The 144,179-nt window shown below is 41.8% G+C and overlaps 4 protein-coding genes and 2 long non-coding RNA genes across 12 annotated transcripts in view; 3 read left to right on the top strand and 3 right to left on the bottom strand.

Annotated features, from left to right (window-relative positions):
• The window catches only part of fto (FTO alpha-ketoglutarate dependent dioxygenase), a 114,338-nt gene extending 113,138 nt beyond the window's left edge, over nt 1-1,200 (bottom strand). The window contains exon 1 of the mRNA XM_044030823.1: nt 967-1,200. Within this exon, the coding sequence (XP_043886758.1) occupies nt 967-1,200 (234 nt within the window). The remainder of the gene's footprint in view (nt 1-966) is intronic.
• Nucleotides 1,201-57,374: 56,174 nt separating this feature from the next.
• LOC122772795 lies at nt 57,375-58,189 on the bottom strand. Its single transcript, XR_006360819.1, has 3 exons — nt 58,176-58,189; nt 57,568-57,617; nt 57,375-57,384 (listed from the first exon to the last, which is right to left on the bottom strand). It is a non-coding gene; the product is annotated as an uncharacterized LOC122772795 (long non-coding RNA).
• Nucleotides 57,848-65,248, top strand: LOC122772794 (akt interacting protein). Its single transcript, XM_044031080.1, has 10 exons — nt 57,848-58,010; nt 59,971-60,095; nt 61,137-61,348; nt 61,611-61,675; nt 61,826-61,926; nt 62,153-62,241; nt 62,532-62,630; nt 63,335-63,442; nt 63,584-63,644; nt 63,856-65,248. Exons 2-10 carry the CDS (start codon nt 60,048-60,050, stop codon nt 63,961-63,963), a joined length of 891 nt encoding a protein of 296 aa, XP_043887015.1. The 5' UTR covers nt 57,848-58,010; nt 59,971-60,047; the 3' UTR covers nt 63,964-65,248.
• An 844-nt stretch (nt 65,249-66,092) lies between these two features.
• Nucleotides 66,093-132,285, top strand: chd9 (chromodomain helicase DNA binding protein 9). 5 transcript variants are annotated; one of them, XM_044030573.1, is made up of 39 exons: nt 66,093-66,382; nt 72,489-74,166; nt 92,148-92,554; nt 102,791-102,896; nt 104,706-104,852; nt 105,102-105,170; nt 105,339-105,394; nt 106,644-106,761; nt 107,036-107,122; nt 107,392-107,529; nt 108,224-108,345; nt 110,488-110,731; nt 113,727-113,903; nt 114,129-114,272; nt 115,247-115,502; nt 116,049-116,259; nt 117,811-118,006; nt 118,156-118,338; nt 119,129-119,314; nt 119,471-119,581; nt 119,758-119,957; nt 120,072-120,271; nt 120,384-120,543; nt 123,276-123,365; nt 123,976-124,079; nt 124,354-124,471; nt 124,660-124,717; nt 124,828-124,876; nt 125,004-125,250; nt 125,349-125,554; nt 126,045-126,917; nt 127,165-127,334; nt 127,524-127,703; nt 128,622-128,796; nt 129,124-129,272; nt 129,391-129,645; nt 129,915-130,064; nt 130,375-130,479; nt 130,615-132,285. In XM_044030573.1, exons 2-39 carry the CDS (start codon nt 72,592-72,594, stop codon nt 131,587-131,589), a joined length of 8,997 nt encoding a protein of 2,998 aa, XP_043886508.1. In that variant the 5' UTR covers nt 66,093-66,382; nt 72,489-72,591; the 3' UTR covers nt 131,590-132,285. The 5 variants fall into 5 exon arrangements, with proteins under 5 accessions (XP_043886508.1, XP_043886506.1, XP_043886505.1 ...); XM_044030571.1 differs by having other exon boundaries at nt 66,094-66,382; nt 128,619-128,796; XM_044030570.1 differs by having other exon boundaries at nt 66,094-66,382; nt 127,524-127,754; nt 128,619-128,796.
• On the bottom strand, nt 88,055-90,059 carry LOC122772479. Its single transcript, XR_006360781.1, has 2 exons — nt 89,547-90,059; nt 88,055-89,413 (listed from the first exon to the last, which is right to left on the bottom strand). It is a non-coding gene; the product is annotated as an uncharacterized LOC122772479 (long non-coding RNA).
• Nucleotides 132,286-134,942: 2,657 nt separating the features above from the next.
• On the top strand, nt 134,943-142,450 carry LOC122772814 (retinoblastoma-like protein 2). Of its 3 annotated transcripts, none has more exons than XM_044031118.1 (14): nt 134,943-135,155; nt 136,654-136,765; nt 137,018-137,124; nt 137,590-137,693; nt 137,895-138,032; nt 138,921-139,085; nt 139,221-139,290; nt 139,689-139,738; nt 139,833-140,009; nt 140,266-140,337; nt 140,753-140,804; nt 141,088-141,248; nt 141,502-141,666; nt 141,746-142,450. In XM_044031118.1, the coding sequence occupies exons 2-14, from the start codon at nt 136,704-136,706 to the stop codon at nt 141,953-141,955; spliced, it is 1,533 nt and encodes a 510-aa protein (XP_043887053.1). In that variant the 5' UTR covers nt 134,943-135,155; nt 136,654-136,703; the 3' UTR covers nt 141,956-142,450. The 3 variants fall into 3 exon arrangements, with proteins under 3 accessions (XP_043887053.1, XP_043887051.1, XP_043887052.1); XM_044031116.1 differs by having other exon boundaries at nt 140,266-140,364; XM_044031117.1 differs by lacking the exon at nt 134,943-135,155 and adding an exon at nt 136,073-136,108 and having other exon boundaries at nt 140,266-140,364.
• The last annotated feature ends 1,729 nt before the right edge of the window (nt 142,451-144,179 follow it).

Below are 144,179 nucleotides of genomic sequence, written 5' to 3'. Positions count from 1 at the left end.
AAGGTAATGCAAACGTTTTGCAAGGGAACACAAAACTATTGCTACTGTATATAAGTTTGCTCTATTCTCCCACTGTGACCCTAAAGGGGCTGCGCAGAAAAGAGATTTAAGTGACTATGAACGTGGCAATGTTGTGAGTATTTCACTAACTGCTAAACTACTAGCATTTTCATGCACAGCAATCTGTAGAGTTTACAGAGAATGCTCTCAACTATCCATTGTGCAACAGTTCTCTGAGCTAAAATGCCTTGTTGATGTCAGAGGTCGGATGAGAATGGCCTGACTGGTTAAAAAAAAGAAGAAAGGCAACATTAACTCAAAAAAAAAACTTGTTACAACCAACACTCAACATGGTGAAGCAGCACACAAAATGCTACTCCTCACACTTTAGCGGATGTCCTGTGTACCTAATAAAGTGGCAGGTAAGCTTACACCGTACACTAACTTTCTCTGGGTTAAGGTTTGGGGTTTTTTTTACAGTTGTAACTCAACCTTTCTGATGCTACTACACAATTGAAGTCACTGTTTATTCTTTACTGTAGGGTGACACTAGCCAAACAAGTTAGCATTGACCGCGCCGCTTTCTAAATTGACCACAAACCAATCAATAGAGCAGTTTGTGCCATTTTCTCACAAATATCATTCAGTCTTGACTCCATATCGTCATTCCACATAACGTAGGACGCTGCCTACATGCTCTATAGCGAGCGACAGCTTATCAGCAGTGTATTTACGTGCTGCAGCGCCGTTTTAATAATGTAAATGTAATTCTTCATTGTCAGACTGGGGAGAAAAAAAATGGAAAACACAATAAAGGAAGCAGACAAGGTGAGGTATTCGCTGACATTAGCGGCTTTCTAGCCCTCGAAATGCAGCCAGCGGCATTACATCAGGAGCGTTAGACATTAAGCCAGCCACCAGGCGTAGATATATGCCAGACCGAACGGAGAAAAACGCTATCAATACCTTTCTTCTCTTCTCCCCCTCACTGTCACCCGATCTTTTCATGTTCCTGGAGTTGTGTTTACACTGCCTCGCTGTCACTGGCGGCGACGCTGGGCGTTGTAGTGCTGCAGTGAGCGGCTCCGCTCTCCGTTTGCATGTTGGCAGAGGGCGCAGGCGAAGGCAGCCTCTCGTTTTATCATGTTTCGGGAGACAGTGTCCGACTTGGCCGGTTTTGTTCGCTGTTGGTGGATACATTCTTTAAGGAGATGTTAGAAACGAGGAGATAAAAACTACAAATCCCAACGTGGCGTGTGCAAGAGGCGGAAGCAACTGAGGCACGCGCAGAATAATGCACTGCGCAGCATCAGCCCACTTAAAGATCTATGTACACACACTCCAGATGAGTGTGTGTGTGTGTGTGTGTGCTGGAAGGTGGATAGATAGATAGATAGATAGATAGATAGATAGATAGATAGATAGATAGATAGATAGAAAAATAAGCAATTTTACACCACAGCCCACAAAATGTACCATTATTATTTATTATTATGATTGTAAATAAGTGGCATTTTACACAGCAGTGATTTTGACAGCTCAGATGTATACATAATCAAATGAAGGAAGGCTGCATTCCATTTTGCTTGCTTTATTTCTACAAGCTCACTTTTTATTAGGAGGTAGGTATTTAGGTGAATCGATAGATAGATAGATAGATAGATAGATAGATAGATAGATAGATAGACAGACGGAAAAATATAATCAGTTTTACATCACAGCCCACAAAACGTACCATTATTATTACCCTATACGCTTGTTTAAATAATGGGCCTTTTGCACAGCAGTGACTTGTCACATGTATAAATAATCAAATGAAGGATGGCTGCATTCCATTTTGCTTGCTTTGTTTCAGGGTGCATGCTGGCTCACTTTTTATTAGGCAAAAGCTTTAACAAGCTGTGTAATTTCTTTTGACAATATCCTGGTCTTCAACATAGGTATTCCATATGCTTTCCCCCTCTCCTTGCAAATCAAAAGCAGTGCCACTTTCATCTCAGACGATGTGTAAAAATAGCAATCATGCTTTGAACGCGCTCCAGCTCACGTCCCGTCGACCGTCTTTCAACTTTGCATGCGTCTCAAATCCAGGTGCGTCTCTGATGGAGTGGGCTTCCACCACGTCAGCCCTTTTCAGCTCACTGCTTATCATGAAAGAGCGCCCGTAAACGCACAGCACGTACAGTATGTGGCTGCCTTTGTGTAACACCCACAGTTTAAGCCCCCCCCCCCTCTAAGGGTTCATCCAGATTGCTCATAACATATTTTGAATAGTGCTGAAATGTGTTCTGTCCATTGTTCCTATGAGCGCACATGTGAACAAAAAAAAACATGAGAGGGCTTCGCGGATAGGGTAAGCACTGGTGGGAGGGTGGTGGTGCTGGGGCGGATTGCAGGGGTCTGAAACACCTGCTACATATTACCATTACAGACTTTGATCAGTGTCTTCATTAGTTTCCTTTGTAATCTCTTTTCTTTTATGGTAGAGCTGACCCAAGTGAGCCCGTTACAGTGATTTAACACACATGTTTCTTTCACCTGTCTTGTAAAATGCTCAAAAGCTCCACTGCTTTCAAAGATGTCGACGTCGCCGGCATCCCTTACTAATAAACGGAGTGGGTTCTTTTGATTCTTGTTAATAACTTACATTTCCTCTTCTCTGTCCCCGTCTTCCAAAGGGAGAATACATTTGAAAAATATCCCCAGAATCGGTTTTGTGAAAACCAGATCCATGTGCATGCATGTAAGTTTTTGCACATGAACACATGTCAGCCTATAGTGCCTCTTTAAAGCTTGTTGTAAATAATTTCTCCTTTTTATCTTTTTATGTCAAAATCTGCCTTCATCCGACCTCCATCACCCCAATCCATCATTACACTATGCTCCTTGTATGCGTCAAACCATCATTCACATATTGCCACTGTCAATCATCTTTATGGTTAACATATCAGGGAACAGAGCGTTCGCTGCTTGACTTTCCTCTGCTGGGTTTTTTAGATGTGGGACTCTTTGAGCAGTCATAATGTACAGCCTCTTGTTTAACAAATCCAGCAGAGGCTTGGTTTTTAATTCCACCGCTGGTGGCCCATTGGTGAAATAACTGAGTCCTCACAGCCCCCGTGGCTCCAGAAATGCACTGTATTGTTCACATTGGGCTCTATTGTTAAAGTATCCGCAAAGTGTATAAACCATTCAAACTGTGTATCATCTAGTTCTTGATAACAGAGTTGTTTCAGAGCCAAGGTACATGGAATTGCTTTGGTCTTAGGTTGCTTTAAGCGTATATTTTAATCGCACTTTGTTGAACCTTAAATGCAAATTGCAAAACAGACGGTCCCATTAATGAATTCATTAATTGCGGATAATAATTGGATTAAAAAGATTCATTCCATTTCTCATACATTTACAGTAATGCTACACACACAGTCCAGTGGTGCAAATCGTAACATTTAATAGTGAGACTGCAGACTGTAACCGCTGCGTTTCCCATGCACGTCAGCGAACTATGTTGGGAGGATGTTGTTTTTTATTCTGTAGTAAGCTTCTGCCTCAAAAAAAACAAAAGAACATATATAATAGCACCACAAGTTGGCAGCCTCCATAAAGCAAGACCTTAAGTACACATGGTTTTAGTGTAAAACTATAAAACCCAAATTTTTAATTTAAATGTGATTATACGCAACATAATTAAGCGCAGTGTGTTCAATTCCTATTAGCTGACTAATAGGATAATAGATTAGTCAGAAAGCCGAACGCTGACTTTCATATACCCGTACTGGTGTCGTCCCATTCATTATAAAGGCTTTCCTTTTGTTCCGGTGATGTTATTATTTTTACAAATCCGCACTCACACATTCACTCCATTTTCCCAGTCCATCACTGCAGTATTTTACTTAAGGCAAAGTGTCAAACTGTCATTCACATGTTTTCCCTGTCAGTCACTGTGATGGGAGACATGTCAGCGAGGAGAAACTTCTCTGGATGATTTCCGTTTGATGGTCAGATTGGAGGCTCTGCGAACAATCACAAAGTACAGACTCTTTACATGGAGACAAGCCAATTACTTTCCTCAACAATGCCTGTCATTTGTCCGACAGTGAACTAAGCTTTAAAGCAGGCGCCCTTCCTCTCATGTCCGACCTGTGGGGTTGAACATAAGGCAAGGTCACTAGTGTACACGCTCTGATGTGGTATCATATGGGAGAGAGAGAGAGAGAGAGAGAAAAAAAACCCATCACTTTGAACTTCTTCTATCATCATGTAGCCATGTCTACTGATCTGGCCAATGTGTTTGTTCTCATGATGGGGGTATGTTTTCTGTTATTGTGAATTGCATCAGCTCTGGATGACCCTTCTTTTTGTGATATAATGGGCGTCTAAAGAAAAAGAGAGAAAAAAAAAACGGGGAGAGTAAAAAAACGAGGAGAACATGGTGCCAGAATGTACTAAAGCAAAAGTAAAGGAAGACAGAGACCATTGTGTTGTGTCTGTATTAAAACCAGAGCCCACAGGCCGACAATCATCTCTCCCCCCCATTCTTCAAACTATTGTATGGCCTGAAAAAAAAAAATCAGAAATACAAGAGACAAACCTCATTGTGAATAATTATATCTTTCCGGAGCAGGAGTTTCTTTCTTCTGGCCCACCTAGATTTTATTTCTGCATTATCAAGTTAAGCTGTGGTGTCTGTATGAAAGAGAGGCAGCAAACTACTGGGACAGCATGAGACAATACAGTCAAGCTTTTGTCCTGCACCACACGGGGACCTCTGGTGATGTTAATGTTAAGAATTGTAAACAGCATTTTTTTTTTGGTAATATGCCACAACTTTGGCCAGGGACTATCCTCAGTGAAGACAAGGTTTTTTTTGTTGAGTTTTTATTAATATGGAATGAGCATATAGGGCAAGAATGTTTGCTAACCTTCCATGCTTAGCCTAAGGTAACTGTGATTTGTCAGTGCTGTAAAAGCAGATTGCTGCCCAGTGGTTTCAATTAACATCAAAGAGCTCTTCACAGGCAGTAATAGTTACATTAAAACCTGAAATGTATTATTTAGGTTATGTGCTGGAGTCCTCCGAAGAGAGTTTTTTTTCTTCTTTTCTTTTCGGTTTTTAAATACTGCGCCGCCTTTGTCTCGTTTCTTTGAAGCACCCACACATCACTCCCGGTACGGTCTCTTTGTAGCACCAAGGTACCTGTGTGGTGCACACCCGGTGGCCCATTAATGACAGGGCATAAAACGTGCCACTACAATAGGCCTGTGTGTGACCTCAGACATGTTTTCTGCATCATCTCTTCAACCGTGCACGACATGTTCAAAGGTTGTACCAAATGATGTGTGAGGATTCCATTAAATAATACAGCATAGTAAATCATTCAAATATTTGAACTTTGTTGGCAGCTAATGTGGATTAGGACTGGTCAGATAAGAGCTATTTAATAGATATGTATAAATCATATAGTTGAATGGTCCAGTTATTTGACTGTGTAGGTTAGGAACGGTACATTATGCATATTTCATGTTAAGATACTTTTTACGGGTTTTTTTTTTTTCCTTTAATGTTATTTGCATAAGAGAAGCAAGATGTAACTCAAGTCTACAGGTACAGAAATGTCAGGAATATAGTGGCTTCAGCACTCTAGATCAATTCCCAGAGATGTTGTGGGGGGGGTTTGAGTCACTAAATAAAATTGTAGACTTTTTTCAGGCTTTAATGTATTGGTTCTTTAAATAACATAAGCATACATTTGTGAAAATTCTGGTCTACCTATTATTCAAAATAATTAATAATAATTTGGTAAAAAATGGTCAGAATTATTATGTACAAATTTGGTCATGTCATACTTTATATTAATACTAGATCGCCACAGTTTGTCATCTTTAAAAAGTGTTCTTCCCCCCCACACAAAAAAGTTTGCAAAAGAATCTAGATCATAAAAAAGTGCGTATTTTTACATTATAGAAGGAAGAATTCATATCAGCGTTATGAAAGCTGTGCCGTGACAGACACATTTTGATTTATTTTTATTTTCCTACCACTAGTCCTTAGTTGAAATAGCTTTAATATCCTCACAATCCTGTGGCCACAGCTCCTCGTGCACAGAGAGGCCCTTCAGATGATTCAAAAAGTACACTATCCAACACACGTTGATTAAGCCTCAACAAATGATCATGCGATAGCACCACAGCAAAAGGCCCTTTGGTCAGTGGACAGAAGGAGCACGCAGCCTTCGCCTGCGATGTGGTACACCTCCTTGCCTGGGATCACTTCCAGACACCGAAATGAGGAAGCGCTTTGCCATAGCTGTGATTTGAAGACCATGATCACTGAGCAATTTTATAAGAGACCCATTAAAAAGTGAGGTTTTGACATACAAAAGAACCCCTGTTTAAATCTCACTCACAATGTCAGGCTGAAAGACGCAATAAAACTCCATACGGAGGCCTGCATCGTCTGTGTGTGTGTGTCCTTGCGTCGCGCACCATCAGGAGGGAATCACTTTTGTAGAGGCAGACACGACCTGTTTTTTATGGAGAGGCCTGCATGTGCCTATCGCTCAGCGCCGCGCTCCAGATTAATCGCACATTTGTTCAGCCTGATCAAATCACCCGCTCCAGACTTAACTTTTAACAAAGACGTCTTCATGAAATATGCTGATTTGTCAAAATACCCTCTAAGAAAATAAGTCGCTCTGAATAGGACCAGCTGAGGTGGACACAATGGCTCAGTGTGACCTCTTGCACCACCTGCTCTTGACAGTGTTTATAAAGTGCCAACTCCTCTCATTAGCGCTCCCATTTCCCCAGAGTTATTACAGCCCTGCAGATCAAACACAGCCTGAGTGAACAATGGCTGAAATGGCATTAATATGATATGTAAGACTTCAACAAATATTGGGAGGGACCTCTTTGATGGGGACTGGTTTATATTAGAGGCTTTTTATTAGAGCTTTTCTGGTCTTGAATGTGCAAGTCTTCCTCTTGAGTCAGTGATACCAGGTTTAGGTTGTGATGTTTGACCGGTCACTGAAGTCAGCACAGGATGCACATGCGTTACACATGCGAATGTAATTGTTGGTGCAAAACAATCATGGTTGTGAATTAGTAAAAGAGCAGTTCGGGGTGTTTTTCGTGTGCGACTCGAAATCCCCCTGCAGTCATACAGATTTAGTCTGTGTTCTGTTTCCACTGGTGCGCTGATGCCGCACACATGTCCTTTCAAAAGACTCTGCCCGTTTGTGACTAATACATGCGATATTTGTGGAAATGAATCTGATTCAAGCTTGGCAAGTGATCAAGAATCTACAGTCGGACGTGTACCCAAACCTAGCAGTCTGACCACTGACATGAGTGCTGAGACATGTTTATTTATCCACACACACTCTCCCTCATATCCAAATTGGTTAACATTGTGGAGCGTGCTTATGGTGACAGGTACATTTAACACTGGCTGAAGAGTTTGAACCGTTTACATGGCTTCTTACATTCCCTTTGAGGCTGCCTTCATGTCTAATTCCTGTACGTCTAACTGAATAGAGCTCACCCTCGAAAGCTGTATCGAGAATCTGGTAAGAATGTGTGTAATGTCCTTTTTGGATGACCTCGCTTTGGTTTCCTCTCCTTTTCTTTCCTGCATCCTGAAGGGCTGGAGGTGCAGATCACTAAAAAAAAAAAGAACGTGAGTGCAAAAAGAAAAAGGTATATTATCGTGAAATACCTGTCATCCTTACTTAGTCTTGTTTTCATTCACAAACGCTGAACAAGTCAAGGTTGGTCATATTTTTGTAACTACGTGGACTGAGATGTTCCTTGTCACGACTATAGGTTTGTGAAGGGGAGGGGACTCGGATTAGATGTATTGTTGCTGTAATTGTCTGAGCAGTATTGGAAATCTTTTTGGACTCAGTGCCACATGTGTTTGCATGTCTGTTTGATTTGGCCAGAAACTGACATCAGCTTCTGGTTATCCAGAGCCCATTAGATGCTTTGATCCCAAATAGGCCTTGTTTCCATTTGCTGAAAATAATGTTCTTTATTTGTGTTGTGGTCCATGGAATGGACCGCTGTGATTTGTTTCTATGTGCTAAATATGATGTCTCACAAGATCATTTTAAGATGCACCGGACCTTCCATCATCTTCATCATCCAGCTTCGTGGAGGTTTTCTTTTTTCCTTATTAGCATCATCAGTAACTGATTACACTGCTGACATTCAACAAATAACAATTTACTGTATGGGGTGTTAGTCTCTTTGGGGCTTTCAGATAATTGCGGGACAATTTATATCTCCTGTCAATTCAGAATCTTACAGAGAGTCACTGTGGTGTGTTTGTCGAATCACTAATGTGTTGGTGACGTCAGAGTGTCGGGGCTAGCGCACTGACCCCCTGAAAATCTGTGGAACGTTCATCACACAGGCGCCGCACACCGCGAGGTACTTTCCGTGCGTGTCTGACACAAACGCAGCCTCCGCTCGCATTTCGAAGCCTCCGAAACAGTGCTGCGAATTATGTTGTTTTGTGGTGTACGGTTGAAGCAGATTAATAAAGAATGTGGTCCGTCTCGCTGTACAGGCCGAGGATAAGCGACTGACAATGTCAAGAAAAGAGAGAAGTCCACAGCTTTTTTACACATGTAGATCATATATGAGCCAAGTCCCCATTTCAACACTGTGTCAAAGGCGGTTCTGGACCGCATCCCGGGCTCTTTGCTTGTTTGTCTTTTGTAAAAAAAAAGGACAACTACTCCAGTGGTGCCAAAGCGCCCTGGGCTCTTTGATATGTGAAAGCCTAACAGTGGGACTGCTCCCTGCTCAGCTGGTGCACAGATGTGTGTGTGTGTGTGTAGAGGGAGCCCGCTGTCTGAACCGAACAGAGATTGGTGACTCTTTTTTTTTTTTTTTTTCGATTCCTAATAAATAAACCCCAGTGCATGCTGGGGTATGTGTGAGAGGAAAATAACATGCTGCCAGCCAATCAGAAGCAGGTGGTAGGGCTTGGTGGCTCTAGACCCTGCAGCTCTTATCATAAAACAACTGCACTTTTAACTTTAATTATAGTTGTGGATAGATTTTGGGGTTTGGGTTAGAAGTGTTTTATTACTTCGGACTGAAATCAAAGCGACAGAAATATAATTATGTTAAAAGCAGGCAACAATTTTGTTGTAATGGATGGAGGCCAAGTTTGGGGGTGAACTCACTGAAAAAGTCAGCGTAGTGCCACACAGTAAAGAACAATTACTCTGTAGGCCTGCTCAAGTGAGGATTTAAGCACAATCTAAAGTCCTGGTGCAGTAGTTCCATTATGCATCCTCTAAATCTGCTACAGTTCATGGGAAAATATTGCAAATATTACTCCATACACTGGTGGATGTTGTTAAATTTCAAACATTGTATGTTTTTACATACAAAAACTGGTAATATAACATTTTTTTGAATGCAGTTCATTTAATTCACATCTATAGTAGAATGTGCTGCTCAGATTTAAAACGTTAAACACCATTAGCAATCGATTAATACTTTCTTTAAAGGTACAGGGTGTAAACATTTATTGGTGAAGTTGCCTGGTGAATATTTCCCTTCCTGTCCTAGTGTGTTAAATAACCTGTGTAGCTTTGAGTTAGCTACAAAGCTCAAAAGATGTTTAGTTTGTCCATTGTGGGCTACTGTAGTCTTATAGAGCTCACTCAAGCAAAGAATTCTTAGTTAAATGAGTGTTTAAAAACTATTTATGTTGTTATGATGAAACAGATGGACCATAACAGTGTTGAAATTCCCAGTGGCATCACTTTAAATAACTTTCAGGATGTTTTGGTAATTGTAGAAACCAGTCTAAATTCAGCTGGACAAGTGGGTGTACTGTTGTTGTCGTCTCTGGTTGCAGGTTTGTTTTGTGTGTGTGTTCTTGTATGTAGCCCGTCAGTCGTCAGTGAGTGCAGAAACTAACAGCTGCATGGCAGAGGTGACCATGAGCCACACAGAGCTTGGGCATGTTTACTGAAGCACAGTGACATCCACCACGATACAGTTTTTTACCTCACTTCTTACGTTTTACAGTGGTGGCCATTAATCCGTAAGCTGACTGTGAAGTTAACTGTTCAAATGGGCCATAGGTAGATCTCAGTGTGATGTTCAAGGCTACAGTTTGGAGCTGATGGTCTCTGGTGAGCTTTTCTCTGAACGCAGTGGGGGAGATTATGATGAAAGGAGCAGAGAATGAGATGACACACCCTGTCTCCATAATTCGCTGCTTCATCATGAACAGAGGCATTAAGCGTCCTCCTTTTTTTCTCTACGGAGAATCATACATGTCACACTGCACTGTGCCTCTATATGAGTCAGTCACCTCCGGTGTTTCGCACAAACATCAACTGCGGCATGGCATGTCATCACATTACTTCATCCACAGCATCTGAGGTCACAGAGGTGTGTGTGTGTGTTTGAGTGGGGATGGGGGGAGAAAAATGATTGAGAATGCCACTCAATGACGCTTCATTTTGTCACAAAGTTTCCTCCCACCACTAAAAAGCACCTTTGAACCTGTGCTGGAGACAGTTACGTACATGTTGAGATTTCTGTGGAGAGTTTTAGTGTTCCTTTGTTTTCAGCGCTCACAGAACAGAAGCTTTCCCACAGTGCCAAGAATAAAACCGTTGGAAAAAAAAGAAAAGAAAAAGCAGCTCCGAAGTTGTTTGCTGCATATTTTTCCTGCATCTTCACTTTTCCACATTAGTATAGTATCTACTAATACCATGCTAAAGGTGCAGTCTGGCCTCTTCTGGGCTTAAACACCCAAACTGCATGTTGTCCTATCACCATTTCATTCACACACACACAAAGTTATGGCCTCATCTACCGATAACATACTCCTAACATACCATGAAAATATTGTTTTCTATAAAGCATATATTTCCTCAAATTGATGCATTTGTGTACATGTTCATCCCCGTGATGTAAAAACATTAACACTCTGACCCTACTGTGACCTAGCTCACATCTGACATCGATGTCACACACTGTAATTCAACAGACAATTAAATTAAAAAAGCAGCAATCCAAATGCTGAACCACAAAAACATCAGACTGCCATTTTTGGGGCCTTTCCCATAACCCTTTGCTCTTGGTAATTAGTCAGCAATTGGAGATAAAGCGTGTGATTGGGAGTGAAAACAACGTGGGGATCGCAGACTGTGGTTTGGAATGGCAAAATCCTCCGGGAGACACAAGTCTGTCACAGAAGGAAACGCTTGATTTAAAGGCGTTGATTCAGTAAATTTCGTGCTCTGAGAGACAGCACAGGAGTTTTTAATTGCGAACATTAAATTACAGACTGAGAAACTGTGGCGCTCACACTGCAGTATGTATTTAGACAGACTTGCAGTTGTAGCTTTGGTTCTGATGTGTGTCAGCATCATCAAAACTTGTGTGTGTGTGTGTGTGTTGCATCTTAATGTGCAATATGGAAAAAATTGCGAAAATGCTATTGCAATGACTATGTGCTTATTTAACAGCTTTGGTATGTGCAGATTTTATCAAGGAGAATAAAGTGAACAAATGTGTACTTCTGCAACATTTATCACGTCAAAACATAGCGTTAACTCCGTTATCTGGCATCGATTAGTCAGTGGTAGTTCACATGTTTTGTACAGTTGGTATTTGGCGTAGAAGTGACTCACTTGTCCTTTCACCACACACAATTTCTCTCACATATGTACAAGTTGTGATATCTGGTCCACCAAAATGTCTACAGAGTGTTTTCTGGTTTCCAGTCTGGTTGTACTAATTTCCCAGTGGCACCAAACAGATTTGTGTCCCTATATTGGGCTCGGCTCTGGTTACCGCTCAACTATGTTGATCGCTTTGTGGACGGATGTGTGTTTTCTCTGCGCATAAAACTCCCCTCTAGCATGCGTGCGTGAGTCGTTAGAGTCTTTAAATACAGCATGTGTGTTCCAGCGCGCGCGTGTGCGTGCGTGCGTGCACGTGCGGCGGTGTCACACGTGGGTGTAAAAGGACTTGGGTCTCTGATTGTAGGTGTCTGAAAACGTGTGCGTGTGACAAGTGTGTTGTGGGGGAGGACTACGTAATGACAACAAACAGCAACAACAACAACAACAGTTACGCTGGCTGCCACTGAGCCTCAGCTATGTTGTAATTAGAAGTGGATGAAAATGTGGGGCAACGTTGCTTTTAACCCTAAACCAAACGTTTCTCTCAGACACAGGATTACAGGCAGAAATTGAGTGCAGTCTACACTCCCCTCTGCATGCCACATGCCACTGCTCCTCTGGTCCTCTTCCCTGCCACTGGCCATTTGGATCTGCACCCCAGATGTGTGATATGGTCACTTTCAACCACTGCAAGTGTGTACATGCAAGTGTGTAAGTGTGTGCTCGATGATGCTGTTATCCTCCAGTCTGTGCTGCCTCCCACTGGCTGGGCATGATAGTGACACCATTTATTTAGTACCTTCTTTCCTGAGAGACAAATCTACTTAAGCAATAATGCAAATAATATACTTAGCGTTTTTTTAGCCTGCATGGAATTAGCCGCATCAACACAAATCAGATGTCAGTGGAGCATAATAAATCACTTTTACTTACTTCACACTCATAGCCTCAACAGGCTGCAAGTCCAAAAAGTTGAATAAATGCTAACAAGGAGGTGTAAATCCAATGTTGCCTCACATCTGTACTTTCCAATGCAAAAAAAAAAAAAAGAAAAGAAATTTCACTGCAACTTAGTCTAAAACAAGACCACCACATGCGTGAATGAGTTTCAGGCTCGGAGCTCTACCACCATGTCCTGGCATGGGGAGACACATCTGAGAAAACTTGTAAACAGTCAACCATAATCATATGTACCCTGAGCAGAGACATGATTAATCTAATCCCTGCCTGTCTGAAAATGCCAGGAAGTGTCTCTCTATTGGACACTTGCCCCGTGGATATACATCCCAGTGGCTGTGAAAAGGTATGTTGCAGCAAAAGAGTTGTATTCAATTAGCTGAGTTGATCAGGTTACAGTATGTTTAACCCAGTTAAATCAGCAGCCCCGGGGGAAATATTTTCCCTTGCACATCTCCGACTGACCTCCGTGCATCCTCTGAAAGATAGATATCGAGTTTAAGGCTTTAATTGTCTGCAATAAAACAACACAAAGCATGCTTTGTTTTCCAAACACTCTTCCAAATAAGTGAGTCTGCTGCCAGCATCCATGGGAGCAGATCTCTGCAAGTTCAACATGCGGGCCCGACCTTCTACATTCTCTGTCCCCATGTTCATCATCCTCGGGGGGTTCAGTCAGGTGGGAGTGAATCTGTCACCCCTACAGCAACAGCAGACGAGGGGGTTTGAATGTGGACAGAATGGTTTATTCAGCAGCCTGTTGCTTCGGTTTGTTTGGAGCTGCGGTCCTCGCTGGAATATGTAACCAAATTCCTTTCCCTGTCCCACAATCGTAGTTTGCTGCCAGCTTCCCTGGCAATGAGGCCCTGAATTAGGGCCAGTCCTCCTGCTCATCCCACAAAGCCTTTCATGTTCCCAAACCGCAGCCTAAGCGAGGCGCCTCGGTTTCAACAGCAGCAGACCAGCATATGTTTGCCTAATTCCTGAGACATGATGACAGTGGTCTTACAGCCACGAAAAGGCAGCTTCAGTTTTTCTGTGCTCCATCCTGCACTTTAATTATTATTTTCTGTTGCTGATGACTTCCAATAGTTACACACCACATGTTTTCTCATTACACATGTTTTTATTCTGTCTTTTTTTATGAGCAACCCCCCTCCCCCCGTCACCCACCCCAACCCACACCCCAAAACTTTTCCTCCTCTCTTCCCACAATGCTTTGCTAGCACATGACCCTGCAATTGGAAAAAAAAAAAAAAAAACATAGAGCGGTGGGAGAGATTTCTCATCGCCCAGCAGGAGATGGAATTATGGTTGATTATTACCCACAACTGCTAGGTGTGAGAAAGGATCAGAGAGATAGCGGTGGACATAGCCTGTTGGCCACAGGTCATAGCGGAATATCCAGAACCAGGCCTAATCTCGTAAAAGACAGGGCGTTGGAGAGCAACACCCAGTACTGCACCCAGTGATGCCCTCTTGAACTTCTCTTCACACTTACTGGCAGTACACACACTATTACACCATTACTTTCTGTCTGGAGAGATTCACAATTTCATTTATTATTTATTCATGAATTAAAGAGTTTCTTTTTAATCACAGACTACAATTAAGAAAATGAATTTGATTTGTGTCACCGCTGGCTCACCGCACTTGCCAGCTGGAGAAGAGTAGGTGTTCACTGCACAGTGATGAATGAACTGGCTGTTGCTCGATTCAAACTTGCAACCTTACAGTATTTGTGCCAGAGACAAGGCGTGATGATCATAAAAAAAAAAAAACAAGAACAACACCCAGCAACATACCATGATCCCTCCTTGACCTTCTTCTCTCCACAGTTACTGGCGCCTGCAAAAGCGCACACAGTGATGAAGATTTTGTCTTTGGCGTCAGGAGAGGCTTTATTGATGATCATAAAACCCAGGGGAAGCGCTGGTTTTAATGCTCACACAATCTACGGTGTAATCTCCAACCTCTGTCTTATTAAGCACAGTGTCTCTTTGCTGGTGAGGTGAAAAGGAGAGCCACAAATCTGTAACGGGGCCAGAGAGGAGCATTGTGCGGCCAAGAGAAACAAGCGCCAGAATGGCACTGAAAATAATCAGAATTTGGTGGCGCATAATGGTTTGCTTTGAAGGAGAAGGCATTCATATTTTCAGCTCTTTATTCCACTTATCAGTAGCCCCGCTCTCGCTCCCCTCGGGTCAGTCTTTTGGGAGCTAAGTCTCCTTGGCTCACATGAACCGCCTGTGGCTGTCATTGCATGTGTTTAGTTTCACCGCGAGTTTCCTATGGCTTACTGCGGCCCTGCTATCCTCTCAGATGGCGTGTGACACACACTTATCCCCGGCAAATCTGCGCACACCCTCGTGCCAAGTCAAACAACTCTCTGTGTATATTGCTGACGTCCAACCCAATATCTTTGGACTTTTCGAGACGTGCACTCTTTCGGCTTTTTCGTGTACAAATCTGACCATAGTTTCAAATACGCCGTCATTAAATTCTCAGCACTTCTTGCTGAAACATTCAGAGTTTATTTTATTCCTGCATGTACAGACAGCCGCAATACATTTTTAGCAGCCACGGCAGGAGCTGTGTGTATTTTAACGCGCTGGCCATATGTGGCACCCTGACCTCTTTCATAAACGGAACAGTCTGCAGTGCAACATGGGTCTGTTTCTCCCGTTTGGGAAAGGAAGACAAGGGGGTGGTAAAGGGGCTCTTTGGGAGGGGTTCCGTCGGGCCCGTTTTGACTGGATGACATGTTGGAGCCGTTTCCCTTTGAGGAAAGATGGGCAGCGCTTGAAGCTCTGCCTTTAACTGAGGTCCAGCTCATTCTTGTGTTAGTTAAGCCAGAGACTTCATCCGTCTGTTCACCAGAAGGTTGACAGAATTCACTTGAAAAGGATTCCCTGTCCTTAAACTGTCAGGCAACATTCAGTCCTTCAGGCGAGTCCAAATATAATGGACTAAATCCAACCCTGCATCCTTTGTGCTTTGTAGTTTTGGACGCAGAACAGTGGCTAGGTATAGGCAATTAGCTTCCCATGAATAAACAGCCCTCTTTCTCTCTCTCTCTCTCCAAAACAGATGATCATCTTTGTGTTATGGGCTCATGATTGATGTGGGTGGTCAAAGTTGAATGCAAGCTACTCCAAGAGGGCCCTTGGGCCTCGGAGCCCTATCACTGCAAAAAGCCCCCCTGTGGTTCCCTACCTGCAGGTATCAGGTGAGTAAGGCCTCTGAGGGTAATGAGGTTCGGAGGATGCAGCCATCAAAGCGGGTGGTCCCCCCCTTCTACTCCGACACTGATCCCACTACCTCTCTGTCTGTGGCTGCTCACGCGAGACCCCACCAGTCCCCTCCTTTCCTTACGCACGCTTGGACAATCCGATGGACTTCAGCGGGGGCCTGGATGTGGCGCCCACCCGAGTCGCTCCAGCCAAGTGGGCTCCCAGAGCCGCTTCCAGGCATTTCATCACATTACGTTGGATCAAAAGCAATAAGCTAATTACAAATGACTGTCGGCACGCGGAGCAGTAAATACAGAATCACATAATTGATTTAATCCTCTCAATGCTAAGTGAAAAACTTGTCAGCGCTGGGGCCAAAATCACGGTAACAATTGGATGAATTAAAAGATGCCGTGATGTTTGTTGCTAGCATGCAGACGCGATCCGCTTGATGGAAAAGCAGAGACGTGTTACTTTCGGTCTCAGCGTTGCACCTGGGATACATTTAGACTTTTGTTGTTTGTTCATCTGTTTTCCTTTTGCCGTGAAAAGGTTTGTGTGTGTGTGTGCTTAAGTTTCTCCCATCATTCACTGCAGTAGCAGAGAAAAGGTTGGAGGAGAATGTTTTATGCATGCCTCAATATGCGTCTTAAAAGTAAAAGCATTAGGAATGATAGTGAAAATGCGAACGGTTGCCGCCGCTGTTTACTTATTCATGACGCGCCGAGAAGGGCTACGTATTTTAGAGCAAATCCATGTTATCATTGGAGGAGCACCCCCACAGAAGTCATTTTCCACCTGAGGACATGCACTTTAATGACAGTTTGAGGTGGTGCCACTGGAACCGGAGATACAGACTCCATGTTCACAGCGCATGCAATATCAAAGCGGTGGGGAGGAGGGGAGTTTTATATACGGTATAGAAAACTTGTGCCGTGTGATGCGCTTTTGAAATCCCTGTGTCTTATTCTCTTTTTAATGATTACACCGGAAAATGAACATGAAAAATTGATTCTTATTTTACACCTCATCACCCGAGCCTTCCTTTCAATACTGGTGTCGTCTGGGCTGTATGTCACATGCCATTTGCTATATTGAATTTGTTTAAATGGCAATTAATAGTAACTTTTTATGTCTTATTTTGTATGCGTGTGTGAGAGAGATAGCAAGAGAGAGGGGGAGAGAGAGACAGCGGTAATGAGTGTCAAATTGGCCTGCTCTCTCTCCTTGTCTTTTGGCTCCGGCTCTGCGGTGGCAGCCCTCTCTCTGACCTCTCATATGTCACACAGCACTCTTATCCAGCATTGTTTTCCTGGAAGATGTCAACTGTGGCCTGATCATGAACTATGGGCCCCATCCTCACCAATATGTTTGAAATTAATAGCACAAGTAAGCCATCTAATGGACAAGAATGGAAACGATTTCAACTTTTACTTTTTCTGATCCATCTATCTATCTATCTATCTATCTATCATAGTGATCATTGCTTATGTTGCCGTTTATTATTCGTTAATATGTCCAAATAACAACCAGTGTCCTGTGCAGTTCTGTCTGGGGCTCATTATTTTCTTATTTATCCTGCATAAATCGCCTCAAATTATCCATAAAAACATAATGTCTTAGAATTCTTCCCCACTTCATCTGGCTCTGATTAATGTTTTTACAGCATGGAATTAAATGTGCTGGAGACATGACCCGTGCATGTATGGGCCCCAGAGGAGGAGTGCTGTGAGTCCTTAAGAGGGAGGAGAGAAAAAAAAAAAGGTCTTTTTGTTTTCTTTTAAGTGACACACACTTCTTAACTGCTTCCATGTGGCCCCAGTCTGTGTAGATCTAAGGAGTGAGGTGGCAACAGATAATAATGCAAATAAAACGCACGGCAGTTAAAGCAAATATACCAGCTGTGCTGTTTGAAACCTCTCCTCGTCACTCAGCCCGAACGCCCGCGTAGGCGTGCGAGCGCTGGAATGGGACGGAGCGGCGCGTGATAAACTTACAGTCTCACTCATGGACAAATGTTTGCATGACCTCTTGACGGATGAACAGCACTTGTGTTTGAGTTTCCCCTATCTGTGTCTCTACCAAGACCACAGTAGCAGGTGTCTAATGTGACCATTCTGGTTATTCAACACATGAGTCCATTATGGCCACTGAGCCGTGAGAAGAGGGGGGGAGGGGGGGGTACTGCTCCTTTAAATGGAATCTTTAATTTCACAGGCCTCTTGATATCCGCGCCGCCGTCGCGATTGTGTAACAGAAAAGAGGAATCAAGGCTTTTGAAAGCACATTAAGCAGAAAGCAATTAACCAACACACAGTAGTTAATTTTTGTATTAATACTTCAACAGCTGGTGGAGATTGCTTCCTCGTTTTTATCTCCACTCCAGCTGTTCCTCCGCCGACAAGAACATTAAAGAGGATTTGTCCGTAATAAAGTGGCTCCATATATAGATACCTCGCCGGGAAAACGGCGCCCGTAGGGAATGTGGATTTACATATAGAAAAAAGTTGGGGAAACGGACATCTTTTCAATGCCCCGCTGGTCTTCCTTTCAGCGAGCACCTCCAGTGGAAGCTGTTTCAAAGCCGCTCTTTGAAAACGCTGGTGTTGGTGTACATTTCAAAGTCCTTTATTGACATCCTCTACAGATGTGGTGCTCGGAGGAACATTTGTTATATTGTGAATTGGGCACTAAAGGCAAGGCCCAGGAACATTTGATTAATGCTCATACATATGGTGTGCTAGCTCGAACTGAACTGCCTGCGTGTGAATATATCTGCTCTGTTCTTTAAAAAAAAGAAAAAGAAAAAGAAAAGCCAGAAGGCAGGAGGAAAAAATTAAATTACTTTTCTTTTTTTTTTGTTTGTTTCTCTGGGCAACAGCTTTCCATATTTGAAGGATAATGTGGCTTCTATTTCTGTCTCCAAAAACCAAATGTATTATGTTTTTGGATCAGCTGGGGTGAGGAGGGCCTGCCCATGGGGTCTAAGCTGACTGTCACAACGAACATACCGGGAACAAGTTGAGACAGGCTGCCACTAGTGCCACATCCGTCCTGTCTTAAACCAGCACAAACCACAAGACATGTACTTATGCACCCAGGCAGCTGCCACACCATGCCACATGTCTGCTTGATTAAGTGAGCACTCGCTATAGCTGGATGAAAAACTCTCTCCTCTCCTCTCTACTTTCCTCTCAACTGGCCTGATCTTTAAAGGAATAGATAGGTAGATAGATAGACAGATAGATAGATAGATAGATAGTTGGATAGACAGACAGATAGATAGATAGATAGATAGATAGATAGATAGATAGATAGATAGACAGATAGACAGATAGATAGATAGATGGACAGACATGAACACTGCTGGTGTACTAAAGAGATTTAAAGTAGAGCTGTTAATCAATAAAACTGACAAAGAGATTTACACTTAATGTGGATTTATAGCTCAACCTATGAAGTGTTTTTCTTGTGGCTAGTTTTCTAAATGCTAGTCTTAAGTGAGACTTAGTTATTTGTGTCTGAGGATTTGCAACAGTAATCATAGCGATATCTGCAGGGTAACCGTGTCTTTAAAGGCCTCGGATCATTTATTTGCCCCAGCGATATCCTTTACAATGGGTCGGTCAATGCATTTTGTTTATATTTTACATTTTCCAGCGCGGGCCGTGTTTGTTTTGTTGCTCGGATACATGGCGCTCATAGGAGCGACGCACGGGTAGGAAAAAGTGCACTGTTGCAACTTCTTGTTGCCGCACAGAATTAGTGGCAAACGTTATGAGAGTGCAAGCCACTGAAGAAAGAAATGAGTCTTAATTTATGGCTCTGGTCTGTTTGTCATTTGGCTTGGCTACTGCTTTGTTGCACAAGCATGTGTGGAATAATTACGGACACAGTTGAGATTGGTTTTATAATCGGGGGATGAGGATGAGGAGGAGCGGGAGGAAGAGGAGGGGACTGCACCTCCAGATGTGCGGACAGGGGGCCACAGACACTGTGTGGTTCCACTTTAAACGCGGTGGGAGAGGAACATGGAATAAAGTCCCGGGAAGCTGATGCGGCAAAGTCCAGTGCGCGCGTGCGTGCGTGCGATGGTACCAACTTCGTGACCTGACATTTTAACTCTCATGTCCGTACGTGCGTGTTTTCCGAGAACGTGTTGGCCGGACTTTGTTCTTGTGGCTGAAAGTTTTACGGCAACAGCCACAGACAGATGGGCTGTCTGTAAAACATATGCAAGGGACACAAAGATTTATTAGTGACAGGTAACCTGATTTCACCCTGCGGGTCGCAACACGCTATCAAGACACATTCTTTCAGTCACTAACCCTCGCCACACACACACACACACACACACATGCTCACATGATATTACCCCGTTGACCCACCTCTCACCCAGATTTTTAAATGTCATTGCTAAGTGCCCCCTTGCCTCAGATCATCCACTCAGCTAGTTGTTCTGGTAACACTCTTCGGCATCCGTCACACAACAGCTGAGTGCGGCGTGGCCCTCTGAGTGGCACTGAACACCCTGTCTCCATCCAGGGGCCTCAACAGGACTCTGGGGAACCAGGTGTTACCTCCTTCAGCTCTCTCTCTTCTTCTCCCCCCATTATGTCATTATGGTCCAGCTGAAGAATCAGCTGCTCGACATTGGAACTCAGCAAGACCCAGGGAACAACAGCACATGTGTGACACCATTACCTTTGATCGTTTAATAAAAAAACGCTGTTGTGCATTTGGCAAATAAATGATCATTCGGATGAAGACGGTGCTCTTGGATTTGTGTCGTCTCTTTTATTCATTTTCTAGTATGGTTTTCTTTGAGATAAATCACGTTATTGGATGCCATGTCCATGTTAGCTCTGCCGTTTGTTAGAGGAGAAATTCACAGTGCGTGTCGCCTGCCTCTGGGAAATATCTGTGACACCGCTTACAAGGCCCGCCGCTAGACCCCGAGCACGGTGGCTACTGACAGCACCATAGCTTTATTTTGGTGTGGCTCTGACAAGCATGTCGGATAAACCCAGCGTCAGTGTGGGGCGATGCTGCCACTGTTGTAGCCGCGGACAGTTGTGAGGACATGGCGGCCCTCATGCCTCTAACTATAGGCAAGTGTTGTATTAAGGCTTTATGGGCCTATATTTTCACATATACAGTACGCGAGCGTAAGCTGTGCCAAACACAGTCTGCACTCTTTGCACCCTTGTCAGCAGCCCAGACTGTACTTTCCCCCCCCCCCACATGTCTCCTGATTTCCCTGTGATCACCTGTGATATAGTAATGGAGTACAGATCCTTTGATGGCCCTAACCAACAGCTGAATGATGATTATATACAATGGCTGCTCACAAAGAGACAGCAAGAAAGTTCACATTTTGTTCGGAAAAGCTTTCCTTTGATTTTTCCATTTCAAAGTCTGGTATCATACAAATATGCCGGGCAGAGATTATGCCCTCCTCCTCCGCCTCCTCCTGCCCACCCCACCCTGGCCCCCACCCCGCATGCTGCTCTCATCTCTGAGAATAGAGTGTATCCATAATAACTTGCACATGTCCCACTTTTGTGTTTGCGGTTTTCATTTGGCTATAAATTGAAGGTAGACACTTTTTTTTTTTTTCCCCCGCCGTGTCTTTTTAGTTGATGTGTAAGACAGGTTTAAATGGATGTAATTTCACTTTGAAGCAATCGTGTGACTCATTAAATGGTGCCACTTTGCGTGTACGTTGTTGGTGGTTTTAGGAGCCGGGTTCGCCGAGTCACCGCGCTTCAGGTCCTCGCCTACGAAAAAGAGAAAAAGAAAAAGACATCTGGCAGCCATTCTGGTGAGAGGGGGGCGAGTGCCAACATGAACACATTAGGCTACGGACCAAATGCTCTCAGCCCCGGTACGACACGGAGGCCATGACAACCAAAATCGAAACCTTTCGGTGAGCTTCGCCATTTACACTTCATCCTGCGTTGTGTTGCTCTAAAGATTTCCCTTCCCTGACGCCAGCGCTCTCGATAGTGAAACTGATCCTTATTGAGTTATGAACGATGCACTGCAAGACCGCGTACCTCAGCCACTCTCAAATCCACTGTGGTCAGCGAGAAAGAGTATGGTTAATTTTTACATTAGAGAAACTAGAGATTTGGTGAGCGGCATGTTCTCACTACTCCCCGGATGACCCCTAAACCTTCTGGTTCCTATTGGTTCATCTCATCCTGCCAATTCCTTAGCTAAGCTGACAAGCCACATCTTCTAGGAACAAAGGCAGTATGTTTTTTTTTGTTTTGTTTTTTAATTTAATTTGTTTGTATTGTCTCCACTCAAATTATGTCTAAATATTTGTACATTTAAACTATTACAAATTGTGATAAAAATAATATACTGGCTTGTGGGACTTTTTTCCTTCATGTTTGAATCAATTGTGTTTAATTAAGTGACTCAAACTATTTTCCCTTCACTCCATTTTTTTTTGAAGAAGCACTATTTAAGGTTTTATGAACACTGTCAGACAGCCGGGTTTGTGGTGTTTGATCTGAACTGATGATTTCCAACACCCAGCAGATTTAAAGCCTATCATTTGAGTCAGCAGGACAGGTGGCTTTGCCAACAATGGCCTGGAAAATTGACCGCAGCGCTTTTCAGTTATTTTGAGAACTGCTGGGAAAAAAAACAAAAAACAAAAAAAACACCCTTTGAAGCCTTGAAGTGATAAGTTGTAAATCAGTGAGCGATACACAGCCATAACCTGGGCTCTATTACATTTAAAAGCAAGTGGAATATTACAATATGTTTTGTTAACACGATGAATATCCGTCCATCCATTCTCTCAGATCTCTGGGCAGGAAGATTAAGTCTGGGCATCACTTCATTCGAGTGCTCTGTATCTAATTTCAGGATGAAACTGCCACATCTTGAATGTGACTCTGCGCATGGAAAACTCTGGAGCCGGGGTCCACATCTGACCTTGGGGATGTGCTAACTCTGTGGCTTTGCTGAGATTTAACAGTTGTCATGAAAACATTAAATTGAGACCGCCGCATCTGGCAGTGACACAATAATGCCGGTCCATCACAATGCTGCGTTTTAGTGCCAAGGAGCGGTGTCTCGTTTCTGATAAACATCTGCATCATAAAATAAAAAAAGTGTGGCCTTGCTTGCAAGTCAGTAATGGTACAGTGAGCATCAGTTATGCGAGCAAGCACTTTTTTCCTCCTCGGAAATTAAAGTTCGCTCAAAGCGTCCAGCTGCGTCTGATACAACAATATTGGGTACAGATTGAGTGAGCTCTGTCGTGGTTTCCACGTTTTTACGAGGGATGATTAGTAAATGATCAGTGCCATTATAGTATCTGTTTCACAGAACCATAAACACTTTTGCCATTGTCTAGATTAGCAATGAATATATTTGGATTTCACGAAAAATACTGGATTCTCTTCCAAACATCTGAGCGCCGTCGCTCTCTACAAACCAACAAATTGTTGTTTATAAAGCCGATGAGCATCTGCCCTTTATTAGCGCACTTGTACCTGTGCTTAGTATTTATTTATGTTTTTGAAAGAGAAAATTTAATTACAGCTCATTCACCGAATGACCTCTACAAAGTGCAGGTGTGTGCTACATTTAGGAAGCTAGGATAATAACAGAATTACATCGGAATATTCATTTGCCATATTCACATTACGCCATGGTACAATATTCTTGATTTAGCATTAATACAAACATCAGACACTCTTGTTAATATGCCTTGGGTATGGTTTCATTAAGGGGATCGAAAAGTACAAAATAAATCCCAGTTTCTCTTGATGTAGAAGGACAAAGATGGATTTCCCAGTGGAAATTAATGGGACTGAGATCATTAAAGAGACCTCGGGTAATATTTTCCAAATCAATTCCGGCTACAAAAGAAAAATAAGTTAACTTGAGTGCATCTGCTGAAGTCAATAGGATCGCTCAAACGCCGCGTGCTAGATGAGGACTGAGCTGCAGGAGACACAAACTTAATCTTAACTTGTCCCTGCTTGCGCCAATGTCCATCCAGTTAAGTGGTAAACACAATTCTAAAAATCTCTCCAAGCCAAATGACAATCAATACCTTTCTCCCGTTTAATCAGATAGTGATATTTTTAATTTGTTTGTTTGTGCGTTGCTCGGATACGAAGCCCTATCTGGAATATTTATTTGCTCCAGAGGTTTCTCCTGCTTTGGTCTGAGTCAGAGTTGTGCAGCGTTCGCAGTCCTGGTGGAATTCTGTAATGACAGTCCCAATTCAGATCTTTAATTCTGCACTAAACAGAAAACACTCCTCGTTTTAGCTGGCTGATTTAAAAAGTGCTGGCCAAAGCCATTGTTTTACAAGTGGAAACCCCAGTTACCAATTATGCCTTTCTGGTTATGGTTTGGCCGGGTGATTTTGCAGAAGCCTTGTCCCCATGCTACTGCTCCCTGAATGTGGCTTTCGACAGTCAAGGCGAAACAAACAAGCGAAAATACACAAAGAGAACGAACGCTGAACAAACCAGAGGGGACAGCGTCACCCAAGACACGACGACGTGGCTGAGCGTTTCCAGAGCTGTCACTCCGGCGCGTTCTCGAGACCTAGTATTGCACATAAATGGAGGATTAGTGGTCAACCTTGGAAACACATGTGCTGAAAGGAGAGGAAGTGGAACGGAGGAGGATGTTTGGCACGTGCAGCAGCTGTGTGGCTGTAGGCACTGCGCGATACTTTGATCTCCCGTTCTCAGGTGTGACAAGGCTTTGGCAAGCCAGCGAGCCCGGTGCAGACTGAGGCTCAGGCTGGACGAGCCCATATGGTCTCAGTGAGAGCGTGAGAAAGGGCACCTGCCGTATAGCGGAGCGAAGAGCAACTCAACTCGAGCGCTGAAACGTTTCCACAGAAATTTCAGCAAGGTTTCTGACAACAAATGGTTTATTTGAAGTTCTCCAGGTGGGGTGAATGAATAAAACTGGACAGCGCGGTGAATACTTTCATAGGATATTGCATGAGACTGATGACACTATCGCGTTGTGGCGAGCTCCACCTACAGTCTTCATTGACTGCATTCACGCTAATCCTTTTGCACAGTCTGCTAGTATTGCTGTGTACATCGTCTATAAACCGATACCACTATAAAGGATGATTACCCCAACATTAATGGTCCCAGGGCTGATTGCATCTCATATAGCAACTGTCATTGTGTTGACCCTTTCATCAGCAGTGATCAGCTAAGCTCTAAAGCAGAGCTTAATAGGCTGTGGTATAAAAAAAAAAAACACGGTGCCATCATCAACTCAGCAAATTCACAGTTCGTCTGGTAACCCGTCTTAAAGGCCTTTCAATAAATCAGTCCAAGCAAGGATTTATGAAAATGACTGGGTGAACCCGGAGGTCACAGGCGGTTTAATTTGATGCCTGGCCGTAAATCCTCTAATTGTTTTTCAATGTGCCTTTACAGTTGTACAATAATACCACAAAAATACTAGCTTGCATATCTGAATACATAAAAGGAAACAAAATATCATTTTTTTACGAGCTGTCTGCTGGACACACCTACATTTAATAACCTTTCTGTATTTGATTTTGCTCCATAAACCTTGTCTGCAAAATAGGAAATTGTTATTGTGATGCTTAATGCGAGGCATGTATTTAGGAGTCCAAGAGAACCGCTGCTGCCATTTTGTCATGATTTGGCGGGCTGCGTTTCTGTCCTGGGCGCTATTATTTCTTATAGGCTAATTAAGACATTAGCCATTATAGAAATTCCTCCACACTCTTTGTGGAATTAAAGCGTGGTCTTTCTACTTGATCCAACTCCCTAAGTGTCTGGGCAGAGCTTGTTGAGTCTGAGGTTATTTTCCACTCCGAGACCTTGAGTCAGGAGTAAGCGGCCACTGTGACCCTCCTGACCCTGTCAGTGTCCGCCCGACAGGACAGGCTGAGGATTAAGGAAAAATAAAGCAACGCTTTTCTTCTGAGCAGTAAGACCCTCTCCCTCTATTCCAGTTTTCACTGCACTGTAAGTGGAGTTTGTTAACTGTCATTTGCAGGGAGACTTTACAAAGGTCACTGTCTGTGTACTTTTCATTAACAACCCAGCACTGCTCACTCCTCAGCTGGATAATGAGAACCATCGCTTCGGCAAATCGTGAGAAACATTTTTTTGGTGTCAGCAAATGTCAGAGCTTGATGGCATCTAAATGTAATTTATCAGCGTGTTTATGTTGCCGGTTTAGTAGGACATTTTTATGCCCCGCTAGAGCAGGGATGCTGTGTCAGTGCATAATGACAATGTCACTTGCAATAACAGACATATTTGGTATTTGTGGCGTCATCTTATAAAGCAGCTCGGCAGAGTTTGTGAACTGTGACAACTTTATGATTGTGGTTTATTTTCTCGTCGGGATTACTTTTCCATTTGTGCAAAACACGCTTTAAAGAAACACTGGACTTTGGACAACACTAGAATAACTTTTTATTTTTTTTGTACTGTATGAATTAGCAAGTGACTTCATCGGACGCAGGTTCAAATTGCAGCCCGGCCGTTTCAGCGCGATGGCTGTGCACACGTTTACGAAAGATGCCGTAATCTTCAACTTCTCCCGCTCTCACATCATATCTGTGATGGAGGGGACACTTTTATGGCAGCACTAAAAACAGCTGGCGTCTATGTTTGATCCTCCTTGGGAGTAGGGGAGGAAAAAAAAGTGACATGTTAATCAGTTCAATGCCCTTTTTTTTTTGTATATGGACTTAAGAGCATCATCACAAAGTAATTGTCAGACTAATTTTGCCTTTTAACCCCATTCTCTAGCATTCCTTAGGCATGTCCCAGGTGTCGTGGGCCAAACTGTGTTGTCAGTGACAATCACGCTGACTAATGACAACAAAGGAGAAGGAGGCCCCTTAATAACTTGTAAACAAGTTGCAAAATGGAAAAGAAAAGCGCGAGCTTCAGCAAGACCCGTCATGCTGTTACAGCATCGATTACTGCTGATCAAAGGGTTTGGGATATTTGACAATGGGTATGTTTCTAGTTCACCCATCAACACGGCAGCAAGGAGGAGCCTGTGTGGATTAAAAGCAGAGGTTTTTGCATGCAAGAGTGTATTTTCCATTTCTGCTCTCATCGCTGACTGTCATACGGACAAGTACCAGAACCACACTTGCTAATGAGTTATCACTTTTTCCACACTTGGCTTGAGGTCTTTCAATTATAGAGCCACCACAAAGTGAGAAAAATCAGAAGAAAAAGAGTCCAATTGCAGACGACTCGTAAGAAACTGTCACCCCTGAAACGAATCGTCATGCCGTTGCCATGTTCAACTGATAGGTCGTCTGTTTTTCAGGGGTCATTTCACTCCGTGTAAATATGTGCACAATCACGCTGTCTTTCTGAAACGGGAACAAGAAATAACACAGTTTCTCTTTGTTTTCAAAAACCACAACGTTTGTGTGTTGTCCAGTAATGACCAGTAACAGAACGAGCCCCAGAGGGTTTTCTGGGCTCGAGTTCCGATCGCCACAGGCTGACAGATACATGTCGGAGAACAAGGCGGAGCGGAAGCCTCACCGTGCATTTGTGCAACCTCCACCCTCGCCCCTCGAAGCCAAGACTCTTTCAGCGACCGGGATAACATAACCTCAAGTGGAGGACATATCCTGATGGCAGACGCTCACAGGAAAAACCATGTTTTTGTACAAGGGTGTAACGGCTTCACCAACAATTCCATAGTGACTTCAATCAATCAGTATCTAAACGGCTGCTGTGAGGCACGGTCAGAGACATGGCCGTGTGTCAGCTGCTCGAATTAGATTGACGGATTACTGTTTTTTGCGGCAGCCCATAATGTGTTATACATGATCAAATTCAACATCTGTAACGCAAACATAACATACAGTACCGGGTCAAAGTCTCAGGGCGCCAGCAGCTTTGTTGCTTTTATGTCTGTCAGAGTCTGCGATCGTCGGCGTTTGGATTGGAATGATGTGACTGAAAGGTGGTCTTGTGTATCAGCGAGTTGTCCATGAGTTTAACTCACACAGCATGTGTGTGTATGTGATGCTCAAGCATGTCTTGAATCAACCTTTTTCTAGACATGAAATAGTAGAACAAACGTGGGTTTCAGCAATAACAATGACGGTCAGGGTGGAAGCCAGGGTCAAGCTATTGGTCAAGTCAAAAACTACATATTAATGTATCCCTTATTTATTTTTATTTTATTTTTTTTTAAATTGATTGAGAAATAATTATACTGTATTGTCATTAAAACATTGTTTAAATGACAAATATAAGACTGCGGCCTAAGACTTTTTATTACCATATGACATTAAGTTTCCAGACTTCAAACCGTAGTGCATCATACAGTAACTCCACTGTTATTGTCATGCTCCGCCTTCTTCTCCGCCTACGTCTCCTCCTTCTCTGCATGCAATCAGTTCACCTGCTGCGGGAGCACACCTGCTCCTAATCGCTTCATCAAGCACCTACTTATTTCCTGGTTCTCCAGTCACTCGTTGCCAGATTACTAAGTTATCTTAGTTCTCTAGTGCTAGTTATTTGCTTATTTGCTGTTTTTGTTAACTCCTGTGCTCAGAACTTCCTCACACATGCATGCTGCCACTGACGCCTGCCTTGCACGTGGGTCCAGCACCACCTAACAGTTATAGCACCGTGTGGTCCAGCGATGTCATAGAGGTGAGTTTACCACTATACTTTACATTTAATCATCACCTTACTTTATTTTTGTATGCTGGCACACCATGAAAGTCACACAGTGTTGCCTCACAGCAAAAGGGTTGCTGGTTTGAGTTCCAGGCCTTTCTGTGTGGAGTTCTCCTTGTGTGTGCGTGGGTTTCCTCTGGGTTCTCTGGTTTCCGTCCGTAGTCCAGTTGACTCTAAATGAAAGGTTTCCTGCCTTTCACTCTATGTCAGCTGGGATTGGCACCAGCAGCCCCACGTGCGGAGGATAAAGTGGTAGACAATACATGGATGGTTCACCATGGACTTTATAAGTTATTATTTACCTTGGTGGGGCTACCAGCACTTGGACAGATGTCTTGACACTAACTTTGACTCCCAAGGGAAACGTTATATAAGTTGCTTTCAGACGTACACTGTACAGGAGGCTCTCCATGACAGTAGAAAAGTAACAGGACATTTTTACAGAACGTCTCCTGCCAGCATTTTTGTCAGAATGTTCAGATTACATCAGACTGAGTCCATGATGTGAGAACACAGTAGGAGGAAAAACTCAAAAGCAGAATTCACAGCAAGAGAGTCGGCAACAGTGGTGAGAGCATCTGACCCATATTCTCCTTCAGCGTCTGCCCAGACCCAAGTTTGTGTTGAGGATTTGACAAAAAAGGCTTTTATACCCTACACTATATTCACTAGTCCAGTCTATTTAATCTAAATATCTCTTTCTTTTTTCACCAAGATGAATTAAAAGAAGAAAACAAAGATAAAAGTATATGGAAATGCAGGTTAGTGACAGACAAAAAACTTGATACACAGGGAGTAGAAACACCGGGTAACAACACTGGGAAAAAGCGACAAATTGAACTAAAACAAAGTGAACTGGAACAAACGGACTAAAGACACTAGGGAGGACGGGGTAATCAGACACAGGTGAGACTAATGAGACACAGGTGAGACACATTAAGGCTGGACAGACAATCAAATAAGCGGAAACAGGACAGGAAACCAAACTATGGTAGACATCAGAGTTAATTGTGATTGTAAATTTTGATTTAGTTTATTTATAGTCTTATTAAGACTAAAATACTTTTTTTTTTTGAAGCAGTGTTTCAGTTTGAACTACATTATAAATTTATAATTTATATAACAGCGCAACAGCTGATAAAATAGTGCATGTGCTTTACCAAACCTTTGCATGGAATCGCCTCCAAATGTCACTTTATGTTTGCTGCCGCTTTCCTCGCGTGTCCTCCTCCCTGTTGTCATCCTAACCTCGATTAGATCTCTTCTTCCTATTCTGATAAACATAACGTTTATATTTGTTGACGAAAGGGTCAGTAGATGGCCATAGTTTTTGTTAAATCAACTTTTTTTTTTTTATTTACGCAACACCTTGTTTTGGTCTGTGAAAAAGGGTCACTGACGTCACTTTTTCCTCTTTAGTATTCGTCAACCAAATTAACACAGGAAACAAAAGAGACACAAAGAACCAAAAACCAGAGGTGAGGAAAAAACGGAAAGAACAAAAGTCCAAAGACAACTGTCCAAACAAAGAGCTGTCTATCCGACCATCGTGACGGACTTGTTTCACGTCCAACAGTTGAAATACAGTAAATGGAAAAACTGAAAACATGCCTTTCCCCGGGAGGAAAAGTGGTCTGAGCATATGGACCGATGCAACAATGACATGAACCCGAACCCGACCTAGATGTTCAGCGCCTCTGTAGGAGAAACAGGGGAAAAAAAACAACAAAACAAAAGCCAACGGCCACAATTGCAACTTCACTTTAGTTTGTTGGCGTAAAATAAGCCTGTGAAGGACGGAGTGAGAACTGTCTAAGTTTCCTCTGAGACTCCGAGAGAACACACAGATCCACTCCATCCCATTGCGGATTATACCTGTGTCAAAATGCTCAGCACATCTTCACAAGTGCAAGTTGTGTATAACGGTGAGATTTCAAAGAGTTACACCGCGAGCTGTGATCGTACACATGAGCACATGTGTAAGTGGTGAATCTTTACAAAAGAGGCTCTCCGTGTCCCTGGAGATGTCCTTGTCTTCATGGAGAGAGAGCGAGGTAACACAGAGGACAAACCATACAGAATACTGCAGCTCTCTCTCTCTCTAATGTATATTTATAGCACTTCACTTGCATTTAAACAGTTTAAAACCTTGCGTGTGATGCTAAATAACTTTGATGTCTTTTGTGAGCATAATGCAAACAGATAATTAACGTTTTTTCCTCCTATTGATACATATACAGTTCTCCTTATGAATATAACGGACCGTATCAAAGATAAATCTATTCCAACAAAGAATCTTTGTGACCGCTCTCTTGTCTGCAATTTGTCGGCCTGATATTTGCTTTCACATCTCCACCAACACTGATGGCTTGTATAATATGAATTCTCTTTCTTTCTTTTTGGCTTCTGTTGTTTATTCATGTTCTCATATAGTCGTGGTCTAACGCTTGAATGCGGTCCACAGGTGGGTTCAAATCCCGGTTACCCAGCCTGTGTTCCCTGACTGAACTCAGAGATGTGAATGATTGAGCGGCGGAGTTTGTAGGTCTAACAGTGCGACTGTCTCCTCCTGTTTGAAGATAACATCAACTTGAGCTTAATTCAAGTGCATTGTCTGCCATTATATATTTTACACAGGCATTAGAATTTGACAAAGAAAAGCAAGCAAAGAGGTTAAAGTCATAACAGCCACTAAAATGTAAGCGAGGAGTGTATGGAGTTGCTTTACCTCTGACAGCTGATCAGTCGTGCTCCTTCTCCACAGTTGGATCGGCTCTTGGCGCCGTGCTAGTCAATCATCAGGAACAATAAACCAAATAGCTGCAGGCGTGACGGCATGGAGAGCAGAGAGGAGCATGGTGGCTATGCGTCAGACTAATTAACCATACAGACCAGACCCAGCACCATAACCCAAGACAATTCTAATCTTAGGGGCTGTAATTGAAGTGACAAGTTAATTACAGGCTGATATTATCGTGCGTTCCTTGTAACACCCCTCCCTGACCCCCTCCCCACTTCATGCCTTTCCTGATGTTGCCGTCTCTTTCCTGTCCTCTCAAACCTCCTTTACCTCCCATTGTCAGATGTGTTAATTAACAACACTAGCCCAACAGGTTTTGAACTCGGGCGCGTGCCCTCCGCGATACCCCTGACCTTTTCGCTCGCGCTGGATGTGTAATTAAACGGAAATAAGTCCACTTTGTCTCGTTTTCATTTACAACGTTTACGAGGCCCGCGCGCTTGCAGACTCCAAAATCCCACCAGCTACGGCGGCAGCGCACAAACCCCCTCGGCTCAGCCGTCTCTTCCAGATCCCACCCAACACCTCTCTGCACCTCTGTAATTAGCGTTAGCATCTTCTTTAAACAAGCTACATAAAGTTTAGTGGCAGGATTAAATCAGATCATTACCATAATATGGCTGTGCAATTTGCCCCTATCTCGCTGCTTTTCCGCCACATCAAAGCCCAGTGGAGCAGTGGTGTAATTGGGCCATGCCGCCTTGTCAAGATGATTCAGCCTGATGGCTGCTCCTCTCCCTGAAAACCTCCTGGGCATGATAATTAATGGAGAAGAAAGTCAAGTCAACATGAAGAGGAGAAGAAGAAGGAGGAGGAGAGAAAGGGAAACAAAAAAACAACTTTGGACAGCTTCACATGAATATTTCACACATTTGACTTATTCAAAATTAACATAATCAATTTGATGTATAATGGATATTAACTTTGTCAACGCTGTTTCCTTTTAATCCAGCTATGATTTCCGCGACGTTCCTCCCTCTGATTCCTTATGCTGTGACCTTATGAGTGGTTCTAATGATGTAAGTGAAGTGAAATCAAAGTTTGTTTGGCTCATTGTATCCCTCTTAGATCAATGTTGTCATTTCTGATGAGGTGTCGACATGAGGACAGCTGCCATTCAATGAGTTCACATTCAGATGATTTTGAAGCTGATTTCCCTTTGGAGTTAAGGCAACAAACAGTGCCATGTGTATCTATTGTAATTTCCTTTTTCAAATAGTCTCGTGAGACCAATGCCAATAGCATTACAACAACCTGGGCGTCTTACACAAAATCAGTTTTCTTTGATAATTTACATCATTATGTCACCTTGTAGGAGGAATGCAAATTATAGGCCTGCTGTGCCTTTGTTGACACTTTTTACCAACACACTTTGGTAATGAATAAGGCAAGGCTTCAAACATAGACAGGTGCTGGGCGTCTAGTGACTCACTATGAATATCTGGAGTGGGAAGTCAGCTTGGGTCACTGTTGATTTGTTGCAAATTAGCACCATATGTTTTATCTCCGCGTTTACATATGAATGACTCGAAACAGAGAAAGGAAGGCTAGAGGTGGGCGAGGGGATGAATATCGACGATTTTGCTGGTTTGCGGGAGAGGTGGTGGGGGGCAGAGGGGTGCCTGCCATTCAAATGTCCGTCATCTGTTCAGCCAGTGAAGGAGGGGAGACAATGCCGGTGACAGTTGGTGACACAGACAGCTGGTTGTCTCTCTCGACCCCGCATGTGATCCACTGTGAGGTGAAAAACACGGAGAAAACGAGTGGCGAGAAAACATCTTTGACAAATCAAAACAGCAGGACAGTAGCCCCTGCTCGTGCCAACAGGAAACCAGTGCCATGAGGACGCCCGGCTGGCACATCAGACAATACTTTCTCCCTCTACCCCTTATTCCTCCTTCCATCTGCCCTTCCTCAAGTCTTCATCCACTACCGTTGGGGCACTGGGGGATGTCGGCTAAACCAAGTAACCTTTCGGCTCTTTCATTTCTTCCACCCCAAATTTAAATATGTAAAGGGACTCTCTGGTACCCAGTCAAAGACTGTCACTTTAATGACATTTGGCAGTCATTTGATTTATTAGGTTTTAGAGGGAGGGGAGAAGAAATCCACTAAATATTTCATATGCCACGCTAATCCTTGTAATATTGCCAGCTGAAGCCATGTACCTGCGCCACTAAGACATGAGGCACGTGGATTTCTCGCACATAGATGGCTGGAAATGCCTGTGAGTCTACTGAATAATAAAATAGCTGTATTGAAATATTTAGATTTTGATTCCCATTAAAAGCATCTTTTAAACATGAGATTTACATTTCAGGAAGAAAAGAATAGGGATCGGAGCGACAGCAAACACAACACACTCGCATAGCCACCGTCTCCCCCTCTGTAATCCCTCCAAAAAAGTAGATTTGGGGGAGAAACAGACCAGCGAAGTTCAAACAGAGAGCATGCTACCACGACAGAACAAATGGTTCACAAGTTTGCGTGATAGCATGTGTTGTGTTTCCAAGTGACAAGAGATAGGGTCTCCACATATATAAAACATTCTGGAACAAAAGGAAATGAGGTGTCAGCAGTTTCATCCCACTTGCAACACTTCTCTCATCTCAGCCCTGTTTGACATTTCCACAGCTGCTCCAAGCAGTAAGCGTAGTTCTGAGGACACCGTTGCTCCCTTTGTTCGTGGGGCACTTTGTCCATTTGACTGCGTACCAGATAGACGACAAGACAAAGAGTGATAGAGACATAAATAGACATGTGTGCCTGACGGTCTGCGTCCCCAGACCTTGTGGCCAACTCAATATTTGGCCGACAGCATCCAGGCCTGATGTGCAGGCGCGTCGGCATATGTGCCACATGGTGCCTTCTTGCCCCTCGTCTCAGGACAGTTCTGGTTAAATTTGTCTCTCCCTCCTTGGCAGCCAGATATCCCTCTTTCATATTTGACACTGACCCTGCAGTGACATCACCCCCTCTGGGTACTGTGGCATCACTGAGAGATATGATGAAAGCATCCAGTGACGGGCCACCATGAATACACACAAAACAGACACCGCTTTGAACTCCCTGTCTCCTTTTGTTTTCGCTGCAGTTTAAGAGCAGGGGCAGTCAGAGGGCAGCACAGCTCGTGGTAATATGCACCTCACATGTGGCCAGAGCCTGAGTCATGCTGATTCTTTGGTCAGGCCATGTCAAGAAACATGCCACAAATATCCACGGACTGAAATAACAGCAACTGTACGACAGTAAGTGCTACAGATCCAACATTTGGTTTATACAACAACCAAAACCTACATGCTTTTCTATTCTGTGAGACATTATGATAGCTGGCTATTTACAATATGCAAACACAAAGGCTTTGGAGCTGGTAAGATGAGAATTTACTATGTTGACTCGAGTAGAAACTGTCATGTTTTCTTTCCTTCTGTTCCCGGCAGATTCTTTGACTTTAGGGATATATGTGTCATAATGGCATGTGTCACAGAGGTGTTTATAAATATGACATCCACGTTCACCCGCATTGCCTCCAAGAGGAGCTCCAGAAGCTGCTGCGTCTTAGATGTGGTGCAAAATATATACATGTAATTTACACTATCACATATTCATTTGCTTTTCTGCATTGTGGCGCAGAGTGCAGCCCCACAGGAAGCTTAAAGGGGATGAAAACCCAGAGGAGATGGCGCTTTGCATTCCCAGTCGGAGGATTGTGGATAATGAAGACCGGATCTGTGTTTGTTTGTATTGTGCCTATGCATCCAGCGTTATCATGCCGGAGCTGCTAGTTACACATGCTAATTACAGCTGCCAGGTGTGTCACTGGACGTAACCGACGTCACTCAGGCAGGATGGGTGGGAAAAGTCGACGTAGCTCCTTGAAGGCCCAGCGAGCTAATTTGCACGCAGTGATATTCCCACATTGACAACTGGAGGCAAATAAATGAGCGAGGGAAAGGCAGCCAGACAATGTGCCACCACGCACCCGCTGCTTGATTTGCCACCAGGGCTTCAGCACCCAGGTAGCACAATTACTGCCCATCCTTTCTCCCTAAATTGTGAAGCGGAAGAGAAGTGACACCCATAAGGCGTGCATCACTGTAATCGAATCTAAATGAAGGCTGTGCATAACCAGAGCTCCCACCTGAGACAGTGGGAGAGATATGACCGCGCCAGCCTGTCAACACTGTGTCAACACACCCGTTCACAGCCCCGTCCGCATGCATAATCACACCAGTCATTACAGTGTCAACGGTGATAATGTAAATATAAAGAATGGAGGGAGGACAGAGGAGGAAGCGGAGGACAGCAGGTAATGACAGGCAAAGCCTCAGCTCCGACAGTGGAAAGAGTGAATGTAGAAAATGATCCATTTTGATCAATTACTTTACATCAGGTGGGAGGACATGCACACGCCGCACCTGTGTGAGTGTTAAGATCATGCACCATTTCAGATTAGGAGTTACACTGAGCGAACCATGTCATCAGACTGATGGCTACATTTGTTTATGTGACAGAAATATCTTGTCATGGGTGTGCCTTCTTTTCCTCCTCGTAAATAAGTCATGCTTTGGTGGTGTCCGTGCCGCACACGGTTCAAAAATAGCATCCTTAATGAGTGAATGTATTACAATAGAAGCACAATGGCGCTGTAAAGCTAATAATAACCTTTTTCGGCACCAGGCATTGGTCAGTAAATTGACAGAAAAAGTCGCTTAATAAGTCAAATATGAACTCACGGCTTATTGATGTGCATTTGTGACAGCCTAATGCCGAGTTGTAATTGGACGTTCTCGTTTTAAACGCGGCGGCGTTGTGTGTTACAATCTGAAATAATGAGCCGTGCTCATAAAATATGTCTGGCTCCTGGTTTGACATCCTCAGACTGTGACACGCGTAGCACAGGTCACCGCACATGGTTGTATCTAAAGGCTGGTTAGCAAGGTAGCTTGTTAGTTAAAAATAAAAATGAAAAAGAACGGTGCACTCGCTACAGCCAATTACCGTTAAAATCTCTCCACAGTCGTAACTTCAATATTCTTCCTGGTCTCTGTCTGAGCTAGTTAGCTTAGCATAGGCAAAGCACTGCAAGTCGCTTCTTTATGAAGCATATGACAAATCAGGTCTGTACAAACCTTAACTTACATATACATGATATAAACAGCAATTATGAATTTAAAAAGGATTTTGGACATAAACTTTTCAGTCAAGACATTTTAATTGTTTTCACCAAACAGGGGGAAAAAGGGACAATGGCTTGTGCGAGGTGCATTTGGACTTTATTGCGCGTTCATGCCCGTCCTCTCGTGTGTGTGTGTGTGTGTGTGTGTGTGCACTGTATGCTCTCCATTGCAGGAGTTTAAATCATGGCTGATGTCAGAAGGGACATGCTCCATGCCACCCAGCATCATTATCTGCACTTCCTGGTGCCAAAGGGGAAGCGTTAAATCCTCTCCACCAACCCCAGCGATTGAGATTGTCACTGTCATTAAGCTGAGGTGATGTTGGCGCAGGCCACTCGATCCCCATTGACATCTACACACTGCTAACCTGCCAGCATCAGAGACGTATGTCTGTATAGTGCCTGAGCCTGAAACTGCCACCTCTCGAGCAACACTATACTCAAACAAAAGATGCTACAGTAGTTCATGGCAACAATCTCAACTTGAAGAGTGTACTAGGTGTAAAGTTGAAGTGTTGTATATCCGTATATGTTGATTGTATGTTTGTACTGTGAAAATTAACACATATATATAATTTAAACAAACTAAAGGGTGCTTGTCTGAACACTCACGACGTGTTGATTTACAAAATAGTGTTGTTTTTCATCGCCAAGTTGTGACATTTTAAGTAATACAGTGAACTGCAAAATTACTTTTTTACATGCATGCTTTCCGTTCCATAAATCTATAATGCCTGTGTTTCGGTCGTCCCACTGGCCCCAGCGAGCAAATTTCTCCTCCTGTCATGAACACTAGTGGAGGGGGGAAAAAAAAAGCCATTGACAGCAAGGCTCTGGTCAAAGTGAGGATGGTGACACCCTGTTTAACGACAGCATGTACTTTGAGCTGTAAGCATAACACATGATTTACAGTACAGTGGATTTTATTTTAAGCGATCCAACTCCCTTCTTGGGTGATGATGAAGTGGCAGCGCTGGGATATAGGAAGTCGGCCAGTCTCTGGAGGCTTTGACCAGACATGTTTTCCTCTTTCTTTAGCCCACAATTAGAAGCGATAGTCTCCCACTCCTACGACGGCTCCCTCTCCTCAGCAGAGATATATTTATCTGAGGATAATTGGCCATTAAATCCTCACTTGACAACTGTGAAAATGCCACCCCAAGAGTAATCTGGCTGCCAGAAAATGACAACGGTTGGCAGAGCTGTCGACTGCTGGGAGCCACATCAGGAGTGGATGGATCTATTCCACACACTCACATCCATGTACGTGCACACATACACATAGAACAGAGCTGGCTGTCCTGTTCGCAGGCTTGTGATTTTCTTCTTCTTCTTTTTTCTTTATTTGAAAAAGGAAGCCCCCTCATTACGATCCTCATTAAAGGTCTCAGCACCAAGGATAGAACGGCATCCTTTTCAAACCATTCTGTCACCAAAGACAAATGTACTTTTTAGCTTTATTTATTTTTATTAAGGTTGCAAGCTCCAAGCTTTGATCACTTTATCACGGTACTCTATATTCAATTACGGGTGTTGCAGATCTTTGAGAGCCCTTATGTAAAATTGGATTCCTCTTAGCCTAGCGTATGTCTGACTTGAGCTGATCCTTATCATGCAGTTCAAAGTAACGGCGCTTACCGTTTTTGCTTTTTGATGCAGTCAGAAGCCTGGCTAAGGCAAATAAAAAAGACAACCGTTGTATTGTAAATGTCTCTCCTTTTCGTCCAACTGCCTTGGCTGTTTCTCAAGCTGCTAACACGAATCAGACTGAGAGACAGATACAGTTAGTGTAATTATTCTCTAAGGATGGAGAGAAACTGTGTCTGTGATAACATTTCAAATTCTGGCCACAGTTAGCCCCTGGGTGAACATTTTCCTGTATCTGTGTTTTCTTTGTCTTTGTGATCAAAACCAGACTTCTTCCTTACATTTGAAACATTTCCACGTTGAGATTTTTACATTAATTATGTTGTGTTTTGCATAAAAGAATTCCTTGATAAGAACAGTTAGGGTTGTCATTGATATCTAAATCAAACGACTGACCATGGCAGAGCAATTGCAATAGGATTGTGCACATTGTCTCACAGAGGAGACAGTGGGGGTCTCTTTTGTTTACTTAGTAAAGTGTTGGGAATCGAAAGGCTGATCCAGTGTTGTTGGATTCTCTGGGGAAGTGTGAGTTCATGGCAGAGGGACAAGAGCCTTATAAAACTGCTAAAGTGTCTCTCTTCTTTCTCACCGGATGAGAATGCCATGTATGCACTCTGCCACTGATCTAGGCCACAGCTCAGCACCTGTGTATGGAGATGTTGCAGGCTTTCAGACAAAGGTAGCAGAATGATGAGTGTAGCCTGTCTTTTCAAATCTAATTTGTGTTGCTTATTCGGGCGCTGCTCAAATCACAGCACCATGCCAGAGCATGTTTCAGGAAACACCCATCCCCACTTCCAGTCCAGGGAACTGAGAGCTTTCTCTAATATTACTCAGATGCTACCAGACAACATGCAGAAGATAAAAAAGTAATATTACTAATAATATAGCAAGAGGGAGGAAAAGGGTGTATTGCACTCACAGAGCCCCAGACCGTGTTGTTTCAGTTTCACAATCCGTGTTATCAAAAATTCCAACATCGTCTTGAGTGCAATCTCATGTTGGAGCGATAATGGGACGGAAAGTACAGGAGAGGTGAAAAGCATAAACTATTCACCAGAGAACATGAGCTTGGAGGAAAGGAAGTCAGAGAAAGCAGTGTTCCTGTATTTTCCATATCTCTACCCACCAGTGACAACACCCAAAACAGACACACTCCACATTTTAACAGTTTGTCAAAGAAGCTTTTGTTTGTTCCATTGTGTTTCCCTGTTGTTTTTTGTTACACCCCTCCTTTCACATCAGTCCTTTACTCTGGAGGCTGGCTTGCCGCTCACAAACAACAGCATTCTGCCAGTCAGCTCGGTTTGATGACCTATATTACATTCTCTTTGCATGGAGGAACAGCGGGGCCTACATGTTGTGTGCAAATAAACTGCAGTGTAAATGACTCAAACAAAAGGGAGGAGCAGCTGCACGCGAATGAAAATGAAAGCGGATACAAACGAAGGGGACACGGTGCATCAGGAGGCCTCAGGTGTAGTCTAAACACTGCCACAGAGGATATGTAGCTGATGATGGCTTGTGCTGGTATATGATGCATGTTTTATGGCAGCCACTTCCTTCCATGTGTTTGAAAAGTTAGCCCTGTTTCTACCATGTAATACAGTTGGGTTTCTTTTAACCAAATATGTAATCGGTGTGAATCCGGTGCTGTGGAGGGTGCCCTTTCATCATGGTACAGTTTAGAGCGGTAAAGCCCTCGATCAAGCTTGAGTTTTCGAGTACCTCTACTTGATAGGTGTTGTGTGGGCTGTGCTGATACATAGCGTGACGTTGTACCAAGACAACAACAGCACCTTATTTTACTTTGCTCGGTTTGTGGCTGTTTGTCTCAACAAGACGTCAAAATTTGTGTGAGAATAGACCTGCGGGGGTTGCAGGGGAGGGGCACTTTTCTGTCGCCCAATCAGCTGACTGTCCTGGGTCTTGCTCCACCTGTACCGTACCGTTACTCTAAAAAAATGGAACTGTTGGAATGGTTATTTTGGTACTATTGTAATGGAAACCCAAAACAATATGTACCGTACCAAACCGTTCCACTCCGAAATGCCTTTAGTGAGATAAAACATGAAGATTTTATTGTGACATGTGATTTCCTGGAGGTCAGTGAATGTGTCTTGATGGTCAGTGAGGTCTGTCAATCATCTGAGGAGCAAGAAAACTATGTTGCCACTTGTGTCAGGTCTCGTCTCCTCAAGCAAGCTTTTAGTGAGTCTAAAATATGGGCATAGGTTTTCATATCATTAACAACTTCTGGAAGGAAGACAACTGTGACAACCGAAGCATCTGCTGCTGCCGATGGAGCCGATTACGTGACAGTGGGACAGAGCAGGCGTTTTGAATTATTCTGTGTGTGACTGTGGCACTGATGAACCCAAGCTAGTGATTTTGGACAAATAACCCGTGTAGCTGTATGCACTGAAGTTGGGGCAAAGATGGCGATTATTGTAGCTGCAGTGCCTGAAAAGCTGTGTGTGTGTGTGTGCAACTGCCCTCTGGATCTGTGTAACTGCCTTGGACCTGGAGACTGACAGGGAGAACTTCATGGATCTAGTTCAAATCCAGACTCTACTGAGGCTAACAAGGACTGGCCGAAAATAAACCAGTCATGCTCTCATACAAAACACACTCTCTCATCTGATGCCTGCTCTTGCAGGGTCTTCTGGCTTATTATGCTTTTTAACTGTATATTGTAGGTAGAGCGGCGATTTGTATTATAATGTCTCTATTTGTTAATCATTGTTTGTGAGTTATTTGTGTGATGCCGATCTGTTGATTAATGTGGGCTGTCCTAATTCGATAAACTTGATAATAATCTGACTTTACCATTAGGCCTTCAGTTCCATATGAACAAGCTAAAAGTGAACTTCCTATTTTTTTATTATTTCCATGTACCCTGCAGCCTTCTCTCAAACAAAGATAAGCTTTTCTTTGGCCGCCACATTCTACAAAGAAACAACGTGAAATGCCGGATGTCCTCCGTTGTTGCTCTTGGTTTACTGTGTTACCTTCTTCTTCTTTGTGGGGAATTTATGGACAATCTGCACCGTGTTACACTCTTGTGACCTCACATCATTTATGTAGCTAATGCATATGACGTAAATAGCTGCGTAATGAATGCATACGGCCCACACACCCCGGAGTGGAAACATCAGTTACCGTTCCAAAAACGCGCTGTGGTGAGCTGAATTGCACTATGCAGCATGGTGTATGTATGTATGTATGTAAAGACAGTCCACAGCAGTGGGAAACTCAAACCGATGTATCTCCAGATCTCTTCATAGAAAATCAGCCCAAATTAGTTTCATCTGGCTGGATGGTGAACATATTGGATATGCTTTGATCGTAAAGGAAAAGACACAGACGTGCGCAAGCCCCGCAGTGCCTCACATCACGGTAAAGTCGTGTGCTCAGACTGCAGTGATTGTGCTCGGCAAAGCCACTGTGCCTCTTCTAGCAAAACCACACATGTTCAGCATGGATGGAAAAGTCAACTCCATGATGTTCATTCCACAACAGCCCCTTTGATTACCACTTTTCAAGCACGGGCAATTTCACCTTCTGAAAGCCACAAATCTCCAGTGTCTCTCCTCCTCACAGAGTACACCCCACCGTTACAAGTTGTGTAATGTGTCATGTGAACGTCTGTTCACTCGGAAGTAAAAGATCCGTTGTGAGAGATCTGTCTCACGAATTAAGCTCCTTTTCGTTTTCCCCCGTCGCCAAAAACTAAAAGTTTTGGTGTTATCCCTGAGAGCTGCACTAAAGCAAAAAGCCAGTTAAGCCCCATTAGGAGCCTGCGCACTGTAACAATCTCATTGGAAATACTGGATGAAAATTGCTTGGATTAATGTGTTAATCCACCTCTTTAAAATGCTAATGTCCATTTTATGCCAATTAAATCTCAGTGTGCTTTTTCTTTGATGCATGCATTTTCTATCAATTAAACATAGAGGAGAGAAGGCGGGAGGGGGGATTAGTTCTCTTGCTTCAAGCATGAATTTCTCCTTTTGGTTTCATATTTATCTTGAATGGCGGTATAGTGGTGGGGGGCTGTTTGGAGTGGGTTTGTTGAAATACAGAGGGAGCAATGTGGAGATATGAAAAACTCTGGAAGCCCTGTGTGCCTTTTGCAGAGCTCATAACAAACACTCGTCTCAAACATCCACCAAGAAGTGATTTTATTTTTTTTCTTTCCATTTTAAAATGCTATCTATTAAAAATACTACTTCTTTCCCCGTGTTTAAATAATTATATGCAAACCCTGCAGTAATCTAGTGCTCTTTTTATTGTTCACAGATGAGGAGGGAAACGTCTTCGATCAGTTTGTCATTTATTTTGCAAGAACTCTTATTTATGCTTTGCGTTGTTATACCGAAGCTGTCTGACTGTTGACTGCTGCACCGTCACAAATCACGCCGAGTTTATATGCACTACATTTTACATTGATTTATTATTGTCCACAATATAATTTCGTATTGGCAATACATTTTTATTTTTAAAACGTAGTCACAGCAAATTCTACGGGTAATTAGTTAATTTTTGTAATTGATTCATCTGCGTCGCTGTTATGTCGAACTAAATCATTTTGTCCCGACGCTCGTAGCAATTCTAACAATCATGTGCGGCAGTTCCCTTTTGTGTATTGACGAAAAGAAAGTGATAACAAAGAGATTATCTCCCATCCTGCATGTCTGTTGGTCTTGGTAGCCAAACACACAACAGGACATCAAGGCTAACATTGCACTGTAGGGTTGCCAACTTCCTGATAAGAAAATAAGGAACAGGGGTTTACATTTTTAGAGTGGTGTTACGCTAAAGCTATACTGGCTACTGCATTTCAAGAAAATGCAGCTTAATTATCAAATATTAGCCTCTCCTCTCTCATGTGGTTTTCTCTGGATGCACGGCGTTTGAGATCACAGACTCTGCCGTGCCCAACCGAGAAAACATGACGGCAGACGGTGCAATTTGCCCAGTCGTTGTTATCATATTCATTTTCCCACTCACGTCTGTATTTTCGCAATCTTGTTTTTTTTCTTCAAGTGTCGCCATTTCACCTTTCCAACTCCCCATGTCTCCGTTGCCATGACACACTCCCAGTGAATCGGACTAATCTGTCATGGTTTTGCACTGACTTGATGATCAAAAATATCAAATACTGAATACGGTTGGCAACTTTATGTGAAATCTTCAGTGCACTGCCACCTAGTGGCCAAAACAAAGGCAAAAGGAAACAAACATAATGCAAGTTAGTTTAATAGTGTAGTGTAGAGCATAAAGTCTATTATACATTCAAATCATTGTTAAATAAGTTCACACAATGCTGATTATCAGCTCCACACAACTCTCAGTACAGCTGCGTTTACACGTGTAAGCATAGGCCGAACAATAATCTCAGCAAAGCCAAAGATTATTGAAAGATATGAATTGCAGTTTGTACATAGGTTGAGCAGAAGACAGTGTCTTGAAGACACAAGCTCCGAGCATGCAGTGGAAGATCGACGACGTGTCAAAAATTGGTAGATGAGACATTGTCTGGACACAGATAATGTCTAATGTCATTCAGTTAACCGTCCAGCAACTGTACAGCGAGCAGGGCGCCTGACTCGCGTCAATATTCCCACATTATAACATAAAGCTACCTTTACATGACACTGTCAAATCCATGTCCGGATTAGTCAGTGCAAAGCTCCAGGAAGCCACGGGTATTGATTATGGACCACAATCAGAAATTACCAAGATGAATCATGTGTCTGCAAAAGCCTGCAGATAGAATAAGCAGTTTGGATAGAAATGAACCGTGCGGTGAATCCTCTGGAATTTTTTTCTTCCCACAAGTGGCGGGATGACTCGCGGATGCCCTCGCTGTTGTGCAAAGCCTTTTAAGACCAGGAGTGACATAGCTTGTCCAATCACAGAGGCCTCTGTGGCTGACCATAAAATGCTTCCAGATTTGTCACACACAGACACACACACACACACACGTACACACAGAGTCATTGTTCAGAGTGAAAATGCTTCCAGTAAACTCACATTTATTATATGAGCACTATTTTTGAGGTAGAACGCAGGGAATGATTTATGAAGGCATTTCGACTTCTCTCGCAGTCTCCCTCCATCATGAGCAAAATGTGCTGCCGTAAAAAGTCAAATACACCCTGTGCTACGTTGTGAAAATGTACTTACTCATATTTTATTTACCCAGGCATTGTGTGACAAGTTGCAGCGTGCCAACGCAAGGGCCTATGGCTTATTGGGAGGTCCAGGAAGCTATGAATATATATTATTTAGATGTGGAGTTACCAGCCTGTACAGTCCATTAAGATGACTGAAGATAAAGCCAAAGCTTTAATTGCTCCTGTTTACAAGGACTCCAAAGTCACTAAGCAACTACGAAGTGCTGACATCTCTTACTGGGGGGGGGCGGGGCACCCATCCACATCCTAATACATGTATTAAAACAAACAGTCCTCTCAGCAGCAAAACAGCCCCTCCTTTATCAAAGCACTATTCAGTGGGATGGGTCATTTATTAAAATCGACCAAATTTTTCCACGATATATATTAAATCTCCGCCCCGGTAATCATGAGCCCCATTTCATTGAGCGAATTAGGTGCCCACTGCTCTGTGCGATCAGAGGCCCGGAAAATGAGGGCCACACTGGTATTAGAGAGTGTTCACAGCCTGCTAATGGTGAAATAGATTACCTCAACATTTATTACAGCCCAGTGACAAAGTTGAGCGGCCAAATATACGCACTCCGTCAGCGGCATTATTACAGAGGCCTGTTTAAACATACATGAGGCTGTTGATTTGAAGATTTGTGACTGGCAAAAAAAGACGTTTACAGTTTTCATATCAGGAATTATTCAGTCACTCAGACACTTCATACATTTAGTGAGTGATTCATAACATACTGTGGTTAATTATACTCAGCCATTCAAAGCTACCGACCTAATGATCATTCAATGCAATACATCACACTTCAATCTCTTGCAAAGTGTTGATAAAAGAAAAAAAAGGAACGCCATCTCCTCTCCAGTCCAGTGCTGAGCAAGTTATTTGAAACATGCTGAATTTCCATTATTACAAACCACTTTATTTATTACCCCGTAGAGAGAACTGGATCGTTTCATTGTTTGTTACTTTGATTTCATCATCAAATTCTATACTCATCTGAAAGATGCCTTTAAGCTTGTATGTAAACTTGTATGTACATACTGTAAACGACAACTGTTCAATTAGACCAGTGGTTCCCAAACTATTCCTTCAGACATTTGACCTCCAGCCTAGTAACCCCTACTCCTGCGCCAAAAGAATTGACAAAGAAAAGATGAGTCTGCTAGGCTCCCTGTTCTGAATTTAGTAGTTTGTTTCATTGTTGAGGAATGACAAACAAGAACAGTCTGGACTGTCATTGCCTTGTGTGTAGAAATGGAAATGCCAGATGATGTTCCTGGGAGAAATGGATTGGCCATGAATGCAGAATCCCATACAACTGATGGCGCTTTTCCACTACCCAGTTCTAGCACGGCGCGACTCGCCATGTTTTTTTTTTACTTTTTTGCTTTTCCATTAGCAATAGTACCTGGTAACTGGTCCTTTTTTTTAGCACCTGCTCTGGCGAGGTTCCACGTGAGCTGAGCCGAGTGTTGTCACTGGAAAAGCCATGAGCGCGACGTCCGACACAGGAATCAAACCGCACAATGCCAAACTGTAAATCAGTAAAAAATTGTAGATCAGTTAAAAAGACATATTTTAGTTCAGTGCAGAACGATTCTGTGTACAAATCCTTTATAAAGGAAAAAACTGCTTTACAAGTCACCAGTTTGTAGTGTGTGTCGCGCATAAAGGGACGTCACAGCAGTTTCAAGCAGCCGTGCTATGATGACTCCGCCCACGTTGATGAGCTACTATAGTAATGCAAAACGGGTAGAGCCGTGCCATGTCGTGCCGTGACGGTGTAGGGGAAAAGCCCCATGAGTTCAATTGAGTGGGATCAGGTTACCAATTTGGCATCCAATCAGACGAGACAGGACGTCAACCTAGTATAGAAGACAATGTGACCCACGCTGTATGATACTGTACGGTATACCAGGCAGAAACTATAACAAAAAAGAAACCCCTTCATGTTGCCACTGACCCTTTGTACCTGAAGAAGGTGAAATGCAATTAAAAGCCAGAGAATCTAAATCTGAAAGAAATTTTAACGAAGTTTAAAACACCAGCTGCACTGCACACAGGCAAGATTTTATAATTGAATGGATGGAAAGATAACTGACCGCGTCACTCTTTAACATTAGTATTTCCTCCCATATTAACCTCTAATGGGGGATGACAGTAATATATTCCCTGGCTGTGTTCAGCCCCATAAACACTGGAATCCAGTGAGTAGTGAGGTCTTTTTCGCTCTCACACAGACACACACACACACACACACACACACCAGGACACTAAAGTCACGAGTGCCGTCCTAAGCTCCAGCTTGTACATATGCCCTAAATTAAAACGGTAGAATAAAATACATCTCTGAGTCATGTTGAATGCAATTATTCTAAAAACTGTTCAAAGCCCAACAGAAAGTGGATAAATACAAGTAGGCTATAGCTCCCCTCGCATTTAGCCAAACCTCAGGGACAATTTTTGCGTGGAAACAGACAAAGCCTGGTCATTGTCATGTTGTTCTGCTTGTTTTGGGGTTGAGGCAAAATTAGTTGCAACTGCGTTTGAGGTCCCAAGGCAGCATGCTCCCACGATGTTTGGGCCACCATTTGTCATTATACAATTTGTTGGTACTGTTTTCGACAAACAGGAAGTCCCTTAAAACTAGCAGAGGGTCTGGCAAGGACGTGTCTCCTCCGACAGGCTCGTAGAAGAAGTCTGATGGGATTGGACAGATTCAAGATGGTGTGGTTATATCTGATGGCTGGGACTTTTTCCTCCCAGTTTTTTTTTTTTTCTTCTTCTGCGGAATGAGCCAGTACACTTGGACAGCCTGCCAACCATTATACCGCGTGAGAGATCTATCCCACAAACAACATTGTCATTCTTGTACTCTTTTTTTTTTTTTTTGCCTCTGGTTTTTCTCCTGACACACAAGCACCCATGCGTTCCAATAACTGAAGCAGCATTTTGGTTTGCAATCCAAGATTTCCATTACTTCCCCTCCCTGTCTTCCAGTGGTTCCAGCTGGTGTTGTTGGATCGCACATAGCAGCGTGATCCTTAGGGAAAGCATTGTTATGGAAGTTGGGTCTGCTGCACCAGAATCTATTCTAACTCAATTCAACAGCCTCCCTGTCTTAACACCACAGCTGTCAGCATTGTCACAAAATGATGAGCCGTGACACTGCCGAATCTAGCAACACTTTGTCACCCTGATACACTAAAGCATTGGTTACAGAGCTTCGGCTCAGCAAAGACATGCTGTCAAGTAAGGAAAGACCATTATCTGCAATAGACACAAACGCACAGGGGATCCCTGCAGACACGGAGATGATTAAGGGCCAAGTTTCATTCTTCTTGTCTTTTTTTAAAGAGCTGTATCTCTTACTGTCCCTTTTACCATGCACCTCAGATTTAGCGCTGTCCGTCATGTGTGCTCAAAAAGGGAGACAGACCCTGACGACAACGCGGTCAGACTAATACCCTTACAAATCAAGCAATGGCCATTATTCACCACTTCTCCTGAACCAAAGAGAGACAAAAAAATGTGAGCGTAAATCAATGTGGCGGGTTTAACTGCATGTGGTGGTGTATCAGGGATGAGCAAACGGACAGCTACGTGTGAGCCAGATTTGCTGTGATGGGAAAGTATTTGCGGAATGCACGCGCAAGAATGAGATTCCTGATTTCTGTGGGACAAAATATTGTAGCTAAGCCTCGTTGACATGTGTCTGGCTGTTGGTGTCTGATTTCCCAACGACTGTACCACTAGCATGCTGCTAAAACTGCAAAATTGATGTGTGATTCCCACTGGGGCCACTCACACTCAACACGCCGTATTCAAGAGTGCTGTAGGACATTTGAATTTTAGACATCTCTGAAATTATGTGTTCATCCCACGAAGGACGGCAAGCGTGTTTCAGCAACGTCTGCCCCGGCAAATTTGAAGCTACAGCTGGAAATCTTAGTTAAGCGCAAAGACTCGGGGAGAAAACAGGGGAAAACAGCGAGGTTATATTTTGTTTGTTTAAACCATAGAGAAACCAAAGCCAATTTGCTGGGAATAGTAACATCCTGAAGTCTGTTGCCCAGTTCTGCTCTCAGCATAGAATTATACAACCATAACGACCTGTAAAATGGTGAGTTGTAGGTTTTACACTTCGCCGGGCGATCTGTCTCCACTTGTCTTTACACTAAGCTCAGTTAAACTAACCTAACCATCTGTACACTGCACTGTTTACGGACTGAAGAGGACTATGCATTTTTTCCACTGTTATGCAATCAAGCTTTTACAATTGTTAATTGAACTATTCCTTGCAGCCCCTGAATGAGAAATCCCACAATAATATCAGTCATATGAATATCAAGGCTGCAATGACTCCAAATAACAGCTTAAATAGTGACATTATTATTCACAGAGACAACCAGACAATCAGGGTCTAGTTTTATCACTCAACATTGATGAAAATCAGATCTGATACAGCCGTATCAATACAAGATCTCATTTGCAGCCTCCCTCGAACAACCGCCACTCATTCAGTTGACTCCGTGGGTATCAATTGTGCACTGAATAATGAAAAGCAATTATGTAGCTAAACAAAGCCACAGTGGTAATGGGCTTTTGTTTTATTTTTATCCACAAAATGAAAATACATTCTGCAGCTGTGTGTGGTTTCCTTTTTTTTTTTTTTTTTTTTGGAGATCCTGTGGGTTATGCTCAGGACACAATCCTCCTAACACCAGTCTGCCTGCAGTGTTATTGTGATGAATCCAGATGAATTAGACGGTGAGTAAGAATGAATGCGGGGTACAGCGGGCAGACAATCTGGCTGAAATGAGGAGGAAACACAAGTCAGCTGCTCAGACTGTGTCTGGATTAATTATTAAAAGACCAGATTCTCTATCCAATGACCCCGTTAAAGAAGCACAAATTATTTAGCTCTCGCTGAGGTATCATAGGAAGTGCGTAAACCTCAGCTCGGGCTGCGTGCAGCCTGACACACGGTCTCATAGGTATTGATGGCTGTATCAGGGCACAGGTGTATGGATTCTCTCCATGGTCACACTTCTCACTCGTTTGATAAGCGGGGTAGAATATACACCTTTGTGCGTGGCGGTGAATGATTCACATGTAACAACACCGGATACCTCTCGTGTTTGAAAGCCGTACAACTCCTTCACGAGACTGATAGGGTTCAAACACATTTTTAGTGCCGAGCTACAAGGCGCGGATCAGCAGAGGTCCCTCTCCCCTATTTATAGGAGGAAGACATTAAAAAGAGAGAGGGGGAAATGGTGCAAAAGCAAGCCTTTGCTCTGTAGCTCATCTGTCTTTCGGCTAGTCACGTGACAGTGAAGATGTACTGTACAGTATGTTTCATGTTTGACTACATGTTGATGTATTATGCTGCAGTGTCACCAACACAAAGTCTTGCACTCAGTGACACGCTGAAATGAAACAGTGTGACTCCCACCATGTTATTGGTGCTCTTGAGAAATCTATGCACTTTCCACAGCCATCCAAAATGTGTTATAATTTCAGTGTGTGTGTGTGCGTGTGTGAGAGAGTGAAAGGTTGGATGAAGAGACAGGGGACAGAGTGTCGGCACACACACACACACACACGTACAGGTGTATGTGTTTCTATACTGTGTTTGTGATGGGGAGTTAGCCTTGATCTTGTTAGTGGTGACTGAGGGCTCCGCGGGACCTCACACACTGGGTTGTGGGTGTAATTGCCCCTGGCAGGCCGGCCTGTAACCATGCGGAGAGTTGGGGAAGAGGGATGGGGAGAAGAGTACAGGGCCTTTGTTTGTGGCAGCCGCCACATGTCTGCCTGTGTGGTGGTGCTGAGCTCCCGGGTGTGGTGGCTTGGCTTCAGAAAGATGATTGTTATAGCTCTGGTGTTGGCTTTAAAAATGCCTTTTTAATGGGAACGCATTTCATAGGCAAGAGCACTGAGATCTGGAAAGCCAACATCACAGTGACGGGGTGCAGAAGTTCAGCATGTGTTTGTGTCTGGAGGTGGTTCATCAGTGGAAACAGCCTGCCATCTGCTGTTCAATACCAGAATTACAGATGGGCTCTTTAAAATAAAATTTGAATATCTTTCGAAGACACATACAATGTATTTGCAGGACAAATATTATTAAAAGGACATTTTTTAAGGAGTTTAAAAATCTTGAATATCAAACATTGGTCACAATTTGTATAATAATGGAGGTTATTGTCTTTAATTTCATGGGATTGGGTCAAATCACCGTCACCTAGTTCTTTTCCGTCATTATTCGTTATTTGTTTTATTCCCACACTAAATTTGTATGCGAACAAAATGCGCTGCATGTGTCATCACTTGTGTAGCTGTGGTTGTAAAGTTGCCTAATTAGAGATCCATTCAATACATGACCTTTTCCACTTACCTCAAGCACTTTCAGTGCTTTTCCTTAATGAACAAATGAATTATGCAGTAACCCAGGCTCAGCCAACTAAAGTCATTTGCTGCCTAATGTGTTTGCCTAAATAGCAGTGATGAGCAGGCCTACCTTTTAAGTGGATAAGGTACCAATGTTCGGCTGGCGGTAAGTGTCTAGTTTAATTTAATTCAATAATCCTGGTATAATAAATCCCTTTTGGGACATCCATTTCTTGAGTAGTGAGATAATATAAAATGAGGTTCACAGAGAAAAAATTAGGACATTATGGTTGATTGAGCTTTTACAAAAAGCAGAAATATTAATACAGAGATATTCTTTATGTTTATAATTTTGCAATAATGAATGAGGGCATCCATGTGGAAAACAATCAGCGCTCAAAGTGGATGACAGCGATTGTGAGGCTTAGTGAAAGAATGCATTAGCATTTTCGCACACTCCCAATGCAAATTGTTTCACTTAAACTTTTTAAATACCATTTTGTGTTCTGACTTAATTTTAATAAGTTTGCAGATAAGGAAGCATAAGCACGGACTTCAAAGGCAGATTGTGAGTCTCTGCAACGCACTTATTCACTGTTTGATTCATGAGAGGAAAGGGGCAAATTGAAAAGAATTAAAGATCTTCTCTGGGAAATAATACATTTTGTGCTTAATCGAGATTATTTAAGTATAATAAAATATCCATATCAAACATTAATTTGAATTTAATATACTTGTATAATTGAATGCATCACTTTGCACAAGCCTTTCTGGAAAGTGGCCCCGCGTTACTGAAAACGTTTTTACTTATCCTGTCAAATTTTGCTTACGATATGTTTTAAACAAATATATTTTAATATCTAATACATAATAATAATAACAACAGTTATTATTGTCGTTGTTACTATATGTGTAAGCTGTTGTGTGAGAAAATCAATCATTATTATGGCAAAAGTAAGCTTGCTGCTCGTGTGTTCATTCATTTAGAAACCATGATGCTATAATGCTATAATAAATAATCACTGCAGGGTGAGTTTAAGTATTATGTGAAGCTTGTTTTGGCAATAACTTAAATGGGTTTAAAGCTGCCAGTGGATAAAACTGTACCACCATATCTTATCGTCATCTTGTAAATGTCAGCTCATGTCTGCTCATTAACCGTGCGTTTTAGTCGACATAAACCAGTCAGTGATCTCACTCTTAATAATGGACCAACTGTGCGTCGAATTCTGCTGTACCTGTGTATTACCACCAGAGAGTGAACTGCTTTTACGTAACCCCTACCCTTCTCCTCCACAGACTTTTCACTTGTTTCCTGCAACTACAGCCTCTTGCAAGTCAAATTGATTGAGTCGTCCTTGTACATCTGTTGTTCAGCCAAGCCTCAAAGGTAATCCTGCTAATGGCCCTCTAAGCTATCCACATAAACACACACATAAATAAAAATGTTTCCAAAGAGATTTGGTCATTGACTTGCCGCTAATCAATTCTGTAGCCGCATCTGTTGATGAAGGTTCGGGAAGTACAGAACAAGATATATGTAGCGATCAATGCCTGGCGCTGGCTGGCTGGGCAATGAGTGACAATCACAGCTCTGCCGGGAGTCAACATTTACACACAGATGGACCGGGCCTGTCAGATGTCTTGGCAAAAGGCTGCTCTACACACACACACACACACATATACACAGAACAGTGAAACACTGACCGACAGCATGTTGTCCATCAACGACACAAGAGGGAAATTGACTGGGTTGTGTGAAGTGGAGTCAATAAAGCGAAGACGTGGCATTCCATAATTTGAGCAGCTAAGCTCTGGCGCGGACTGATATGACTACTGTTGGATGGACGCCTCGACAGAGAGCCAGTGTTTTTAAGGTTCTAGGAAAAACAGGAGAAGAGTAGCTTTTCTAAATGATGGCCACTTCAGTTTAACAATGGGGGGTGTGGGGGGGACGGGGGGACTGAACCAGTGCCAAACAAAGACTGAACTCAAACATACAGAACAACATGATCATTTCAAAAGTTGCACAGTTAAATATTGCGTGCACGTGTGATGTGTTGAAGACTAATCACGCATTACCACACTTAAAATACTGGTCCACTTAAAGGTCCAGGGTGTAAAATTTGGGTAAAATTGTTTTCATTTGGCAGAAATGGTAAATTAAGACATTATACTATTAAGTGTTAACTGTGAATTGTCATTACCCTAGAATGAGACTTTTATATTTATATCAGGAGCAGTCAGCTCAGTCTTTTTGGACCACCATGATTTTTTTCCACTACACAGTTTCAGCATGGCTCGACTCGGCACGGCTCAATTCGACATGTTAATTTTTTGCTTTTTCATTAGCGATAGTACCTGGTACCTACTTTTTTCAGTACCTACAGAGACGATACTAAAAAGTGACGTCGACAGACTGCCCGGCCACTGAGTGTTGTCACTGAAAGAGTCATGAGCGTGACGCCTGACACAAGAATCAAACCGAACAGCGCGGATCACTTAGAAACGCGTTTATCTCCAACATTTAGCACGGAAAATGTGTAAAATCTCAATATTTAACAGCGGAGTCTGGTGTATTTTGCGTTAGCACGGCCAAAAGCAGCGGTCGTGACCGGCGAGCCACATCAGTGCCACTTCGGCCGTAAATTTTACACACTGTACCTTTAAATAACCACCAGTAAGGTTTCCGAAGTATAACAAAGACAAACACAAAAGGACTGAAACATATGTGCTGACGTCTTAACACAATACTTGTGCGAAGACAGCTGGAAATTTCTCCAACACCTGAGCTAACAGCGGAAAGAAATATCTGCATATACGACAGACCAAGCTGGGCTTTTTTTGGATTATTCCGGCTGCCAAGCAATATTCATAAATTTAATTTTCAATCTACTTTCTTTTTATTGGTTTGGGTGTTATTAAATGAGATTGCTTCATCTTAATATATTTCCGGGGCCTTCAAATGTGGCTAGGAGCTGATATTCAAATTCAATAACATGGCCTGTACTTAGTGCATGGCACTAATAAATGCCAATGTACGATGCATATGAAGACGGAGCTCAGCATGGAAGTCACGGTGAGCAATAATAAGGCTGCAAATGTCCTTCAGTGGTGAGACATGCCTCTCTCCACCCTTGTACTCAACTGCTCATATGCCTGAAAAAAGCCCAGGTGACCTACATACAGAGGCAGGTAGGACGGGAGTGCTGAAGAGAGGAGAGGCAATGTTCATATTTCCCTGTATTTTATTAACTAGACCAGAGAAATCCCTGAGGAATGTATACACTCGATCTGTTTCTGTACATCCCAGAGGAGGCTATGTAAATTATGATTGTGACTTTCCTGAACCGAGCTGCCTTTGGAGTCTGACCTGCTGAATCCGTCTTTGAGCACACATCCGGACTGTTTGGTGTAATGGGAAAGATGAGCCAAAAAAAACCAAGGAGTCCCAGCACAGAGCAGTATCCCGGCTGCAGTGTCTCACGTCTTGGCCTCTGCAGGGTTAAAACTTGATGCTTCACCCTTTTTTCCTATTTTACCGCTGAAACCTGACAACTGCTCATGCAAAGGTTGCAGCTTAGGAGGCTTAGCTGCAGCAGCGAGTGACCTTTACGTTTATTATGAATATTTCTATTTCATCATTATTATAGAGTGAAATCAAAGCATATGATCAGCACAATGGATTTCTTTTTCATTAGTTGTGTAAAATGCCAGTCAGTGAATAGAGGGGCAGTCAGGGCTGCTTGATAGATTACCCTACCGACTCCCCCCATTGCAGGGATCTGACAATTGGAATTAATATGCGTGGAATTTTCCCTCTCCATTTGCTGGCTGAGGTTTTCCAGGCAACTTTATCAGGGGTAACATTATCGAGAGCTTTGCCGAGAGCTTCTTCATCATGCTCACTTCCGAGCCTGCCCAACACTTGTCACTGTCAATCACAAGGTGATAATACACAGATGATTCTCTCATTTGGTTTAATAAAATCTCCAGGCTTATTTGAACTGCAGTCATTACAGCATATAATTGCTGCACTGAGGTTTTGGCCTGGCCATAGCCTCGGGGATGAGGAAAGAGTATTGCTATATGAAGGATTTGGCTGATGTTTTTTTTAACCTTTACTCCCCAGTTGTTCATATTTCTTAAATGAATATTACATTTGAATCTAGATTTGGCTTTCTTTATTCAAACTAATGTTGTTATTACAGATTATCTGGACACGGAGTCATCTGTTTTCACGTTTTTTTATCACTGTGCTGTCAAGACAGGTTTCACTGGGGACCTCCGGTTGTAATTTTTAACTGTCATTTAAACCAAATTGTCGATCTGAATCTGCACGCCTAAAATTCTCTGAAGGAATAGACTGACAGAGGGAACATATTTCATCTTAAATTCCAATTCTGGCACTACAGCTGAATGTGGAGCTGTGAAATGTTACTGAACCCATAACATATGAATGTTTCACAGATCAGTCGGGCAATTAAACATCCGATTTTTTCCGATAACATATGTTGCAATTTGGTTTATGTAAATTTGTCAATTTTATATTAAGCCTAAATTTAGAAAATGTGAAAATACAAACAAAAATCCAGCTCCACAGGGTCATACATTCAATTAGTTAATCCAATCTCCCCATTTTAATTACATCCATTAGTATATGTGTTTGACCACACAAGGTCATAACAGTTGATTAAATAAAGAATCAATGGCAGAGAGAAATCTCATTACAAAAGCAGCGGTGTGGATATTTGTACCCTTGTTTGTGTCAGACAGTTTATCTCAATGTCGATGAAGGAAAAGCTGCATAAACTTATTTGTTCTGAGGTGGTCTTTGATTTGTACGTGTCAGAAGCATGATGGTGACCTTGCACTGTTGGCTGCCCGGACAAAGAGGCAGGACCCAAATTACCTTTGTCAGTGAAGTGTACTTGGGACAATATACAGTCAGATAACAATAATGGAGTCAATAATTTGTATTTACTCTGAAACTTGGACAAAGTCATTTCTCCCAATTAATGCAATCACCCAAGCATTAAATTAGTTTTTTTTTCTTACCCTGAAAAATAATTAGGTGTAATTGTTAGGAAATCAATCAATCAACAGAATGAACTGCCAATGAAGTGTGGTCAAAACTAAAGAAATGAGTGACACAGATGGCTGGGATACCCTCAAGGGACTTTTGCTGTGCAGCACACCAACATATTAAAATTAAGGCAACAGAGCGGTACACTTTGTCTGTCAAAGTGAAAACAAAAACTACTACGGTGACCTTTTATTTACTTATATGAAAATGTATTTAAATGGGAAAAAAAAATACACAGGAACTTACTTAGCAGTAAAAAAACCCCAAAACATTTCATTACATTGTTATTTTACAGTAATGTCAACACGATCAATTTTAAAAAGGGTTATTTAAAAACTAATTTAGATCCTACACTTACCAAATATGAGATTCAACATTGGCTAAATTGGGCCCACAGGTAAAATATAAACGTGTAAACATGTATTTTAATGATTTAAGTAAGTATGAATTGATGTATTGAAATATAGAAACAAACGTTCTAAAGTATGTGGGTTGTTAATTAAGTCTCTAAATTGATTGTGTGTGAATGTGATTTCTTTTTGTATATTAGTGTGTACCAACCACAGTGCCTATGGTAAAGTCTGCCTATGATAGCACATCTTTCTATCTGCATATACATACGACACCACAAACTTCTTACCAGGTTTTCATTGGGCCATCATGCATGCGTTTTGCACTGATTGAAGACAGCAATGCACTCTGACCATACCTCGATGGTCAGATACAGTAGGTGCAAGGAACAAAGGTGAAGAAGAAGAGAGAAAAGAAAGGGAAAGTGTAAGCAGCAATACACCATTATGGATGCCAATTGCTGCAAAATACCAAGAAAAAACAGACAAACAAACAGATGGGTGCGAAAACATTTGCTATTTACACAACATGGATGCTGCACAGGAAAATGTCAACTGCCTCAGTCTGAAACTAGCAAAGATACTTGCATTGTACTTGGTGCAACTTTTTGCCAGGTTTAAGACAGTGTCATATTTATTCAACCTTTAAGATTCTCCTATAATTGATACTATAAAATCTTTTTGTTCACCAGTTTATTAAAACATTAACATGACAGCGTGGCTTCACAGTGATAACATGAGAATTGCTTCTTCACAACAAACAAAGGTAACATGCCATAAAAGGAATCAAACAGTTGCAATCAATGTAATAATTAAACCGATTACTCATTTATATTAATTAAAGGGCCACGTCACCTAAATTTATACAGTTTTTTTTTACTAGTTTCCAGAGATAAATGTGGTATTTGCTCATCTGACAGTGGATCTGGTATATGTCTCATTGCCACAACAACAGGGACAGTAAGGATTTAAAAAAATAAAATAAAATAAACAAATAAAAAAATATAATTGACAAATATCGACATCTGTCATGTTTTAATGAGCAAAAGACACAACAGCATCATAATGATTTTAAGTTTATTCTTCATTTGACCAAGTGGAAAAATACAGGTCAAACAACTCTTTAAATGTTGGGTTGTGTGAATCACGTTGTGTTATATTGTATCTGTGTAAAGATTAAAAAAAAGAAAGATTAGTTGATTGGTTGATTGAGAAGAATACATGTAAATCCCTTGGCTTTGCTTTTATTGCTTTTGGAGTTTTCTTGATTTTGTGTAAGCATATACAAAACTGAAAATTAAAGTTGTTTTTCATTCATTTATTTTCAATGAACATCATCCTGCAGTACCTGCATCTCCCACCAGGCGTCCCTAAACGGCCCACACACTTCGGGAATCCCTGCACAAATCGAGCCATTACGAGATTATTTCTAAAAAAAAGGGAACGTTTTTACTTATCTTTTCCTGAACTAAAGGCACTGTTCCTTAAGTTTTCCAGTGTGTCATTATATGGAACTTTACACTTTTCCTTTTAGAGTGACGGATCAACCAGCAAATCAACTATGATGTCGATTATCTCATGGACCAATGAGAATCCGTGCTGGTGCTGATAAACATTCACCATCATGTTAGATTGACTTCCGCTTTCCGTGTTTCTGTCAAAGTATTTGGCTAGCTAACCTAGCAGGGATGACAGCCAAACGAGTGGTGAGCAGCTGAGGAACAGTTTAATATTACATTATTCCGGGACAAACGTTGAAACCTGTGCTATAGAGACACTTGAAGAATAACGGTGAGTCGCACTACTGAGCTTGCTTACGTGTGGGCTACGGTTAAAGGGAAAACTGAGTAGTTAGCATCACCTCAGGTAGCTTCTTTTAGCTAAAGCAGTCGATTGCATAAAGGCAGTCTGGAAAAAAAAGCTGAAACAGCGTCAGTATATGAACATTAACCCTACCTTTTAATTTTCGTCGAGCGAGCACTGTCATACTCAGCAAAAAAAATACAGTAGGTGTAACTATCTGGCATGAATCATTAGCGTTTGCTAACATAACACTGACACCGCAGGCTGCGGGGAATATCAATAAAACTCCGTCTTATCAGCAGTGTCACGTCACTATATGGCAGTTGTAGTGAAATTGAAACGCAGGTTTCTGATTTCACCTCACGACAGCGAGCCTACGCTAGTTTCATGTGAATACTTTTTGAACATCGTCCAAGAATAGCATGTTTCGCAGCCAAGATAGCATTAAGCTAAGCTATCCCAAATAGTCCCACGGTCCACACATTTCTGCAGCTTATACTGCTGTTAAAGTCTCGATTTATGTGTGTGTCAGTACTAACTGTGACATTATATCGCAGTAAATCGGCATTAAATGATCTACTGTATGGGTGTCGCTTGAATTTAATTCTTATAACTTTTTTTCATTTGTGTGCAAGCGTCAGGGAGTGTCATGCACACCACATCAACGTTCAAAATAGAACAACAGCTAAGGCTTCACGGTATTAACAAAACGTGATGTTGAATACGATGATGACATGACTCACGATGTATTAATACTTACTTGTAAGTATTAAATGTTAATGTTTCAGGTTGACCGCTAACATAGCCTCACACAGTGAGAAGCTTACACAGACACTGAATAGTAAATTGAATGCAATAATTCCTTTCCAACAACATGATTTTATTCTGAAGAATTGAACATCCTGATTCGCATCAAAACATTATCTGCCAAGGAAAGCATTGCCTACCATCTGGATTGTTCAACTAAATAAATAAGTATAAGACGACAAGTTAAGTTTTTTTTTTTAATATCATAATTACATTTTAGATCAGTCAGTCATCATCTACCGCTTTATCCTCCACCAGAGGGTCGCGGGGGTGCTGTGCCAATCTCAGCTACATCGGGAGATAGGCGGGGTACACCCTGGACAGTTCGCCAGTCCGTAGCAGGGCCACACACAGCTAGAGACAAACAACCATTCACTCTCACACTCACTCCTATGGTCAATTTAGTGGGTCTAATTTACCTAATCCCCACATTGCATGTTTTTGGACTGTGGGAGGAAGCCGGAGAACCTGGAGAGAACCCACGCACACACGGGGGGAGAACATGCAAACTCCATGCAGAAAGGCCCATAGTTCCAACCGGGGCTCGAACCCGGGTCTTCTCGCTGCAAGGCGAGAGTGCTAACCACTAGATCACCGTGTGACCCACATTTTAGATACTTTATTTTAATTTCTCTCCCCATCAAGCAGTAAGTGCAAGATTTAGGTCAGTGTGTGAGAATCTGTTTTTACTAATCAACAATTATCAAAGTTCAAGAAGTCTTGGACTTTAAATGATCAACTGAAGGCTTTGCATTTTCATATATTGTGCAGCTCTGACATCTTGTCAACATATGACAAATAACAATCTTTAGTGAGTCTAAAGCATTTTATCGGCTACAAAAAGGGTTGCATAAGTAGAAAAAAAGTCCCAAGGAGTATTTTCTTTAAATGTATAGTATGTGTATCAACCATTGATGAGTCTGATGGATGTTGGCACAAAGCTTGACATGGCTCTCTTGAAAACAAGTTATCTGTATATCCAACCTGATACTAAACCTGACCATGTTAGGCGTGTCTGAGGATCTCTGCATTCCTTTCGGCTTTGCTCTTCTGTCATAAACGCTTCCTGCTCCAATCCAGTTTGTTTTGCCTGCTTTAGTGTGCACACTCACATGTGTAATGTGTTCTTTTTCTACAACAGCAACGGATGGCCTGGACTGTACATGTCATGAGACCTTCATAAAGAGAGGAACATCATTCTGAACCTCTGTATGAGTTATGAACTTAAACCCCTTCTGGAGCATGTCAGCCAACACAAGTCGTAAGGTACAGTGAAACATGGAGTAGTGTGTTGGCAACACTAAACGATTAGTCAGCAGCCATTAAACAGTGTGTGGGAAAGTGTATGTTATCAGATTTGATGATAAACAAAGTCATCAGTGGCATAAAGTTTTCATTGGTGGAGTTAATTCAAATGCATGTGGAAGATGCACATGGTTTACAGTGCTGATCACAAGGTTCTTTTCAAATGCTTTACTGTTCAGTAATGATGAATAACATGCATACATGATGGTGAGACTTCACAATTATGTTAACTGAGTGTTGAGGTTGTGCCTTTTTATATTTGCTGGGGTCAGATTAGCTGCTTATGCTTGTATTTTAACTGTCCTTCAAAATGGAATACTTGTATGGTTAGGATTCTTCAATTGGCAACATGTGCCAATGATTGCCTAAGAAACAGTGGATAATAATCCTGGTAACCTGTGCCTGTAACCTGTTAAATTTGTTCAGATTACCTGTAAGCGTTACTTGTTTAGTATGGTTTAGTACAGCACAGCAAACTTGCCATTTAAAGATGGAACTTTCTGACAAATAAGGGCAGGGGCAAGGTAAATTTCAACATACTGGTGCAACCCTGGTGTGGGAGGGAGGAGGCAAACAATGTACATCGAGCATGGGTGTGAGTTTAGTGTTTCCTTGCTTAGTCAGAGCAGCATTTCACAATGGCTTTGTAGTCAAGTCTGTCTTCAGTGAATGTTATTCACTTCAAGCATTACTGACATACTTGGAGTCATTATAAGAAGTATTTGTTGTGGCTTTGGGAGGTATGCCCAGCATCATGCTACTGCCATGTATGCAGTAATACTGTACTACAGATACTCTTATTCAGTAAAATACAGTGATGATCATTTTGGAGAGCACATACTGTTATCTAGACAGCACATGATCACTACCCTTGGACAATTACTCTACTCTGAAGTGTGCATAATAGCTTATACATGTTTGCCTCCTCTAACAAACAAAAACGTTGTCTGCTTATTCACTTCAAATCTTAAATTTTTTTTTTTTTTTTCTCCTACAAAACAGCAGAGACCAGATGGTGAGGAACAAAGTGGGCACGGTGAGCAGAGAGCAAGCCCTGCCCGGCTGCCCTTTGGCAAAAAGCAGCTTCCTCCCATTCCAAAGAATGCCACCCCTATTACCAAGCCTACATCACTGGTGACTCCAGCCCAGTCGGCCAATGGCACACATGCCTCATATGGTCCTTTTTACCTGGAGTACTCTCTCCTGGCTGAGTTGTAAGTACTTGTCCAAAATAAGATTAACCAGTTAAGTTAATCAGTTTGTTTCTATTTCATGACATTGTTAATAGTGCTGTATCTTTGTACTTGTTGCATTTAAAATATACAGTATGTGGTTGCATTTGCGTGTAAAACCAATAGGGCTAGTTATTTGGTTTATCTTGCAGTGTCCATTTACATTTAATATTATCTAAGGATATGTTGCGTACATGCTACTTTCCCTCTGGTTTAATTTAGCTTATTTCCATCTGACTTGCAGCACCCTCGTAATTAAGCAGAAACTCCCTGGAATTTATGTTCAACCATCGTACAAGTCGGCACTAAGTAAGGACCCACTCCTTTTAAGCTCACACAATTGCAAAATGTGTATGGTCAAAATAAACCTCAACATTTTAGTCCAATGCCCAAAGTCCAATTATTCTGTAGATCCAGCTGATGAGGATTCCAACTTTGTGTTTGTTTCCCTGTATTTAGTGTGGTTCGGGGTCATATTCATGAGACATGGCCTGTACCAGGACGGCGTTTTCAAATTCACTGTGTATATTCCAGATAACTATCCAGATGGAGAGTGTCCGGTGAGTCCTATATACAGTCAAAGACAAAAGATTTTGTGTTTATCCAATACTGCCAGTTCTCTGCCTATGGTCAATGTTTATTAGTGTCACAAGCTCCATAAAGTTTAAAGATGTGTGCTATTTTGGAAAATAACACACAGTAGAATTCTTATCTAGAAGTTAAATTTGAACTATGCTAATGGAAATGTACCTTTTTGAATTAGGATTTTCTTGTGTTTCAATTCAGAAATTGGTATTCGACATCCCAGTCTTCCACCCTCTTGTTGACCCTGTGTCTGGAGAGCTTGATGTCAGAAGAGCGTTCACCAAATGGAGGTATGATCTCTGCTTTTATGCTTGTGCAGGCAACGCACTCATTCTGTAAAATTTGGAATGATGTAGCGAATGATATCGGAGTAAAGGGTTAATTATGTACTTGGTGCAACCTGAGCAAGTCCAGCATGTTTGTGCTTCCCTTGGACTGTTTGCTCAGCTGTACATTTGATACGATGGTATTGTCTGGACAAAAGATAAAGAGACTGTCTTTAGAAAACAAACGAAGAAAACTTGTTTGTGTGTTCATAATATTCCCAACCCCTGTTTTTTTGTTTTTGTTTGTTTTTTAGACGAAATCATAACCACATCTGGCAAGTCCTGATGTATGCACGTACAATTTTCTACAAGATCAATACCACAGAACCACTCAACCCAGAGGCTGCTGTGCTGTAAGTCATCCTTTTTTTATTATCCTTGTGCTAAAGAGATGGATCCGTCGACAACATTACAGAAACAAGAGGGTAAAATACTTTGTCATCAAAGAATATGTTTAGATCTTTGCACAATTAATAGAATTAGAATTGTCACACTGAACAAATGTGTTTTGACAAGTCTTTCAGGAAAGCTGTTGCTTGTATAGACCATTAAATTGGTTCTAGCCTTAGATATAGACATGGGTGTATTTTACTGGACAGTAATATAAAAGACACAAAATGCAAATCTAGACCTTTTGATGGGGAGAAAAAAAATAGAAAAGTCAGAATTGTGACATTTCTACTAGCTTGAACAGGAGCAATATAAAAAAACAGAAGTTGCCAATTTTTAAGTAATGGAAGTTATTTTTCCCCAGTAGTAGTGATGATGATAATAATGATGATGATGATGATGATGATGATGATGATGATAATAATAACAATGATACTACATTTAATTTATAAGCACCAAAGAGAGTCAGAGTTGCTGATGTCGGTGTTCTCTACAATTGAACAACATTTTAATTTTACTTTCTACTTGGTCTAGGATTTATTTTATTATTAGCAGAGGCACCTAAATGCGGCACTTAACTTAAAACAACAATCTACAGAGACGAAAACTCTTTGAATGTATTTGGTCACTGGTTTGATACAGAAAATGTACATCATTTTCGTTTCAGATATGAGAAGGACGTACAGTTGTTCAAAAGCAAAGTGGTGGATAGTGTCAAACTATGCAACAGTCATCTTTTTGACCAGCCCAAGATCGACGATCCCTATGCAATAAGGTTGGTAAATAGTTCATATTTTAAAAAATAAATAAAAATAAAATAAATAGTAACACACTTTAAACAGTTTATACCTGTGCTGTGGACAAACAATGGTTAAAAATTTGACATCTGTTATTGTGTCTCTTATCTATTGCTTAGTTTTTCTCCATGGAACCCAGCTGTTCACGAGGAAGCAAAAGAGCGAATGTTCACATACAAGGTTAGTTTTACAAAAATATGGAAGCTGATTGAGTGTGTGTGTGTGTGTGTGTGTGTGTGTGCGTGTGCAACCCTGACCCTGTGTAAGTAGTAGAGTGCAATTGAGTGCAGTTCTCCACAGATAAAACCCAAAGGGTTTGTTTGAGCTACAAGCAGCTTGTTTGGTTGAGCTGTTCCCGTTATGTAAGTGCTAATTTGTCTTGTTGCCCTAGAGACGGCCTGAGGATCACCACAAGGGAACGCATGTGTCAGGACTGTCTTGGGTGAAGCCTGGAACGACACAGCCTTTCAGCAAAGACGAGAGTCCTCCCCAGGGCTGAAACCTGCACTGTGCAGCAGCAGCCACTAGAGGGAAGCATAACCACAAGAGGCCATGCACCTCTCTTGCCTCTGCTTCGTATGTGAGCTGGATCCTTGAAACTGTTGGGATAGCATTACATTGAATCTCCATGTAATTGTTAGGCTTTAAAAGCTTTGTAGACAACAGACCGCTTTAGAATAAAGAAACTACGTCTGTATCATATGTAAATTGACGACAACAAATGGATGTCTCGACAACATCATTTAGCTCATGATGCAATCAAAGAGCTTTCTCATCTAGTTTTTTTTTGTTTGGATCCATGCACATGTTGGGCTGGATGATAACGTATTGTCGTAAAGGAGCTGAAGTAAGCCAAGTAAATTTGCCGTCATACGGTATGAATGGACAACATGATCTGTACCACTTGTTGAAACTGGCTCACGACTGTTTATTTGTCAGACTTGGAACGTTGGTCACAGCTGTGTGAGTGAAACATCCTAATTACCACTCTGCCCAGAACGGGATTAGGTTGAAATGATGAGTTTCATATTTGATTCTTACTGGACAATGATTTCTTTAAATTCTTAAATCCTGTCTTCTGTTGTCTTACACGGTTTCTTATATATATATATATATAAATAAAGCAGAGCAGGCAAGTGTTGTTTTAAATGAGAAGCTAAATGAGCAAGTATTTTAATTTGTCTGATTTTAAATAATTTTTAATGTTTTACGTACCATTGGTTATTAAAGTTTTGATGTGTAAATATTGGATGCTGTGCTAAGGTTTGACTTGGAGAGATGTCTGCATTTAGTCTTTTTTGTTTTGTTTTGATTTTTTTAAGTAAATGTCTTTGTTTGACTTTCCCCATCAAGCACCCATGATTATCTGTACTTAAAATGATGAACTACTTTCTGGGCAGCACAAAATTTTGTTTAATCCAGCTACAACAATGCAAAGGTGTTCTATGTGTGATGTATTCACCTGTGACAGGTCCTGGATTAAGTGATAGTAATACCAGCCACTTTTTTTAAATAGTTACTTTAAACTTTTAAAAGTACTTTTTAAGATGTTGAATAGGTGACATTTTAAAATGTGTGGGAACTCCACTTACAAATCATTTTGAAAGAGCAGACATGACTTGATGAAATCTATTACAGATTTATTTATAACTATAATGAGAGGTAAGGCTGCAACAGAATCCCAGTTTCAGTGTGTTCTTTATGGAGCCATTCCTGCTCCACTACATAGGTGACATGAGATTTAAATGATTTTCCTCTAAAGTCAATAAAATTATATTAAGTCATGTGTTCTATGTTTTTGTTTTTGTTTTCTTTTTAAAAAAACACTCTTTTTAAATAATCTCTGAAATGCCATGGTTGATAATGGAACATTGTAGATTAACAGTAACTAGGTGGTGAGTCATATAAGCTTTGATTGCTATCCAGTCTATACATAATGATGTAGTGATTAGTGATATATAAAAAATAGCGTCAGTGTAGGTAGGTGGTGATTAAATGTCTTTCCTTTTATATTTATATACAGATGGTAGTCTGTTATGTTCACATTATTCTACACAGTTTTCACCCAGTTACTGTTTTGTTTTCTATTGAAAGAAGTGATAGTAATACATTTGAGTGTAGGAACACACACTGAAGGGCAGTTTACAGAGGGGAAATGGCAAAATTGGGTCGTAATAGTTTGTTATAGGTATGCCACAGAAGATTTGAATTTTAGTCGAGGGCAGAAGTTGAGCACAACAAAATGGAGATTTTCGACTAATGTTCAGTTTCACTCTAAACACCTTAATGTGAAAAACAGTGAAACAGTATTATGATATTGCTGACCTTTTCTGGAAGTACTATATGTTCAATTAATTGTATAGTATTTAAAAACGTCGTCCCCTTTTCTACTACGTTTACAATTATTGTTTTACTTTTTCTGCTCCTCTTCCCTGTGCTCTCGCAGAGTCCGCCACCAGAGGGCGCCATGTGCCCACTTACACTACTGCCATGTTTCACGTTGAGGGCCGACTTCGCTCCATGTGCAGAAGTAAAACCTCTCGTGATTGGCTCTGGCTTGGACGCGGCCATCTTATGCACTCTGTCAACACTAACGACTTTTCAAATAAAATCCACGACTTAATCGGCGGCTCCGGAGGCGCTCGCGGGGAGACCCCGTATAAAAAGTACTATCGCCGTGGACACCGGTTCTTAATTTCACACTGATTGGTGACACCGTGGCGAAGTGTCGCTGGTCCAATCACAGAGATCGTCACTTGTATGCAAATACAGTGTTATCACGGTCACGTCAGCAGCAGCGGTAGAGCCGCTGCGCCGTGGTCGCCAGCAGGAGAACAAGTGACAACACAGCCACAACTTCACCGATAACACTGTTTCAACACTGACGCCCGGGGGGTGCGAGTTTAAGTTCGTTTCAGGTAAGAAATTACGCGTGTTTTTGTGCTTTGTGACGGATATTTCTCACTGGGGGTGCCTTGTGTTTCATTTAGTCTCGGGAGCTGTCAAATTTCAGTCAGTCAGTGAGTGAGTGAGGCTCGCTTCAGCTGTCTGATGACACACCGCCTGTTTGAGTGTGAATCTCCCCCGAAGAAAGAAAACCTAAGCCGACAAACTTGTCCGCATTAGTTTTTAAACAATTTGTCTCGCGCGGCAAGCGGGAGCTACTGTACTTTCTCGCAGTTTTACTACACAGAGGAGGACGTGCGTGGCTCTAAAGTGAGTCCTCCGTGGTCCTCCATGGTGGTCCTGAACTGACAGCGACCAGGGCTCGGTCAACTGGCTGCTTCAGTGTGAGGACGCGCCGCCAACACTTCAGCAGCTTCACGGGCAGTGGAAACGAAAAGTAAACTCGGAAATAATTCAAGTAACCTTTTATTTTAAAGAATACAATTTCTCTCGACCTCTCCATCCATCTCTGGCCTCCTCTTCCTCCTCCTCCTCCTCGTCTTCACAGAGGATGCGTCACGACACCTTTTGAATCCTGTGGCTTCTGTGTGTGTGTGTGAGAAGTGGTTGACTGGAAGCACCCGTGAAACACCCCCCAACAGCATTTTTAAATGTAACATCCCACGTGTGTCATGATATTTGTTCCCACTTTGCGAACAGTTCTGCTCTGAGTGGCGTTACACATCGTTGACTCATCACTCATAGATTACCCAGGGGTTGAGGCCACTGCTGGGTGAAGATGGAGGGGACGTTGTTGACTTCATTCACGGTGTTTCCTTCTTTTAGAGAAACACGTGGGACATGTTGCCAAGCTGTTTATTTGTATATGCACTGCACCAGGTGGGAACAGTTTCCATGAAATGAAAATAATTGATATAAAGGTCCTGTATGTGTGTGTGCGTGAATTGGTGACACAATTGTGAGACGGTAGCAGACTCATCTGTTCACTGATCCCTCCACACAAGTGTGTCAAGGGAACCATGGTGGCCTTTACAAACATTGTGTATTGCATTGTTATTTTCTTGCTGTAGAATGTAGTTATTTTCGCATTAGTGATGGTTAATTTGACCTCTGCCTTCAACCCATCCGATGAACACATACAAGCTCTTTTCTGCATCTGGGGGGCAATTGGGATTTCTCAGGAGCACCCAGCCCTTGATCTGTTCTCGGACTTTAACTGCAACCCTCCAGTTACAAGCCCAATCCCTTTCCTCCAGGCCATGGGCTGTCAGTAAATGTCTGCTTTAAAGCAAGAAACGTGCACAATCTGGCTGGATTGTCCTTTTGGGCTGCCAAATAAGTTTGTGTATAGATGCAGAGTTAAAGGTAGTGATATCTGCCAATCAACTGCATTGTAAAATACTTGAAAGCGTCCTGGAGCACTGCTCATGCTTTCAGCTACTGCTTTGTTGACAACATTTGCAATTTAACTTTTCTCACCTAGAATCCAGAGCATCCACAACTTCACTTCAACACCCCCCACACTTATATAATTAATAAGTATATCATTTCTTTCTTGGGCCAAAAATGATCATCTAAATCAATTCTTTACCCTTTTGGAGTTATGCTTCTCACAGTCAAACACACAGATGAAGCTGAATCGTAACATTTTGTCAGACATAATGGAGGTTAAAAAAAAAGAAAACAGTTGCACGTGCCTTCATGGTGCTCTGGTTTCATGTTAGTGGAAGAAACAGCTGGAATTTGGCTGAGGACTGGTGTGTGCTTTTGGACCACGTGGGTGTTTACAGGTTGGCAGTGGCTTAGCTAACGGGCTCATTGATTCAGGGTACGTGGTGATATGATCATGTGTTGCTTTGTCACACTCGAGTTTTGAGTTTGATGCATCCTTGTTTATTTTAATGCATCAGGGACACAGGACGTGTACCTGAAGACATCCATGTCACAGTCGTGTCACAGTTATGAAAAGGGAACATTTGGCTCGTCCGTGTTTAGGAGCAGGTTGGTCAAACTTTGACCATGTGGAGTTTCTCCAGGTACTTTGGTTTGGTTCACAGTCCAAACACAGAATTTCCCAGTTGTTTGAATGTGAGGGTGAATGATATGTTAACCCTGTGCTTGACTGGCAACTGATCCAAAGTGCACCTCACTTCTGGCTCACAGCCCCCAACCTCTCAAAGATTAATGATAACATTGGAGCCTATAGTGAAACTGTTAGTTTTGGTGGCCTACTTTTTAAGAAGTATGTATTTAAGAACTGCACTTTGGTAAATACTGTGCAATCATTTCTAAAGCTGAAGTGCATAACGTTTGGTGCATTTTGTGGTTGTTCTGCCAGTGTTTGGATTTGTGAACAGAAATCTGATATTTGTATGCTGCATCCATCATCTGACATGAGTCAAAACTGTCAGACCTGGCTTGGGGAGTGTTTGTGTGTACACTGACTGTGCGGAGGCGGGATGCCAATGGTGGCATCTTTGTGGTTTCCGTCATCATCTAAACATTTTGCAGCTGTCTCACATTACTAGCGCAATGTTGCTGTTGCCTCCGCAGGTGACACAAGATCTGAACACTGCTACCCTGAGAAATACAGAGTTGTGTGGTGTTGATGGGCATAATCGGCAAAGGCAGAAGGGTTCAATGGTGCCACCAGTTACAGGCTGTGGCCCCCCCTCGCCAATCATACCTGACTTATTTTCTCAATCTAATTACAGGTACTGGTTTATTTATCAAACTGGTTCCTGGTGTACTGTGTGGAGGGGTGACTAATCCTCCTTTTTAATCTCTGAGACAAGAGAAAGAGAGCTTCAGTTTTGTGTTTCAACAAACGTGTAGCCAGAATGCTGTGCACAAATTTCATGGCAAATGTTCCGCTTTAAATGGGGTTGTTTCCTTTTGTTAGTCTGCTTCGTTTGGGCAGGTCTGAACGCTCATCTGAACTCCGGTGTGGACCAAACAAGTGAACGGTGCAAACGGACTATCCAGTAAACCGAATAGACGGAGTGATTGAAATGATTTACGGACATATGTGAGGTGAAACATTTTAAATCCTCACTCGGTGTCTGTGTAACCACAGACATACTCTATGGCTCTCCGCCGTGTTTTTCTGTACTGCTGCATTCGTCTCGTGTGCAGAGCAACATGCTGGATGCCTCACTGCTGCCTTTACTGGGCAGCTTCTTGTGCAGGTTTCGGACAAGCAGCTGTTGTATCTGCGTGACGTTGTCCATGTGGTTTGGTCTGCTTACAAAGGTGCAGTGACAAAGTAAACCAAACAAAATGAAGGTGTGAACATTTTCTGCATGTGTTCCCCGCACTATTCTGGTGTGGAAGTGCCTTTATTTACTTTTTATCAAGGGAAACATTTTAAAACCTTGTTTTTCATGTTCATGATTCCTTGGTAATTTTTTTAATCTTTTGAAGAGTTTTCCTAAACAGCAGCAATATTGATTTTTATATTGTTGCTGAGCACATGCCCAAAACAACCTCAAGGTAAATTGAAAAGCTGCTAGCTAAAGAGAGCCATTGAGTAATTGTGTGATTGGTACGTTGCAGCCCAGCTTGACTCATACCCTGACTCCTCCCACTCGCCGCTGTAGTGTACTTGGCTGACAGCAGCAGCTCAGCCATGTGTGTCACCAGGTACCGCGTTGATTCAACCGACTGCACAGCCATGTTGAGGAAGACCGAGGGTAGTCATACATTTTTTAGTTAAAAGAATAGTGAGCACATGAGGAGTGGTTTGGGTGGACAAATAGTTGATGAGTAGTAGGAGGAGGATGCAGAGCAGCACGTAGCGGGACATGATCAGACGGCAGCAGATCAGGAAGAGGCAGCAACACTGATGTTCACGAATGCCACTGCTCATCAGAATTTGTGACTGTGATAAGCGACCCGGTCGGAAACAAGGGCCTTTCTGCATGGAGTTTGCACGTTCTCCCTGCGTGTGTGTAGGTTTTCTCCGGGTTCTCCGGTTTCCTCCCACAGTCCAAAAACATGCAATATGGCACAGTCTGATAATCTCACCCACAAATGTACAATCAATTTGGCTGTGTCATTGAACACATCACAAACAAGGTTTTGTGCCAGGCAATCACATCAGCAACATGTGGCATGTACACTGCCGGAGCGGATATTGAATTGTAATTAAATAAATTAAATTCTGCCACCGAATTTTAATGATGGCTTTTGTGTGTGCTGCATTGATGGCCCTTTTCTACTATGGTCCCAGCTCGCCTTGCCTCGCCTTGCAACGGCATGGTACGGCATAGCACATTTTAGGTCGTGTTTCCACTGCAAAATAGTACCAACTTAACGTGGGCGGAGTCATCACTGCACGGCTGCATGAAACTGCAGTGACTTTGTTTTACACGTGAGACACAAACAAGTGACTAGTGACTTGTAAAGCAGTTGTTTTCAGTGTAACTGAATCAGTTAATTAAAAATATTTGTTCAGTACTTCCTCCATGACCGGAACACAGTCACTGGACTGAAATACAGCAGCAGGGTTTGTGATGCCAGTCGCGCTCACCAGTGCTGTCGCTAAATACACCAGACTCCTCTGATAAATATTGAGATTTTAGACGGGAGTCGAGCCGGTGGAAACGCACCATATGATTCTCATTCCAGCAAATTTTCAGCTTTTGCAAATTTTGCAAATGTGCTGTGGGAAACTTAATTGATGATAGTAAAGTCATCAGAAAGGACATAACTGCTAATGCGGAAACAACTCTGAATTTATGACAATTTATAGTTCAGTGCATGGTGTTGGGCCAACAAATGTCATGGTTTGTTTATTTGATTGTGTCCCAGCAAGCCATATTTGCCAGTTGAACATAAAAACACATTTCATTAAGTCATCTAACCAGTATATTTAAAATCTACTGAATTTGTTACGGTGTTCTAAAACTGTACAATGTCTTTTGTATTCATGTAAGTTGTGTGTGAGTGGATATTGTGTATATAGGCTGTTCTATATTGATATTCAATTTAAGGGTTAAAATTTTGGGGGGTTATGGTACAACATGAAGTTAGTCGTGTGGATAAGGTGCCTGTAAATTCATTACATTTAGTACATCTGTGGGAGAAGGTAATCGAGTGCATTTCTAATAATGTGAACACTGCTTAAATAGACAAACATTTGTATATCACTATTCATTTGAACAATTTCCGCACAGTTTTGCAATGTCATGACAGCACGAATAACAGTGATATAACATTTTCATACCCTTAGATTTGTAAGCCTGAGGAGCTCTGCCCCGTTAGTTGTTTGACTGAACTTGTTGGCCACTGGGCAGTGAATAACTGTCCATAATATGACTTGTTTGGGCAGTTATATGAAAACTTTTCTGTGTGTTAAACCATGCATCAGCCTAAAAGTCAGTCGAAATGTATATTAAACATGAAAAAGGATTCTTCAGAAGATACTGAAGAAATGGCACTGCCTATTTGGGCTTTTGTGTGACTGCGTGCAGAGCAAGTCAGCATATAATGACTGACCTCGGTTAGCTCCTGTCATCTTCCGCTGGTCTGTGGTTGCAGAACACGCACTCACACTCACACTCACACACACACTCTCAAAGGGCTTGTCTGCCTATGTCCCTAGCTGTTGAAATTCTATCAGCTGTCTGCACCTCCCACAAATTCTGCAGCAGCAGGGCTAGCAGCTTCACTGGTTGTGGGGGTGGAGAGTTGAGTTGTGCGTGTGTGTGTGCGTGTGTGTGTGTGTGCATGTGTGTTAAAGGGGAGGGGTACAGGAAGAGGCACCTGCTGTTGGTTGCACCAGCTGCTGTGCTACACACATGAAAGGCAGTGCTGATAGGTAATTGACAAAGCCACATTTCCTTCTGACCTAATCATTACCTGCCTTTTTGATGATGTGATAGGTATGCATGCCATTTTACTAACCCAAAGTAAAGTATGTCTCAGTGACCATGAAAAGGGTTGACATGTATATGGTGGGGGAGAAAATGTACAGTAAATTCAAAATATATATTTTGCACATGTGTGTTGCAGAATGTTGTTGAAATGTGATGTGATCATCTTAAAGACCATACATGTAGTTTCTTTTCATGTTTACGTTGTATTTTAACATTTTTGTTTTTTGTTTTTGGACAGGAAAACAATATAATGGACATGCTGTAGAAAAGAAGGGTCACTGGGACCAGCTTTGATCCAGTGGTGTTCCATAGGTTCAGCTCCCTCCCCCTAGCCTCAAACCATGGACTTCTTTGACGATCCCAGCCTCTTTGTTGGAGGTTTAGATGGGTTGGATGAGGATAGTTTTCCCACAGCACCATCACTTGTGGATGAGCTAAACCTCAGTGCTGACTTTGAGCCCGTCCAAGTTGAGTCTCTGGGCCCAGGGAAGCATCAAGGCATAATGCCAACAGTTTCTACTCAACCAGTCATGCCCACTTACAGTCACCAGATGGGTCACTACTCTGGCATTAAGGCACAGAATCTTACAGGGCAGGCATTTTCTGGTCATGGGGTCACAGGTGGCAGCCTAATGCCAGAGCAACATGGCCAGTACCACAGTGCTGCGCCTGTGAGTCACGCACCTCCATCCAATGGGCTGTTCTGTAACAGTACCAGTCCAATGTGGGGCAACCAGGACCAGAATGGGAATGTATACCACCCCGTAACTCATCAACAGCAACATCACCAACAACAGCTTCGTCATCGGCAGCAGCAACAACAACTGCACAACCAGCCACCTAATGTCAGACAACATATACGGCAGGAACAACACCATGCCTGTCATCAACAGGAGCAGCAACACAGAATGCGGCAGCAGCTGCAACAACTGCAAAGTCATCAGCAACAGCTGTTGCAGTGCCAGCCCCAACAACATAACACACAGACGATGTCCCTGCAGCAACAGCAGCATCAAAGTTTCACCTTTCATCAGGGAGGTCAGTCTCGGGGCCAACAGGAAGTTCATCATAGTCAGCAGCGGGTTCAGCACCAACTAACAGGAGGGCCAAGGTTACAAGCAAGAGCTCTTCCGACCAAATCCTATATAGATAGTCAGAACTCTTCTATGAGTGGGATTTGTTTACAGCAACAACAGCAGCATGGTAACTACCACTTAACTACTGGTGGCCAAGCCTTCTCTGGATCAGGGCTGGGAGACCCTAACCTGCCCCTCCCCATGCATTCATCATCTGTGGTTCACTCCCTGCCAATGTGCTCTGTCAGTTCTGCCACTCCTTATCAACCAGCTCAGTACCCCACTTACCCTGGAGAACCCGAAATACCCAGGCTGGATCAGCAGTCTTTGTTGTCGACAACACAGTCCAAGCCCACCCCCACCACCACTGTGCACCTCACTTCCACTGTGCCTGATGTCTCCGTATGTCAGTTTCCATCCACTGGAGTTGTCAGTCGGCAGCACACTAGGATCCCAGTTAGCCAGGTAGAAGAATGTCCGTTCCGGTCATTACGTTGTTCTGGAGAAACCCAGGGAAACGGTGGGTCAGCTGAGATGTTTGGTAAATCTATGAGCTGCTACCCCAACATGACGAGCCAGTTGTCCTCTGAGCGGCCTCAGAGCTGTGGGGTCATCAACACTAATGGATACCTGGCTTTGGGAGATAGTCTTCTGACATCAGAGGCTCAGGATGGAGACTTGGAGGGACTAGAACCTCCTGACCTCCTGCCTGACCTACTGCCCCAGCTACAGGCAGCTCTTAGCCAAGAGGAGGAATCCAACGGTTCCTGGGCCAATTCCAGTGTGGAGATGGGCCATGAGCAGAGGAAACATCCACCTGTTGAATACAAGGAAGAGAAGGTAATTTTGGTTTCTATAAACTACAAAGCACTGCACATATCTAATATATTGGCCATATTGTAGTGGAGTACCCCACATTTGTAGTATTTTCTGCTCTACTACAAATGCTCCCTGTTTATTCCCCCCTTTTTGTTCTCAGTTTTAAGTCACTGAAAATTCATGTTTTTAAAAGTGTGTTTGCTGGAGAACATTTTGATTAAGAAAAGGTTTTCTGAGCATATCATGTCACAGAATCCAGTCATTCAAGTAATGTTTAACTATTCCAGATAGAACATGTGCTTGCTTAGTTGGAAACCTGCAATCAGTGGTAGAGTGGGGGAAGGTGAAGAGGCGGTACCTAGGGCCATCTGAAAACTCTCTGAAAATGATAATGGTCTGTCCAGCTTGGCCTGTTTGGTGCGCCAACAGCAGGTCAGGCCTGATTAGGCTAAGAGTGGCAGGAGTGTCTTCAGGGCTTAGCTGTAAGCATACTTAGGGCTATATCAAGATGTGGGTCAGGGCAAGCCAGAGGCACTTGCACACTGCCTCGCTGGAGTGTGGGGGAGGTTGCTTGCTGTTGTGGTGGCTGCCACAGACTCACTGTGTATGTGTGCACGTGTGAGAGAGCAGGAGGGAGGAAAAGAGCATGGTGAAGGAGAGTGGTTAGCACTTGAGGGAGGGGGTTGGGGAGATGGAGCAGTAGTTCATGGAAAAGAGGGCGCTTAGGAAAGAAAAAAGAGAGAGAGAGACAGAGAGGAAGAGCAATGAGAGGGAGAAAAGAGGTGGAGGGGGAGGTTGTGCGGATCCATTAGCTGGCTGTAACAGGCTTCAGGCGGTTCCTGGACCTTCGTTTTCTAGTAACATAGCACCCTCCTGGCTCACAAGTGACACATGGCCAGCAAAAGCAGTAGGCATTTCACCGTGGCCGCTTCAAAGAGCAATATGAATTCTAGTTCCTTTTTTAAAAAAAAATCGTTTGTGTTGGATTAAGCCATGCTTTTACTTAAACATCATATGTTCTACAACAATTACTTTTTCTGGAAGTAGAAACAGGTTGTCTCGGAGAGAAATTCACATGAGAGCACTTGATTCTTAATGGCCCATTATTGACAAGAGTCTCTTAACACAGCAAAGGGCCAATGTACTTGTATGTTTGTGCTAATTTCAGACATTCATCTTCCCAAATATCCCTTAAAACATTAGATTGGCATAAATAGTGACCAATTGTGTATGTTTTATGTATGAAAACTGCCAACAACTGTCAAATTGCACCTTTTTTGTGGTGAAAATGATCCTCTCTTACAAGCTGGTGTAATCCAGGTAGTGTATTTGGTTTGCGTATGGGAAATGTGGACAGAACTGCAGCATTCATCAGAGCAAGACGCAGGCCAAGTAGAGGAGCTGAGAGGATTTTCACCACAGTGACTAAACCAGACCCTCAAAGAATTTCACAACATATCCAAATACAGCCCAAACTTTTTGGTTCTGTCAGGACCCAACAGGCTCCAGTGGAGTGTGCATGATACCAGTTGCACATACAGCACCACCAGCCAGAAAATATGGTCAGAGTGCAGTGACATACCCTGATGACAAAAGAGCTGCATGCTTTGTACCTAAAATTAAGAGGCAAAATTAACACTCCTCTCAGAAAAATCTGCATCTGCCACAAATTGAATACAGTATTGTTTTGACATTATCCAACCAACCCAACCCTTTTTATATATCTTCCTGTCTTTACATTAACATATTTATTACACTAATACTAGTTACTCAGTCAGACCCACACTGCTGTTTTAGGGCAAAAGCAAGTGTAAGTAAATCTGCATACTGTAGGTTTTTTTTAATAGTATTGGTGTTTTATCCACAAAAGCGTTTAGGGAGCCTGAAATGGTATTTTTTGAAAATGGGTCAGATTGGGAAAATTTCAAAATGCCGCCCTTGCGTTTTCATATAGACAACGATTATGCTACTTTGGAAGAACAATGATCTCATAGTCATTGACGACTGTTCCGCACATAGTCAGCTGCACTGCACATCCACAGCTCGTACTTGTCTGTGACTCTCTCACTCTGTGTCTTTCTCTGTGTACAACCAGACGACTCTCCGCCCACAGTAAATAGAGCTGGATGAAGCTCACTCGTGCGGCAGAACTGGCTATTTCTGTCTTGGAAAGTAGTTAGGGGTTATAAGATAGTCGCTAGATTTGTCACTAATCGCTTTTTCAGAAAAACTTTGGGCTGAAAAGTCGCTAAATAGTAGGGATGCACCGAAATTAAATTTTGTTGTTATGGCTGGGACTGTGTGTACTTACCTCACTAAAGTCAAGGCATTGCAATTGTATCGATTAATATTCATGCATATTCAAAGAATGAATGAACTAAGAAACTATGTAAATATTTAGGAGGTTCTTGAATATATCAGACAACTATTGTGCATGTCCCCATCTTCTCCGTCCCCCAGTGGGCTCTCCGTATCCAATGCAGCCTGGATCGTTTCTCTATGCGCTGCATTATCCCCACATCCAAGCAATGATCTTCATGACGAGGATCGAGTACAGTCGCAATGAAGTGCAGGGATCCCAGTAGATCCTAGTAAAACGTGTGTTGACAGACTCCTAAGAGTGCACTTTTCATTGTTTTCACTCTGTGGTCCGCCGAAAACCGAAAATGTACTATTTTGGCCATTTTCGTGGTGCATCTCTAACGACAAACAAAATTTTTTTTACGTTCCATTTTCATGTGGATATGGCCTTAGTTTTGATGCATTTGCTATTTGTGAGTTATTAACCCTTAAAACAGAGTCTGAATTTTGAAAACTGTACTGGCTCTTTTTTTTTACTTGGGATATCTTTTAAAATGTTCAAAAAGGTTTCTTACCAGAGGTAAATGAAAAGTCTCATTAACACTTAAATCATGTGTAATACAATAACAACAGTTCAATGCTTTGGTTATATATGTATCGATTAAAAATAACAATGTAAATCAATTATTAATATAACATAACCAGACAAAAATAAATAATAAATTAAATTAGTCATATACGTATGTGGATAACTGTACTCAAAACCTCAGCTAAGCATGCTTATATATTACGTCTTAAACGTGCATGCTAAATATAATAATGTAATGAATATAACTTATCCATCCATTACCTACTTTATCCCACTGGAGGGTCGCGGTGGGTGCGGTGCTAGTCTCACCTGACAAAGGGCGATAGGCGGGGTACACCCTGTACAGTTCGCCAGTCCATTTTATGCCATTTGGTAACAGACATTCTATCTGTTCATCCTTGTCACATGGTGGAAGCTTGGCTTTGTATGCAACTGAGGACTGTGTGCTACAGGATGTATGACGTCATTGTAGTTTTACATTTACATTTATTTAATTCTACACCAAACCATACTCATATCTGTATTGTCGACCACAGAGGAGGATTTCTCTTCTGATAATTTAGACAACTCAAAGTGACATCTGGATTTAAAAACAAATGGATGTCCCAGTAACATACAGTACCTGGGATATTTAAACCCAGGTGAAGCTGCTTAAAAGTAATTTATTAACACATTCCCATTTTGAGTGGTTGGTCTGCTTGTATGTGAATTGTCACATGCCAGAAACCAAATGTTATGGGAAGAAAGGAATAAAAAAACAAAACAAAAAAAAAACCTGTCCACAGAACTTTGATGGATAAAATAAATGGATCTCAAGAAACATTGTAGCATTGTGCTGGAAATGGCGTATCACTGGCAAAAATAAAGCAGATAAAGAAGAAATTAGCATGTTCACCTGGGTTCCCCCTGATGCAATCAGAGCTGTGGCCGATTAAAACAAGCAAACACAAACGTTCATTGTAGAGTCATTTGACCCAGGAGTGAATGCTGATTAAACACATTCCCACTGGTGAGAAACCCGTTAAATCCCACAACTTAATCAGAGCCCTCCGTGAGAGTGAAACATGCTATAAACACACACTGAACTGAAATAAAACAAGTGTAATTTCAAATTAATGATAGACAAAACTCCAAGCTTGAAGATATAAATGAGTGTGTGAAATTATGCAGGCGTACGTCATAATCAGGAAGTATAGATATGCAGAGGTCAGATTCAAAGTTCAAATGTCATTTTCTGGCTGTGTGTTACATACATTTATAATTTACGGTTTTGGTGGGCTGCATAAAATCTTCAGACTTTAAAATGTGCCACAAAATCATTAAGTTTGGGAAGGGTTGCTTTGTTTCATTTTATCACCCATCTCCAAGAGATATTAAAAAAAAGAACCACAATTTCATTTCATGCTTGAGTTTATTAAATCAGAATTTACATACTAGATGTAATACATCATTTTCAAATAATATTTATAATATATTTATATAAATAATCAAAGGCAAACCTAGAACATAGCAGCAGATGCACTCACTGTGTGAACGGAGGTGTGCAAGATGCAGCCATCCAGTGTGGCTTAGGGCTGTCACCTTTTTTCCAGAAATCAATATGCTTTGTTGTGATTGTCTGGGGAGGATTGTTTAGTTTGTTTGTCCTCCACCCTGGACCATGCAGTTATTACTTCAGATGGTCTGATGCACTTCTAGGCTGTATATTTTTAACTGGAATACAATTTTATTTGAATTTGAACCTCTGTTGCAGGGTTCTAATGCAAACTTCTCAATATAATGAAAGAAAATATGGCATAGTCAACAGGCTGGGGTTGAGTTGCCCTTTAATTCACCAAGGCCCAGAGTGCAAATAGTATTTTTTTTTTCAAAAAAAAAAAAAAAATACTATTTTCCAAAGAATATACAAACAAACCATGATAAGGCTCCTCCATAAACTCCAAAATGAAATTCATAATTGAATTCCAAATACAATTAAATGTGCTACATTAATGCTGAAGTGTCAATGATCTGGATTGACAGATTGATGGGAGTTTCAGATCAAAAGTGACAGCCCTAGTGTGGCCCCAGTGTAGTGGCAAGACTTCAGAAACCAAACCCATTACCCTAAGCCAGAACACTGTGAGTAAAAGACTTTACTATCACCTTTTCAGGCTATAAGGAACATCAAAACTGGTGGTCTGTCCAAACCAGAGTTCATCCACACAGGGTATTTGATTCAACTGTGCTGTGAACCGCAGCTATTCGAACAAGCCTCTCCCTGTCTGTGTCAACATCCAGCCCCGTGTTGATGCTTACAGGCTGACTGTGCTATTCATGTGCTCTGATGTGTGAAGAGCCTGCTGATAGTGTGTTTGCTGAACAGGCAAGGCATCATGAGATAGCTGCCCACTCTTCACTCCCCCGCAGACAATGTGGCTAATTAGGATTTCCAATGGCTGTAATGGTCAACTGCTGTGATTAACATGTGTGGTTCAAGATTGAATAGCTCTCCCAGGTTAATGTTTTCAGAGGTTAAATTTAGAAAAATGTCTTTTGTCCTGCTACAATTTAAACATTAAATGAACAAGATATGTGTAGATCTCTGGAACATTTTGGAACACAGAGGGATTTTCTTTGAGGAAGTAGTTAAAGCTGGTGAGACCTTTTTGAGCTGCATGCCACCAATGCTTATGTGTACCCAAGTGAGTCAGCAGTGAGTCACGGAATCAAGAATGATGTCTCTGATGTCTGTACACATTAAAGTGGCAGACATAATAATTGAGATGTGGTTACCTTAAAACACATTAGCTGTAGATATAATATTTTCTAAATTACAATTTACAAAAATAGACTACATATCATAGTATGCATACATTTTGTAAATGGCCTACCCCTGCTGTTTAAGGATACACTGGATATCATTTTACAGCAGTGTAGTCCTAGAATTTCACTCGAGGTTTGGTGAAGCATGAGCAGTGTTTAAATCTGTGGCCTCACAGCAAGAAGTTTCTTAGTTTAATCAGGGCCTTTCTGTGGCTACATCAAAACTACTCCATTTTCATTTCAAAAATGCATTTTCAGATGTGTTTCTAGATGAGCGTTTTCAGCTTTGTATCAGAAGTAAAGCACCTCTATACTAATATGCTGAAAAACACACCTCAAGTAATCATTCAGGTACACTGGGAAGGTGTGTACTGTGGTAAACAGGAAGCCGATTTAAAAACAAATCAAACTATGCCTGAAAGGCAGAAATGAAACTGGTCTTATTTTGGGGCAATAGCAGCAGCATTCAATACACCCCTTTCCTCTGTACTCAAATTGAAAGAGGATGTTGTCGCCCTGGCACCATCAACCATTTTATGCTGACATGGTCCATCACCTGTCAATTTACATCTACAGTCTACAGTTTAAATTATTTTACAGTGTATAATGTATTATATTATAATGCCTATTATATGTGTCTCTGTGACTTGATTCTGCAGATAAAGACATGTAGAAATAGACTAAATGTGGAAAAATTTACCGCTGTCTGTCGTTCAGCCGGTTTGTCTTGTGGAATCAGATGTTTCACATGAGAAGTCTTATCAAACTCAAACTTTTGAAATACTCTGGTATTGATCATTACTCCACTTGACAACAATTGTACTTCTCTTTGTTGCGCATACATTACAATTGACTCAAGCGTATGTATGGATGCAAATGGCTCTCTTCCTGAGTAGAACTGGGACAGAAATTAAATGGGACAGCTGATGGATACTGATGGCAGAGCTGCTCTAGCCACAACAGGCCCTCTGGCAGTGACACTGACCGGGTGCCTGCTCCCTGCCTGTCTGTAATGCTGGTTTAGATTAGCTACCTGGGTTGGGTATCAGTGCTCACCCCTTTTCTCGCTGTGTCACCGTTGGCAGTATGTGCACGTGTAAGCATAGTTTCTGCATTTGTGCGACATGTAGCTTTGCTGCTTCCTGAAGTCTGTAAGGTTTTTATAACTCATAGCCAACCACACTGGGCAGACAGTGCCATCATCAGCCCTGAAACTTGACACCATGCATCACCCAGCTCTCTCCCTTCCACTCAGACGCACACAGACACAGAGAGAGAGAGAGAGAGAGAGAGAGAGAGAGAGCGCACATGCCTCTGTGAAACCTGCTCCTGCTGCCTCACTTGTCACATGGTCATAGGCTGTCTCATTCGCATACTTTTTTTTTCTCTCTCTGTGTCTCCCCAACCCTTCCTTTTGCCTACTCTCTGTCAAGTGTTCTCTGTGTGTTAGCATCTGGCATCATCAGCCTGTCTTCTTTGGAGGACTGCCAGATAAGGCCAGGGGCGGAGGGACAACTAAGGGTCAGAGGTAAACAGGAAGTCAGGCGGTATTTGCTGTGGGCCGAAGGGGAGGGCCCAGTAGAGCAGGAGATGGGGGCGGTCCATGGAGAGGAGAGGGAGGAGGGAGTTGTACTTGGATTGACTGTGTTAAGAGCATGTGGGAAAGTTGCCAGCCCAAACTGCACAGTAGGTCTGAATTTAAATTCTGTTCTTTTATTCTGCTTTTCCCTTCGTCCCTTCTCTGTCTTTCCTCTGTCTTGGGGGGATTGAATAGCCTTGAATATATTTCAGGGGTGAAGGGTGGGTGAGTGTTTGCTCAGCAGTCAAATGTGGATGGGGTTTTGTATGCGAGTGTGTCTGTGACTGCAATGTGAGTTTTCGGTTTGTTGTGACGTGAGGCAACCTCCTTGAACTCGTGTTAACCTTTGGTGGAGAGGGTAAAGCTGAGGGTCAGACTACCACAGTGTCTCTGGGCATGGAAAGACATTAGCTTGACGATTTAATTTTAATTTCTGAATTAGCCTCTGTGTTGGATAAGGCAGAGTTTATTAGAAAAGGCATGAAAAGTTAATGACCTTTTTGCCCTTGTGTTTAAAACTGACACGTTGGTTGTTTTCTTGTGGTTGGAGGGGGAGTCGGAATAAAACATCATACAAAGCACTGATAAAGCTTATATTGCTCTGTTTTGTTCCAGTAAATGCATGACTGTTGACCTCAGTTTGACACAGTGTTGCCATGCCGTCTACAGACGACGGTTGGCTGGTTGGTTACTGATTGTAAGTTCAGCAAACATGTTTGACATTTGTAAGTCTTTAGCTAGGTGCTACGTGGACTTCATTGTTGTAAGGCAATAAGTCTTTGAGTGTCATGAGTATTTTCTTTACACTAGGATTATGTTGACGGCACAATGAACTTATTTTATTGTTCATAAGAAGAATGTTTGCGTGTTACAGTATGTGCCATTATATAGACATTTAAATAGAAACAACAATGAAAGTACCTGGCCAGTGTATTTCAGTTCATACATTACACTATAGGCTCTTCAAGTATCTTCTTCAAGAATTTCCTTTCCTTGAAAGTTGTAAAAGAGAGCTGTTAACATAACCTGTTACCTGTTGTCTTGGTTTGCTTGTTACTGTGCGAGTATCCTTGGCTTGGCTTGCATATGTAATTGTTGTTACCACACACCACCACCTTATTTAAATCCAAAGTAGTCCCTGTTGCCATGATTCAGCATTTTGGCATTTTATTGTGCAAACCTGTCTGTAGCTCAGTGTGACTCCACTTTGCTATCTAGGAAGTGATTGTCTAAAATAGTAATTGTTCTTAACAGGTAGTTTTACAATATGACAGACATCTAATTTAAAATTATTTTGTTTTTATTTTTTTATTTTTATTTTGTAAACATTTATAAATATTTGTTCTATTTCATTTTACAAACTACCCCAACTTTCAACAAGGGTTGTACATGTAACAAGAAAATTGTTTAAAATAGACATATAACTTGTTTTGGTCAAAAGAGACAATAAAGAAGATGGAAACTTGCTTGAGGTTATATGAGGAAGTCTGCCAATACCCACAAATATACTTGTCAGCACAATACAAGCAAATGTTGGTGAGAAATGACCACTACTAGAACTAGAATATATGACATTGAGTACATAAAGCACGCCCTTGTTTACGTATGTTTTGGGGTGGGCTGGTATGATGATGCAGAAATGTGAAGCGGCTCTCCACGGAAGCCAGTCCTTCCTCAGCCTCTCTTTCTCTCCCTCTCTGTACATTTCTCTCTCTATTTCATATCCTAAGGGACCATCTCTCAGCTTCACTCCTTGGTTTGCACCGATGTTCCTTTTAATGAATGGCATCATCCAGCTCGCTTGTTTTGCACAGTTCAGCTTCACGTCACAGCCTGGTGTCTGACAACCACTGTTTAAAAACAGTCTAAAAGAGGCTTTCTAATTTTGTTTGTGATGTATAAAAAACTTAAAAACTGTGTGCAATTCAATATGGAAAAACAGATTTTTCTGTTGCAACTAAAAAGCAGATGCATTTAAGTCCAAGCCTGAATGCAAAGGGTAAAAAAAACACATGCTGAAAAACACATGTTTTAATGAGTGCACACATCTGATTTAACAGACCTTGTATGTAGTTTGATGGATAATTCCAGTTTGTCACAATATGACTCTTGTAATAGTTATAACATTGTATTTAAGATTGGATACCAATTGTACTTTTAATGGTACCAACCTATTACATTGGACCTATTTTCAACAACCACAACTTTTGCTGAAAGTACTGGAAAACATATCGTTCAGTACCAAAACGGACATTTGAATTGATATTGACTCAGGATTCATTTAACTTTGACATTTCTTCTATATATTTGGAAGCTGAAGTGTTTGCATCTAAAGATTGAAGTGAGGGAATATTTTATGGAACCTGAAAAAGACCTGCTTTCATACTGCTGAAATGTGTCTGGAAGGAAAGGGTGCAGCATCGCCGGTGTAAACCCTTAGAGTCAGCTGTTAATTGTGAATTGTGCTCCTCTTTAGATGGACAGCCTCTTGCTTTCACTTTGACTCACGCAGTTCTATCTCTTAAAATATAATCTTAAATGATGCTGAGTGGCTGCCCGTTTAACTTTCACTTAAAGGTGCAGAAAAGGTGCCTTAAAATGTTTGCCTGCTCTTCCCAGTCATTTGGCCTGATGGGTTTAGAGACAGACTTGGGATATACTTTGTATTCTGCACATCTCTCAAACTCAGTTCACAGCTTCAGGGTCCAGGGGTCAGTGGGAAAATAAGCACTAGGTGAAGCCAAAGTAACCAAAACAGATTAGCCCACAAAGCATTTGCAGCTTTCTGTGTGGTCTTCATTCAGTGAAAGTCCTTGAGCAAAAGATTCACTAATTGAGTGAGTGTTGGTCCAACCTAGGCGATAATATGTTAAAAAACAACCGTTAATCTGCTTGAGTTCAGTGTTTTCAGAATTGCTACAAAGGCTCACAAATGATAAGTGATTGTCAGTAGAGGGACTGCCTCTGTTTGTTCACTGCTGCAAGTTGAGGAATGGAAAATAACTGCACAGTGTGTCCTGTACACACACCACTGCTTGAAAGGAAGTTTTCATCAAATGAAAATCTGAGAAACCTGTTTAGTAAGGTGTTAGCCCTACAGACTTTTTACTCGAATATATATGTAAAAGGCCGCAGGTGCTGGTTATTATTAGCACTTCTGCTTGTTAAATGTATGAGCAGTTCATGCTCCTATTTAGCATTTTTCCATTTTCCTATCCTTGAAATTTTTGAAAATAAATACTAAATACTGACTCAGACAGGACACCCACCTTCAAAGAAGATGGTGGCATGACTGTTCTCACAGTCACCCCCTAGTGTTCATTTCAATCCAAGTCAGGTTAGGAGTTGAATTAATTCAGCATTTTGTTTGTATAACAATTATTATGAATCTGTCCACACTCCAAAATCAAGTTGTTGTTTTTTTTAAAAACTACACATCGTTTTGTTATTCATCCCCATGCAGGAATGCACACACAGACTGAAAGCTCATTTGTTTGCCCCCTCTACACACACAGCATGTGTCACCCTTGTATGTGAACTCGCTGCTCGTAAAATTAGCACTGCGTACGGCGTGACTGTGGTGGTGGTGACTGACAATATACTCTTAACACTAGCCAACACTACACCACAGTAGGGTTATTTAGTAATTATTTCACTAAGATTGCCTGGCCATTCTTTTTATTTATTGTGTATTTGTTTGTCGCCCTATATTAACCAAATAACCATGACACAACAGTCAGGAGTTTTCCTGTTGATCTAACCAGCAAAGCAATGCCTCCATTTTGTGTGTGCTATCTTCTTGCTTCTAATGAAAACAGACATCCGCCTTATTCTTGCTTGCAATCCTTGTATATGGGGTATGAAAAAAGGCAACCCTTAAAATTGTAGCACTGAAGGTGGCACATTGAAAAATGTGGGTGCTGCTTCACCAAGGTATTACAACCAATGCAAAAGGTTAGTCTGGAGCCCTCTAAAGCCTGTTGGAGGGGAGTTGCTGGTTAGAGCAGCAGGCTTTCTCTGGTGATAATTTGCCTACCAGCAGTGTTGTCTCATCTGTGGCCAATTCACTTAACAGACAAGAATAAATGTACTTCTTTGGGATTGCTGCAGGGTTAATCCTGATGATACAGCAGAATACAGTGTCTATGTGTGTGTGCTTGTATTAAAAAAATAGCTTACATAGAGTTCCTAATAGGGCTAATAGTCTTGATTAGGGACCTAATTATTCATATGAAGGCAAACAAGTTTTTTATCTGTTAGTCACACAAATGATGCTAGATGGATCTGTTTCAGGGACCAATCTTCAGACTGAGGTTAAAGTCATGAATACCTAATTTGGGATTTCCATTCATTGTTTTAATGTATTAAAGTCAAGAGAATTGACCATACAACAGACATGGTTGGTTTTGGTTTGCTGTTGTAAATCAGCTGAGAAACTGCTGAGTAGGCTCTCTTGAGCATGGTAGCGGGGTAACTAATCCCTGTTTGCCCGTTAGTGGCCAAGATCAGAGGGTGGTGAGCACCACCCAGGTGGAGAGGGCTGTTGCTTTTTTTTATTGCTCAAAAACATTAGTCATCCTCAAGAAGCCAGCTATGTTTAATGTTAATGTTATTTAATATTAAGAAAATAAGTTGCTTCTACCTCAGTTGTTTTGTCAGGTTCAGTAAAGCTTTCTGGTCTTAAAGAAAGAAGCCAAATGGTTGTAATAGTGCTTTTAAACTGCATTTGGTCCTAAAAATTAGCTTCCATAATGCTAGATATAGTTTTAAAGATCTTCACTTTAACTTGTCAGCTGTTTGTGAATGCTACAATATTCTCAATGATATGATTCTCAATGATTATTCAGGGCCTGAGTGATGTGCCTTTATTTTTTGCCTTGCTGCCATGTTTGAAGTGGCCTAACACAACATACAGTAGCTCCTATTCTGCCTTTGTGCCAGCCAAATGAAACGGCAATAATAGTTCAATGGCTTATTGATTCTACTATACACGGTATCGTTGTATAAAAGGTGTGTGTGAGTGTGTGCTATTGGAGTTAAAATGGACTTGACCTTGGTTGTTGGATGATGATTTTAACCCACTGGTATTTCAGGGCTCGAGACTAACTTTTTGCATTGCTTGCACTGGTGCATCGAATCTTTTCATTTAGGTGAATTCTTTTAAAGATATTTTCTGGGGCTTTTTTGCCTTAATTGGACAGGACAGTGAAGCATGAGAGGGGAGGGAAGAGGGATTTACCAGCAAGGCAGGGAGATGAATGAACGAAACGATATGCTGTGTTTATAAATTGTGTTGAGGATGGTCAATTGGTGATGATCAGTGTTGATTCTGTTGCCACACGTTGATCAATGTATGGGAAACTCTGGAAATATGTGCACCAGAGCAGTCAAAGATAAAATTAAGAAAATTTTTTGGTTGCATATACGACCAATTTGGTCACACTCAAGAGCCCTGTATTTATTTTTAAATAATTTTTTAACTTACCAATAACCAGACCAGTGTATTGTATGGATTTCATCACTGTGAGAGAAACACCAGTGGGTGCTAGCCATCTTGTCATTTTCAGTCAGTGCATTGTGAGCTCTTGGCTCTCATTTCCCTAATGGTGGGTTAGTTGAGACTCTCACGGTGGTACAGGCAAGAAATGAGAGCAGTGGCACGCTAATACAGGCTCTTTGATGAGGAAGTAATGGAGTGTTCAGAGACGGACACCTGTGCCTCCGCAGCCACCCCTTTTCTCTCTGTGCACATGCACACACGCACACAGACACACACAAGCAGAGTTTTTTTTCCCCTTCTTTTCAACAGCTCTGCTACTCCCCTCCCCTTCCTCTTCGACTCCCCTCCCTCATCGGTCCTTAACGGAAGCCACTCCCCTATACAGATCTGCTAGGCTTGTTTGCATATTAACTGTATAGTTGCCAAGGAGCTTTGACTTCATGCCATATTGAAGTAGTGACTGTTGTTCTGTGTTGTTGCTTATGTCTTTCTTTGGTTTTAACAAGCATGTCCAGGAAATATATTTTTTTTATCTTGACTGAGAAGCCATTTATGGTCATAAGTCTTTCTGTGTTTTAAATAGACCCTCTATATTTCTCTCTATATGCAGTAATTGAGGCAATCATTCTGTTTCCATTTTGACCGTGACAATTTAGTAGAGACTTTGTAAAGAACTTGAATAGAGCTCAGTGCCTGTGTGAGTTTTTAACAACCACTGCACTGTGGATGTGTATAGACAAATCTCTCCCTCTGTAAAGTGGCTGTACCTTGGCAGGCATTAAGTGACAGTGCATTTGTTTAGCTTGGAGAGGACGATGGTGCCCGGCTCCCAATGACCATGTGGTCTGCTTTACAGTCCAAACTCAAAGGCCTGTCCTGGCAGGAGGACCTGATGGCTGCTGCTGCATACACTTGGGAAGGACAACCATTGATAAACATGCTTAGCAGTCATCTCTGTTTTTGTAGGAGATATAAAGCTGTAGAATGTACAACTACACAAACCACAGAGATACAGTGAGATAATCTTCAATGTCGCTATCATACCTGTGTTCAAGCAGCATCTCACTGATCTTACAACCCAACACCCGTCTTTTATACTTACCCAGTATAAATAAGGCTGTCCACACCATTACAGTTGGTCAGTTGAATAGAACTTTATTTAGGTTACCTTTACAATGTGCAATGTAAAACCATGTGTGGTAGCTTTCGCCCACATTTCACACCATACGTTGATTAGCTCACAGTAAGTATTGTTTAGTTTGGAGCTACAATAGAAAAATAAGCAAAAACAATGACACAACAAACATTTTTATGTCCTTTAAGTCATTTTTATATTCACTTTGTCATGTTCATATTAGCTTTATTTAGTATATCTTGCTCTGTGCTGTGTTGAGTGTACTATTCTCTGTAGGTAAATAGCCTGTATTCAGCTGTACCTGTCAGAAATACTTCTTTGAATCTGGTTCTCGTCTTCACTTAGCCCTCATAAAATCTGTGTGTTTGGTCTGGCCATCAATAGTGTCAAAAGCATACCTTTCTTCCAAGCCACAGGTGGGTGGGTCACTGGTTGAACAGGAGCAGCCCACTAATTCCTGTGTATTGAAATACATGAAGTGAAAATGGTGTTGGCTGGTTTGAAGCCTGTTTAGCCGTTTTTGCACCGTAGAAACATTTTTAAGCTAACAAAGTATGTGTCAGTAACTCAGGCCCTGGCTTAGTAGTGCTGTGTGCTGTTCCTGGCTTCAGGCCAGCTGCATGTCTATGCTCAATACCTCAATACCATGTGCCAGCTAGTGCACATGGCCCCTGTATCACGCTGACAAGAATCTGTAAAAGGCTGGCTCACTCATGATCTCTTCTGGCTCTGCGGAAGAGTCGCATGCTATGGGGACAACTCAGTTTCCCCTCGTGGAATGTGTTTTCCAAAAGTCATAGCAGGGTGTCGACAAGTGTTTTACGTCACCGCTGTAGGTAATGAAGGCTTGATGTGTCTGATATGGTTAGGGAATGGAATATCTGTGTCTCGATTTTTTTTTTTTTTTTAGATTAATTCAACTTTGTCAGCTGTTTGTGTCGGTAAAATGTTTGTAATCTTTAGTTTTTTGTCTTTATCTGTTTGTTCATCTGACTCTTGAATGATACTGTTCCGTAAATAAATCAGCACGTCACCGACAATGACCTACGCAAGGACAAAAAACAAAAGCAGTTATGTTGATATTTGTTGTGGGAGAAATCCAGTGCTGTGGGGGTTAAGTTGTGAAAGTTAATTTAATAACTGCTAGCACCATCTGCTGGCCTACTTCCTTACAAAGAGAGAGAGAGAAAATGAGTGAGAGAGCAAGTGGAGAGAGCGAGTGAGAGAGAGAGAGGGGGAGAAACGAGTCTGGGTTTTAACGACATCTCTAATATTCATGCTGATGCATTTTGCTGCTTTGTGCTTTCATTTTCCACCGTTCTGCCTGCCAGACTCTGAAGCTCGCCATACACGCCCCAGCTAGGCAAAGGGGAGGGCAGCGAGGGAGAAGGAGGAAAAAGACTAGTGAAAAGGAGGAATAAACAACCGGCCAAACAAGCGAGCAATCTAACACAAAAGCTTTTTTTTGTGTGTAATAAAAGGAGTAACCTACCTTATCCTGACTGGTGAAGAAGAAGACGAGGAGAGGCGCTAAAAGGGAAACTAAAAAGCAACAAGAGAAGGAAAGAACCAGAAATAAGAGGGAAAGGGCTCAGAAAGTCACAGAGAGCCCACACGAAAGGCAGGCGGAAAGAGGAATCAATGAGGGGAGGAGAGAGGAGGTAGGGGAAGGCAACTCTGATACACACACACTCGCGTAGAGTGAGAGAGACTTGGGTGAAGCCGGACGACGGCAAAGCAGCACGCAACAGCAGAATGAGAGCTTCCTGGACTGCCACGCACCTCCTCTACCGCCCACAGTGCTGCTCCCTCATCACCCTGTGAAGAGACAAACGAGGGTGAGGGAGAGAGAGAGCTCCCATGCGCTCCTCTTGAGCCCTGCCTGCTGGGGGAGGAGGAGACGGACGGCTCCAGTGCTCTCACACTGCCTGAGGAGAAGAGTTGCCCAGGGAGGAGGAGGAGGGGAGGCAAACGTGGAGAGAGAGAGAGGGAGGGGAGGGGGGGGACACACGGCTCAAGAAAGAGTGAGAGAAAACGACTGTTGAGGGAAAAAGAGTGAGTGTGTTTCTAAGAGAAAGCGTGAGCAAGCAACAGAGAGAGGAGAAAAAAAACCCGCGAAAGGGCAAGGCTTTGTTAGCCGGTTGGAGAGGGGGAGGAAAGAGGAAGGATAAAAAAACACCATGTCTACAGTGAAGAGGCCAAGAGGAAGGGTAAGTGAGCTGCTCTGAGTGCTGGGAGGGAGGAGGTACGAGGGGGAGGAGGAGGGGCCGGCAGGAACTGAACAACCTCTCCTGCTACTGGCTCATGCTGCACTGCCGCCATCTTGAACTCATTGCTGCTTTTTTCCTCTTCTCTGTACTCATTTGCTTTGCAGTGCTAGACCTTATCAAAGCGCACTCGATCAACCATGCTTTCTTTTCCCCACCCCCACTGTCTATTCATTCCAAACATTACTTTTTAATCCTCCTTTGAACCTCACTTCACACTGCCCTGTGCTGTAGTTTATGTACAGTATGATGAGTGTGTGTGTGTGTCCTCCATGAGTTGAGCCTGTCAGTCACCAGAGAGCTCATTACATGTGAAAATGCGCGAGTGAGAGTGAGGAAAAGCTTGCCAGCCCAAATGGAGCTTACGCTACCTTTTCATGGGCTATAATGGTCCCCATCGTTTTCATGGGACTGCGTGCTGCTAGAAAGATTGAAATCGCTGCAGTGCTGGCAGGCTGTAATTTCAGTTATTTATAGATCTATTACACAGCTGCAGTGCTCTCACTTTTGGTGCATTTTTATCTCTCTCTCTCTTGCCCTCTCTCTGATAGACGCCTATTTTCATATTTTCTTCCTCTTGTTACCTCTTTCATGTGCTCTCATGTTCTTCTGCTCGTGAGCTTTACTTTCAACCCCTCCCCTCTTTTTTTTTTTTTTTTCCTACCATTAACATGAATGAGAACATTCCAGCACGATCTAGTTCATTTATCCTTAATAATCTCTGTAGCGTTGTTCACGTGAAAGTCATAATGCAGCTCTTGTACTTGTGTAGTGTATTTGTGTGTGTGTGTTTTTTTTCCTTCCACTGATTATTCAAGTCCCTGCCCCCACTTTGTTGGTCTGGTTCAAGCTAATTATCTTTATTTAGCTGGCTGTGTGGAAAAATAAAAGCAGCCGGCCATGCCTGGGCCATGTAGGCATTCGCAACACAATTTTAGATTAGGTCATCCATTTATGGGTTCCCTCGCTGCTGGACTCAAGGCCCACCACAAGGCATTTGTGTTAGTATAACCACAGTCATTCCATCTATTATTCACATATTATACATACAGTAGAGCTGATGTTTATCCTGTGTTTGATTTGCATGTGCCACCTAAAAGTATTCAAATTTCAGACTGTGCTTCACCTGATGGAGGAAAAACTGACCTCTCTAAAGAAGGGGATCCACTGAGAGTAGAGAGCAGAGAGAGAGAGAGAGAGGAGTTGGTCAGGAGGCTGAAAGTGAGCATCATGCAGAGAGATAGGTTCACTTCAAGCACCTGACATCAAGAAACGCTGCTGCCAGAGTGGTTCACACGATCTCCACAGGGATGTGGTTTTATGAATGAGTTGGTGATAGTTGCAGTGGTCACAGTATCACAGTGGATTCATTAAAGGAGTTGCGGTATCTTGCAGTATTTTTTTCTTATTTATGCCAAATTTTCAGATGCGATTATAATACTTATTGTTCAGTGAAATGGCACCTGCTTCAGTGCTGGTGCCATTTTCATAAAGTAAATGAAAGACGACTTGCTTTTTAAACTCGCCTTTTTAAAAAACCTTGTTATTTTTAGCTTCATTTTCTAGTATTACTTTTAGAAAAACACCTACCTCAGTAAATCAATACGTGGAAAAAGACTCGCTGTGAAATCTATAATGTGCTTAAACAGACAAAGCTCAATTTGATCTTTTTGTTTGGTTTGTCATTTTTTGTGAGAACCTGCTATGCAATGGGATTGTGACATTGATAACAGATGACATCATGTCTTAAAATACTATTGATTTCCTAATAGTAATTTATCGCCCACTAATACTTTATTCTTTTTCTATTCTCTCTGTCTCTATAGCCCAGAAAGAACGCTAATGGTCCTGTTAGCCAGGTTCGGGCCCTCAGTCCCCCATTGAAGAGCAGCTCATCGTCTTCCTCCTCTTCCTCATCATCCTCATCTTCCTCAAGCTCTTCATCTGAGAAAAGGACACGGAGGACACACCATCAGATGGAGACATTGACACAGGACAAGCAGGAAAAGGCCAATAGGATAATATCAGAGGCTATCGCAAAGGCCCGGCAGCGCGGGGAGAAGAACATCCCCCGTGTCATGAGCCCTGAGAGCTTCCCTAGTTCTTCCTCACAGTACAGGAGCCACCGAGATCGTGAACACAAAGGAAACAGCAAGGCACGGTCCAAACAGAAGATGAGTAGAAAGGCCTGCGTTGTACCCTGCTCCAAATCCAAACAGAAGGCCAAAATTGGGTATGTACTAGTTACAACCATTATTACTGCTGTGTTTACCACTGTTTTTGTAATTAAACTGGATCCTACATCATGGCAGTCCAAATGCACACAAACAGGTGTGACAAATTAATGTCTAAAACAGATTAAGTTCTTAATTTAATTAAACATGTCGCACACATCCACATATGAGCAGCTGTAACCAGCAAATGAACAAATTAATTGTTGTGTGAAGTAGTGTAAATAACACTCAGTAGATGAAATTAAAATTCCATCTTCTATTTGCTGCTGTTTAGTCAGAATTGGGGGGAAAAAAAACACTTTGTACGTTTCAAGTCTCTTCGTTTCACCTGCAGCCATTTTATAGTTGATGTGCATAACCTAAGGCAAACTTATACATGTCATTTGCTCTGTAAACACAATGGTTTGTTTCAGTTACAACAATTTAGCAGAAAACTTACAAATACATATGAAAATGGATCTGAGCCTGAGGGATTTGATTTTTGTTACCATAAGAGTGTAACTTATGCCTGATGGCCTGACAAACGGCAAGGGAGTCTCTATATCTATTGATGGCACTATAAGTCACTATGTAAACAGGTTTTGTGTTGTGAGTTTGAGTCGATGATTTCCCTTCAACACATTTTGTTGGTGCATTTGTACTAACAGGCAGAACATTTTCTGCCTGTGGTTGCTTAGATGGAAGCTCAAAGTTCAACAGAATTTACTGCATGCCATAACAATAAACCAGGCTCAGTCATCAGCATAGACATAAAAGGAGCAAACAAAGGCAGCATTTACATGTGAGACAGCTCTGCCTAGTATATTCAGTCAAGTAGTGCTTATGTACAGATACTGTAATCCTGCCTCCCATCCCCCGTTAAACAGCTATACGCAGTGTAAGCCACACCCAACACAAGCGATTGAAATATCAGCTCATATAAGCATGAGGACCGTGTCAGGAAGCCGAAGGAAAATACTTTGGGGTTTTTTAATGTGGTAATGTGATGTCAGGCTTTTGCAACAACTTGTGATCCACGGCCTGTGTTTTTCAGACATAGTTTTAAGAGTGATTTACAATGGTCAACAATAATGTGACTGCTGAGTTTATTCATGATTTGCTAAGCCACACAGCAGAGGAAGAAAAGCTGAAACAGTCAATGGATTTTGCTCGAGTTTGTTTAACTGATGAGAAACTTGTAGCTGTGCTAATGTTCTGGAGAAGAATGAGATGTTGGAAGCATCAGTTGTGGTGATGTTGCTCCACTAGCTTGGCAGTTCATGTTGGATGGTTTTTTTTCTTTCATTATTCATACGCTAACTACGTTCATACGTACTTCTACCGATGCAAAACTTAATCTTAGTCTTAATCTTATTGAACAGTGATGGGGCACAAAACCAAAACAATAGCTATGCCGCTGGTATCCACCTTCCATGTTAGTACATAAACAAAGAATGAATGACTTTTATTTTATTTTGACCACAAAGTAAAAGTAAAATAATAATGATAAAAACACAAGCAAGAGAGTGATGTAAAACTTCTTTGTACCTACCCCTTTTCTCGCTTCCCTGTTAAATAACTAAATGTCTTCATATATATTTACACCTAAAATAAATTTACAAATAAGGCATCCAAAATTTTATGCACAGTCCAAATTAAGTATATAAACAACTGTCCCCAGTTTATTCACAACCTAATTGTCCACCCTGTGTTAATGTAAAATTAACTGTAAAGGCACAAAACGGGAACATATAATGTGGTGTCGAAGATATTGGGGTAACATCAGAAGATCTAACAGGCAGATGACAGGACTCGAAATCACTTGATTTGATTGTTTGACCAACATGAACATTCATTTTCTCTTGGGGAATAAACAGTCAATCGAACAAACAATACTGATGGGAACTGTGTCGAGAGTAAAGTGTAGAAAATAGAAAGAAAGGAACACATTGATGAATAGATGTATTGTTTCAATCAGTTAAGAGCCTAATGAATATGTGCAAGACAGATTGTGAGTTCTGATATTTTGTGTCAGGAATTGTTAGAGCAGACATCCCAGTGAGCAGAGCGGTGGAGTCAGTGGAATGGCGTAGTCAGATGTGGGAAGTAACAAACTGGAAGACAATGCTGTATGTATGTATCTGTGGTATTTTGAGGTCAGAGAGATGTCAGAGGTGTTGGAGCTCATTTGATGTTGCGTGAGATGTGTTATGTGCATGACTTTTGTCATTTTTAACCTGGGGTAGATGTTAATTGCAAGGTACCCAATGTTGCCAATGATAAAGTGGGAGTCAGGTTTAGCTCTGGTCCACGTTATGCCACTTAATCTTTTTCAGTAGTAGGATCATTGATTTTCTCCATGTGACAGTATATCCTGATATGTCTGAAAATGAGTGAATGAAATGAGTTTGAATGTCTCTTGGCATAATCCTGGTGGAGTTTATTAAATGTAAGTTTATACGTTTACTGTGCGGTATGTCATCTGCATGAGAATTGATTTTATGGCTCGAGTTCAAGGTTGAAATTCCACTGAATTGTAACAGATAGCAGTAGCTAGGGGTTATATAAAGAGAGAGTAGGGCTCTTTGTCTGGGTTTCTGTTGTAGTGTGAAGCACTGAGAAGTAATACCACTATAACTGCAACTGTTGGTGTTATCCTTTTCAGAGAATGAAGTACAATTTCCAAAGCCACATGTCTACAGTGTTGTGGGAGAGAAAAGTCCAGATTTGTTTGTTGAATGCTGCTTCTACAGCGAGAGAGATTGCTGTTGCATTGATGATTCTCTCCCTTTAATGAAGCCTGCTTGATCCGGGTGGATTAGTGTTGTAACAATGCCTTCAGTTATACTAGTCAGTGCTTTGAAGATGATTTCATGATATGGTGTGTTAGCTAGAACAGAGGGAAGGGTCTTTGTTGTGGTTTTAGTGTTACCTCGAACCTGTATTCATGAGAGGAGGTATATTACTCATGCAAACGATCTTTTTTTTTCCCCCTCCTAACCACTCTCATTCAGATTTGACTAAACTATTAGCATTACCATTTAATCCAAGTCTAGCTAGTCAGGAAGGGGAGTTACCAAGTTGTCTGCAGTCGTGTCATTTGAATGTGACACAAATGTTTCACTGATAATAATCTTTGTGATGAGGTAATGAGCTCTGTAACCCATTTTTAGTGTCACCATACTTGGCCTACATGCAGAAGAAACATCTCATAAGGAGGCATTCAGCATAGCGTGCTTATAGTTCAACTTGTTTCATTCATTCTTTTTCAGCATGATGCATTCCAGCGATTTTAAAAACATAAAACAATTAAAGTCCATCATACAATAGAAACTACTACATAGGTTTTATTAAAATGTGGTTTTGTTTATTTTAGAAGGAAAAATCACTCTGGATGTTACCCTGAATTTGGTTCCGTTTGAATGGTGGAACACATGATGTGACTCTAATCTACACTGGTTTACATATATGATGCAGAAACTGAGTCATTGTTTGCAGTTGTAATTCCCATGTTTTCCTCTTTTTCTTTTAGTTGAGAAAAGTAGTTCAAATATGCAGGCCTTCTGCACAACTGTGACAATGACCTATAGTTCTTTCTGTATATGAAAGGAGGCCCGTGGGAGTATGAATGTTTCATTAGGTGTGTGAAGATTCATAGCTGGCAAATGATTATGCATCGAGTTGTTACTTTTATAATTACTAGAAACTGCACAACAAAGAACAAACACGTTTCTGAAGATCTCTATGTAGTGTTGAAGTTGAGGTCTTATTAAGCAGCATATATGTTGGCCATGAAGATATGGAAAAACATTTTCCCTTTGTTGGAGTGTTAATTATGTTATGATGAATTGTATAAAAAAAACATATACTTCTATCATGTTCTGGACACATAGCAAAATCCAGCAACTTTTCATTAAGGCAGTCAGGCAGGTCTGAGCCTTAAATAAAGAGAAGTGAGAACTTGACCAGGCTGATTGCAATGTAAGGTAAACAGAACTACAACATGAACACATCCATATTGGTCTATTAGTTGGTCTCTTTTTCCAGAATCATTCAAATGTATCGATGTTTTAAAAATAAAGATACAAAGCAATTCACGCTTGTAAATTCAGTTGGTGAAACTGAGCCGATAAGATACTCAAGCACATACATTGTTTATTAGTAAAACATTTTACAGTGGAACTGAATAAGTGTGGTCACATGACGGGGAGGAAAAAGGATAGAGGCATAGCAACATCATTGGTCTAGGGGCAAAACAACACTACAGCATGGTTGTTTATGGTGGAATATGGCTATACGTCTCATGTTCAATGTCAAGTATCAAGTGTGTTAGTGTTCTAAAATGTTTTCTGTATCAAAATTGATCTTGGATAGAACCTCCATGTTTTCTTGGGTCCTCAAACCATTAACCTCAGTAGTTGACACAATCAGTGATGGAGTGTTGGCCCAAAGACAGGATTTGCTTGCTCCTACTGTATTTAGCTTGAACAGCCAAACACATTGAGAAATATTATTTGCTCACTTGCAAAAATGTGTCTCTACAAAGCTGCTGAGATGGTTGTTCCTTTGCTAAAGTGGGGTAATGGAGATGGCTTGTGCACACAATGACAAGAAGCACGGTTGAGAGGTCCATACAGGGGGAGAGTCCTGTTCACATGCAAGCACCACCCAGGATCTCCCTGTAAAATATTAATGCATCTCAGCTGAGGAGCTACTAACCTTCCGCTAAAGTCATTACTGAAGCCTCTGTTCTGTGAAGGGGATGTGCAGGCTTGTGTTTAGAAAGCCTGAAGTTGTATGTGGATTTGGTGTTGAGTGTGTGTTCATACTCACATTGCATGTGATTGCTTTTGAGCAGGAAATGGAGCCTGAGACAGCTTACACAGTTTTTTTCTTATTGTCTGTTTAATTAAGGCTTTGTTTTTCAGTGACCACTATCAGGTTTCGACTAACCCATGCAGCACTTCTAAGTAGCTTCTCTGGGTTGCTACTAGCTGCTTAGCAAGTACATTTGAGGCCATATCGTCATCATATGGGAAATCTGTTCGTTCAGCAGCTTCCCCATATGATAGCATAAATATTGTGACAGGTGGGCAGCCTACATTGAATGATGCAAAAAATGCAATACATACATAAATGCAATGCATACTGTATTATATTGTCGTTTGAAAACCGTATGAGATTGTGCAATTCATTTCATAGGCCATTAATTTTAGCACGGTGTAAAAGCAAAGGATTAATCCTGCCCTTTATCAAATGAAACAAAGGCATTGGTAGATCTAAGGTGATTGTGATGAAAATATTCATCAGCAAAATCTGTTCTTTGGTGAAGCTAGGGTTATCCTTCAGACCAGGCCTGCATGAACATAGCAACTTCTTTTTTCTTTACCCTACCTGATGAAAAATAACCTCACACAATCATCAGACGAAAGCACTATGCTGCTCATTCCTTTTTGTTTCCCCCCAGCCCCTCCCCCCTTTTTTATTTTTTTCCTAATATAAATTTGGTTACTGCAGCATGCTCAAAGCCGTGCATTCAGTGTTTCCTGTGAGGAGGCATGTTCTAAATATGCTGATAGTACAAAGCAGCGGGGTAGCGGCAAAATATCAAACAAAATGGTGCTTGTGAGATCACTTACATGATAGAAAATGGAGGATTAAGTCTAGTGTACGGTATATGCAGCAGCATATAGATGTTCATATTTCACTGCTTGCCTGCTTGCGCTCTAATCTCTTTTTCCCTCCACTTTTCAGTAGGAAAAGCTAAAGCTATTTTTTAATGAATGTTTTCCCTAGTTAATCCCACGCAAGGTGTGCATGTGCACACGTGTGACTATGTGGCTAGTAAAGTATATAAATGTGTTCTGCTTTGTGTTAATGTTATCTCGAGTATGTGTTTGCGTGGGTTTTGTCAAGGTTTAAAGTGTTTGCTGAACAAAGCAGACATCATGACCACTGACCACATGTACTACTGCACATGTCTTGATTGTGCTATTTACCATTTCCAGTTGTGTACTGTGGGGAACAGAGATTATAGCCTTTCATTCATAAGCATTAAGGGTATTTCCTGACAAGGGCCAGCTACACTGTCTCTATGAGCCCCTCAGGATGAGAAACTCACACAGTGCATTTTACACTAGCTTTGAGGATGACTCGCACATAATCATAATTCTTGAGGTAGACCGGCTTAAAGCAGATGAAGGCCCCTCTGAGATGCTGAAGCACCACATTGCAATCTTGGCCTGCAAAGCCCCATCATATCTTGATGCTATTAAAATCAAACCCCTCACACATTCTCTCCCAGTGGTGGCATGCCAAATAGGGCAGGACAACACTTGGGGGATAAAGGATGGAGGTTACTTGGCACAATAGGAGTAAGCCTCGAACAGCAATGAGATTTTTACTCTCAGGAAAAAGCTTGCGCTATCCTATTGTCATGCATCAATCTGTAATGTTATATCAGGGACAGCTGTAGTCTCATTAGAGATGATCCTGGAGAATAACCTCTTTATATTATGGTGAGAAGAAAAATAAATCACTTTATCCTCTGTCAGTAATGAACATTAAGAAATTAGAGAGGATGGTTATCATAATGTATAGTTATCAGGAGGGTTGAGAGCTGAATATTTACTGTGATATACGGCTGAAACAATTACTCTTAATTAAATATTATTCGATTTTACTAAATCAATAGTCAACTTGAATCAAGTCTTCAGGTTCTTAAATGTGAAAAAATTCTGCTTCCTTTGCTCCATATAACAAAATAAATCATCAAACGCTTACTCAATTAAGAAAATAATCAAGAGATTTATCATTTATGAAAATAATCGTTAGATGCAGGCCTACTGTGATAGCTATTACAAAGGAAAATGTACCATTGTAATTTTCTTTCAGTAAAAAGACATTTTATTAGGGAGATGCTTTTAATAATGGCATCTGAAAATGTAGATGCACACATATAGTTGCTTAGCATTTGATTAATCCATCACTCGCTTATTCACACATGTATATTTTAGATTTAGAACCAAGGAAGATGCAGTCTTCTTTTAAATGCATAATTCAGATAGCAAAGGATTTATTGATCACAAATCAACTGTTTACTTAGCTGTCTGCCAAATGTGTTGGTATTTACTATACGTCTATGTGCATGAAATATACTCTTCAAGGGGACAGTGTGATGTGAATTACTGAGAAACAAAAAGTTTTGTATGTATTTATTTGTCACAGTTTAATATTAAACATCTCTTTTCTGAATATGTTGCTGTCAGCCCAAGGTTAACTTGGTGTATGCTGTTCTAAAGTACTAAAAATAAAGCTCAGGTCGTTTTATATTGACTCATACTTAGTCAGGTTTCATGTTTTACAATGACCAGCAGTTCCTTTTATTAATAAGGTCAATGTGCTGTATTTGTAAGAGATTACTAGAATATGCTGTATCGGTTTCATTGGTTTAGATTTGCCTTTCGTCTTGGCTTGACTGTTGGTCTCTTTTCAGCCACTTTTCAGTTCTATCTATGGCTTTTTTTCTTTTAACTGCATCTCTTTTGAGTTCTTCACACCAGGGTGTTCATACTTTTTTTTTTCTCAATAAGAGGCTGATTTGAAAGCCTGCATTTCCTCCCTGTTATTTTGAGTTCATATATTTCAGCTTGCGGGGAGGCTATCATTTGAAAGGACTGTGTGCATTAGCATTCGTGTTTGCAAATCTCCTGGGTGGTCCTGGGCGTACTAGTCGCTACAACAGGGTGAAACTGGCTGTAACCGCCACCACGATGTGGCTCAGGCTTTGTGTGTGTCTGTGATAAATACTTTTCATCATATTAAGCTTTAACTAGGGCACGTTCTCATAAATGCCATGCTTACATGTAGTCGACAACATTACCAAGGAGCCACGTCTCCATCAATGTTCTCTGTCTGTGCGGGCTCAAGTGATGATTTCACAGCTCTTAAGTATCTAGTTTCACAGTTCAGGCTCTTCCATATGGGGGATCACAGAGATGCTTTATTCCTGTTACTCAGTGTTAGCTGTTGAGCTGCTGCCTTGTGATGTGACACTGTTGTTCCGCAAGGCCCCGTATCCTAGCCTGCTTTTTATTTCATCAATGAAAAACATTTTGCACTGTCCCATTCAGCTGCTTAATCTGTCTTTCTTCTGGCTGGCCATATTTTTCTTTGTCTTGCCATCATTTCCCAGCCTTTCATAGGACATGACTTGGTGTTGTTTTTCACAGGAAGTGATGTCACCATCAACATTGCCGCCCACAATGTCAAATACATTCCCCAGGGCAGGTTGCCTAGCAACCATCAAGTGTCAGTGTCAAGAGGATTTGTGAAATGCAATATCATCGAGAGGGGGGCAGGTAGAGCCGTTCAGCACAGCACTGCTGGAAGAACCTGCTGTTTCCTACTTTCTAGAGTCGCTGCTATTGTGTCAACAACACAATAGGCATGTGAATGTGTGAGAGTCTTTGTTTATAGAGACCTTGTTGATGCATTCCAACCTCTGTTTGCCAGGTGATGCTGCTAATGTGGTAACTGGTAGGAAGACGAGCTTATCATGTCTAAAGGACTATCTTAAGGGTATAAAGTAATAAGTATTAAGTGCTTCTCTGCTCCTCGCGTTGTGCGTAGTTTGCTGTCGATTGTGTTTCCTGTGCAGCAGTCATATTCTGTAAATGGGTTTATGAGGTGCAAGTCATACACACAGTGTCTGCACTGGTACTATGTTTGAGCATGTTCACAATAACAGAGGAACTGAATCTCTGTATTGTTTGGAGAGCTAATCAAAGCCAAAATGAAGCGAGTTGACAAGAATAGAAAGGAGATTTTAAGTGGAGTTGTTTGAATGTCCTTGTAGATCATTAATATGGTCATATACAGTATCTCCTTTTTTTTAAAGCACACATTTTGGCCTGGGTGTTCCTTTATAATATTAATGGTCGCTCTGTTCTATTCAAGAGTCCCACAGATTGTCCCACAATCATACACCTGTGCATTTCTTGTGTGACACGGTAGGATGTCATTTGTGGAGAGTGTCAGTGGGCTGTATCCTTACTAGGTCTACTAGGTCCACTTGGTATGTGGAGGTCTGACTTGGTGCTGACTTGAGACCTTACAGTAGAATTGATAATAAGAGAATCTTTGTTCACACTGGGGTATGAGTGATGTATTCTCATGAACAAGCCCACAAGGACATCCTCCTCCTCCTCACTAGACATGTATCTGTCTGTGTGTGTGTGCAGCATCTTTGTTTTTGTGGGAAGGTTGGAGTGGGTTTGTTGCGCAGTATGTGTATGGATCATCATGTTGGAGAGAATCATCGGAGGACATCGTTGTTGTGTGCTCTTATCTTAAGTGTTTTCCCATGAGCATCTGATCATGCCAGAAATATGGTCCTTGTAGTTTCAGGCTTAGAGAGAGGCACAATATGGGAAGAGTTTATATATGTGGTGAGAGAATATTATGGGGAAAGGTCACAGACATAACATGTGACTCTGTGTGAAAGAGAGTAAGAGTAAGAATCGGAGCACTTACAACAATATTAGGTGCTAATCTGCTTACTTGCTTGCTGGGATCTTCAGAAAAGCACACACATTTCTTATAAAAGAAATGCAAGCTCCAATTTTAATATACATGAAAGGATTTTATTGCAACCCTTCCACTGCTGTCAAAGACTGACGGCTGCACGGAATATAAGGCGTATGCTTCATCTATTGTATGTATTATTTATGGACTGCAGTTCAGTAGAGTTAACACTTGCTCCCGTCTTAACATCGTGAACTGGTACAAACCTGCAAGGGGCTACAATTTGTCATTGAATGATGAAATTGTTAAGGCTGTCTATGCATTTCAGTGAGAAAACTGAGATGACATAATGATTATCAGTTTGTCTGACAGGCTCATTCTCCATTTATGATCCATTAAGACACCCAAGTTTCACCCGAGCAGCCTCTAAAAGCTCATAAAAATGCTTCTTCGAAAGTTACTGCAAGTTTAGTACATGAAATCCCTTTTGGGTGGCCTCTACACACTCATGCCAAATGTTTAAATAGAAAGAGTGTTTGTTTTGCTCATTGTGAACGTGTCATCACATTGCTTCATGACATTTTGTGCGCCCTCATACACGTGTCCATCAGATTGAGAATATTGTACTGTAGATTTCACAATACTCTCTTTAATACAGTCCACTGTATTTACATTGACTATGTTTTTTTACTCATTGTACTCATGGTGTTGTTGTTTTTTTCCTCCTTTAGGAAAATTGTCATCAAGATTGGAAAGAAGAAAAAGAGAAAGCCTGAGTCCTCAGAGGAGGAGTCAGACGATGACCCACCCCCTCGGCACATTTCTAAAGGCGACTCGGTAAGGTTCCTGTATATAATGTGCGCAAACTCACAAATACAATGCAGTATACAATGAGTATATGAACCGTAAACTCTGAGACAACACAGGATCGTAGGAGGCTTGTTTCTGTAACGACTATGATACAAATTAGCTAATGAAGTGGTGTCCTTGGCCCTGACTGGGCCTCGAGGAAGGCTTCACAGCTTTAGTTCGAGCCTGGGAGGATTGACTCTGTGGTTCATATCGAGGTCATGTAGTGGGTGGCTTTCTATAGTAAAACAATCGTATGTGTTGATGGAGCCAGCAGAGAGGTTTTCATGAAGGGTAAAAGTGCTTTCTTGTGCTTATGCACACAATGTCATATAAGCAAACTTAAATGTTTGTTTTATTAAAACGAGAGTAATCATGTGACTTTGTGCCGGCTCTTGCCCCACCTCTCCTCTCCCTTTTGCATCTAATCCGGGCTACTGCCTTTGATATAATTACCCTCGTTAAATGGCGCCCCTGGCCTTAATTAAAACCATCTGTTGATGACTCATTCAGGATGATCATATGGAAGAAGAAGTCAAAGTAGTGCATCTGCCAGCTTGTAAAGAAGAAGTGTAGCCTTAAGGGTTCATACCTATTGTCTTGGCTCATGGCAGATGACTTTCTAGCTTGTGGTCAGCTGGGGTGGGTGTGTGTGTGTGGGGATGTGAGGATGTATCTCCATGGGGATGTTATACTCCACACCTAATTAACTTTGTCTCAGTGGCATTTATTCCTAATTAACTACATATTATCATAAGGAGGGGCCGGCGTATTAATACAGGATACAGCAGCCCACGCATATGATAATTAGAAAGCCGTGACAGGAAGAAACAGAAAAAGCAGGATATTAAAGCACGTTTTTGTGACATTTTTGTATCATGTTTTCTGTATTTCTGACTTGGTTTATTGAAATTTAACCCGGGTATTTATGCGTTGTGTTTTATCATGACCTGAATGAGAGAGAATCTCACATTATTATTTTTAGTTTGGGATAGATGTTGTTATTATAGTAGCTAGATATTGAAGTGTGTATGATGGGGGAAACCAGTGAGTGTTCACTTAGTGGTTTACTTTTTAGGTTCTGTAAGGAAGTTACTAGTAAACTGTTCTAGTAAATTAAATGACTAAGTTGTGACCTGAATGCTTTTGCTCTAACAAGTTAACTTCATACATATTGCAGTAAATAGAAAAAAAGAAATCCGATTCATATTTGGTATGACCACCCTCACATGAAAATAAACAGCACCAATTTTCTTTGTATTTGAGAGGTCGGTTATACTATGCATCTTGAAGAACATGACCTAGTTATTCTGTGGATTTAATCTACTTCAGTTCTGTTTTGCCTCGTGACTGATTCCACAATGTTGAGATCAAAACTCTGTGGGACACACTTCATCTTCTGCTGCAGGATTCTTTGTTTTTTTTCTGTAAATTTAGTTCTTCACGGCTCTAGGTTTTATGTTTGAGGTCAGCCATCTGCTGCAAAATGAATTTAGGATCGATCAGGCACATTCCTGATGGTATTGTGGGAAGCATTAAAATCTTAAGTACTGCAGAGTGTATGAGCAGCAATAACTAAGGTTTGCAGTACAGTCATACTTGGATTTATTCAGCAGGGCCATTTGAGAATTGCCAGATTAGAAAATAAGGAATTAGAAGCCAGTGTTCTTATTTTGACCATCACCTGGGGTTAGTAACCAAATAAACTAAAGTTATTTTTCGCTCAAACAGATGTATGCAGTTATTTAGGTCAGTTGAATATTATATAATCATGTGCTTCTTCCCTTGTCTTTCTAGAAGAGGAGATCGAATAGACAGGTGAAGAGAAAGAAGTACGCTGAAGAGCTGGAGGCCAGGTTGTCAGATGAGGATGTCAAGGTTATCGTCAAGGCCAAGAAAACCAACACTGCAGCTTCTAAAGCGCCTGCTGTCCAACTCTTTGTAGTAAGGAGCTCTGCTTACATTTCCCACATAGCTTTACAAGTCCAGTTTAAATTATTCTCTTCAACGGTATAATGCAAACTGAGGAAATGGAATGTTGTATTGTTTTATAATGATGTATTGCTTCTTTTATTGTATAGTGTTTTTTTAACAAAGAATGTAGCACAGTTTATGGTAACTGCATCAAGTGTCACCATACTGTTATGTTGTAAGACATTTATATGAAATGTTTAATGTTCTCTGTGTTTGTAGGAGAATCCCTCTGAAGAAGATGCTGCTGTTGTCGACAAAATCATGTCTTCTCGTATTGCTAAGAAGGAGGTAACCATCGTTTGCCGTATATATAACATTTAAATGATAATTATTAATCACCTTAAATAATGTTGTGTGCATTACATTGTTTAAACACATTTAAATGAATCATAAATCACCCAAGTAAAAATCGCATTGATGTTTGTCTTTATCAGTGTATTTAAAATCTCTCTGCAGGTCTCTACGGGAGTTGTAGTCGAAGTGGAAGAGTTTTTTGTAAAATACAAGAACTAGTAAGTTGATTGTTCAGTTTTAGCTTTTTGTAAATAGTTTGTAATTTAGCACATTTTTTATGATCTACATCACCATCACAGAAAAAAAATCATGGCTTTAATTTTGTGTCATTTTTGAATGGTGATAAAGATTGAATGCAACTATACTGATATAATCCAAACAATAACAAAATACCTATTTTGATGATGCAGTTGTTGTCTTTATTCTCTGTGCATTTGTGCCTTAAGGGAGAGCTTTGGCAACAGAACCTGTAGCAAACGGCAATGAGTAGTAGTGACAAATACTAGTGAAAAGACAAAAGACAACACACTGGCTAACAAGTAGTGCTGAATATGTCCTCCCTCACTTTGACGTTTCATATTGGGTTTGCTTTGCCCTGGAAGCTATAGTAAACACCGGTAAAGCTAATGATGTCATTAATAGGTGACCACAATTAAATTCCTTTACTTTGATTAGAGTTACATATTTCTATGGCTTTAAAGAGTGAAGGAAACATTTTGTTTAATCTAAGAACACTACTCAACAGTACATTACATTACAACAGTACATACATTAGTATATGTACAGATGTATATCAGTCTCATAATATTGTAATGTTATGTTATATTTTGATGATGATAACATAAAAATACAGGCAAACCAACTTCATTTGTAAAGCATCTCAAAACAACCACAGTGGACCAAAGCGCTGTACAGAATAATAAATAAAAGACACAATAAATAAAATGCATAAAATCTCATCTAAAAAACAACTTAAAAGACATAAAACATGGGTAATAACAACAGCCATACAATAAAAACTAATAAAATAAATAAAAACAAAAGTAAGGCTAATAAGGCCAATGCAAAGTGAGTTGCAGAGGCAGATCAGTCCACTTTTAAGGGACCACAACAGCGTGGGGGCAAGGCCATTTATTTCAAAGTGCTGCCTTGAGAGACTTGGCTTTACTTTGGCCAGCTGCCTCAATTGGAAAAAGCATGATTTTATGACAGACCTTATCTGACTGTCAAACTTAAGATCCATTTTAACACCTCAAAATCTCAGACCGTAGGTATTCCTCGTGATAAAAAGGATGATAATATTATGAATTTTGCATCGCAAACCACAGATGACTGAAAAAGCCCAGTGGTAAACGACATCTTCATTCTGAGAGCTCACCTGCTAGATACAATGGTGCTTCAATTGGTGTCTCCTCGTATATGTGCGTGAGTGTGTGTTTATTTCCTTTCGTGTGTGTTGCTTTCCAGTTCCTACCTACACTGTGAGTGGGCCACAGAGCAACAGCTGGTAAAGGACAAGAGGATTCAGCAGAAGATCAAACGCTTCAAGATGAAACAAGCACAGAGGGCACTCTTCTTTGCAGATGTAAGGCTGTTTGCATGTGGACACACTGTATGTTGTATTTATTTGTATGCAAATATGTGAGCATTAGGTATGAGCAGGTGTGTCCTCTAGTATAGATGAATACAAATATTGTGGATTTGGATGCGTTTGTTCATGTTTGTTGTGTGGGAAGGCACATCTGTGTGCATACAATATATCCGAGTCCTGCTGCTTGTCTGAGATTCCAGATGGTGAGTGGGCACTTAGGTTTATTCTCAATGCTTCTCTTTCTCGTGTCTTTCTTTCTGTCTTTTAGATGGATGAGGAGCCCTTTAACCCTGACTATGTAGAAGTAGACAGAGTGCTGGAGGTGTCGTATTGTGAGGACAAAGACAGTGGAGAGGTAAAGAAAATCCTTTTATTTGGCAATCATATCTGTTAGTCGCGCACATGTTTCTTTTTGTGTCGACGTGCCTGAGGACATCTCACTTTTTAAATTTTTGTCATGGTTTTGTTCCTTTCAATAAATCTTTGACTCTATTGCCGTCTTTGTACCACGTAAGTGCCCAAGGCCATCCTAATGGGCTTCCTCGCAGCCTTTGTTAATATTGTAAAAGCAGAGCATGGCCTCACTCTAGTCTTTTCCAGTGTTGATTCTCATGCCTTCTGCAGGAGGTGGTGTACTACCTGGTGAAGTGGTGCTCCCTGCCGTACGAGGACAGCACCTGGGAGCTAAAGGATGACGTGGATCAGAGCAAGATTGAAGAGTTTGAGCAGCTGCAGGCAGTCAAGCCAGACTCGCGCAGGGTGGTAAGCTCATGGCCATTAACACCCATCACTTATCACTGTGCTTCCATTTTCCACTATTGGTCTCATACTGTGCTTACATTCGTTGCTTACATTTTCAAGTGCTAATAAGTGCATGTCCCTTTTTAAAAATAAATATGTTGCTGTTATACAATGGTACAGATTTCTTGTAGATAGGAATGTGCAACGTACTGCATCCACCAACTTGCGATGATTAAAATAATTGGCATATTTAACGAAACGTTGAACATTGTGTAAAATAGGTCACATCCATACTTTGAAGTAAGCAAAATTAAAACATGTTAACTGTAGGGTTGGTTGTCATTCATATTTAAATCAATACAGGTTTTATGGCCCCAAGGCAATCAATGTGTTTAAATATTAAAATTGCTTGAATTTATATATCTTATGCGTTGTCGCTCAGCACTTATTGCTCACTTTACACAGTGTGTGTTGTGCTGTGTTAGAGACCACCTAGGCATTACTGCAAAGCTACACCATTTCACAAGAGCTCTGTTTAATGCATTAATGCATTAAACAGAAAACGTCCTTGAATTTTATATTTTAAAGGTGGGGGTTCCCGTGGAATTCATCATGTAAACATGATGTATGATGTATAAGAATTTATTCTTCACCAAAGATATGAATACAAAGATACACTGCCATATGAACTCTCTTCTATAAATGTATCACTTAGGAGCGGCCCCCAGCCAGTCACTGGAAGAAGAGGGAGCAGTCGAGGGAATACAGGAACGGCAACAGCCTCAGGGACTACCAGCTAGAAGGAGTCAATTGGCTCCTCTTCAACTGGTACAACAGGTAAGTTATTAGTCCTGTACATGCATGCACATACATACACACACCCTTGTGTGCCACATGCTGTTTGTTGCTCATCTTTCCTTTAGCTCATTTTTACTGAAAAGACCAGTTAATGTGTTCATATATTACATAAAAAACTAAGATCCAGGGTTCCACTCAGTTCATATGGTTCAGTATGCTTTCATTCATTCATTCAGAATACCTACCTCGCCTTCTTAACAGCTGTTTCATTAGATGACTTTCTCTGGGATTGGGTAACATTTTTTTGATTCCAATAAAGCTGAGGGAGATTCCTTACCCATAGGTCTCCTGCATGTAATTTCTAGCAATGGCATTATCTCTATTATGATTATGAATGTCAGCCTTGATAAAAAAGCATTTGGTATTGATCAAATAATTATCTTAAATAACACAATGGGGAAAATCTCTATGATTTTGAATGGAATGGGTATAGGATTGTTAAATATTTTAAACTGATGTACAGTTCGGCACTGTTCAGCTTGATTCATGTGTCAGACGTCTCCGGAGCACAGACTCCGTCTGACACAGTCACTGGAGGCAAGTAGAGCCGGTGGAAACACGCCTTTAGTGTGCTGCTCATTGAAAGGACAAATGGTAGATATGGTATTAAGACAGTCACTTTTCATTCAAAATTCAGTGGTTTTTTTGATCGTTTGGTTTTAAGTTCACCTTCAAGCTCTAATGAACAGTATGAAAGGCCTTGATGCAGTCTCGTAGACCAATTGATGTAGTACTCCTCTGTAGTACAGTTTGCACAAGAAGGGGACCTGTAGAAATGGAACGACTTTGGCAAAAGCAACTGCAGCAGCAACGGCACCTTGGAGATGCAAGTCTACATGAGGAAGACTCCTCTCTTTTGATAGCAGGTAGCATCCCTGCTGCTTTGGTGGAGAGACGTGGGGTCAACCAAGTAACCTATACTGTCTGTGTGCTATGCTAGATCCCGACAGAATTGTGTGGCTTGCAAATAATATCAGAAATTAAGCTTGGCCATTTGCCTTGACTTGTAACATTATTACATTTTAGTTAAAAGCCATTGGAGCCTCCCCCTGTTGTCATTTATTTCCCATTCAGGGAGTGTTTGTTCCATCCTACTCTACTGAGTGTAATGGAAACTCTAAATGCTAGCAGCGCTGTTAATGAAGTAACGACTATTGCGAGAGCAGCAACTGGCAGTGTGTGTGTGTGTGTGTGTGTAGCTCTACATATTTCAATAATCCAATACTAGATAGATAGAATATGACAGTATATTTATTGATTCAGACAGTATTTACATAAATTATATCATACTGTATTGTAAGAGGTGTTTTCTCTCTGGATGGGAATTTTTTTAATAATTAATATTTCCTGGTGTGTGTGCGTGTTTGTGGACCATGCTGCGATTCGCCTGTATTCACATTACTTCATTGGGAATGCAAGGAGAGTTAAATTTCCTGTCAAGGTGCTCACTGCTGCAACAATTGCTTTCCTTCGCCCACGTCCAACAAACGAAACACTGCACGGTACATCTGGAGTACACAGTGTTAGTGTGCTTGCATTAACCCTGGGAATTGGCTTTGTTATGTGCAAGCATGCTGCAGTTTGTGTATGCCTACGCAGAAAGATTCATCAAAAGTAGAGAGCTGCTTAAGAGGCCAGTGGGAATATCTGCACGTCGCAATTAGCATCAAGATATAATACCCCCACCCACTGGACAGCTGAATAAATGGTTTGCCAGAGTACACCACGCAGCAGAGGCAGTTGCATTTGCCATTATGTTGTATATCATCTCTTTTTGCTCTGTTATTATCGGTGATGATGTTCTTCGCTGTTGTTCTGTTTATTCTTTTAGTATCATGGGGGTTTTGTGCACTTTCCTCGTTTCCTTTACTCTCTTATCATGCATTTTCTGGGCTCTGTGAACCATTACATGGCTAGAATGAAACCGTAATGTTCATAATAAATACACACTGTTTTGTCTTAGTCACATGGAAGTATAGTGCCTCATAGTGAGATCCCCCATACATATGTACGGCATGCTGTACACACCAGGGACGTAATCTTTAATTGTCATTAATATTCTCCTCAGTTTTGTCTCTTTTTTTTCTATGTTTTCTAAATTGTGCTGTCCCCACCCATTAGACGGAACTGCATATTAGCAGATGAGATGGGCCTGGGAAAGACCATCCAGTCAATCACATTCCTCGAGGAGATCTATCGTGTGGGCATTAAAGGGCCATTTCTCATCATCGCTCCACTCTCCACCATTGCCAACTGGGAGCGGGAGTTCCACACTTGGACCCACCTCAATGTGATCGTCTACCACGGGAGCGTCGTCAGCAGGCAGATGCTGCAGCAGTATGAGATGCATTTCAGGGATGCACAGGTAAATGGACGCTACAACACTAAGGTATTTTGTCTTAGTGGAGTTGAGTCACACCAGGTCGGTTTTTCATCATTAGGATTGATTTATTCGCAGATTTTCATCACATTTATTGCACATTAGCACACAGGGATTTTTTTTAATATGCACCTTTCTGCACAGACAACATACAGTCAATCAACAAAAGTGTGCATCTTTGTATTTATTTCTTATTTTTATTTTTTACAAAGGTCAGAAGTTTTTCCACAAGTCAGAAGTTATAGAACTATAGAAAAAAAATATAATTTTATATATATATATATATATATATATATATATATATATATATTCACTTTTGGATTGCATTAGATTTTTTGAATGCATTTCCACTGTAGTGTAACTGCACCTTGTTAAGACATAAATACAGATGTCACACAAGGAGGGCATATTTAAATAAAGAACATTGCTGTGTATTTGATGGGTTGGGTCTACAGAGCTGTTTTAGGTTTAGAATAGAATAGAAATACTTTATTCATCCCCAAGGGGAAATTGTTTGTGAAAGACAAGGAGCAAAAACAAATAAGAAGCTATCCTAGATACATAGCTGAACCTGTTGCGCTTGTGTATATCTAATACAAAATGAGTTGTTTGTGAGGCATTTCAGGTCATCCCGACATACCCAATGTGTCCCTTTTTAAACACAATGAAACAAGAAGCAACATCCCCGTGCTTACTTTACTTACAAAGTGAAAAGCAGTGATTCACTTTGATTAAAATAATTGCAGTGCTTTTTAGAAAACAGCCCTGTGAGTAATCTAATGACATGTTTCAAAAGAAGATGGCTGCACTCAACAATGGGAGTTGGACAAAAAATAGAAATCAGGCAGAATGCGACTTTCATGTGTCTCACAAAGTCCAAACACACTGGGACTCTAAGTAATGTAACAGATTAATTCACTGTAGTGTTTCAGATTCAAAGCTCACCACATAGTCATTTTCACCCGTTAATCCGGGTCTGAGTCGTGGGGGTGCAGAAGTCCTCAGTAACAAGGCCCATCCATCTCCCCAGCCACTGCAACCAGCTCTACCAATGAGAAACCAAGGGGTTCACAGGCCAGCTGAGAGATATAATCTCTCCAGTGTGTCCTGGTTCTGCCTCAGCGCCTCCTTCCAGTTGGGCATGCCCCAAACACCTCCCCAGAGAGACATCCTGGAGGCATACTGGCTAGATGCCTGAATCACCTGGCTCCAGCAGAGCAAATGTCTGCACTACAGTTAGTGACCATAGGTGGGGGTTGGAACATAGATTGAAATTGAGAGCTTTTGCGTTTCAACTCAGCTTCATCTTCACCACAATGCACCGGTACAGCTCATCACTGCAGACACTTCCCCAATCGGCCTTTCAGTCTCTCGCTCCACTCTTCCCTCACTCGTGAATAAGACCCAGATACTAACCCTAACCCCAGACTTAGGTGCTGATCCTCGTCCGAGCAGAGTCACAGTAAGCTGCAAACTGTCCCAGAATGACTTGCAGCTCTCTGTTCGATGAAGCCAGTAGGAGCACATCATCAAAAAAAGCAGGCTGACTTACTGCCAGCGATGTGAACCAAGCTCTCACTCTGAGACTACAGAGACTCGACTGCCCATAGCGATGAGCTTTCCACCCCATACTCCCAGAGTACTCCCTTTTCCAGTTCTGAAAAGCACATGTGAACTGGCTGAGTGGGAATTCAGGATGAATCTCATACCCTTCTCCTGGGGCCCTTTGCTGCTGGGTTGTTAAACTACCTCAGCAACTTCAACCCCAGAGATAAGAGAGTCCACCACTTCAACCCCTGACTCTGCTTTCTCTCCAGAGCATGTGTTGGTGGGATTGAGAAGCACAGATTATTCCTTCCTCTGTGCAACAAACAGATGCAAAGTTCACCTGTAGAAAGTGATGACCCAGTACCTGGATGTATTCATTCACTTTTTTCTATTTTAAATTATGCCACATAACTGGATTGTCACGAAACACTGTAGGGAAATTGCCAGACTTTCAATGTGGATCAAAGTACTGATTTACTGTAGCATATAACAAGATTCTAGGAAAGATGAATGCCTAACAACAAGTAGACTAGTAGGTAGTTAGTGAGCCTTGAGATTTTCTGCAATAGACAGACCACGTGTCACAACAGGCACTTAGAAGCTCTTAGCATTCAAACGAGCCGTAGGAGGAGTGAAGACGAGCGAGAGCAGAACAGAGCTGACCTGCCACCAAGCTGTCTCCCAGGCAGCCCCCAAGGGAAGCTTTCTGTCAATGCTGCTCAGGCATATCAGAGAGTTGGGCTCCTCTTCAGCAGTCTGCTGGTAGTGGGAGGGTGTTACTGGATAACTGAGCATCCCATGAGGACTGTTGTCAAGGCAATGGATACAAATGGAGAGGCGTGGTGAAGAAAATCCTCCATAGACAAAAAAAAAAACAAACAGAAAATCATAATACAGACCCATCAGCAAGTTCACACTCATGTACTGGTTGTGTGGCAGAGTTGTTGTTTTTTTTTTTTTCCTCTGTCCACACTAAAACCTTCATTTCAAACCATTTTAACTGCATTCAGACAATCATTAGCCCTGTATCAAAGGTAATCTCCATCCATTATACCCATCTTAAAAACAGGTTACAAAATACTGACAGTTGCATTGCATGCGTCATTCATCACTGGAAGTCATGACTTGTGGAAGGAAGCAAATCTAAATGTCTGCATCAATGTTTCATAAACTTCCTGCCTGTAGTTGCCTGCAACATCTCCAAAAACACTGGTTTACTCAAGATGAGTAATATGTATGTAAGACTAATTGTAGAAAAATTGATGCGTTTTAAAAAAGAAATAAAACACATTAGTGTGAATGGAGATTCAGGGTGTTGTTCACAATATTGTCTCTACAGTTCCTTATGTAACAATTACATATTCAATATATTCTCTCACTAATATTAAGCCAATTTTTTAATGCTCGTTCCTGATCTCTCTTCTTTTTACAGGGCCGTGTGATGAGAGGTGCCTACAAGTTCCATGCTGTCATCACCACATTTGAGATGATCCTGACAGGCTGCCCTGAACTCAACGCCATAGACTGGCGCTGTGTTATCATCGACGAGGCCCACCGCCTCAAGAACAAGAACTGCAAGTTGCTAGAGGGCTTCAAGATCATGAGCCTGGTACGTAAGCCATCAGCTTAGACAGACGAACAAGAATTCTAACACATTACAAACAAACTGTCCTGTGGGGAGCTGAAGTTCCACTTAGAGTAGTTGAATTACACCTGTTTGACTTGAAATTGATTCTCAAAACATTGTGTCCAGTCCTGGCACTGCGTCATCAATAAAGCAATGATTCATCAATCATGTAACATTCTTCTCTCATGCGCCTTGTCCATCTTTTAGGAGCACAAGGTCCTGTTGACAGGCACACCTCTCCAGAACACAGTGGAGGAGCTCTTCAGCCTGCTCCACTTCCTGGAGCCTGCGCGCTTCCCTTCAGAATATACCTTCATGCAGGAATTTGGAGACCTCAAGACTGAGGAGCAGGTGACTATGCAGCTACACAGAGAACATGTCCTATCAATTTAATTATGTCAGTTAATAACATATAACGCATATTACAATGAACTCACACAACAGGCACAGACTGACAGGTGTAACATGTTAATGTCAGCTTATGTAAAACAGTTTGTGATTTGTGTGACTAAATGTTTACAGTTTTTAATGGGACACAATTTTTTTTTACTTTGCTAGGAGCATAACGTTTTCTAATTAGGCCTCTCGGACATTTTGTATAATACACATTTACATGCCCAACATTTACATGGTGGATAACTGTTGAACTGTGTATAAAGGAAATTTCTCACAAAATAATTATAATTGCATTATTACAGATTTTTGTGGTGAGATTTAAAAAAGAATATTATGAAAAGCTATGGTTTAATGCTGGATCTTCAAAGTAGAAGCTCCTCATGCCAATGCCGGTGTGGAATCCCTCTAAAAGTAAATGTTTGTGATGTTGTTATGAGGTACTGTTTACATAGATTGACAAGGACCTGTCGGTGAAATAGCTGCGTGCCTGCAGATGGTCCAGTAGTACTACTATACAGCATTGTTTCCATATCGACTCAGCCTTTCATAAACATTATGTATTTGAAAATATTATCGTTGATTTGAATGCACTGTTTTCTATATTTATAGAAAATATTTAAAAGAAGTTAAAGTCAGTTAAATATCATTAGCACATTTCTGCATAATTCGTGTTTATTTACACATGTGATGAAATGTGAATTTGGGAAATAAAACCCGCCTGAACTGCTTGGTCTCATGCTGCAATACAATCAACATACAGTTATTAAAGACAATACATTTTTCTGCACTTGGGAATGATAATTAAAAATTGTGACAACACATATGAGACTGCTGTTTTTAATCTCTTTCAGCACCAGCGTGTGTGACCCCATGTGTGCGTCATAAATCCCACTGCATTTACTGAACGTTGTAATCTTTGTGGTCCACAGGTGCAGAAGCTTCAGGGTATCCTAAAGCCCATGATGCTGCGCCGGTTGAAGGAGGATGTGGAGAAGAAGTTGGCTCCTAAGGAGGAAACCATCATTGAGGTTGAGCTCACCAATATTCAGAAGAAATACTACCGTGCCATTCTAGAGAAAAACTTCTCTTTCCTGGCTAAAGGAGCTGGCCAGGCAAATATGCCCAATCTGGTCAACACTATGATGGAGCTTAGAAAATGCTGCAACCACCCCTACCTCATCAAAGGTATGATGATACATTTTAATGTTAAATCAAGTTAATGTATTTAAATATAGGTGACATATATAGTTGTTGTAGACATAGATGCTTTCAGACATCTGCAATTTACACAATTTTCTGTTTAATGTACTTTAGGGGATGTGAGCTCAGTTTATCAGATGTAGGTGCTGTAATTGGATTTTTCTAGAGAGTTTTTCAACCGTTTGATAATATTCCTAGATGTTTTCATAGATACTTTTGTTGTCTTTTTTGAACTTAGTGTCACCCGATCCAAATACAGGGTCCATATTATGCTTAGTAACAGATAATACTACGAACCGTAAGACCTGGATTTCATTTGCTTTGGCTGATGAAATCCAACTGTGGCCGACTGTAAGGGTTTCCAACACTGGTAATTTGTCATCTGTGTTGCATTCACCAACGGGGCTGATGCTATTTCTGTTTTTCAGGAAAAGTGCAACTGTAGAGCCTTGATTTTAATGTTATGGACACTGAGAGAGATGAAAGCATAAGCCACAGTATTCCTGACGTGTCCGTGTATTTTTATGACAGGGGCAGAAGAGAAAATCCTCGAAGACTTCAGGGAAGTTTATTGCCCCACTGCCATCGACTTTCACCTGCAGGCCATGGTGCAGTCTGCCGGGAAGCTTGTACTTATTGACAAACTGTTGCCTAAAATGAAGGCTGGAGGACACAAGGTGCTCATCTTTTCCCAAATGGTTCGCTGCTTGGACATCTTGGAAGACTACCTCATTCAGAGAAGGTAATGTTTTTTATTTTTTGCTCAAAAAATTATTGAAAGGCAACACAAATGCAGAAAATGCTAAAAAAAATTATTCAATGCTTTTTTTCTTTATTGAAGTTGTTGCCAAATATGACTACAGCTTGTGAGAAACAGTACATCTCAATTTCAGTTATGCATGTGGTTTATATCATAGTGTAGTGTAAAATAAGGGGTAATAATGATTTGTTTTAATAATGAAAAGATTTTGTTAAAGCGGTAAATCTGTTTTTCTATCTTGTGATTTGAGTGACTCATTCTCAGTGCGCAACAGGAGTAAATGAAGAATGGGAAAGCAAGTCTTTGTTTCCCTATCCCCAGCACAGGAGCGGTTGATAAGGATGATGGACAATGATTTATGGTTCCATCTTGGCCATAAAGCTATTGTATATGTTTGAAGGCTCAGCTGAAGTGCAGTATTGCTTTGGGAATAAGGTTATGAGAGCCCACTTTGCTTCTCGCTTTGTGTGTATCTTGAGACGGGGTGATTAGAGATATACAGCTAGACAATCACATGGGAAGGGTTTACATTTTTAATGGTTTTCCATCAGATTAGAATGTTAAGCTTTGTCAAAACTACGTAAGTGTGTTTCTGGGTCTGTTTAATTCCCTCTTGACTGCCAGTGTCAGTAACAAAATCACATTTGCAGGTTGCTAACTCTGAACTTGGCTCTGTATTTGTTTGCAGGTCCAAGGTACTTTAACATCGTCTGTGTTGTTTGGTGTATCTCATTCTACCTGTCGTGATACAACTACACCAACTTGTGCTAGTTGATTCCTTGAAAATGCTAGATGTTCTTAATTATGGGTCTGTGAATTCATGGATTACGGTTAGTTTGGCCAGTCACTCAAAACTTTTCAGAGAGTGAAACACTTCTGAGAGGCTGTATGTAGGCTACCACATAATATTTATAGCAGTAGCCTACACACCACACATGACTTGTTTTCATAAGATCTCAACCTGTGCGAAGTGAGAGGAGACACGTTGTTTACTGCCACAGGCAGTCATCCAAGTATTCATAGTTCCATTCTTTTTTATCCTCAAGTCTCCAAAGTGTCAGCCCTCTGTCTTTCCTTTTTCACTTTTTTTAAAATCTCTGTGGATCTTTTGTTGCTCTTACGCTTCCGTTACCGCCTATCTCTCTCTCGCTCTATTTCCTTCTGGCTTCCCAGCAGGAGCAGTCCCTAAACTATTGTTAACATGTGAGACAGCGCACAATGCAGACCCAGACAGGGTTCACAGAAATCTTCGGGTCGCGGAAGCCCTCAGGGCTTCACCTCAGTCGACAAGCAATCATTTCTATGAGCATCCTCCCACAAGAAAGTGGATTACACATTCTAGGCCAAGGCGTCAGATTGAAGGCGCAGAAAAGAATGGACATAAAGATAAAAAATTAAATCTTTAAGAAGATGTCTAGGTGTTGAAGGAAATAAAAAAATGCATTGGGAAATGTACAAACATGAGTGATGTGGCTGTTGAAAGTAGGTTCACATGTTGTGATATTCATATTTCGGTTTTCTTTTCAACTTAAGGTACTTGTATGAGCGAATAGATGGACGAGTCCGTGGGAATCTACGACAGGCTGCCATCGACCGCTTCAGCAAGCCCGACTCGGACCGCTTTGTTTTCCTACTGTGTACAAGAGCTGGAGGCCTGGGAATCAACCTCACAGCAGCAGACACCTGTATCATCTTTGACTCTGACTGGAACCCTCAGAATGACCTTCAGGTACTACACACACACACACACACACACAATCTCTCTTTAAGTGTTTCACTAGTACTTAAAGAGCAGGTGTCACATGGGTCAAACTGCAGATAATAATAGGGAAGTCCTGATGTGTATGTTTAGTGCACTTTCCTTCCTGTCCACCACAGGCCCAGGCTCGCTGCCACAGGATTGGTCAGAACAAGGCGGTGAAGGTGTATCGTTTGATCACCAGAAATTCATACGAGCGGGAAATGTTTGATCGTGCCAGTCTCAAGTTGGGCCTGGACAAAGCAGTGTTGCAGAGCATGAGTGGCAGAGACAACAGCCTGGGAGGAAGCACTGGGGGAGGGGTAAGTTTGAGATTTATACAGATCTTATAAACAGACTTATGGGCACTTTTCACACAAAATCCTATGACTTTGCTTGTGCATGAACAAAATGTAACCGTTTTTCCACATTCTCCTATTTTATTACATGGGTTTGACTTGCAAAACAGTCCGTAAAATAATTAAAGATAAAAGATTTGTGATTTACAATTTGCAGTTGTCTTTTCAAGAAAAACAAGTCAAAAGTCTCTGATATCTTGAGTACTGTATGGCATCAGAGGGACACTATAACAGATGGCAGATAAAAACAGGATGCCAAGCAAAGAAACAGAGCTGGTAAAAGCCCAAAGCGTGGAGCTCAACTGCAAATTTTCCACTTGAAGTACAGCCAATCCTATTAGAGTCTTGTCTCTTTGTGAGGGAGTGTGTCAACAGTGTGTGAAGTGTGTAGGTGGATACTTTGCTGCGGTTGATGTCCTCTGAGAATTATCTGAACTATAAGAAGGATGAGCTATTAGCAGGTTTCCACATCTGGTTTGAGTGAATATCTTTGCATATTAAATAGCCGCTTAGGTTTGATACTTGGCTGCTGATATGGATTTAATAACCCAATGTGTGCATGCAAACTAAACACGCTATTTGTGATTACTCTTAATATTTTGTATGTAGTTGGTCTGCTTGTACCGCAGAGTTATGCAGTGTTTATGTTCCCTACTGTTCTATTTTGTAATCTACTTCTTCCGTATTTATGTTTATTACTTGGATATATGTTCTTTACCTTAACTGCCTGTTCTCTCTTCTATTTACCTCCCAGGCAGCACAGCAGCAGCTATCCAAGAAGGAAATTGAGGATCTGCTGCGACGTGGCGCTTATGGGGCCATCATGGATGAGGAGGACGAAGGGGCCAAATTCTGTGAAGAGGACATCGACCAGATCCTCCAACGTAGGACAAAGACCATTACTATCGAGTCTGAGGGCCGAGGATCTACCTTTGCTAAGGTAAATATAATGATTAAGTATTACTGTTCTAATTGAATTAATGTATATTAAAACTTCCAGATATTAAGCGTCATTTTGTTTTTAGTTTTTGATTGAAAGCAGTTCGTGACACAGGCATCTGATTATGTTTAATGTGATTATGTTGTCTGCTTTCAGGCGAGTTTTGTGGCATCTGGAAACCGCACAGACATTTCTCTGGATGACCCCAACTTCTGGGACAAGTGGGCCAAGAAGGCTGACCTTGATATGGAAATGGTCAATGGCAGAGTAAGTACTGTCACCACAAATGATTAACTCTATGGAGTAAATACTTACATACATGTTATGATTGGGATGTTGCTCAAAAAGATGCATTGGCATCTCATAGACATAATGCTCTGTCCTCTACTCCAGTGTTGTGTCTGAAGCTGAAATCTCGTTTGCCCTCTGTTCCCTCGCTACAGAACAGCTTAGTGATCGACACTCCTCGAGTCCGAAAACAGACGAGGCCATTTAGCGCCACCAAGGATGAGCTGGCAGAGCTTTCCGAGGGCGGCAGCGACAGTGACGACACCAAACCTAAGGTTCGGCGAAACAATGACCGCCTCAACAGCTACGGACGCACAGAGTGCTTCAGAGTTGAGAAGAATCTGCTCGTATATGGGTAAGATGGTTTTAAAAAAATATTGATTGAATTGATCAAAATGGTACAGAAAATGTAACAAGATACAGAAAAAGAGGAAATGGACAGATATACGCAATAATTTGTTTTTTTAAGGTGGGGTCGTTGGAAGGACATTCTCAACCATGGCCGTTTTAAGAAGCAGCTAACCGACCGGGATGTGGAGTCCATCTGCAGGGCTCTGCTGGCCTACTGCTTGGTACATTACCGTGGAGATGACAAAATCAAAAGCTTCATGTGGGACCTGATTGCCCCATCTGAGGATGGACGTACCAAGGAGCTGCAGAATCACTTAGGTGAGTCTTGGCATGTGGAACTGCCATTTTTCAACAGATAATATTACGTGGTTTAGTTGGAACAAATGGGATTGCCTATAGTACACATTTGACTCCCTACCTCTTCTTCTAGGTTTATCTGCCCCAGTCCCTCGCGGTAGAAAGGGTAAGAAAATGAAAATACAGTCCAGCTCTTTTGACATCCACAAAGCTGAGTGGCTCAGGAAACACAACCCAGAGCACATGCTTCAGGATGACGGCTACAAGAAACACCTCAAACACCACTGCAACAAGTAGGTGTTTCCTGATGCCAGGTTGTTTATCACACACACACAACAACGTTTTAGGGATTTTACACCACATTCAAGCCTGTTTGAACAGCTGTTAACAAAACTTGTGTAAGAAAAAAAAAAAAAGGTAAAAACTCTCCGCCATCTAAAGTAGTGTTATTTGATTTAAGAGACAGTAGGTATGTTGCACACAGTGGCTGTGTTTATTTATCTGGTGTGGGTGAGACTGTGTGTTCTTGTTTGTGCTTAAAATGTTAATTCAAATGGTAGGTGGTCATTATTCTCAGGTGGCACCCATTGTATATGGTTATTTTTAACAGAATGAAGCCTGAGCGAATGAAAATGCAATTTGCACACAGTTCAAATTTTAACTGTGGCACCTCCAAACCACAGTAATTAGGAGGTACTAAAACCTCTATTGGAGCTGACAGTTTATCGAATCATTACCGGACGTGCATCACATCTCGACCAGCTGACTGATACAAATCGTAATGAGACTTCATTCCTGCTAATAGTGGTCATAGATCTCTCTTATTTATAGACAGACAGAGAGGAAAAGTTAGGTGCTATCAAAACACAGGCCCCTGAGAAATAAAATAAAATGGACGACAAAAAGAGGTGGTGGGGGGGGTGCCCGAGGCTTTGGATCCAGCATGCTGCAGCTTTCATTGAAAGTTACCCATTGTTACCTATTGTGTTCTGGTCCAGTAATGCTGAATCCAGGGATTGTCTTGTATGTGACACACCAGGCAATTGGGGACATTCACTTAATAGGGTTTGCTGACTTCTGCATTTTTGGTGCCTGTGTGTTCACTCGTTCTTTAACTGGTTGACTGTAGAAAAGACCTCCCACACAGGGAGGAAAACTATGGAAAGTTGCAGGAAATTATTATAATGGTGTCCAAAATTCTGGAACAAAGGCAAAAGGTCAGAAAAATTGATCCTCAACCTTGGTTTATAAGCTTTTTACCTGTGCTTTTCCAGCTTCCACACATAAAGATTTGAGACTGATGATTAAACCTGCTTAAGCAGGATAAAAATGTTTGTGTTTTGGAACAGAATTGGACCTGTGACTCAGTATCTTCCGTGTGCCATTGGTTTTTGGTGGACTGTTTACTGTGAACAGACGTAGATAGATTTTCTGCATGCCATTCATGTCATGCATTCCTGGCATATTTACTTGTGAAAGGGTTTGTTTGTGAGTGTGCTGGGATCCTCGGCAGGCTCTCTAAGTGAATGACATCACACTCACGCAGACGATGTCTAACAAAGGGATGGAGAGGGAGTGATAAAGCACTCTGTTGACAAGCAGAAGAAGCAGGAGCAGCAGCTGCTCCTGGGCGGGTCTGGGCCCAGAGGAGGATAAAGGGTGGTGGAGGGAGAGGGAAGTTCAAGACTTTGATTAACCAGCGCTGTGAGTCCAGACTGGTCACCACAGACATCCATCAATATGACAGACGGAACACATGCCTTGCAGTTTCTCCTGGTCCTGTCAGTGAATCAGGGAAGAATATGGAACTCATTTATAACAATCGTCAGCTGAGTTACACCAGAAGATGGGATGCCTGCTACTCTGTATTTAAAAGCTGCAATTGCTTTTTCAGTGCTCTTGAAAACAGAGCTGCACTATAAGGACGCCTTGAGAGTCTGCAAGGCACTCATGAAGTAATGAATGAATGTGGTAATAATAATTTATTTTAAAGTGGCTGCAATAACAAAGCATACAGTGTTGGTTTACCTAGAGAGGTAATTATTCATTAGCTTTACAATATGTAACAGTTGTTTCTCAAATACTAATAGTAAAAATGATTTGGCAATTTTGTTACTAGCCAAATATTCTTTTTGTGCCAAATTAGCATGTGTTTTGTGTAAATCAAATTTTTTTATGCTTTATTATAATAATGTGCCAGTGTAATTATCACCTTAAATTCCCCTTTTCATTAAACAGTATTCTGAAATTGTAGGACAGCTACTTACCACACAATAGCAATACTCTATGGAGAATATGGTGCCTTCTTGCCACATCATTAAACCTCTGCGTGTGCTACATTTTTCCCGCAGCAGACATCACACAGTAGAATTTAAAATCATGTTGTGTTCATACAGAATGATAACACAACACGGTTTCCACATTAAGCAAAATCTCAATGCATGTCAGACATTGGAGCCTGGCTCACCATCGCAGCAGAGTTCCCACCACTTCACGTGTCTTTGCTCTACTGGCTGTGATGTGTGATGATGCATCACAGAGCTAACGTCTCCCCTGTGAGTCAGCCGCTTTCTACCTCATCAGCCTAAGCCTCGCCCCTCCTTCAGACTGTGGCTGTGAAGCTGGCCGTGACTCACTGTGACGTCCATACAATATCGTCGACTCCAGGGATACAATAAATAATTGGAGGCAGTGATCAAGTTAATTTATCAGGCTTATTGTGTTCACTGAGTCAAGTTAGGTAGTGTGTGTGTTTTCTGTCAGCTGCACAACTAATGATTTATAGCTGTTCACTCTGAATGGCAGATAGATTAGTGTGCCGTATTCTACAGTTTATACTTTTTACTTCGAGTTTATATCTCTGAAGTGGGAAAACTACATGCAGTACAGTTTTAGTATTACAGCTGAGCGTCACACATTTTATTCAGTTGAAGCGTTTGTGTGTGTGTGTGTCCGTGTGTCCTGCTCACTCAGCATGTATTGCTCGGTCAGCGTTTTGTCATGACCACTGGGTTTTCTCTGGCAGGGTACTGCTCAGGGTCAGAATGCTCTACTACCTGAAACAAGAGGTGATCGGAAGCCAGGCCCAGGAAGTACTAGACGGTGTGGACTCCAGGTGAGCTGAAATTTGACCTAAATTTAAACTTGACCTTGTAAAAAAGGCTTTACATATATTCTCTCCCCTTTTTGCTTTCTTCAACTTTCCCTCTTTGGAAACGCAAGCATTCCTTTTAATAAATGAAACAGAACACAGTTGGTACAGTGTCCATACTGAACTGCCTGATAATATTTTTGGTGAAGTGGCAGTTGTAGTCATTAGTATTATGGTATCAACCTGTAGAAGGAAGAAACAGCTGACTGTAATAAGAATGTTGCAGAGCTCCATCTGCTGGTGGAAGAAAGAAGACGACTTTGTTGTCTGCCATTGTATCAACTACTGTAAACAAGGACATCAACAGACAAAATCAGTTTTTATTTTAGACTTCTAGTTTTATACATGTCATTGTGTTATTTGACAATACAAGTCAAAAAGGTGTATAAAATATTTTTTAGAATGAACTCCCGCTCTGGGTCCTGGGACCCTGGGCTTCCTGCCACAGTTTCTTTGCACACAGTTACTACATTGTCTTTCACAATTTTGCAATTGAGTAAGTTAGATATTACACACTCCCATATAATATCTGAACAAATCTCCTCCTCCTCCTCCTCCTCCTCCTCCTCCTCAGTGAGATAAAGATTTGGGTGCCAGCACCTGACCACTCAGATTTGCCAGCCTTGTGGTGGGATGCCGTCGCCGACAAGTGTCTACTGCTGGGTATATATAAGCACGGTAAGAAACTTTAATAGTTCGAATAATCAACTTATCAGACTTAACATTAACAAGCCTTTGTGTGACAGTCGCAGTATTTATGGTTGCTGTGCAAAAATAATAATATAACTGACATTTTTGGTGCCACATGATTTAGTTTTTCCCACTGATACCAAAAGATTGTGGAAACTTAACTTCCATTTATATATCTCCTGCACAGGTCTAGTCTAGTCTAGTCTCCATGTATTATCCTTTGATAACTTAACTGTTTACATATTATTCTGTGGTCTTCCAGGTTATGAAAAGTACAACACCATTCGTGCAGACCCAACCCTGTGCTTCCTAGACCGTGCGGGCCGACCGGATGAGAAGGCTATCGCAGCCGAACAGAGAGGCAATGATTTCATGGATGGGTGCGTACACAATAACAGTCCTGTGTCTGGAAAATCTGTACATAATAACAGTATATGGCTTTTCTTTAAATAAGCTTGCCTTTGCTTACCATTATTATTATTATTATTATTATTATCGTTATTATTTATTGCCGTAGCGCATTCATCTAGTGCAGAAATAATACAAAACTTAACCCGTGTGTTTGTAGGGATGTAGATGATCCAGAATACAAGCCTGCTCCAGCTCTGATAAAAGAAGACATGGAGGTAAGGCCACACGTAAACAAGGGGACACTTCTAGTTAAGGGAATCATTTGCATTGCCTGAATTCTCAGTGCTGTCTCTTGAACACAAACAAACATTGTCTTCTTATGCAGGATGATGCCTCTTCTCCTGGAGACTTGATAGTCACTGACAATGCTGGAGGTGAGTATAAGACACCTAGTCCTTAACATCATATTATCATTATGATGATGATTATAAATACAGGCTTTCAACAGGAAAATTCAACATGTTGACACTTAAATATGTGTTGTACATTATTTTGGTCCAGATACAGTGTCAGTGACAGAAGGTGGAACTGCTTACTGGCCCTCTCCCTCGGTGTTGACAGCCAGACTGAGGCGTTTGATCACCGCCTCCCAGCGCTACACTAAGAGTCGGCAAATTCTCCACATACACCAGGTTCAGTCTCAGTCCCAGCCAACCATGGTACTGTCCGCACCGCTTTGCCCGCTGCCCCCCACACTCAACGACCCCCTCAACCCCAAAATGGCTGCTAAGATTGAACGGCAACAAAGGTCGGGTTAAAAATGATTTTATTAGTCATTTTGTGGCATCTACAACTATCTATGTTAACGGTTATTACAATGAGAATTTGTTTTTTTACATGTCTCAGATGGACTAGGCGGGAAGAAGCTGACTTCTACCGGGTGGTTTCCACTTTTGGTGTTGTTTTTGACCCAAGCCTTGGTCGGTTTGACTGGACCAAGTTCAGGGCCATGGCTCGTCTGCACAAGAAGACTGACGAGAGCCTGCAGAAATACCTGTGTGCTTTCACCGCCATGTGCCGACGGGTGTGCCGCCTCCCACCCAAAGAGGGAGGTCAGTGGCTCTTTTGCTTATTCTAACTCTCTAACTATACCTATTCTAACATGAACGCACTCCTGTTCATTTATATACATGAAGTGAAGTGAAAATGTTTGAACACTCAAAGGATAAGAACAGCATTTTTGCCTATGATAATCACAAGAAAATGTGATGGTCTCGTTTTACTTAGCAGTTAGATCTGGAAACTCAGAACATTGTGAATTGTGCTTAGTTTGATGTCACCGAAACAGTCTTTACTTAGAGAAGTTGGCTGTACCTCAGCTGAAATATATGACATTTTTCCTGCTTGTAGATGGGTTTTATTCTGAAGAGAGGTCAGTAGCACCCCAGTAAACAAGCTGGCTCAGCAGTGCTGAGGTAGAGGGGGAGATAAGGTTAATCATTTGTCGAAAGACAAACACTATGTGTAACCTCCGGTGAAGCTGCCTACTTTTTCTTTTTGCACCTATCGACTCTAACTCGTGCTGCTGTGTCTTTGCCCCAGACTCTGCTGTAGACCCGTCTCTCAACATCCAGCCCATCACAGAGGAGCGTGCATCTCGTACATTGTACAGAGTAGAGCTGCTTCGCCAGGTGAGGGAACAAGTCCTTCGACATACGTTACTGTATGAGCGCCTGCCACTGTGCCAGATGAGCTCTGACTTGCCCGTCTGGTGGGAAGCTGGTACTCATGACCGTGACCTGCTTATTGGTGCTGCCAAGCACGGCGTAAGCCGCACAGATTACCACATTCTGAGAGACCCTGAGCTCAGCTTCATGGCTGCCCAACAAAACTACAGCCAAACAAAAGCTGCGCAGCAGCAATCACGCACACCCACCCCGCTCCTCCATCCTCAGCACCAAGCCACCAGCTCAGCATTGACAAGCTCTCCACTGCCTTTGGTGGCTCACAGAGACACTGAGCCCTGTGGGGTTGTGCCCAAAGTGGAACCAGCCTCAGAGGTAGAGGAGAGCAGGGAGAACCCGGGGGAGAGTTGGAGCCCTTCTCAAGCACCAGCCACTCCCACAGGTCTAGAAGAGAAGCCTATTCCTGAGGTGAGGGACATCGAGAGGCAGATGGTAGCAGCACGAACCAAACCACTCACACCCAACTCCTCGGAGAGGAAACCCAAGAAGGCCAGCAAGAGGGGCCGCAACGAGACCAGGCGTGGCTCAGAATCTAACTCGGATGGCTCCTCCTCAAGTTCTTCGTCACGCTCCTCCTCTTCTTCGTCCTCCTCTTCTTCCTCGTCACATTCCGGCTCCAGCTCCTCTTCCTCTTCTTCATCTTGCTCCTCTGGCTCTTCATCATCTTCGTCCTCTTCCTCATCTTCTTCTGATGACAGCGATAGTGAGGGAGAGGACGGTAAGAAGAAAGGTGAGTATTTATGTTTGATTAAAAAAAAAAAAAAAACTTAGTGAAATCAAACGTTTTCTTAACATTTCATTGCCTGGATTGCCTCGTCGGTTTATGAAATTACATTTAAATAGCAATTCATTTACTTTATCCTGTTTTTCTACCACTTTATGACTTTTAAATTGCAAGGCAGTATTTGTTAAGATTGCACACTTATTTATGTGTGTGACAAGTCTTTCATTTTGTGTCTCTCTTTTAACCTGTTCAGTGCCTGCAGCAGCAAGTGTGAAGGGCTTTGATGAGGACAGTGTGGCATCTCTGAGCACAACACAGGATGAAACACAAGACACTCATCTGGCGGAGAATGGCATCGCCCATAACTCCTCGCATCCTTTCCTGGGAGGAGGATACATGCTTGCTGCTTCCTACTGGCCAAAGGTGAATTTACATATATGTTTGCCGTCCAGTCACTGATGTTTAATGAATGGCTCACAGAGAATGAAAACTCCCACATTATGATTTGAATTAAAAATGTAATGTATATGAAGACCTGCAACATGATTGTGAAAAATGGGGAAATCAGACTGATACAAGCGTTTGCTCATGTGTGTTGTTTTTTTCTTTAAGGATCGTGTAATTATCAACCGCCTGGACAGCATCTGCCAGGCAGTGCTTAAGGGCAAGTGGCCAGAAACACGACGCGTTTATGAGCCCGGAGGTGCAGTGGCCTCTTTCTACACCACCAAGCTGCTGGACAACGCCAACAGCCTGTGCGAGGACCCCGCTGCCTCGCCACAGGGGTCAAAGGTGACCAAGCATGTTGCAGAAAACAAGGAGTTCTCAGTAAAACTCAACGATGTATGTTGAATTCTCCCTACCTCCCCTCCTCCCTCCGCTTCGCCCTAAACATAGGATCCTTCCACTTCTGCTCCTGTGACCGGTGTTAGCTGCCTTGTTCAGCATGTTTCTCTGGTCTTCTTTCGTCTTTCCTTTGGGTATGATGAGTGGTTTTGACTGCCTGGCAGGAAGAGATATTAATTTAACAGCAGCCTCCAGCTCCTTTCCCATACACTCAATATGAATTGGGCTCCAAGGCTATGATTGCATCAGGACAAATCATTCAGTTGTAAGAATATAATAATAAGGTTCACTTTGAAGCCTCTCTTAACTGAAGGGATCTTATAATCTGACTGAAATTTAGTTCTCAGCTGTGGGTGTATTCTAACATGGCAATTCAATGGGCAGATTTCACTTCACTTCAATTTATTCCTTTTTTTTACATAAGGATTTTTCCCCAAACTGAATGATTTTTACAACCACAGATCTTCAAACACCTGCTGCTTGTTTTCCTTTAACATCTATATATTCTGTCAGCAGCTATCTCTTTGGCATGGCTTCCCAGTTCTCTCCCATCTATGAGCAGACTTTGCCCTGCCAGCCACTACCCACCGTGTGTTCATATGTCCCAGTACTACTAACAAGAAAATACCTGAGCAATATGTGTTGTTGTTAGTAAGACTTTCTTAATTTCTTACAAATGTAGTTATCAGATATTTTGTGTTCTGAATTCTACTTGATCGGTTTCAGACTAGTGAGGCAAGCTTCCATGTATAATTTACAGTCTAAGATAGAATGAACAAATTAGTGCAAAGTTTTCATAGTTCATAACCTTAACCTTTTTTCCCCTAGTTTTGACTGACACTCTTTTGTTTCTGTGTATAGCAGGAGGGAGGTCTGAAGTTGACCTTCCAGAAGCAGGGTCTTCCTCTGAAGAGGCCCCTGGAGTCTGAGGAAGGACCCCAGGCCCAGCAGCAGTACCTGGCCCGGCTTCATGAGCTGCAGAGTGCTTCTGACACGGGATTAGCTGATATCACCAAGCCCCAGTGCAGCTTTCAGACTGGTTTGTCTTTTTTTACATCAAGATATTTGCATGTATGTTGTTTTGACGTAGTTCCCTTTATCACCACTAGATGGCAGCAATGTGTACATTTGGTGACTTAACATCCCCTGCAGTCAGGCTGGCTTTGTTTACAGAGCAGGAATGAATTCAGGCTATTAATATTATTAATATTTTGACCTTTTCAGCTGTAACTAGAGGTGAAAGGACTTAAAGGTTCCCTTAAGTCTAAGAGGGAATGTGGCTCTATACAGATTTGTCCAAAATATATTTCATTTAAATTATGCTTAGTGAAAAGTAGTTAACCTAAAGGTGCTGGCTCTTCTGCAGTGAATCCAGGTCATACTAGTCAGATGAGGCTGAACGGAGTGCTGGATGGCCAACCCATGGTGAAGAAGCGGAGGGGAAGGAGGAAAAACGTAGAGGGAATGGACTTGCTTTTTATGAACAGGACCAGAGTCCCTGCTGTTCCCGATCAGGTAAGTGAGAATACAAAAATAAGTTCAAATATTCCGCTGTATATGCAGTAGATTATTTGATCTTGAATTGATTACAGTTCGGACATAAAATAACACTCCTATGTCCATGTATGTCCAGATGCCTCCAGGTTGGGGTGGTATTGGCCAGGTGGGCATGGCAGCGGCCTCTGCTCCAGTCTACAGCCAGAGTCCCAGCCAGAGCTCCAGTCAGAGCTCCAGTCAGATCCCTGCAGACACAGACAGCAGGGTCCCTGTCATCAGCCTCAAAGATGGCACCCGGCTCGCTGGGGACGATGCCCCCAGGAGGAAAGATCTAGAGCAATGGTTGAAAGAACATCCCGGCTTTGTAGCAGACACGGGAGCCTTTATTCCTGTAAGTCATTTTTTTCCTGTCCTCTGAACCACCTTTGTCCCTGCCCACATATCCTCGTAGATTATAATAAAGTGAAAGGGTGTCTGTAGTGTTACTAGAATTTAAACACTTCAATCTTTTATTTAACGTGTACTTACGGTATTGTTAAACGGTATGATGCTATTATGCATTTTTGAAAGATGGAATGAGTATGTTGTGCATGTAACAAGAAGTGTATGTTATCAACTGTTAAATAAGTGTGTTTCGTATTTGATGCATTTGATACACAGGGAGTAAACAAGATGCAAATGCAGTTCCACTTCCAGGACGGTCGGCCAAAGCAGAAGAGGCATCGCTGTAGGAACCCCAACAAGATTGATGTGAATAGCCTGACGGGAGAGGAAAGGGTCCAAATTATCAACAGGAGAAATGCACGCAAGGTTTGTTTGTGTGTTTTTTTTTTTTTTGAGAGGCTTTATATCTGAGGGACAATAATAAACATTTGTTTTCTCCTCCGAATTAAAAAAATTGATATTAATCGTCCTTTGAAAAGCTGTATTTGATTGCAGATTCATGTTATTGTGTAATTTTGATGATAGTGACGCGACTTTTCGTGCTGTAGCTCTGTCATCATAATGTAAAAGTGTTGGTCAAACAATTGTTCATGTGGTACATAATGCTACACTCAAATGAAGAGGTGCAAGAGATGTGAGTGTGAGTTTCTCATGTAACTTGCCATCTTTCCTGTAGATTGGTGGTGCCTTCGCTCCTCCTCTGAAGGATCTGAGCAGGTTCCTGCAGGAGAACCCAGAGTACGGAGTCCCACCTGAGTGGGCCGATGTGGTCAAACAGTCGGTGAGCCACCAAGAAGCACTTTAATCAGATCAAAACTTTGTTAATTGGTGTCATTAATGTATTAATGTACTAATATTTTCTTTTAACAAATAATATTTTTTGGCTCTTCCTTTTCTTCCTCTGTGTTTTGTCTAGGGTTACCTCCCAGAGAGCATGTTTGACAGGATCCTGACAGGACCCATTGTTCCTGAAGAGGTGAGCCGACGCGGACGTAGACCCAAGAATCCTTTGGCCAAGGCAGCAGCAGCCGGAACAGCCACTGCAGCAGACTCTGCTCTCAACCTGAACCCCCTGCTGGCCAATGGCCTCCTTCCCGGAATGGATCTCAGCAGCCTGCAAGCCCTCCAGCAAAACCTCCAGAGCTTACAGTCCCTGCAGCTCACCGCAGGCCTGATAGGGCTGCCGTCTGACGCCGGCAACCTGGCCGCAACCAACTTGGCTGCCATGTTTCCCATGATGCTCTCTGGCATGGCTGGATTGCCAAACCTGCTTGGCATGAGCAGCATGCTTGGGAAGCCAGCTCAGGAGGGTACAGGAGGCTCAGAGGAAAGGATAAAGGGAACGGCCAGTGGTGCAACGGGAGAGACGTCCACTTCTAAAGCTCCTTTGAACACCTCACACCTCGACACCAAAGGAGAAAGGACAGACAGTACGATTACGACTTCCTCCTCGGCTTCCAGCTCCACTTCCTCTGCTACTGCCCCACAAAGTGCTTCAGCTGCCTCTGCAGCCTCCAGTCACCCACTGTCTCTTAATCCCTTGTTACTCTCCAGTATGCTTTACCCAGGGATGCTTCTCACTCCAGGCCTTAACCTTCCTGTGTCTGCCACACAGCAGCAGAGCTCAAACGGTGACCCAATTATTCCTCCTACTACTCTTCTTCGTACTCCACCCGCGGCCTCCAAGTCATCACCTCAGGAGACAGAGCACGACCGAGAGGACCGAGACGAGGAGGACGAGGCTTTGGTTGAAGACGACGACGAAGAGGAGTCGGCAGATCAAAAAGAGAATAGTGGCGCTGAAGGTTCAGGGAAAGCCGAGACATCTTCATCAGAGTCTGGGAGTTCTTCTTCATCCTCGGATGATTCGGATTCCAGTGATGAGGATTGATTCTATTAAATGAATAAATAATACATTTATTTATGTATCGCGTAGAAATGTATACATACAGTATATTCACATATATGGATTTTGGCACTTGTGTTGTGATTTCTTTACATGTAAATACAAGAACTAACTAAAATGTTGTGTAATAAAGAACAAAAACTTTAAAAAAAAAAAAGAGAGAGGAAAAAAAACAGGAAAAGGTGATTCAAAAGCTACTGAAATCAAATTTCAGTGTTCGTTCACAAGGTACAGTCTTGTTTTGAGACATTTTGCATGTCAGGCTTGAGTAGATTTCTGAACTCTGTGAACTTGTACCACACAATTATGTACAATTGCAACAAAAAAAGGCATTATTGTAATTATGTCAGGATTTAATTTTATTAAAAAAAAAGTGAAACTACATCAATATGCTCGTTGAGCTGTACTATTAATATATTTTGATTGTTTGGGGGGGGGACGGGGAAATCGGGGAATGACACTTGACAAACACTTTGGTTTCTCTTGTACATATTCAGTACTTTTACAGGTTTGTTGACACTTATGCTTTGCAGATCATATTGTTGGATATGTCAGCAATAACTTGGGCAGCTAATGAATGTCACTGAAGCTGTAGATTTCTCTGTCTACCATGTTCCATCCCAGTGCACAACTGACGCAGCCTCACCACCCCCGTCTTGTGGCTCCGTGTCACATTAAAAACGGTCATTTCCACATTTCTCCTGATTGGTTTCTGGAAAGAGAATTACCTGAAAGCCCCTCCTTTTTTAATATCACTCTGATTTGAGGCAAAGTAGTATTTCAATTTTTAAAATGGATCTTTATTTAACTCTGATTTTTCAAAGGTTTTATTTTCCATATTCCTAATATTCACCATCACCTTACAGACATGTCCCAACATATTCCTTGGAGCACTTTATCTATCCACAGTAGGCATACATGTTCACTTGCACATCTGTTAATTCTTTTACAGTGTAAGAGTCTGTGGGGACTGAAAACAACCTTTTACTGTGTGCCAAAAACTGCCCTTTGACCCTCTGTGCTCCTGTCGGAGTTTAGGGTAAAAGTTCAGGACTCTTGTTGACCTGGATAATACTACTACAGCCCTGGTGTATTTGACTGCATCTTACCTCAACTGTGCTCGATGGCTTCACTGTGCAAATGTACATGTGCATGGGTGTGTTTTCTTGCTGTCCGTGTAACCAGTGTCTCTGCTGGAATGTGTGTGTGTCAGAGGCCCTTTTTTGTCCTCTTTTTGTTTGTTTTTTGGTTTCGTTTGTTAGTTTCTTTGTAACCGAGAGCTTCCACGGTGTTGTTTTCACGGCTGGACCTCTCGCCTGGTATCGACTGCTTCCATAACTTTCCAGTCTGAATGTTGCGCATCAAGGAGGGGGGGAGGCTTGTCAGCTAACATGGTGGGAACATCACGTTACAAGTTTTGTCCTTGATTCATCACAAATTTGGAGGGGAACGGTGTCGCGTGGTTGCCACCTGTCTACCAACGTCTTGGAGAACACAGAATCGTTCAAATCCTGGCTAAGATTGTAGTGTTTTGACAACGTCTTTGACATTTAAAGGTTTACTCAGTGCCAGGTGGGCTATTTTCAGGAAGGGCTTAATGAGAGCCGCTTGTGTCACTGGAAGTTTTGTGGCATTATTGTGTGTATTTCACTTCGTCTTCAACTCTGTTCTGCTGATTCAGTAGATGTAGAAGTGCCCTTATCCTGTACCTCTCTCTCTCAACTCCTGTCTGTCAGACATGCTTGTGCATTTCCTTCACCGTCCGTGCACGTGCTCATTGTAAGCTGTAACACTGGAGTTCACTCAAGTTTGAAGTACCTTTTTTTTTTTCGTAATTTTCTCTAGCACAGCCGTGCTTTGCTCTAGGACTGCTGTTTCACAGTGGACTGTTAAAATACGTATGTCAGAAGTGATTAGTGAGGTTAAGTTTGGACTTGGTTTGGACTGGGTACAACAAAGTGCTCCTCCTCCTCCTCCTCCTCCTCCTCTGCTGGAGAAACCCGCCGAAATAACAGTCTGATTAGTTTTTAAGTTTTGCTGTAGCATTCTTCTCGAGTGGGTTAAACAGGCCTGCGGTCTGAACACAAAGACCGCAGACGTGTCTGAGTTGCAAAGTTGCTTTAAAAAAAAAAAGTGGTTTTCTTGTTTGCCTGTCCTAAAGACCTTGTCATGGGTTTGCTTGCAATGCAATTGCAATTTTTTTTGTTTTGTTTTGTTTTATATTACAACTAACAGTATGGTATTTTTCTATGTCTAAATGAATAACGTGTACATCGTCACTGTCATTTTGTATATCTGCCCCCTCTGCTCTCTTTAAAAACTCGTAGTGCCCTTAAGCAAACACCCAGCCATTGCTTCTTCTGTTAGTGGGAGGCATTTTGCTTACTCGCTGTTGCTCCACAGTGTTGGCTCGATGGATTGATGTTTGTGCTGAGCCGCTTTAGGACACTCTTTGGTTGTCTTGTAAATGAGGGATCCTAAAGCACTGCTAGTGCTGGGGAAGAAGCAGTGTTAAAAACATGCGTTAATGACACACAGAAGTAAACAATGACCAATATGCAAGAGGAACGACGAAACACACACACACACACTACTGCTGTACAGGGAGGTCTTGGTTCAGTTTGCGTACATGTAATCACTGAGATAGACAAAACTATCATCAATGGATTTGTATTTTATTTTTGAGCTTATTATATCTTAAATGTCACCCTGGTCAGTTTTTGTCTTTTTTTTTTTTTTTTTTTTTTTTTCATTGGACAGTTGTAATATTTGCAAGTTGTGGTCTCTGTGTAGTCGAAATGATTCTTTATGTAGTGCAGGAAAACACGTCTTAAAAGTCATTTGTAATTTATTGGATTACTTTCTATGAAGTTCTATAGAGGAAAATTGAGGTTTAATTATTTTTATTAAACATATTCTTCTGACTATCCATAAAGATTGTCTTCGCCTGGTGCTTTCTCTTAGGCCTTGTTCAAGAAATTGTATGTAAAAGACGTTTTTTTTTGTCGCTTTGTTATCTGACAACGTTTCGATCCATTTACTGCTCTTTCACGTTTCTTTAATTTTTTTTTACATCAAAAAGCTTGAATTATACACCAAAGAACATAAGTATTATTGGTTAATTCAGGAAGTAAAAAGGTACTAAACACTATAGCATTTCTAGTGTCGCATCAGTGTTAAAATGTTAATATATTCTTATTCTTACTCTGTGAAGATTTCACGACTCAACAAATACAAATTGGTACAGTAACCGTAACATTAGGTTATAACAGAGGGTTAAAAATATCCCCTACTGTAAGTCCTCCATTCTTCCTCTTGGTGGTGCTCTGTAAGTCTAAGTCACCACTGACTAGGCACAGATGACAAGTTCGGGCATGTCTCTCCTGACAAAGGCCACTGAGCTGAACTTCCTCAATCTGCAGAGCAGCAGGTTGCCTGCTTTGAACCCTGCTGCACCTCCTTACTCCTCATTTCCACACACCAGACTTAAAGAGGAGTCTTAGATACGAGAGGAGCCTCAGTCAGGATCCTGAATCTGAACCTCAGCCTTGGTAAGTGATCGGCCTCTGATGTGTCGTGCTAGAGTTGCTTCAAAGTAATAAGTCCGATGACAGTTGCCTTTAAAAGGTCAATCTCACGTCTGTAACTGGCCCACTATTCACGTTCGATAAATGAATATGTATCATAGGCCGACGTTGATGCACTGAGCAGTTTTCAAAGTTGAGCGAAACAGTCACATTTAAATGTTTCCCACGTGTGTGAAAGTGAAAGCAAGGCCTAGTTTAATGCAACTTCTGTTGGTAACGAGGAAAAAAAAAAGGAAACAGGAAATGGGTGTGACCCAAATAAAGGAGTCACAGATAACACAATATTCAACAGCAGCTAAAGAGTTTGGGATTTATATGAGTTAAAAAAAAAAACACCCGAACAAACATGGAGGATGAAGAGGAGTAGGACGAAGTGTGGGGGTCAGTGTTTGATTCCTGCAGCTGTGTGACACATGTCACTGAGTTGGATGATGTGTTCAAAGCCTTTTCCTATCGTGCGCCAACAGGAAGCGCATGAGGTCAACATCAACAGAGTTGTATGTAAATGGCTGCATGTTGTACTGGATGTGTTCCTCTTTTTCAGCTGGTTCAGTCCTATTTTCTTTGTAAGTCGTAGCTTCGGGTCTCACGCCTGCTCCTGTGGAGACACAGACGATCAGTTTACCTTTCTTGTTTTGGTTTTTGTTTTAAATAGATCCAGCAAAGACTGAATGAAACACAAGTGTGTCTATACTTTGTGATATCTGCTCTCTCTCTCCTCATGGACCAGGCTGCAGTCAGTGTCAGGCCCCACCCCCTGTTATGTCTCCCGAGTAAAAAAAATAATAATGAATGTGTAGCACATTTTGTGATGTCTCACGGAGGACTTGTCCTTTTCTAAATGTGCCACTGTTCCTTCTTCATTTAGGGGACTTTGCAGCGAGGGAGAAAAAAAATCCTTCACCTCAAAACAGAAGGTAATTAAATAAGGTGCAACTGAGCCTCCGTTTATCTTGTCCATTCAAATAAACGTCACAATTGGAATTATGAAGTATTTCCAAATGGATCCAGTGACTGTAGCATTTCAAATTAAAATCTTCCCGAGACAGAATTTGGTACTTTATATTGAAAATGCGGTCTCTGCTGGACAGAGATAAAGAGATAATATCAAAGTGTATTGTGTGGTTGTTTCATTTGTGTCAGTTGTTTCGTTTCATTGTCTCATGTGAGCTTTTATGCCTTTTATTTATTCCGTCTTTTATTCATTATTCTTGTACAGCACTTTGGTTCACTGCGGTCCTCAAATAAAGTTGCATTGGACGGATATTTACAGTACACACATTAATGAGTAACATATTAATGAGTGTGTGTGTGTTTTATTTTTAGATGGAAGAAGAAGAAGATATGACACATTTTTTTACCACCAGTTTTTATGAATTGTTGAACATTGATCACTGAATGTATTGTTGGCCTCCATATTGACGCTCTCTCTCTCTCTCTCTCCCTCTTTTTTAACATGTAGGTTCCCATTCCTTGCTTTAACTCTCTCTCTCTGTGAGTGTGAGGGTCACCATGGCAACTGTGCCACAGAAGCAAAGGTTTGGCCCCAGTGACCGCCTGCTCGCTATGTTTAGGTTAGTGCTGCCGTCTCACTGTGTTACTCATGCTGCGTGTTGTCTGTGTCGCTGACGTAATCGCCACACAACACTTCATCCCTCCACCTCGCTCTTTGAAGCGCACGTTTGACATATATGATGTGGTCTTTTTCTTACCATAATGTGTTTGCACAAACAATAGTTTCACAACCACTTGAGAAGGTTTTTGTTTTTTTGTTTTTTTTCATTCCTTTACTGCTTCTCAGTCGCTCTCCTGTACATCTGTTTCAGGACATGCTCCACAAATCCAACCGAGGACATTAAAGCAAGGCTGAAACTCATGCTGCACACATTTCTGCTCCACCACAGGGACATTTTAGGCGACGAGAAGACCAAAGGTACACTAACATATTTAGTGTTTGAACAGTGGGATGGGGGGGGGTAGTTAAATGTTGGCGGATGAAGGCATAATGTGGGGCTTTCGTGGCACTTAATGGCACCACATGCCTTATGTTCGACATATCTGGAGGACAAATAATCACAGGCTTTACAGTGTTATTCATCTGCAGACCAGATTTTTATATATATATATATATTTATATATATATATATATATATATGATGTGCTTTTATAATTTGCAGTAATTAGTCATTAAATTCAAAACAGACCACAATGCTCACTTGTTTCATGTCTTTGAATAATCCCTGACTCCTCCGCAGCAAAACCTTAAATCCCTTCGCGATTAGAGACCAGGCCTGTTTGAGTTGTTTGTTTGTTTTTTTTAATGATAGACATTTAACTCTGGAACAAAGCCCTTGTTGCTGACACATGTCACCTTTAATCCATGTGACATTGTTCACAGAGTTGGCAGTAAGGTGTTGCTGGGAGGCAGGCTTCTGGTATTACAAGATCCTAGAGAACCTGATCTGTCAGGAGCAGCAGAGGAGGCCCATCTGTGACATCTCAGTAAGTGTGCACACTCCCCTCCTGTGGACGCATGTGGAAGTGCCGACATCAAGGTTGTGTTACCACGTGGGGGCGCTATAGGAGCGTTACTGTAAGAGGTGCAAGCCTGCGTCACACTACGGGCTTGTACTGACTTCTTCTGATTTGGGGGAACTGATTTGTTCAGGTATACAAAACACTTGTGCATGTTGTTTGTTGCAGGTCGTCTTGGAGACTCATCTTGTGCAGTCCTGTCTGGTGGCCTGTTGTCTGGAGATCAGCGTGTGTTCAAACCGTCTCCCGTGTGATTTACCTCTGCTGCTGCACATCTTGAAGATGGAGTCCTATCACTTCTGGAGGGTTTGTGTCCAAGCTTGTTATAAGCTTGATATAAGTTGTATGTGTGCATTTGCATACATGAACCTCACTTATATCACAGTGGTAATGTCTGGATGGAGAAGTGCCATAAAACCTTCCAGAGGTTTGAGAAGTGGCATTCTCCAAGTCAACAGCATAACTATGATTCACTGGAACTATGAGAGTGAATCTTTATAAATCTTTATATTCAAAGTGCACCGAAACATAATTTAATTTGAGTGGGTAGTGTATAAAGAGAAACAGAACACACAGAAGCAACGATGTGATATATCATATCCAGAGTTCAACAAATATTATCCTGTAACTTGATTCCAAAAGGGTAGAACTCTTTTCTTAGCAAAATATGATATTGCAACTATAACTCTAGATTTTCGATTCAAAGCTCAGAGTGACCTCATTTAAAAAATAATAATGATTATAATGATGATAACTTTATTTTGAAACTTTAAGTTCACATGTATCATGCAATGAAACACATTAACCTCACCATGGACAATCCACTATTGACACATTATATAACATCTAATAATTCATTTATTTAACGTCAACTGCTTTATCCTTGCCAGTCCATCTCAGGGCCGGGGCCGAACTAATCTTGATAAAACATAATACAAAACAGAAAATGCCCCTTTGTCATAGTATAGTGGACTAGGATTGGGCATTACAAGAATGTAAGGCAATAAGAGCTACAAGTAGGATCTAATATTGATTATATGAAAGGAAGATGAAGATGATTCACTTGTGTGACAGACGAGAGGGCTGTTCCGCCCGCTCATTTTCAAATTTTGACTCGGATCAAAGACAAAGACGAGTGAGCAGGCCCTGCCTTTCTCTGACCTTTCCTTTTCTGTGTGTGTGTGTGTGGCACAGGTGATTGAACTAGTGCTGCGGGCCGAGGTAGGTCTGCCTCACACCGTCATGAGACACCTTTTCCAAGTGGAAGAGAAAGTTGTGGAAGCCTTGGCCTGGACCAGCAACTCCCTGCTGTGGGAAGAAGTCAGAGCCAACGCGGGCAATTTCCCTACCTGCCAACAGGTTTGCAGTCACCTTTTCGACATTATTCTCAATGTTTTCCATCCCACAGTGTGACCTTGTAATTCATCTTCATTAAAAGCATCTAAAGCACCACAGTGCATGCGACCTTGATGTAGAATTGTGTATCGTCTGCAGGTGATGCCTCCTGCACAACTTGAGGATCCAAACGCCACAGACTTGCAACCCGACCCAAATCCTCAAGGTGGTATTCACTCTAAACTGTTGCAGTTCACCCCAATAAGGTTATGTTTTCACACTCACTATTTTTGGCTCTTACATACACTTTTTTTAGCTCTCATATTCACTATTTTTGGCTCTCACGTACACAATTTTACCTCTCACATACACAAAACACCTCTCACATACACTCTTATAGCTCTTACATTCACTTTTTTTAGCTCTCATATTCGCTATTTTTGGCTCTCACATACACTTTTTTGTGAATGTAAGAGCTAAAAGAGCTTATGTGAGAGGTAAAATTGTCTATACATTAACATTCGGAACACATACAGTTAGGGGTTGGATATTGGATGAAGCCAGATAGGCTGTTGGGGTGATAGTAGCACTGTCTTGCCTGACTTAACTGACATTGTTCTCCCTCAGGTGTAAACAGGTCTCAGAGAAGCAGCCCCCTTCACCTGTTTGCTCGCAAGGTCAGCTGATCTATCGCGTCATCACTTCTTGTATGTATCATAACACGGTGCTGTGTTCAGTTTCATGTCTTGCTCTCTCTCTTCTCTGCCTCAGGTCTACAGCCTGATGAGCAGGCGTCTGAGGCAGCTGTGCTCCACACTGAAAGTGCCTGATGACCTGCGGCTGAAGATCTGGACCTGTTTCGAGTTCTCGCTGGTCAACTGCACTCACCTCATGGTGAACCGTCACCTGGATCAACTGCTCATGTGTGCCATCTACATCATAGCCAAGGTGGGCATTGATATACAGTATGGAAGTATTACAGTACAGTATATACAGAATTGATCTCTCACGGATGTGGTGAACGTTTAACATCAAGAGCAGTAAACAGGAACTACAGCTGCTTGTTATTAAGGGTCTGTTTGTAATTATATCTGTAAGAAGGCTTACCTGGACATCTGAAAGGTTAAACCAGATTAAGCAATGACACCAAGTCTTTTTCATGAATCCCATTTATTAACCTTTGAAATGTGCTTTTCTTTTACAGATTACCAGGATGGAAATTTCCTTCAAATGTATCATGAAGTGCTACAAGTCGCAGCCCCATACCAGCAGAAGTGTAGGGTTTAATCCTGCCATCTCTTCAGTAAATACATAGATTAGCCTTCAATGAATAAAAAGTAGATAATGTTTTTTTTTTATTTATTTATTTATTTAGTTATTTCATTTTGTTTCATCAGAAGAGGTTGACATTTGAACATCCTAGATTGTGTGCATGTGTAAGAAATGTACTCTTTGACATATTGGTGAAGTAGAGTGGTTTCGCTCATAGACCTAACAACAGATTAAGAAGTCTTATTTACACCAGAGCCTCTACACCTCTAGTATTTTTACTATTACTACTATTTTTGGGTTCATTTTTGACCAACAAATGCCTGTGTTGCTTTGCACCATGGTTTGTGTCTGGGTTGTGTTTTACTGTAGAACAACAATAGTTTAGCGTCATTTTGTGAGGAGACTTTTTCTGTCCTCAGGTCTGCAAAGATGTGCTGATTTCAGGGAGACACGTGGACAACGCTCCCCAAAGTAAGAAAGCTTTCAGTAAAAACTAAACTTATCTACATGTGAAATTCATTCTCTGTGTAGATTTATTAAACCAGATCTAACAATGCTTATTTAGCAACAGTTTAGATTTAACTGAACCTCCTCTTTATACAGAATATCCACCATGAGTCAAGTATACTGTACTGTAGAGCTTCTGTACATCACTGCAATTTGCCAGAATGCTACACTCACTTGTGTGAAGTGGAGACAATGCAATCCCAACATTAGGAGTCATTTATTTCATGTACTCTACGGTTGATTGCAGACTGTGGAGACCACAACAACAGTCCACCGACTCCCGACTCACCAAGCGCACATTATCTAGGACCCTTTCAGGAACGGAGGGGCAATCTTATCTACTTTTACAACCAGGCCTATGTGGCACAGATGCAGCACTTTGCTAAACAGTTTGCCCGCCCCTTTGGGGTAAGTGGATCTCTGTCGGTGTGTGAATTCTTGCTGATGTTTGACGGAGCTAAATAAAATGAGAAGAAAAGATGCCGAGGGCCACATGACGCTAATTTGTGGAGATGATAATATACTGTAATACCTGTAATATTTGTTTTGTTCTTTTATGCTTTTCAGATTCTAAACTATGCGTTGGCATTTCTGTGCTGTACCACACAGTGACATTGAAGTGCTGGAATCTTGATTTTTCTAACACGTACCTTGTTCGCAGGTTGATACTCCCCCTCTGTCTCCGTATCCTCGACAAAGGAACGCTTCTCCTCGCAGACGCCAGCTGTCCAGTAGCCCCTCCATCTCTGTGTCGCCGTACAACCGCGGAACCGCCTCGCCACAAACGAGTGGGCTCTGCTACTACTTCAACAGGAGCCACCCGGAGGTCTGTGCTACGTAACGTTTGTCATTGTTGCCTCTTGAAGTGTGTGATTGATGGAAGTGTTCCTTCCTGCTTTACACAGTGTCTGCGTGACATCAACAACATGATCAAAACTGGCAGGTCACCTGCTAAGCGATGCTACGCGGTGTCACTGGGTAACGTGGAGGAAGACTGTCCTTCAGCAAAAAGGCCTCGTTTGGATGATCAGTCGGCCTGGCAGAGGCGACTCAGGGACGTGGCGGATGATCGCGCCGTGAGCGGGAACCAGGACCTCCGCGGTTATAAAGCCTGAGCTGCAGTAGAATTAAGAGGTGTAGGACGTCTCACTTCCTATAACAGCGATGTCAGGTGTTAGAGGAAAAAGTGCACTGCAGCTTTTTGTCTTTCGATCTGCCAAGAATTCAATTGGGTCAAGACCAACAACACTGTCCAGGTGTTTCCTTGACAAAGGCACTTAACCCGCAGCTCCATGGACACTGGTGGATGATGGTGGTTGCACTGGGCAGCTCCCTGCTGGACGTGTACGCTGCTTTGTGAAAAACGTAGGGCAAAGTGCTCGGTCAACTCTCTGTTAAAAAATAAACGCTGGACTGACAGCATAAATGGAGGTACTGTCAGTGTTTCCCCAGTGTCTTTGACCTAAATTTGACCTGATTCAGCATGACGAAATTCTAATTCGTTGAATGAAGTCTTTAGCATTCATTGTTGTTCTGTAATAAACACGTAATTCTTGCACATCATGTGCATGACTCAGCCCCAACAGTAAAACCAGCGGTGTTAACTTAAATGCTTTAGTATCCGTGTCTTCCTTTGACACTACATGACACTACTTATGTTTAGTTGTTTCTTTCTTCTTGTGTCTTTTGAGTAAGTCACAAATACATGGAGACAGTACAGTTGATCACCGTATGTCACGTTTTCAAAGAGGCAAATATCACCATTAACTCCAGCATCTGATAAGCAATCAAATAATCGAATAAACACGCGTGCATTTGAGAATGTGTCTTCATATTAGTTTGACGCGTTATTCCCTAAAGTGTTCTCTCCGTTCTGAATGAAAATTAATAACACAAAGTACTCTGGAGGGAGTAGTTTATCACTCAGCGTTATGGCCTCACTCTGCTCTGTTCGCTTTTAACAAAGTAATTCTACTCCAATATCTACTGACCAACCAGAAAATGAAACAATAAAATAATTCACATTATTGACTATAATTTTCTGATTATCCATTTATGTTAGATTCAATCTTCATAGCTCTGTATTAACCAAAATCTGGTCTGTGTGTCTTTTCCCCACTGTGTGTTTACTGATCCACTGGGTCAGTAAATTAAAATCTGCTCCGACAAAATAAAATCCATGAATTCCTTTCTGACTGAATGAAAGAGGAAACCACATCCACAGTAGGAACATAATTGGTAACCATGGCTGCCATGTGACTGACACAAATCCCCCTCGCGTGTTTATCAGTAACCATGTTTTGGCACGCTGCTAAGTTAATTCTCAACCAGCGTTGCTTAGCAGTTGATTACAGAGTCAGAGTATGTGCTGCAGACAAAGGCTGGTAAAATAAAACCAACACACAGTCAGGTGCCCAAACTCAAAAGGAAGTCTCAATGTTGCCATAGCGAGCGAAAGCACCTTAGCCCACAACACCTATTACAGGTTTAAAGGTTTTGACCCGCGTTTTAGCAATTTATACGCATCTGGACTCCCGTCAGAGTCTAACCAGCACATTACAGGCCCTGCGGATTCTGCCGAACTATGGGTTGCAGCACAAGCCGGGGGATCACGGTCAAGGATCCCTCTGAAAAGCCTGAGGAGAGGCCAAAGACAGCCACCTCCACCATGGAGGCATCTGCGGAGGAAGCCAACGGAACAGCCGACGAAGAAAAGGATGAGAAAACCTACGGTTCCAGCTGAGTGGCCCCTTTATCTTAAACTCCTCTCGAAAGTAAGAAATAAGTTTCATTTTTCTGAAATCTCTCACAATCTGCATCTTTGCTTCACGAGTCAGGCTAAATGTCAATTTTTTTGTTTTGTTTTCACTTCTATCGATGAAACAAGGATATATAGTACCTAGAGTGTGCAAGCAATTTATGACCATTGCATTGGGGTCACTTTGATACAATCACCTCTATAACTTGACCGCTATGTCTCTCTGAGGCTATCTGACATGACAAATGGGCTGTGTGGTGACTGAAATGGGCTCTGTGTGTCTGTGTCGCAGTGTGCACAGATTGGCCTGCCCTGGGTGAAGGAGGGCCTGTCAGCGGGAGGAGACGACGACGACGACGCTGCACTACTGTCCATCCAACTCTGTGTGTCATCGTGGGGAGGGGGGGCAGCTACAAACTACACACACACATAAAAAAAAACAAAATCGAATGTATATTCCAGTGACTATTTTGTGATAAATATACTAATTTAAAAAACTCCATGTTGTGCTCCATGTTCTTAGCCCCTCATGAAGGTCTTTTCCCATGCACCCTGCAGCACACTTTGACTCACCTTTTGTT

Source organism: Solea senegalensis, linkage group LG7, assembly GCF_019176455.1.
Source record: "Solea senegalensis isolate Sse05_10M linkage group LG7, IFAPA_SoseM_1, whole genome shotgun sequence".
Classification (NCBI taxonomy): Eukaryota; Metazoa; Chordata; class Actinopteri; order Pleuronectiformes; family Soleidae; genus Solea; species Solea senegalensis.
This window is presented reverse-complemented; position numbering and strand designations above follow the sequence as displayed.

Bases quoted from the DNA above. Each gene is read 5' to 3' on its own strand.
- LOC122772794 (XM_044031080.1), top strand. From the start codon at position 60,048: ATGAACTTAAACCCCTTCTGGAGCATGTCAGCCAACACAAGTCGTAAG. The intron at 62,631-63,334 runs GTAAGTCATCCT...TTTTCGTTTCAG, and splicing joins AACCCAGAGGCTGCTGTGCT to ATATGAGAAGGACGTACAGT. The intron at 63,443-63,583 runs GTTGGTAAATAG...TCTATTGCTTAG, and splicing joins GACGATCCCTATGCAATAAG to TTTTTCTCCATGGAACCCAG.
- chd9 (XM_044030570.1), top strand. From the start codon at position 72,592: ATGGACTTCTTTGACGATCCCAGCCTCTTTGTTGGAGGTTTAGATGGG. The intron at 115,503-116,048 runs GTATGATGATAC...TTTTTATGACAG, and splicing joins CCACCCCTACCTCATCAAAG to GGGCAGAAGAGAAAATCCTC. The intron at 120,272-120,383 runs GTGAGTCTTGGC...CTCTTCTTCTAG, and splicing joins GGAGCTGCAGAATCACTTAG to GTTTATCTGCCCCAGTCCCT.
- LOC122772814 (XM_044031116.1), top strand. From the start codon at position 136,704: ATGGCAACTGTGCCACAGAAGCAAAGGTTTGGCCCCAGTGACCGCCTG. The intron at 137,694-137,894 runs GTAAGTGTGCAC...TGTTTGTTGCAG, and splicing joins GGCCCATCTGTGACATCTCA to GTCGTCTTGGAGACTCATCT. The intron at 141,667-141,745 runs GTCTGTGCTACG...TGCTTTACACAG, and splicing joins TCAACAGGAGCCACCCGGAG to TGTCTGCGTGACATCAACAA.